The sequence below is a fragment of the Ruditapes philippinarum genome, unplaced genomic scaffold (assembly GCF_026571515.1).
Source record: "Ruditapes philippinarum isolate M1 unplaced genomic scaffold, ASM2657151v2 ctg966_1_1_1_1, whole genome shotgun sequence".
Lineage (NCBI taxonomy): Eukaryota > Metazoa > Mollusca > Bivalvia > Venerida > Veneridae > Ruditapes > Ruditapes philippinarum.
Window position 1 is genome coordinate 5,922 of NW_026855524.1, and position 144,179 is coordinate 150,100.

The 144,179-nt window shown below is 32.8% G+C and overlaps 6 protein-coding genes across 9 annotated transcripts; 4 read left to right on the forward strand and 2 right to left on the reverse strand.

Annotated features, from left to right (window-relative positions):
• Positions 1–22,520: 22,520 nt before the first annotated feature.
• Positions 22,521–26,912, forward strand: LOC132743616 (malate dehydrogenase, cytoplasmic-like; the record flags this gene model as incomplete). The annotated part of the gene is made up of 6 exons (XM_060732154.1): positions 22,521–22,626; positions 23,003–23,191; positions 23,481–23,487; positions 24,022–24,079; positions 25,891–26,004; positions 26,301–26,912. Coding segments are annotated over 6 exons (693 nt in total), but the record flags the coding sequence as incomplete, so codon positions are not given.
• Positions 26,913–35,643: 8,731 nt separating this feature from the next.
• On the reverse strand, positions 35,644–45,318 carry LOC132743614 (tubulin epsilon and delta complex protein 1-like). The gene is given in 9 exon segments (XM_060732152.1): positions 35,644–36,107; positions 38,665–38,856; positions 39,340–39,426; positions 39,913–39,918; positions 39,921–40,013; positions 41,031–41,183; positions 41,697–41,902; positions 43,042–43,141; positions 45,089–45,318. Coding segments are annotated over 9 exon segments (1,332 nt in total). The 5' UTR covers positions 45,203–45,318; the 3' UTR covers positions 35,644–35,726.
• LOC132743613 (UPF0696 protein C11orf68 homolog) lies at positions 45,286–67,646 on the forward strand. 4 transcript variants are annotated; one of them, XM_060732149.1, is made up of 3 exons: positions 45,286–45,396; positions 58,479–58,624; positions 64,726–67,646. In XM_060732149.1, the coding sequence occupies exons 2-3, from the start codon at positions 58,485–58,487 to the stop codon at positions 65,249–65,251; spliced, it is 666 nt and encodes a 221-aa protein (XP_060588132.1). In that variant the 5' UTR covers positions 45,286–45,396; positions 58,479–58,484; the 3' UTR covers positions 65,252–67,646. The 4 variants fall into 4 exon arrangements, with proteins under 4 accessions (XP_060588132.1, XP_060588134.1, XP_060588131.1 ...); XM_060732151.1 differs by having other exon boundaries at positions 45,295–45,396; positions 58,478–58,616; XM_060732148.1 differs by having other exon boundaries at positions 45,298–45,392; positions 58,473–58,624.
• Positions 67,647–84,792: 17,146 nt separating this feature from the next.
• On the forward strand, positions 84,793–89,413 carry LOC132743612 (UPF0696 protein C11orf68 homolog). Its single transcript, XM_060732146.1, has 3 exons — positions 84,793–84,880; positions 87,188–87,330; positions 88,644–89,413. The coding sequence occupies exons 2-3, from the start codon at positions 87,191–87,193 to the stop codon at positions 89,176–89,178; spliced, it is 675 nt and encodes a 224-aa protein (XP_060588129.1). The 5' UTR covers positions 84,793–84,880; positions 87,188–87,190; the 3' UTR covers positions 89,179–89,413.
• Positions 89,414–103,514: 14,101 nt separating this feature from the next.
• Positions 103,515–107,132, forward strand: LOC132743615 (uncharacterized). The gene is made up of 3 exons (XM_060732153.1): positions 103,515–103,673; positions 105,529–105,642; positions 106,812–107,132. Exons 1-3 carry the CDS (start codon positions 103,613–103,615, stop codon positions 107,009–107,011), a joined length of 375 nt encoding a protein of 124 aa, XP_060588136.1. The 5' UTR covers positions 103,515–103,612; the 3' UTR covers positions 107,012–107,132.
• A 1,778-nt stretch (positions 107,133–108,910) lies between these two features.
• Positions 108,911–134,893, reverse strand: LOC132743617 (uncharacterized). The gene is made up of 10 exons (XM_060732155.1): positions 134,854–134,893; positions 132,885–133,232; positions 130,265–130,340; positions 124,747–124,877; positions 123,934–124,017; positions 120,742–120,857; positions 119,988–120,249; positions 119,587–119,711; positions 118,283–118,726; positions 108,911–109,409 (listed from the first exon to the last, which is right to left on the reverse strand). The coding sequence occupies exons 1-10, from the start codon at positions 134,891–134,893 to the stop codon at positions 109,368–109,370; spliced, it is 1,668 nt and encodes a 555-aa protein (XP_060588138.1). The 3' UTR covers positions 108,911–109,367.
• Positions 134,894–144,179: the final 9,286 nt, after the last annotated feature.

The following is a 144,179-nucleotide window of genomic DNA, read 5'->3' on the forward strand; positions in this document are numbered from 1 at the left end:
CACGAAAAAATACTTCAAACAATCCAATTTTCTCTAGAATGAATTAAAGTTGCATTTTCCTTTCTAGAGAAATGTTGAAAATTGCCTAAATCACTCTACCATCAAATTGTCAATGCATTTACAAATATTATGCGAAAGAACAAATAAATAATGCAAAGCACAATCTTAATGATTTGGGCTACAGATCAATAGTCATTTCCAGTCCTTGAATAATTAAAATATAAATTGACTTAAATGATTCCAATTAACCATGCATAGCCAATAATGCCGGTGAAAGTCAGGACAAAATACAGTAGACTTTACTAAAACTTATAAATATTTGCAATAAAAGCTTAGAAAGTTGCTTAAATACATTTTCAGCTGAACTTAAGCGTCCAATCATATCCAATTTTACAAGTCTGTGTGTACAGCTTACTGTTAGTATTATCCAGCTTTCAATAAATATTTTCTCTTTCTACGCTTGTTAAACAAGTCAGACAATACAGGCATCAATTCAAAAATAAATTTCATATGAAATTTTAACCATACATGTACAATTTTAACAGTATAAATGTAATAATGATAAATATGTCTATGCCAACAGTACAGAGCTAGGCCAGCCTGCATTATCCGAGAGCTAGCTATAATCTAGGTAATATACTGGTGGCAGCTTGATTATTATACATGTATGTAATACAGTTACACCCAAAATGTTTGTCTCTTAAAAAAGTATTGCTCTACAGGGGTTGCACTGTATTCTTGTAAAAGATGAATTATTATTTCTTTGCAAACTTTTACTCAGAAACATCATATAATTAATAAGTATCTAATGTTTATCATTATAGAACTGTTTATGATCATTTTCTTAAAATCCTTGTCTCTGGCTTCAACATCAAAATTTTTGTAAAAATTAATAACTGAACAAAACTTCAAATTATTAAGATAACTGTGATAATTTAACATTACATTACTATTTTTTAATTTTTCAACTTAGGGTAATAAATAGATTTACCAGTCAAAGAGGTCAGTATAACTATAGAGTTGTGATGATCTAAATTATAAACAACTTCTTTATTTCTGACACCATAATGTCCCTTTGAAGCTTCACATCTGTTACCTCATTTACAAGACAGACATACTTATGACATACTTTGACACCCTTTTCCTTCAATATGTTGTTTATAAATATGATCGTTCTCTTCCAGATCAATACCCATGGCCTCGGAAATGCTGCGGAACTGCGTAGAATAATTGAACTTATTGATATTCAAAACCATGTAATCCCTGGAGAGTCAGGGAAAACAATCATATGATCTAATGACACATACAGATCCCCATAAATTGTCCTGAACTGTTGTTGTATCCAGTCAAGCTTAACATCAGAAACATATGTTCTTATTTGATTTTGTCTGTTCTTAATTAGATATTGTCTGTTCTTAATTAGATATTGTCTGTTCAACAGATTGGTCTGTCTAATAAAAGGTGTTTCTTTCTCATAATCCATTCCTGTTATATTCAATAAGCTTATACTTTAACTTTTTAACAATTATGTGCCATTTTGTTAAAATCCCATATCAATCATCTATGTAATTATATTTTTAATTGCCCTTAACATTATCAAACATATCTTATAAATATTTTGTAGTAAGCAGAATGCACATCAGAGGTAGTCCTGTTTTTGTATTTTTCCTCTTCTTCATCAACTTTAAGAGAAAAGCTCTAAACTCGAAAAATTCTATCAGTCTATAATTTGGCATTAACAGACTTCAATACTGAATAGAGTGTCATTTAAACATCATGGCAGTCTATCTTGATAAACACTTTAACTTAGCTCATACTCACAACAAGTAGGTCAAAAACTAAATAAGTCTTATGTTACTAAGAAAAAAGCAACATATTATACAGCTTCAGTGGCTTCTATGTTGCTCATATTTAGCTGTTAAAATAATTGGCAACTAATACAGGGTGTTATCTGAATTACGTCCCTTTAAAATGACTTGCCCTGCATTAATTAAGATCTATCAAATTTTACCATAAAAAAATTACACTGTTGTGACCTTAATTTATTAAAGGGATCTTAAAGGCACATCATGCACAGTGCAGTAAGTGCTACATACGCAGGAGATACAAACAAGAGCTGTCCGTAAGACAGCGCGCTCGACTTTTTTATTGCTTGCCAATAAAAAAAGTTTTTGCAGTAAAAGGCAATACAAGAATCTCTGTATTTTTAAAGTGAACAATGGCCATGAGCATTAAGATATTTAGTGAAGAATTATTTTACTGAATTGTGTGATACCCTTGAACACTGCAGGTTCAGTGGATAGGAATGAATTTTTTTAGATTTTTTAAGTTTTTTAGTGCTTGCCTATAATACAAAACATTGACAGTTAAGGGCCATAATTCAAATAAAATCTTTGACAGAATTACCTTCTCCTGGACATGTTTGGGAATCATGATTGTAAACAAGTATTCCAACTTTCAAATTAATATCTCAAACAGTTCAGTCAAAAAGTGGACTGGTACTAAAAACTTAACCAAGATTCTAAGTCGATAAAAGGCCTTAATTTTTAAAACAAATCCTTGACAGAGTTACCTTCTCTTGCGTACAGATGGGGGTAATGATGTGAAATAGCATTAAAAGTTTCAAAGCAATATCTCAAAGGGTTAAGGCAATAAGTGGATTTTACCCATATTCAATGTATTTTCTAAGTCAAAAAGGGGCATAATTCTGTCAAAAACCTTGACAGAGTTATGTCCTCTTGTCTGTTGATGAAGGTCGTGATGGTAAACAAGTATGGTCAGTTTCAAAGCAATACCTCCAATGGTTTTGAAATAAAGTGAGGTGGTACAAAAAACTTAACCAAGCTCAATACACTTTCTAAGTCAAAAAAGGGCCATAATTCTGTCAAAAACCTTGACAGAGTTATGTACTCTTGTCTGTAGATGGAGGTTATGATGGTGAACAAGTATGGTAAGTTTCAAAGCCATACTTGTAATACTTCTGAAATAAAGTGGGGTGGTACGAAAAACTTAACCAAGGTGTGACGCCGACGCCGACGCCGACGCCGACGCCGGGGCGAGTAGGATAGCTCCCCTTTTCATAGAAAAGTCGAGCTAAAAATGGTTGGCTTTTATGGTTTGTTGTGAGTGCAAATTATTCTGTATAAATTACCTTGTAAATGCCAGTAAGTAAAAAGAATCCCTTTATACAGTGTGTAACATGTATATATTATAGTATGCATTGCAAAGCTAAAACATACACTTACTTGTGCAGGCTCACCATCAACAGTATATCATTAAAAATTTCAAATCTCTGCTAGTCATATCCAAAATGAAACATTCTCAATAATTCAAACACATGTATCTATTAGACAAACATGTTATACCTGGCTAACTTTATCAGTTCTTTCATCTATAATGCAGAGCAAGTGAAATCCATACCATAAAAGAGAAAACAATCTTTGAAAGCCATTAGCTAAGCTTCAATATTTATACCTTGGGGGAGGGTTTCAAGCATACACAAACACTTAACAGCTATCATAAATGATGGTTGATGTTGAAAATCGACCATTTTTATTTGATTTACATTAAGGTAATAAAAGTCTTATTGAATTTGAGATTCAGGTTTTTAAACATTTACCCTACTTAATTTGTATAATGGACTTGCTCTACATTTAAAATCCGGAACTGTTCATTCTTAGTTTAAGGGATTTCAAAAGCCTGTTAAAAGTTAATGATATACTATGCTCAAATGTGATATTAGAAAATATTGATAATTACTACACAGTCTCTTTGTAAATATGAAATAAATATGTTTTTGACTTCACACAAATTAGATATGTTATGTTTAAAATTCTACAATTTATAGGACTGTTGGTCTGTGACAATATGAATAAGAATTTATAGTGTCATAAAAAAAAACTGGCAGTTCAATTTGTCAAGAAAAGACCAACTTTACTTGACATGTATTCCTGTAATAGGGAACGCAGCTTCCCATACTTAGTTTATTCATTCATTCTTTTATTCAAATTAGACATAATTATTCAGTAAGAATTTCACAGATTTCAATAAATTACTGTGCTTAAAATATTTTGCCAAAGGATGAGCAAAGTATATCTTAACAATGAATGGCAAGTCTATATGGAATTACATACTTGTCTCACTATATAAATGCATTTTAAACATAATTATACACTGGATGCACAATCATACAAGATTTCATATCATTGAATTGTTGAAAGAATATTCAACATTTTATCAATGTTTTCAGCTTTCAGAATATTGCATAATTTGTATATCAAACAAGATTGCATTTGAGAAAAATGCTATGCCACCGCATTAATTCAACACTAAATAGTAGTGTAGAAACAGATTTTTTTTTGTTTCTATACAATTTTGAAGATTGTCATAATGCATAGATCCCTGACCTATCTAATTCTTATAATCAGATTAGTGGTTAAATCTGTTGTTAACTCAATAAAAGATCAGAGTAGGAATATATCAATGCACTTGAGTCTAGTGAATTTGATGGTCATATTTACACAGCCTAAATTTCATGACTACATCAAAGGACAACACAGTAAGACACTTTGTCAAAATCTAGGTCAGCTGAAATCAAAGTTCACTTAACATCTTAATCTGTACACATGGTTCAAATTTTATAGCTGTACATAAAAGGACAAGAAAGTAGGTCACATCATCAAAATCTAGGTCACCTGATATCAAAGTTCAATTTTACAACTAAAACTGTGCACATGGTCAAAATTTCATTGCTGTACATCAAAGGACAAGAAAGTAGGTCACTGTCCCCTTGGGCAAGGCAAAATTTTGGACCCAAGGGATTAATTCAGAACAATCTTGATACAGGTCCACCAAACAACATTTCAAGTCAAATATCTAAGCTGTAGCTTTCTCCTATTCAGAAAAGATTTGTTTTATTTTCTGTTTTTACTATGTGAACATAATGAGAATCACTGCCCCTGGGCGAGCCAATTTTAACACTAGGGGCATAATTAAAACAACTTTAGTAGAGAACTCATACATGATATTATATAGCAAACATCAAAGCTCTATGCCTTGTACCTTCAGACAAAATTTTTTTTTTTTTTACTGTATGTACATTGTGAAAATCAATGACTCCTGCATAACTAATCAAGGGCCATAACTCTGAGTTAAAGGGTCGGACCGGAACAAGCCGACGATATGCGCATCTCCTCTTGATATTGATGATTCCCATAAGGTTTCGTTGAATTCCAGCCAGTAGTTGCAGAGAACTACTCCGGAAACGAAATTCGGACGGACGGAAGGATGGATGGACGGACGGACAACGCCAAAACTATATCCCCCTCCCGATTCCATCGGCGGGGGATAACAAATATTCAAGCTCTAAGCCTTGTACCTTCAGACAATAAGATTTTTTGATTTTTTACTATACATGTCTGTATATATTGAAAATCAATGACCCCCGGGGCAGGGGCAATTTTGACCCCAGGGCTATAATTTGAACAATCTTGCTAGAAGTTCACTTCACAATGTTTCATGCAAAATATCTAACCTCTAGCATTTGTCAATTGCTAGAAGAAATTTTTTTACTATAAAGTTTTTACTATATACATATAAGGAAAACCAATGACCCCCGGGGCAGGGCCGATTTTGACCCCAGGGCTATAATTTGAACAATCTTGGTAGAGGTCTACCAGACAATGCCTTATGCAAAATATCTAAGCTCTAGGCCTTTTGGGTCTTTACAAGAAGGTATTTTAAGTTTTTACTATATGTACATATAGTGAAAATCAATGACCCCCGGGGCGGGGCCGATTTTGACCCCAAGGTTATAATTTGAACAATCTTGGTAGAGGTCTACCAGACAATGCCTTATGCAAAATATCTAAGCTCTAGGCCTTTTGGGTCTTTACAAGAAGATTTTTTAAATTTATTCTTATAATTCCTTTTGGTTGCCATGGCAACCAGATTTCTGCATGGAATGAAATTCTTTGAACAACTTTGGAAGCCCTTCACCCAAGGATCAATCCTGCCAAGTTTGGTTGAAATTGGACAAGTGGTTTTTCACAAGAAGATTTTTTAAGTTCACTATATAATCTATATAACACACACACACACAAACAAACACACACACAGGTGAATCGCTATATGCCACCGCATCGCAGATGCTGCGGTGGCATAAAAATAAAATTATTAACCCTTAACCTGCTAAATTTGTTTACTGGTTTTAAACAGCTTTAAATTTGGAACAGTCCATTTAAATTTTAAGTGATTTTAACATCAAAATATAAAAACCGAGCCACCAACAGTATAGAACTTGGTAAGTCTGCACAAATGTACAGGCCAGCCTGGCTCTATGCAGGTGATAAAGGCCTATCACTTTTAATTCCAGCAGGGTATTAAGGTTTAATAAGAAATGCATGAGCATAAAACTTATCATCTGCATAATTACAAAAACTCAAATAAATCCATAACAATCAATAGACATTACAGCATTAAATTATCATTTACAGCAAGAGCCAAATCAAACAAGAGCCAAATCAGACAAAAGCTATCACAGACTAATCACTTTGATCAAAATTTAACATTCAAGGTTATGTTTGTCAAGAAAACAGCCAAATTTTATCAATATAATTGTCTTCTTGTGTGATTTGTTGAAATATTTTTCAGCCAACGTAAGTTAATGTATATGTATATATTTGAAAAGATAATTGAAATCCCTATTAGGAATATATTATTATAATCTTTGTCAAAATTAATATAGTCTCTGTTAGTTTTTAATATGCGGCATAATGCCTATTTACGTTGAATGTTATGATCCACCAAGTTTCATTACTTAGTAAAGAAAACATCAGGGGAGGTAACTAGTGTCATGTATTGGCACTTTCTGCTACTATACTCACACAGTTTGCAGTTAGAAGAGCATTTAGAAAAGAAGTAACATATAAACAATTTTAGTGTAAACTTCTTCGAAAATGATAAATATTTATAACTTTTTAATTGAGTTAAATAATTGTTATTTCCACATTGTAAGTTTAATCAACAATAAAACCAGACTTTACTTAGTCTTATTTCGCTTTTTAAATCAATTATTTACTATACAATCATGGAATTAAAGTAAGCTACGGAGTTTGTACAAACCTTCATCCATTTCAGACATAAAAGCTAACAGCTTTTACTTCTGACAAAATTTTAATTACATGTACATGTATTTACATACAGCAAACATAATAACAACAACTGACAGATTTTAGTGTACTTGAAATAAGCATTCCTAACACACAGTTACAGTCGAACAGAAATTTAAATACTTTACTTTGTAATGCAGATTACGTAATTTGCATATTTCCTTTGCAAATAACGAGAAACATCTGCTTTTTAGGATGATGTAAATATTTAATAGCCAGCTAGCAGTAGTTTAGAAAGAAAAACTTAACAGATTTTATTTGTATATATACTACTTCAAATTTGATAGTTTGTTTGTTTGTTTCATTTTACGCCTTTTCCCAACAGTATTTCAGTCATATAGGCGGGTAGTTTCCTAACCATCGTTCCTGGAGAGTTACACCAGTACTAGACTACCATCCTCCGCACTAAACTACCAAAGCATCTCAATGGCAGTGAGCTACACACATGAAATCATGTCCTACAGTATGGGACCACATGTCAATGCTGTTTGCTAAATATAAAGAGGCTGTGATAAGTAGTTGCTGAGAAAACTGTTACGAATATATTAAGCATGTAAATCAGAATTACTTAAGAAATTAATTTTTAATTATTTTAAACATTTTGAAAAAAAATTCTGACATTTTTGAAACATTTATACTGTCATTTTTTTTGTGATTATATAATTTATTCTTATATGTAAAAGACATCATTTTTCAATAATAATTGTAATGTTCTAAATAGAACCAGACTTGGAAAGGGATTGTTTGATAACACAGACCAGAAGGACTGTTTCTAGCTTTTAATGTTTACTGCACAGTACAAGACTTAGTGTATTATAAGAACTCACTACAAGTATCAGAGAGGGAGAGCATGCATTATACATAGGAGGCGGGGCTTATCATAACTGACAGCAGCATACTACAATAATGATTTAGACAGTTGTAATATTCAAGGTGTTTATAGAAACATCAGGTTAACTTACATCAAAATGATACATCAATCATCAAATTATTTCTTTTGTCAAACTTTTCATAAGATAATCTTCAATCCTGTTGAATTTCACAGAGCCTTTGGCATCAATAAAGTAAAATAAACTGACAATAAATATTGATTTGATCTAAGTACATGTATGCCAAAAATGATATTTTTTTGAAGTAATTTATGAGCAACATACCTATGTAATAATAATATTATTTGTTCCATATATTGTAAGTGTAGGAAAGTCACACAAAAAAGTGTTATACACGTTTTCAGTATAAGGTAAGCCACTTCTTATATTGATAGACATATTACTTAAATTATTTCTTGAGCATTCACAATAGCAATTATGCAGGTTTCATAATCTCCTTTCCAAATTCCATTTTATTTAGTTTCGCCCATTGTTTCCTTGTTTAGGGCACACAATCTTTAACTTCGGGACCATATATGCGGCTTTTCGTGGAATGCCTCAAAGGTCAAATTGAAGGTTCTATGATCACGTATGAAGAAATGTGCTGATGTTTCTAAATCCGAACTTACACCATTTTCTTGTTTAAATGTTGAATTCTACTTAAGTCAATACTATTTAGGAGACAGCAACATTTTCAATTTTGTCGTTTTGGGCTTTCTTTTGGGTTTTGGTTTTTTGAGCATTAATCATCAGTCATCTACTGTAGGCAAATTTAATCTGTTATTACTCATTATGTTAGATGCATACACGTAAACTCTCCCACTTTTAGTGGGAGACTCTATATTTTCAAAGATTTTTCTTAAAATAAGGGGTATTTTCACAAATTAAAGAAATCTCCCTATTTTTGATGTCAGAACTTCCTTCTTTGTTTATTGCAAATTTTAAAAACTCCCTCTTTTTTGACGAAAAATCTCCCACTTGATCATGGAAAAAAGTTCACTTGTATGTAAATGGAAATTATAATATACAACTTACAAGGTTTAAATAGGTCACCAAGTTGGATTTTTATATGTTAAAATATGACTCCCCCTCTTTTGGAATACACTTGCCCAGACCAAACATTTAGTTGTCCTGGGCATTTGGACATCCATTAATGTTGAGCGCTGGTTTGTAGATATAATTCGATTAGCTTAATTAAATTGGTGTGAACAGTTTGACCCATTTTACAGACTTTTCTTTATACTGTCAAAAAGACATTGCCTGTCCAAAATTATAGGTTTTTTTTAATAATTAAAAAAACAAGAGGGCCATGATGGCCCTGAGGTCGCTCACCTGTATATAGGCCCCCGGAGCCGGGCCAGTTTAAACCCCAGGGCTTTTATTTGAACAAACTTGGAAGACACCCATTAGAAGATGTTTCATGATGTTAAGTTTTTACTACACAGATATAATGAAAAACAATGACCTCCGCCCCCCCCCCCCCTTTGGCAGGGCCAGTTTTAACCCCAGGGCTTTTATTTGAACAAACTTTGTAGACACTTACTAGAAGATGTTTCATGCTTAATATCTAAACACTAGCTTTTTGGGTTTTTTCAAAGAAGGATTTTTAAGTTTTAGCCATACACATATAAGGAAAATCAATGACCCCCGGGGCGGGGCCAATTTTGACCCCAGGGCTTTTATTTGAACAAACTTTGTAGACACTCACTAGAAGATGTTCGATGCATAATATCTAAACTCTAGCTATATGGGTTTTTTCAAAGAAGATTTTTTAAGTTTTTGCTATACACACATAAGGAAAATCAATTAATGACCCCCGGGGTGGGGCCAATTTTGACCCCAGGGCTCTTATTTGAACAAACTTTGTAGACACCCTTTAGAACATGTTTCATGCTAAATATCTTAGCTCCAGCTCTTTGGGTTCTTTAAAAGAAGATTTTTTAAGTTTTTACTATATGCATATAGGGAAAATCAATGACCCCCTGGGATGGGGCCAATTTTGACCCCAGGGCTTTTATCTGAACAAACTTTGTAGACACCCATTAGAACATGTTTCATGCTACATATCTTACCTCTAGCTTTATTGGTTCTTTAAAAAAAGATTTTTTAAGTTTTTACTATATGCATATAGGGAAAATCAATGACCCCCTGGGGGCGGGATCAATTTTGACCCCAGGGCTTTTATTTGAACAAACTTGGTAGACACTCACTAGAAGATGTTTCATGCCAAATATCTAAGCTCTAGCTCTTTGGGTTTTTTTAAAAGAAGATATTTAAAGTTTTTTCTTTCGGTAGCCATGGCAACCAGAGTTCTGCATGGAATTAAATTCTTTGAACAATTTTTAAAGGTGACCACCAAAGGAACATTTCTGTGAAGTTTGGATGAAATTGGCTAAGTGGTTTATGAGGAGGTGTCATTTAAAGTAAAAGTTTACGGACGGACGCCGGACGAAAAGCGATCACAAAAGCTCAGCCTGTCACTTTGTGACAGGTGAGCTAAAAATACTTATAATGAACAGTGGCGGATTCAGGCCCAGGCTTCAGCCCCCCGCCAGCTTGGCCCAAAGATGTGTTTACCAGCTGGGCTGGAATATACACTGCTTAGAAGAATTAATAACAAATAAACACAGAAAAATTCATGTGAGTACTTCTCACATTACAACAATATTTAATTTTACATAAATACATGTCGGCAACAGCGGCGCACTCCAAAAAGTTATTGACGTCAAAGTCATAATATTAACGTACAACTTGTGCTTCAAGGTTACACAGTCAATGACGGTTACTGCTTCTCAAAGTAATGTCCATCACTAAATTTTTTATGCCACTTTAACACAAATGATCGTGAAATTTTCTTTTCTCTGTTTGTCTGCTGATTTTTATCAAATGTTTTTGTAGGTGTCATTTCCAAATTACAACAAAAATTTATGATCGTTTATGATCATGCATTTTTTAATTACCGAGTGTCTGTCATTTTCCTGTTGTAAACAATAAAGGCGTCTGGCGTTTCTAGCGATATCAACAAAAATAAACGGAAATGACGTCAATGATTTTTTATTTAAGGACCAAATTTAACGATATTTTGCATGTAAAATCATTTTATTATTATAAAACATCGTATCAAGAAAAATTCATAAAAAAATCGATATTTTGCATGTAAAATCATTTTATTATTATAAAACATCGCATCGAGAAAAATTCATAAAAAAATAATCAATTTATAAAATATAAGTCATACAAGAGCTGTCGGTAGGACAGCAACGCTCGACTATTCTTAGTGCTTGATAGTAAAAAAAATGCTTGATAGAGTTACCTCCTCCTGTTTACAGGTTGGGGTCATGATGGTGAACAAGTGTGCAAAGTTTCAAAGCCATATGTCAATGGACTTTGAAAATATTTGAACTTTTACAAAAACTTTAACGTAAATTCTAAGTCGAAAAAGGGGCATAATTCTGTCAAAATGCTTGATAGAGTTACCTCCACCTGTTTACAGGTTGGGGTCATGATGGTGAACAAGTGTGCAAAGTTTCAAAGCCATATGTCAATGGACTTTGAAAATATTTGAACTATTACAAAAACTTTAACGTAAATTCTAAGTCGAAAAAGGGGCATAATTCTGTCAAAATGCTTGATAGAGTTACCTCCACCTGTTTCCAGGTTTGGGTCATGATGGTGAACAAGTGTGCAAAGTTTCAAAGCCATATGTCAATGGACTTTGAAAATATTTGAACTATTACAAAAACTTTAACGTAAATTCTAAGTCGAAAAAGGGGCATAATTCTGTCAAAATGCTTGATAGAGTTACCTCCTCCTGTTTACAGGTTGGGGTCATGATGTTGAACAAGTGTGCAAAGTTTCAAAGCCATATGTCAATGGACTTTGAAAATATTTGAACTATTACAAAAACTTTAACGTAAATTCTAAGTCGAAAAAGGGGCATAATTCTGTCAAAATGCTTGATAGAGTTACCTCCTCCTGTCTACAGGTTGGGGTCATGATGGTGAACAAGATTAGTGTGCAAAGTTTCAAAGCCATATGTCAATGGACTTTGAATATATTTGAACTATTACAAAAACTTTAACATAAGTGGTTACGCCGACGCTCGTGTGACTGCAATAGCTCTACTTATTCTTATCGAATAGTCGAGCTAATAAATTATGGTATCTTCCGTCCGCTTCGGATATGACTTTTACAGAACGTAATTTGAATATAACTTATAACTTTTTTAGTTATGGACCAAATTTAATGATATTTTGCATGTAAAATCATTTTATTATTATAAAACATCGTATCAAGAAAAATTAATAAAAAAATGTTTACTTTGTAAAATAGAAGTCTTATTCAGTATTTAAATATTTCATATTCAGGTTATGAGTCATATCCGGCATTAAGACATACAAATTTTCAACCTCATATTACAAAATTTTCTCAGTTTGTGGAAGGCAAACAGAACGTTTCGGCCCCAAACCAAATCGGCCCCTAGAACGTTTCGGCCCTTTTCCGCTAGACGTTTCGGCCCTTTTTTTATAACAGTTTTATTAAAGTATTAAAGGCATTTTTATGCATAAAAATTGTTAAAAATTGTAGTATATTGATTGATTGATGGCACACAAATAATTAATTAAGACACTAAAATCCTTAATAAATGATCCTTTATAGATTTATCGATCTCTTAATTTAACTATTGAGATAAATGCTATTTTTTTCAATGTGTAACAATAAAAGGCACTTAGTCCTTAATTTATAAGACTTTTGACAAACTGCAAAAACGTTTTGATTAACAAAGTTAATTACAATTACAGTATTACACCTCAAAAATCATTATCTTTTGATCTCTATTTATCATTTAACAGCTATTTAACTATTTAGATATATGTTTTTTTTCAAAGTGCATCAAATTAATCAGTTATAGCTTATTGCTTATAAGCGGTTAGCAATATCAAAGATTTTTTTTTTAATTATGATTTGTTATAATTTCTTGAAAATTTATCGTAACGTTCTGATTGAAAATCTGTCACTTTAAATGTATAAAAATGTTATTTATAAAAAATTGTCTGTTTTATTTCATGGTAGTCGAGTATAATATTTCAACTGTTATGTGTTGTATTGCTGAAACTCATCACTTACTATTAATTTAATAAATGTTTGTTTCATGTATTGTTCTGTGTCTTGCTTTTTAATCGTTCAAATTAAAAAAATAATACTTGTTGATGATAAACAGATAAAATTCTGTTTCAGTGTTCGTGTACTAAATATGGGGCCGATTTGGCTAAGGGCCAAAACGTCCGGGGCTGAAACGTCTTGGGTAATTTGGGGCCAATATGTCTTGGGGCCGAAATGTCTCGAAATCTGTGGAAGGAGATACCCCTCCTAGGCCCACTCCAATTACATACATTTTTTTTTACCGTAATTCCATTCTAAATTATCATCTGAATATTTACAAAAACAGTGGCATACATGCCATAACGTCCCGGATGCCCGGGATTGTCCCGGAAATCGGATGTCTGTCCTGGAGATGTCCAGGGCATCGATTTGATCCCGGAAAAAAAAAATCATGATATTTTGCAAAATTTTCATAAATCAAATCTCGCACAATTCACCTCTCGATCGTAAAACATATTCTGACCTGGTACACATAATACACAGGAACGTTGACACTTACAAGTTTACAATATACAGCCCCCAATTATCGACTGTCGATTCCCCTCGGCAATACAGTAGCTTTCTTCATGCATCGGCAATTAACATCTGTTGTATTCGGCAGCGTTTAATGGTCGGGTTAATTAATGGTTTACGGCCCTTAACAATTATCGTTAATCCCCGATAATCATTAATTTTTAGATCAATCGCTAACTTGCCGAAAGTCTAATTATTACAAACAATGTAAATATATCTATCAAATAAAAAATTAAAGGTGTCAAATAAATCACCTTGCTTTGTTTGTTTTTATGACTGGAAGAATTGCATTGCGTGACATGTAGTAATTATCACGACTTTAAGATATAACGGGTGAACAACATGGCTGCGCCCATTCACCGGGTTTTTAACTTACAACTTACTTGCTTTTAGGGAATAATAAATGAAATAAAGAAATACTATAAAATGATAAATATGTCGACCTAAAAGACTACTTTAATATAGAACAAGTAAGTTAACTGTTTATCATTAAAATTCAGGAGAAAGTCGTCCTAATTTAATAACGTTATACAATTGACACCCCCCCCCCTTTTCCACAACTGCCTACACATCCATTATTGCCGCGATGAAAAGTGTCCCGGAAAGCTGTCCAAAAATTATGGCATGTATGACAGTAGTATACTCGTATATAAGAAAAGTACATTGCCACTCATAAAATGAGCTACAAAACACATCAATTACAATTTTTGTCACATTAACAAAGTGCTTGCCCTATCTTCAAACATGCACAGTTTTCGCCTGTTGCTTTGTTTTTCTTTTGTTTTTGTCAAAATCTTCCATCCATATGTCAGCCCCCCCCCCCCCCCGAAAACCCTTTCTGTATCCGCCCCTGATGAAACTATATTACCTAACATACATACTTGAAAAGTGAAATACATAATCTTTTCAAAACATAAAATTCATAATCTTATAATCTTAATTATTTAGTAGATCTATTTATCCGAAATTGACAACCGGACACTGTAGCACTAATAAGATCTCTTTAGTTACAGATATAGAATTGACCGCACAATTAAGTTTATCAAAGTATATATATTGTTAATTTTACTCACGAACTATTAGTTAGGTTTAACATGAAACTAAATTTCAACGACCATCACAATAATATGTCCACTGTCCTCTTTTTGTTGTTTTTCCAGCATAGGTATAGCCTAATATACGTCCAATACCGCAAACACCTGTTGGAAATGCGGAGCGGAAAGCGTTTATTATCACCAAGTTTCAAACTACCGCATATCCATCATACACGCACTGTGTAAAGGTTTAAAACAGCTATAATAAATAACTGTTTTGAAATGTCATTTGAATGGCCATTAATTCAATCTAAAAGCTCTCTTCCAGTTTTCGTTGGGTTGTTTGGATTTAACGCCAATTTAAAACCCTTTTGGCCATATGAGTTGGTCAACCAAATTAACCAGCTTTCCTGGGTAACTAATTTCCCCGCATTGACTGGCTACTCGTAATACAAGGTGTCGTTCATACATCAAATGGAGGCAGAGCAAGTGATACGGCCATTAATTAATTAGAGATTTTAGTTTAAATATGTGTACACACAAGGTCTTTCAAAAACAGGGTTTTTCTATTTGAAAGACCCTGTTTGAAAGACCCTGATACACATCAACATTTTGTTTAAAGCTGTTTATAGGTTTGACTGCCTATCTTTGGCATGATATTCATTCCAATACCTTAAGTGTTTCTGAGATAATATGGTAGTAAAAAAACCAATGTGCCATCATTTTCCATTATCAGACTCAATCTTAATAAAAAATAACCAAATAATTTTTGTATTTATTGTTCTCGAGAACATTTATAATTTACATTATCCACAGCCGTGGATTCAGGGCCTGGAATTCTTCCCAGCCCAGCCCAAAGTTACTTTTTTCGAGCTAGGCTGGAATATTTGCATGCAAGTTTCATGAATTTATTGACTGCAGTGCACTCCCTTATAAAATCATTGAATTGCCGTAATGTGTTTGTTAATATCCTACCTAGGGCCTTGGAGATCTAAACATCGATCAACATGCTTGAACATTGAAATGGCGTGTTTTAATTAGAAAAAAAGATATTATTTTAGAGCATAGTTGTAGAATATAACGTTCGAACTCAAAGGAATATAATCACGAAGGTCGATCAATATCGAAATATTGTGAAGCGTGTTAGAGTGGCATATAATTGCAAGTCTGGTATACATTAACGGAGAAAAAAATCCATTAACACAAATAAGTTAATGCGAGCACAAGCCGTTGTTGGAAGTTTATGAGTATGCATGGCTCAGAACACTTTGTAAAACATCATATTGCAATGACAGCCCTTGTTGTTGCATTATCAGAAAATAACGGCAAAATGACATTGCCCTTGCACGTGAAAAACATGACGTAGCCAGTTCCTTTACACGAAAACAAATGATAATAATAACGAAACATATTGGATTACCAAATGTACCTTTGGTGACTTAAAGTTTCCAGTTTTAAAAGTCTCAATACTTAGTCAGTTGTATTGATTATAGAATTACAGGGGAAGATCTCGAACTGTTACACGACCCGGAGGGATGGAGGTCTTATGATAACTTGACAGGAGTTTATGTGATTACTGTAATGGAGTTCGTCGGAAAATTTTGCATGTAATACAAACAGACTCGACAAAAAGGACAATTTTCATCTTTCAAATGCGAGTTTTAGGTGCTAAATTAAACTGTAATGATTAAGCTTGCCTTACATCTTGTATTATTTTGTAAAAAATGTTGGACAACAACAACAACAACAACATTATAATGATAGATAAAAAAAAGCAAATCGATTGTGCATTTATCTAATTCATTTCATAGAGTAGACGGACATTTTTTATCTGTTACAAATGTTTCCTTTCTGCATATTATAATGACTCTTTTATAAATCGGAAACTATTTATCTATTCTCTGAAGGGTGAAAAATTAATGCGCCAGCTTATTTACTGAGATGGACGGAGTAGTGGCGACATACTGGGATCACTTATCCGTCGTCTGTCCGTCTAAATGTCTATACATGACCGTCTACCACAAAACTTGTCCTGACTACTCCTCAGAAACTCCTGGTGCAATATCTTCCAAACTTTACACAAAGTCTAGTTGTGCATATCGTCTTCATTTTTCGTTTCAATGATTATTTTTGTAAGAGTTCATACCCTTTAATGATTTTTATTTTTAAAGGTTGTCCGGACTACTTCTCTTATACCACTGAAGCAATTTTTTAAACTTTTTGATCACACGTTTTTGTGTGTGTGTTTCGAGCTGCACCGAACCCTTGTCCGGACTACTTCTTAGAAACTACTGGTGCAATTTAATCAAAACTTTATAGGAATGATCAGTACCAAGTCTAGTTGTACATATCACCTTTTTTGTTTTTTTGGTTCAATGATTTTTGTCAGAGTTATGACCCTTTAATTATATCTATCTTCAAAGTTTTCTTGACTCGTCCACTTATACTACTGATGCAGTTTTATTGAAACTTTACAGGGTTGATTGGTAGCACAAGTACTTGCGTATATTACACGGGTTTTCTGCTTAAATTATTTTTGCAGAGTAAAGACCCTTGAATAAAAGGATGTTAATAAAGTTTCTCCGGGAGACTCCTCTTATATACTTATACCACCTATGCAATTTTATTGAAACTGTACAGGATTGATTAGTTGCAGCTTGCTCAAGTACTTACAAGTGACAATTAATAAGCGAAGCATAGGGTTCGAAGTAACATTAGTCATAGAAGTATTTGCTTGGGCCTGAAGACCCAAACAAATAAAAACAACACACGCAGCACCTGATCAGATGTATATTTTTAAAGAACAGGTTTCGCTTCTTTTTCAAAATATCTTCTAAATGTTTATTGTATTTAAGTTCATTTTTTTTTCCTTTCAGATAGCTGTTGTATATGTAAGCCTTGAATACATTTTAAATGTACTGTCCTCATAAATATATAAAATAAATTTAATGGTGGAAAATCCCTGTTTTTACCGAGTCTGCAATTTTCATGTTATTTTGTTGTGATTAATGCTTCCGACGGATCATTTTGTTTCCAGATTTTCATAATGCTACAACTAAAATGTAGAAGACTTAAATGATAGATGAACAGGATATGAAGTAGCATGGTTAAATATTCAATATGTATCTACCATAAAAATAATAAGAAAGTCAGGGAAAGAACACCTTCACATTTCAAAAAATATTCTAAGACAATTAATGGAAAGGTCACCCTGTTCACATGTACATATGCTGACCCAATCTACAAAAACATGCACCACGCTTCTTGCATTGTTCACTGTTGTTGTTGTTTTTTTGGTCAAAATATCTGCTTTTTAATGGTTTAGATCATTATTGATATATTATATAATTTTACATTGTTGCTGTACACTTTAATTGACTTTGTGGTGTTTAGAAGTCCTGATCGACCGATATATTACATTTACTTTCCCCCAGATGACCAGCTTTCCGGTACAAATTATTATTCGTGTCTTTCATAACCAGTTCTTCAAAAGGTCAAGGTTGGTTTGCCGGTGAGTCGCCTTGGAAAAAGAAACTGCAGGAAGAAAACTATTTTTTACTGAAAATGGTAAGCTTATTATTTATCAGCATCATGAGTAAGTGAAACTGTTTAAATGTAAATTGTTTATTTTCCAGCAAATTGATGTATAACAATGATATCAAACTAAAATGTGAATAAAATAAGCTATAGTCGACCTTCAAAGAACTAAACGTTGTCATATCTGCAGTTACCGTTCTTGACCTTTGTGAAAAACAAACGTCAATCTGTTTTAAACTGAAGACAAACAAATTATTATTATTTCTTTATGTTATACCGTTTATGTGTAATTTTCGAATTATGTGAATGTCATTGTATTGTTAAATGCTCGTAGATTTTGTTTGGTGAGACACCAATTTCATGATGTGTGCAAAGGTTACTTGACACAAACAAAATTTATAATCAGCATTTATGCCTTAATTATAATATTTTTCAAACTCATTGTTAATATACTCATGCATTGCACTAGGTACTAATTTCCAAATGGCAATGTGACTCAATCATTTTCCTAAAGATTCATCTATATAAAATAGCTAAAATCAAATTATAAATTAAAATAAAAAATTAAAATTGATTAAGAATGAGGATAATATAATTGTACGAGTATTGTTTATGTTTTTTTAAACTTGGCATCTTGAATAACTTCCCATGACATTTTAATTACTACTTGCAAAACATGAAAAGATAATCTTCATTGGGGAAGGTCATTGCAGAGAGTACAATAACATATACATGCCCTTGACCCTGACCTTTCATATTCAACCAATGTAATAAACAACTTTTCATACATGTAGTTATGAATGTTAGGGAATGGATATTGCTGTATGCTGTAAATATTTCCCTCTTCACTCTAAATGGGCTTAATTTTGTTTTAATTTAGATATTTTTCATATTCACTTTCTAGTTGAATCCTTAAAAAGTAAAAAATAAATATTCTTTTAAGTAGTCATTGAATTTAAGATTTTGAATTTACTGGCCCAAATTCAAGTTTTGAATTTATTCTACTATATATTTAACTAAATTTTCTTAAAATTTACACTTTCCCGAACTAATTTTCACTGGCCCAGACTTCCCGAAAGTTAAAAAAAAGTGTCAGACATTCGGTCTGACAAACCATGAAAATCTGTCGTACCGAAACGAAATCTGTCGGACTGAATAAAATTAATCAAAATCAAAGGTAAACTTGTGTTTGTATTTCTAAGACACTTTTCAGTTTTAATTTTTCGCCGTAAAAATCGGCATAGTTCTTAAGCGCATTTTCATCTCCTCCCTGTCATACCCCAACAATTTAGGTCCTGCTTCCATTTTTCATTAAATTTTGTCTCAGGTCTATTCTTTACATCCTTTTAATGCTGTTCTGCGTGCTCCTCTGAAGTAGATTTTCGTTTTTTCCCAGGATTGGCACCTTAAGCGACGCCATTTTGTATACATGCGACTTGGATAAATGCCGGACAGTCAGACCGATCTGGAATAAAAAATTGTCGGACCTAATCAAAATTTATCAGACATGTCCGTCGGTCCGACATATTTTGGGAAGTCTGCTGGCCATGGGCCATCAGGCCAGTGCTAAATTTGATGACTGTTTAAGATAAACTGTTTGATTTTCTATTGACTTGTATTTTGAATGTTATCTTTGTGTTTTTTGGGGGTTGAACAATATGTTGTTAGTAAAGGGTCCCGAGGGGTGGATTCTTTGGGGATGGGGCTTGGTTTCACGCTGATAACCTGTGACTTGAATCAAATTGAGTGTCTCCCTTTATTGGGTTTTTGTGTGTTGATGGCATTACTAAAATATTGGAGGTTTCAACATAAAACAAAGGTTGATAACTTGATAGATCTCCTTTGGGATGAGTGAAGTGCCAGAAAACCACAACTCTCTTTTGCACAAGTATGGTGTTGCTGCCCTTTGTAATTTTTAGCTTGACTATTATATTTTTATGATAGGGAGAGCTATCCTATTAACCAGGGTGTTGGTATTACATTTTTGGTAAAGTTTTTCGTACCACCCAATTACTTGCACTTTCAGGAAAGAGGACATAACTCTTATATGGATTTGACAAAATTATGCCCCCTTTTCATCTTAGAATTTCAGTTTTACAAACCAACTCAATTATTTCTTATACCCTTTGATGTATTTCTTTGTAAGTCATCGTGTGTAGATTTCATGTGTGTTTTTAAACAATGGCAATGTGAGCAATAGTTTTTTGTGTGTATTTAGACAATCTTTGGAATAGACAATCTGCGATGTATTTAATTTCATTTCTCTAGTAAGTACATGTACTATGTATATGTATGCACCACATTTTATCACAGTCCAGAAAAAAAGATATGCTTACAAAATATCTTACCTTCAAGGCATAAAGATATGAAAATCTTTTTTTTTTTTTTTTTCTTGCTGCCAACCCTAACTTTTTAGTGTCGCCTTTTGAGAGGCGACATATAGGGGTTACTTTTGTCTGCGGTGTCGACGTCGTTGTCGGTGTCAGCGTCCCCTTAAGCTTGTCCGGAGCATAAGTCAGTCATTATAAGTCGGATTGACTTCAAACTTGGTATGCATGCTTCTTATAATGACCCGAAGTGCAGTGCACAAGAACCGGTACTCTGCACAGTCTTCTTATTTTTTGAGTTATTGCCCTTTGTTAATTTTCATACTTTATTTTTGTCCAGGCCATTTCTCCTAAAGTATAAAAGCTATGGACATGAAACTTCATAGGATGATAGATCTCATTAAGAAGAAGTGCAGTGCCCAAGAACTGGTACTCTGCATTTCTTATTTTTTGAGTTATTGCCCTTTGTTAATTTTCATACTTTATTTTTGTCCAGGCCATTTCTCATAAATTATAAAAGCTATAGACTTGAAACTTAATGGGATGATAGATCTTATTGATAAGAAGTGCAGTGCACAGAAACTGCTGCTCTGCATTTCTTATTTTTTGAGTTATTGCCCTTTGTTGATTTTCATATTTAATTTTTGTCCTGGCCATTTCTCCTAAACTATATTGTTCACAAGGCTACACATCCGACTCGAGGAGTTCTAGTTTTGGAAAAAATCAGTAAACCAAAATATAAAAAAATGGCCTTAGATTATTGTTTTTGCTGCACTTTTGAAATTTTATGCCCCATCAAACTAAGATATTTGTTTTTAAATTTACACATTCTTTGAAATATATTTTGAGGTATTTCCGAGACAAAATCTCAAGAATGGATTTTGTTAAATTTGGCCCCTTCCCCTTTTGTTAAAAAAATGGCCCTAATTTTTTTTTAATTTGAAACAATTGTTTTTTTGGTTTAATAACATGCCCAGAGGAACAATTTTAGAAAATCCCAGGTGGTTTTCACATTGCTGTTTTTTATGTTATACAAAAAAATACTTTTTAAATTTCTGTTATTTTCAGCTGGGGAATCAGAGTTTTTGGGAAAGGGGAAGGCTGGGGTTCCCTTTCCCCCCTGCTGAAATTCTTGGAAAGGAGATTTTTTGGGGAAAAGATGGGTTTAAAAGTGTTCTTGTGATTTCCTATTTAAAACTAGAGGTTTTTTTTAAAAAAAATGCAAGGAAAACTCGTAGAAATTAATAAAAACATAAGTATGCCTTATGGAATATGCAAACTTTTAATGGAAAAAAATCTACTAAGTTGAAATTTTAAAGAATATATTTGCCTTATAACAAGTACATGTGTTCGGGGAAAAAAAGGGACAAAAAATGGGACAAAACTTCAGCATTTAAATGGGTTAACTGTCCTATCTTAAAATAGTGTACTGTCGGTGAAACAGGTATACCTGTTCTCTGTCTGCCAAGAAAGGTTTTATGATAATTTTTATGCATACATCATTTCATGTAGATGCAGAGTGTTTGTTAAAACAATTGATCTGTTAGTTTCCCTTTTATTCAGGTAGTACCTAACTACTGCCTATTTGAATATTTATCCCTGTAAAGATAATTTCCTGTGTAAAACACACATTGTTGAAATCATTTAAAAAGAAATTCATAACCTTGACTCCAAATATGTACTGTCATATAACCCTTACACTGCTAAATTTATGTAAGTTAACGGATTAGCTCAGTTTTTTGAAATTTGGGAAAATTAAATGTTTTAGGGATTTAAAATTAATCTAAAATAAAAATGTAGGGCTTGTTGGGGCAATTCTATGGTAGGCTGGAAATTTTATACAGGTTGAAAATATGCATATAAAATACTTATATAGAAAATATCATATGTTACAATTAACTACTGTGTTTAATTCAGCCAATTGTCTTGGTACTGTTGGATATTACACCTATGATGGGTGTTCTTGGTGGAGTTGTCATGGAGTTGAAAGATTGTGCTTTTCCAGTAGTTACAGGTAATTTAGTTTATAATTGAAACATTGCAGTATTTTTTTTTTGTATTTTTTAAAAGAAAAGATAAATGTAAATTCAAGTCTTTTTCTGACATAAGTTTGCAAAAAAAGAATAGTTTTAGAAACTTCACTTTTCAAGCATAAAGATGGCCGAAAGAAGCAGTATTGTCACTATTGAATGAATGTGCAGCAAGAAATTGACGAACAAAAATGAGTAAAAAGCAGAGAGAGAGAGGAGAGAGACCTGCTTATAGGAAGAAATGCATCGTGTCAATGTGACATATTTGTTCAGTAGTACATTCATTTAGAAAGCCATCAATGGTTTCAATATTGATCACACCATTTATAATTAAGAAGCTGAAATTTTTGTTTATTACAGAAATTGTTGCCACCGATGATTATGATACAGCTTTCAAGGATGCTGATGCATGTATGCTTGTTGGCGCAATGCCGAGAAAAGAAGGCATGGAAAGAAAAGATCTGTTGGCAGCAAACGTAAAAATATTCAAAGGTCAAGGAGAATCGTTGAATAAGGTTGCTAAGAAAACGGTCAAGGTAAAAATACTTAGTATTGCTCCTTAACTTAATAACTACTGATTATTGTAATGTGTATCTTTAATTTCAATTTTATATGCCCAATTTGTTTAATCTGATACAACTAGTGATCTATGTATGTGTTAATAGTTCATTGCAATCTCTTTTTATCACATGTTAAAACAAGTTAAATGCTGAGTTTAAAGGAAAATAAATGAATAAAATGTTTTGTTTTTTATTATTTAGTAAATTTTTAAGCAGTTTTAAATTATTATGCATGAAGGGGGCATATTTGTTTATGAATTTTCAATTTGTTTGTACAGGTATATTGTTGGGATAATCCTGCTAAAATGCGTTAAGTGCTCGAAGGCTCCCAAGTATTCCTAAGAGAGGAAAGCGGGGCCATCACCCAGGCTTGAGCCAAAAGAGAAAGACAGGTAAGTAGCAGAAATTAAAATATAGTTTAATTCAAAGTGAATTAAGTAAAATTTGTAAGATGAATGTTTTATAATGAATATCAAAATTGATGAACAATCTAAAAAAATTTTTGGGTTTTAAAATTCCCATGTAAGAAAAGTTTTTAATTTTTTTTTGCTTATAGAAAGAATGAAAAATGAAAAATCCCCAACCCATTATAAATTTTTAATTAATTTTTAAACATTTTTTTTTAAATTGCTAAAATTGTTAACAAATTTTGGTTCATTTAAATTAAGATTGATATTTGCATTTTTGAAAATTTTCATTTAGGTGGCAGAGTGTGGAAGGAGTTTGGGGTGATATTCAATGCTATAATTGGGTAACCATCATTCTACGCAGTACCCCAGATATGAGAACATGCTATCATGTGATAAATTGAATGGCAAGGCGTACAAGTCATGATGCTGTCAAGATGAACAATTGGCTGAAAAACGAATTTATCTCTGTATGTCATCAACTTTGCTTGTATATTTTTAAAATTATAAAAAAAAAAGAAATGTGAACAAAATGAGGAATAAATCACTTTTGCCATTGCCATTTTAAGTTTTGAGCTTTAATGAAATGACGATTTTCAGACATTTTCCATCAATAATTTAATAAAGCATGGCACCTGAAACAAAGAACAGTAGTCTAAGGCTCCAAAACAGGCTAAATAGGCAAATTTTTACTACTCCTTCCATTTGTGATAGAAATGCCAGATCTGTTATTTTCTGCTGATCTGTTTGTAAGTTTTAATTTTTCAAGTCAGTTTTTCTGCTTTTTTAAAAGCTAGTTGTGGCTAGATACAATGGAAGTTTATAGCTACAGAAATGGCACTAAGGTCAATAATGGCTAGGTGTTTGGGTATTACTGCATAAAAATGTATTTGAACCTATTGAACAGTTTTATGTAAAAATGAATTTTGACATTTGCAAAACACTAACCTGTCTTTCAAGTTTTCAGCTACAACATACCATTTTATATGCAGAAAAGTTGTAAAACATTCTTCAAGGTTTTCTGGCCAAATATAATATGACCCATGCCTATGAATTAAGCCTATTTTATGGGTGTCCAGGTGAACAGTTAAAAAAAATAGTCTTTTATTAGCTCGACTATTCGATAAGAATAAGTAGAGCTATTGCAGTCACCCGAGCGTCGGCGTCGGCGTAACCACTTATGTTAAAGTTTTTGTAATAGTTCAAATATTTTCAAAGTCCATTGACATATGGCTTTGAAACTTTGCACACTTGTTCACCATCATGACCCCAACCTGTAGACAGGAGAAGGTAACTCTATCAAGCATTTTGACAGAATTATGCCCTTTTTCGACTTAGAATTTACGTTAAAGTTTTTGTAATAGTTCAAATATTTTCAAAGTACATTGACATATGGTTTTGAAACTTTGCACACTTGTTCACCATCATGACCCCAACCTGTAGACAGGAGGAGGTACTCTATCAAGCATTTTGACAGAATTATGCCCCTTTTTCGAGTTAGAATTACGTTAAAGTTTTTGTAATAGTTCAAATATTTTCAAAGTCGATTGACATATGGCTTTGAAACTTTGCACACTTGTTCACATCATGACCCAACCTGTAGACAGGAGAAGGTAACTCTATCAAGCATTTTGACAGAATTATGCCCCTTTTTCGAGTTAGAATTTACGTTAAAGTTTTTGTAATAGTTCAAATATTTTCAAAGTCGATTGACATATGGCTTTGAAACTTTGCACACTTGTTCACCATCATGACCCCAACCTGTAGACAGGAGGAGGTAACTCTATTAAGCATTTTGACAGAATTATGCCCCTTTTTCGACTTAGAATTTACGTTAAAGTTTTTGTAATAGTTCAAATATTTTCAAAGTCCATAGACATATGGCTTTGAAACTTTGCACACTTGTTCACCATCATGACCCCAACCTGTAGACAGGAGAATGTAACTCTATCAAGCATTTTGACAGAATTATGCCCCTTTTTCGACTTAGAATTTACGTTAAAGTTTTTGTAATAGTTCAAATATTTTCAAAGTCCATAGACATATGGCTTTGAAACTTTGCACACTTGTTTACCATCATGACCCCAACCTGTAAACAGGAGGAGGTAACTGTATCAAGCATTTTTTTTACTATCAAGCACTAAGAATAGTCGAGCGTTGCTGTCCTACCGACAGCTCTTGTTAAATAAGCAGAACATTGCTTTACAAAATACTTCAGTGCATACCACAGTTTCATAGCATAGAAGTGCATATTGATATAGCAAATTATTTACTTTTATAGACTGTGCAGAAGCGTGGAGCAGCTGTCATAGCAGCCAGGAAGCTTTCCAGTGCCATGTCTGCAGCCAATGCCACCTGTGACCACATGAGAGATTGGTGGTTTGGCACTAAGCCTGTAAGTTTATTGTCAATCATAAGAAAATGTAAATCCGATAAAGAATATTGCAATTTTTTATCTATATATATTTTATGATTTATTTGCCAAAATTTGTGATTTTTTTTTTAAAACAATAATTTTTTTATAAATAAATGTTAGCACTTCATAAATCTTACAAAGTTTATACTTTATAGAAATTGACTGTTCCCTTTCATAAATAAAATTTATAAATTAAAAAAATGTACAATTGCCATGAGCAAATATAAAGGCAAAAATTGAAGTATATATTTTAAGATAGTTAAATTGCTTTTCAGGGTGAGTGGACATCTATGGCTGTTATTTCCGACAATAATCCATACAATGTACCAGCAAATCTTATGTACTCGTTCCCTGTAGAAATCAAGGATGGGAAATGGTCCATTAAAGGCGGACTGGCTATTGATGATTTTTCACAAGAAAAAATGGACATCACTGCCAAGGAGCTTGAAGAAGAGAGAGATGCTGCCCTTGTTGTTGTTGGTGATAAAAAATGACCTCATAAATTGTAATAAAGATCTGCAGGAGAACAGATCATAAATATACTTCCTATGTGTAGTCCTACTCTGTGTGAAAGTAACACTATTGTGCTTTTATTGAATATAATACTTTAGCTTTAATTTGTATATGTGAATGTATAAATAACAAAAATAAATAGTGCTAATTTCTGAAAAAATCACACACTGCAATTGAAGAATTTAATTCTATCACAGAAAATTATTTCAACTGTTTCTATACACAAATTGTGCTTTAATGAAAACAAGATGGTTTGGTTAATTTTTGTTTTTGTTTTCTGAGAGATCACTGCTTTTTACAGATTTTGAAAAAGAAATTAACCTGGTGCTTAGTGATATATACACAAAGAATTCAATAAATGTAGGAAATAAACATATTAGTCTTCTGTATTCTTTGGTTCAAATATTTTTTTTATATTTTTTTGTGTGCTCAGTATCCCCCTGCCAAAATGTTTTCAGGATTTGCTAGTTGTAACGATACTAAATGCACAGACATTTGAACAAGAGCTATTAAGGAGCAGCACATTACACTTTTCCAATGCTGACATATATGGTGTTGTCTTCATCTCTGATGCTGGATAGTAAATTACACAATTTCTGAATTAAATAATAATTTGAATATTAAATGTCACATTGAACTTTTTGTGACCTCAAAATGTAAAAAAAAAAGTTAAAGTTCGTTGCGACTTGACTACACATAAAATGTCCCAGGTTACTGATTTAAAAGCCATTCATTTGTTTTTATTATATGCCTAAATGACCTTGACTTTTTGATCTTGAAATGGTTGTTGCAGGTAAAACTCATCAAGGTACATCTGGAGGCCTTTTTTAGCTCGACTTTTCTATGAAAAGGGGAGCTATCCTACTCGCCCCGGCGTCGGCGTCGGCGTCACACCTTGGTTAAGTTTTTCGTACCACCCCACTTTATTTCAGAAGTATTACAAGTATGGCTTTGAAACTTACCATACTTGTTCACCATCATAACCTCCATCTACAGACAAGAGTACATAACTCTGTCAAGGTTTTTGACAGAATTATGGCCCTTTTTTGACTTAGAAAGTGTATTGAGCTTGGTTAAGTTTTTTGTACCACCTCACTTTATTTCAAAACCATTGGAGGTATTGCTTTGAAACTGACCATACTTGTTTACCATCACGACCTTCATCAACAGACAAGAGGACATAACTCTGTCAAGGTTTTTGACAGAATTATGCCCCTTTTTGACTTAGAAAATACATTGAATATGGGTAAAATCCACTTATTGCCTTAACCCTTTGAGATATTGCTTTGAAACTTTTAATGCTATTTCACATCATTACCCCCATCTGTACGCAAGAGAAGGTAACTCTGTCAAGGATTTGTTTTAAAAATTAAGGCCTTTTATCGACTTAGAATCTTGGTTAAGTTTTTAGTACCAGTCCACTTTTTGACTGAACTGTTTGAGATATTAATTTGAAAGTTGGAATACTTGTTTACAATCATGATTCCCAAACATGTCCAGGAGAAGGTAATTCTGTCAAAGATTTTATTTGAATTATGGCCCTTAACTGTCAATGTTTTGTATTATAGGCAAGCACTAAAAAACTTAAAAAATCTAAAAAAATTCATTCCTATCCACTTGTTCACTTTACCATAAATTATGTCATAATAAAATAATTCTTCACTAAATATCTTAATGCTCATGGCCATTGTTCACTTTAAAAATACAGAGATTCTTGTATTGCCTTTTACTGCAAAAACTTTTTTTATTGGCAAGCAATAAAAAAGTCGAGCGCGCTGTCTTACGGACAGCTCTTGTTTTTTTAGCTCCACTCTGAAGAAAAGAAAGTGGAGTTATTGTTGTGACCCCTGTGTCGTGGTTGTTATACCTTTTTGTAAAGGTTCATTTTCTAAAACTATAAAAAGCTAATCAATTCAACTTAATATAATACATGTTTATTAAAATCATGAAAGGATGCCATTTCTAAAGGGCAGATGACCCTTAAAAGTTTTGTTTTTCCTAAGTTAAGCCCCTTTTTCAAATATAAGCCCTGGTTCACTTTTTGTTAAGGTCTGTTTTCTCAGAAACTCAAGTTATTCACTTAAAACTTGGTAAACATGTTCACTATCAAACTTTGACACCTTTCAAAAGGGATGTTAATCCTAAAATTCATTTTTATAAAGTTATACCCCTTTTTGACTGATTTTTCTTTATTAATACCCCCAAAAAATTTATTTACCCCCAAAAAATGAGAATATAGTTAACCACCTGGCTGTCATTTATCCATCTGTTAGCAGTTTTTGTGTCCAGTCTGTATCTGATGGAAGTAAATTAAACTACTAAGCATAATGAGACAATTTGCAGAGCCCAGGTTGACCTTCCATGGGCCAAGGTCACACTGTGTCATTTTGTGTGAATTTCAAATCTTGTGTCCATCCTGTATCTTTTGAACTACTAGAAATTAAAACTTTTGGCAAAAAAATTACTTCTGAGATATTGTGCAGAACACAGGTTTCGCCCTGCCCCAGTCTTATTTTAGAAAACACATTTCAGTCTAATTTTGTGGAGCAATGTCTAAAGATTGTCAGAGGGTTTCTACTCTAATTGGAAGATAATTTTTGATTACTCAAACAAATTTACATTTGGACGTATATTATCTTGTCTTTGCAAAGCTCTTATTTGCTTGACATGTTTGATAACTGTCAAGGGCAGGTAAGTCTGCAAAACATTTGGATATGTAGGATGAACAAAGTTAATTTACTGAAAAATCAAGATACTGTGCACAACTAGGCTTGATTTCACGGAAATCTCCCCCCCCCCCCCCCCCCCCTCCAGTGGCTTTGAAGATGAACTTCACCCGAAAATTTACGATTTATGGTTCATAACTGTGAGAAAATGAAGATACTTTGCACAACATGGTGTCAAACAAAAACTGTGAACTTTCGATGAAATCTCCCCATTCCGCAGGTATTGGAGATAAAGGGTGGACAAGCTTATTTTACTTGTAAACTGACCATTTAGGCGGACAAGCTTATAACTCGAAAAACATTAAGAGACCATAACTGTGCCAAAAACTAATTGAGGGCAAAATCAGGACACTGCACAACTAGGCATGGTGACTAACAATCCTGTGAAGTTTCACCTAAATCTTCCTGCGGTTTTGGAGATGTAGATGGACAAGCTTATTTTACTCAAAAATAGACCATAAAGGGACCATATCTGTGAAAAAATAAAATTCAAGCTGAAAATCAAGATACTTTGTACAACTAGGCATGGTGACAAACAATCCTGTGAAGTTTCACTGAAATCTTCCTGCGGTTTGGAGATGTAGATGGACAAGCTTATTTTACTGGAAAATAGACCATAAAGGGACCTGGAAACAGTTAATTAATAATTATCTACTACACAAACTTTTCTATCTCCAACGTTTCATAAAGGGACCATATCTGTGAAAAAAAAAAAAAAAATTCAAGCTGAAAAACAAGATATTATGCACAACTAGGCATGGTGACAAACAATCCTGTGAGGTTTCACTGAAATCCCCTCAGCTGTTTTGGAGATGAATTGTGGATAAGATTTCTGGACAGAAGGACAGTGCGATAACTATATGCCCCCCTTCGGGGAGCTGTCATTGCACTTTACTATTCTGAGTTTTTGATTATGAAAAAAAAAGAATGGATATTGTTACTATTGTAGCTTTTCACAAAGAGGTAGATTCCATTTAAACTCCATTACACAAACTATATCAATTCATATCTATGCTCCAGTTATGTGTCTCTCATAGTTACCAAAAATACTGAAGACTGTGAAATTTCATGTGAATACATTCAGCATCTGTTAAGACAGTTGATAATGATTTTTGTCTGTAAAACTTACAGGCCCATTATGCCTCAAAAATGCTGTAATATTTTATTTATGAAAAGCTTTTTTATTTTTTTGTTATCTTGTTACAGCTCGTTTGCAACTTATATTTGGATTCCATTGCTCTTATAATTATAGTGAATAAGTATTTTGTATGGAAGTCAAAATACTGCTTTGTTTACATTTTGCTACCTTTATGGTCATTACTGCGCATTCAGTGCTGCGTTTCTTCAGTTGTTCAACATCTTATATACTCTCACTCCATTATTAAAACATCTCTGAACACATACACTACAGATTAAACAAATATGGATTTCTGAGGTATAATGTGCCTTTAACAGAAAAAATCAGAATGGTCAGATATTCAATCAAAATTCATGCAAGAAGTCTGGATCTTAAGACAGTGAACAACTCAATGGACCTGTCTTGCTTGTGTAATGGCATGATACTGATTAAAGTTTTTCTCACAAAATCGGTATCTTCACAATTACCGATTGTATGCACTTGAAACATTTGCCGGCTTGGCTCAATAGTCCGTAATCAAGGGGTTCCACGTTTGATATCCAGGTAAGGCAACATTTCTATGAGACAATTGACCTTTGACAATATGTACATTGATCAGTCTCTCCAAGCTGATTCAAAATTCATGTAGGGTAAGTAGTCAGTCACTTGTGATTGACTTATTTTCTAGATATGACCTGAAATGTGTTCATATTGGTGTAAAAAACGAACAAACAAATATAAAGCAACACATGTCTTTGGAATCATATCTGAATGTCACTATCCAATAACTATAATGCTGACATTGTTTTTGACTGAATTACAGTATCTCCTTTTTTTAATATACCAGTAGAAATTAACTCAAAACAAGGGTGCCATAGTCACAAAATACGCCCGTTTACGAAAGCTTTAGATGGAGATGGGGGCATTATAGATAAGTGTTATCTAGCAAGCAAGTTTTTATTCTTGGCACTGTGTTGTTAAATGAACCTTAAAACAAATCAGTAGGGAAGATATGCACAGGATGTGTGACCTTGACCTTGGTCGCAGGGACCTGAATTTTATGCACGGCACTCAGCCTCACAATGATGAACATTTGTGCCAAATTATATTGAAATCCCTCTATGCATGTAGAAGTTTTGCTCCAGACAAGCGTTTTTCTATGAGCTCTAACTGTGACCTTCACCTTTGACCTAGAGACTTGGTTCATGTGCAAGGCACTACGTCTCATGGTGGTGAAAAATTCTATAAAGTAACATTAAAATTCCTCCATGCATGTAAAAAATATGCTCCGAACAACATCTGGATATTTAATCATCTCCAGTGACCTTGACCTTGCAAATATTAACCTAAATTAAATGTGTCACACCTGTAGTCATGATAGTTACCATTTGTGCTACAATCCATCAATAAATGATGACTAAATGGTCCCTATACACATCTTCAAATTTTTATCTGAACTTTGACCTCTATGTGTAACCTTGACTTTGGTCGCAGGGATCTGAATTTTGCGTGCGACACTTAGCCTCACAATGGTGAACATTTGTGCCAAGTTATATTGAAATCCCCCTATGAATGTAGAAGTTTTGCTCCGGACAAGCGTTTTTCATGAGCTCTAAGTGTGACCTTGACCCTTGACCTGGAGACCTGGATCATGCATGGAGCAATACATATCATGGTGGTGAACATTTCCATAAAGTATTATAAAAATTCTTCCATACATGTAGGAGATATGCTCCAGACAAAATCTGGATATTTCACCATCTTTAGTGACCTTGACCTTGCATATATTGACCTAAAGTACATGTGTCACAGCCGTAGTCATGATAATGACCATTTGTGTTACAATCCCTCAATAAATGATGATTAAATCGTCCCTATACACATCTTCATATTTTTATCTAAACTTTGACCTCTATGTGTGACCTTGACCTTGGCTGCAGGGACCTGAATTTTGTGCGCGACACTCCGCCTCACAATGGTGAACATTTGTGCCAAGTTATATTGAAATCCCTCTATGCATGTGGAAGTTTTGCTCCGGACAAGCGTTTTTCACTGAGCTCTAAGTGTGTTGACCTTTGACCTAGAGACCTAGTTCATGTGCGTGACATGGCTTCTCATAATGGTGAACATTTCTATGAAATTTCATTAAAATCCCTCCATGCGTGTAGGAGATATGCTCCGGACAAAATCTGGATATTTCATCATCTTTAGTGACCTTGACCTTGTATATATTGACCTAAATTATATGTATCACAGCCATATTCTTGATAATGACCATTTGTGTTACAATCCCTCAATAAATGATGACTAAATGGTCCATATACACATCTTCATATTTTTATCTGAACTTTGACCTCTATGTGTGACCCTGACCTTGGCCGCAAGGACCTGAATCTTGCGCGCGACACTCCGCCTCACAATGGTGAACATTTGTGCCAAGTAATATTGAAATCCCTCTACAGGGTTGCCAGCACTTTGGTGAAATAAAATTCCCTGACTTTTCCCTGACTTTTCACTGACCAATTCATGTTTTTCACTGACCAAAATCGTCAAACACATAAACGGCCTCCTGACCTCCCCTATAGCCGTCCAATCCTCCCATTATATTTTTGCATGTAAACTTGTATTTATTTTCCAAAATATAAAACATTTACATCAAAGTAATGATTCAAACATTCTGTTCTAGTATTCTTAACTATTTCTATTCAAACACAGTGTGACTGTTGGTCAGTGAAACATGTGAAACATATGACATGAAAATAAGAAGAATCATAATATAAGCATCTGTATTAGAAATCACATAAGTCACTCTTTCCTTCCTAGTAGTAACACATAAAACACCAAGACTATAAGAGCAATACTTGTATGACAAAACTTAAAATTCAAACATCTCTAAACTATAACAATAAACATTTAACACAGTTACTTGTATAAGGCATCATGATAAACTCCACTGATTGTGAAAACAAGAACATAGGGCTCATTTTGGCATATCATGAAATAATCACTATAAAATTAAAGACTTTGAATAAGTGAAGTAAGTTAGTGTGAAAAAAAGTTAGTGCATTGCATAATTTAACCAGTTTCCATCATGTTTGCAAGACAAATCCTCTTGTACAATTTCGTAGTGTCGAAGCAAAAAGCAAAGCAGGTTATATGCCAATATGGTAGTTTGGTATACATGCATACTGACTAAATTTTGTTAGTAATTAAAAGCCCTTCTAGTGATCATGCACATAAATAGCTAGACCAATACAGAATACAGTGTACTGACTACATGTAGATATTGCTAGTAAGTAAAAGCACTTCTAGTGATCATGCACATAAATAGCTAGACCAATACAGAATACAGTGTACTGACTAGATATTGCTAGTAAGTAAAAGCACTTCTAGTGATCATGCACAGAAATAGCTAGACCAATACAGAATACAGTGTACTAACTAGATATTGCTAGTAAGTAAAAGCACTTCTAGTGATCATGCACAGAAATAGCTAGACCAATACAGAATACAATGTACTAACTAGATATTGCTAGTAAGTAAAAGCACTTCTAGTGATCATGCACAGAAATAGCAAGGGTTGCAAAGCCTTTCAGTCTTTAGGCTGAATGATGTTCTAAGGAAAATAATGGGTATTATAATCACTAAGTTAACATATAATGCTTCTAAATATCACAGTTTACTGTTATTTGAATTTAATGCTTAACTGTGAGAGTGATAAAGTCAAATATTAAATGCCTAAAGACTGCCATAGCCAAGAAAGACCTTCAATGCGTATATTTTTCGACCTTTGAAATAATTTTTCCCTGACTTTTCACTGACTTTTCAGGATTTTCATTTTTCACTGACCAAATTTCAAAATTCCCTGACCTTGAAAAAATACCCAATTCCCCTGACTTTTCAAGTCCGCTGGCAACCCTGCTCTATACATGTGGAAGTTTTGCTCCGGACAAGCATTTTTCAATGAGCTCTAAGTGTGACCTTGACCTTTGACCTAGAGACCTGGTTCATGTGCGTGACACTGCTCCTCATAGTGGTGAACATTTCTATGAAGTTTCATTAAAATCCCTCCATACATGTAGGAGATATGCTCTGGACAAAATTGGACGACGCCCGCCCGCCAGGGGCGTTCCCATAATACGTCCCGTTTTTCAAACGGGCGTATAATGATGTCTTGCAGATACTAATGAGGGTACAGACATATATTCAATTGAAGTTTCACTTACATTGTGATCGTAATCTGGTCAAAATCCCATGAATTTATCTATCTTGTTGTTTGAATAAATTAAAACCAATTAAACCCTTTGTGAGTGAAGTTCCGTACTCAAGTTTCACTTGCAAGATGAATATCCAAAACTGCTGATGATATTCACAAAAAAGTTTGAAAAAACTCCTAACAGGTCTCTGGGTATGTAATTGTGGTTAACTATCCAAAATCAATACCTTGAGTCAGAATTTATAAGAGATATTCTTTATAGGTTTCTATTTATACAATGAAGGAAAAGTAATCTCATCTTCTAAAAAGAATCAACATTCTACAACTTGGTAGGTTGAAATCTATAAATAATTTCTACAAATTTGTATCAACAATTGACAAACAATTTTAACAAAATAATTTTTTTAGTTTACACTATACACAATAAGTAAACTCATCCTTCTTTAAGCCATGTCTTTAAAGAATCAAAATCATATAATCTTGGTTGATGGTAATCTATGAATAACTTGATGAATTTATAAAAGATATAACAAGCAGTTTTATAAGACAATGCTAAAAATCTTCTCTTTATAGAAAGATATTACCCTGACCATATTTGTTATGTTCTTATGACAGATCATCATCACTTGAATAAACTTTGTCAACATTTACCTAGAAATCATTTGTGTGAATTAATTAACAAAATGACAAGACGTTTTACATTAATATACATACATGTATATGGTAAAGTGAGATAAATCAATTGTTGTTAAACAAATTAAAAATATTAAAATGTTTTTGAATCAACCTAGAATCATTCAACAGTTTTTATGAAGATGATAGCTTAATATTTCAAACAGAAGTTTGACAAGAAGATACTTCTAACTCAAGTTCTCATGGAACTAAGGGTTGAAAGCATGCTAAGGACATTCCCATGAAGTTTTCATGTAATAGTACCAATGGTTTAAAAAGTGGTATAACATATGGATGGATGCTGACTGTAACTGATTATAATGGCAAACCTTGACATAAACACATGTGAGAGATAATTAAGTCAATCCCCAAAATACCTGTAAATGTTTTATTTCAATATATCATAGAAAAAATACAATGTACAAGTAGTCTATTCTCAACACAAAATTAGAAAGAGCTATTTTGTTAAAGAAGCAGGTTGTATACATATAGCACCAGGTATATCTGAGGCCATCTTATCCAAACGTTCTCTATAGTAACGCTCTTTCCTCTGTAATTCACACTCAAGTTGATTTACATATGCTTGAATATTAGTTATTTCTGACTGAAGATCTACTGGATCGCATATTCCATCTGTGCTCATATTATTTGAATTGGGGATTTGAATATTTGATGATTTCTTTACCGAAGGTTTTACAAATAAAAGACGAGTGTTTCTATATAAAGGTAGCCCATTTTTTAACTCATTATCTTCCTGTAAAGACTGTTTACATGCTTGTATCTCTGTATTCACTGCAGCTTCTATTCTCTGTTTTTGGCCAATGGTTATATCATGTTGCTGAAAAATATACCTTGATAATATTACCTTATTCAACTTCATTTAAATATATTTTATGCATTCAATAAATGTTACAACAGTTCAATTAAAATTATCAAAATAAACAGTGTCAGTCTAAAAATATTTCATCTGAGACAGATATATCATTTAAATAATAATCATTATGATAAACCCTCTTTTTTTTATTTCAAAACAATAAGTCAAATGATTATAACCAATACATGTATTTATCTCAAAGTAACAAGAGCTGTCGGTAGGACAGCAACGCTCGACTATTCTTAGTGCTTGAAAGTAAAAGAGCCTTGATAATGTAAAATTTTCTAAGTTAACAAAAGGGCCATATTTTCCTTTAAATCCATGTTACTGTTAAAGGCCTTGAAGAGAGTCCTATTATGCTCTAAAAGAAGAGTATAAAATTTCAACTTGTTTCAAAGCCAGATGTCAATAGTATATGAAAATATCTGAGGTGGTATGCAAACTTTAACGTAAATTCTAAGTCAGAAAAGGGGTACAATTCTGTCAAAATGCTTGATACAGTTACCTCCTCCTGTCTATAGGTTGGGGTCATGATGGTGAACAAGTGTGCAAAGTTTCAAAGCCATATGTCAATGGACTTTGAAAATATTTGAGGTATTACAAAAACTTTAACGTAAATTCTAAGTCGAAAAGGGGGCATAATTCTGTCAAAATGCTTGATATAGTTACCTCCTCTTGTCTACAGGTTGGGGTCATGATGGTGAACAAGTGTGCAAAGTTTCAAAGCCATATGTCAATGGACTTTGAAAATATTTGTGGTATTACAAAAACTTTAACATAAGTGGTTACGCCGACGCAGACGCTCGGCTAACAACAATAGCTCTACTTATTCTTATTGAATAGTCGAGCTAAAAATTATAAATATGTAGGCTGGAAACATTAAATAATCACAATCTACCTTGCTTCAATTCCCCTACACTGAAAGATGAAAATCTTTACATAATTGTTACCATATTTTTTGTCATTTTTCAGAAGAAATAACAAGAGCTGTCGGTAGGACAGCAACGCTCGACTATTCTTAGTGCTTGATAGTAAAAAAAATGCTTGATACAGTTACCTCCTCCTGTTTACAGGTTGGGGTCATGATGGTGAACAAGTGTGCAAAGTTTCAAAGCCATATGTCAATGGACTTTGAAAATATTTGAACTATTACAAAAACTTTAACGTAAATTCTAAGTCGAAAAAGGGGCATAATTCTGTCAAAATGCTTGATACAGTTACCTCCTCCTGTTTACAGGTTGGGGTCATGATGGTGAACAAGTGTGCAAAGTTTCAAAGCCATATGTCAATGGACTTTGAAAATATTTGAACTATTACAAAAACTTTAACGTAAATTCTAAGTCGAAAAAGGGGCATAATTCTGTCAAAATGCTTGATAGAGTTACCTCCTCCTGTCTACAGGTTGGGGTCATGATGTTGAACAAGTGTGCAAAGTTTCAAAGCCATATGTCAATGGACTTTGAAAATATTTGAACTATTACAAAAACTTTAACGTAAATTCTAAGTCGAAAAAGGGACATAATTCTGTCAAAATGCTTGATACAGTTACCTCCTCTTGTCTACAGGTTGGGGTCATGATGGTGAACAAGTGTGCAAAGTTTCAAAGCCATATGTCAATGGACTTTGAAAATATTTGAACTATTACAAAAACTTTAACGTAAATTCTAAGTAGAAAAAGGGGCATAATTCTGTCAAAATGCTTGATAGAGTTACCTCCTCCTGTCTACAGGTTGGGGTCATGATGGTGAACAAGTGTGCAAAGTTTCAAAGCCATATGTCTATGGACTTTGAAAATATTTGAACTATTACAAAAACTTTAACATAAGTGGTTACGCCGACGCCGACGCTCGGGTGACTGCAATAGCTCTACTTATTCTTATCGAATAGTCGAGCTAAAAAGGACTAAATATTTTACTACACATAATATGATAACAATGCACTGATCACTGCTTTACAGGGAGAAGAAAATTAAGTTTTCCAGCTTAACCCTTACCACACTAAATATCTTATACTGACGTGTCAATCTTTTAATCTGGACAAAAACATTCACTGTAAATGTTTAGGTAAATTTTCAAAATGACTACAGACTGAATAGTGAACAGTGCAGACCATGGTCAGATTGCACAGACACCTTATCTTGGTCTGCATTGGTCACATGGGTATATTTAGTTGTAACCAAAAGATTTTAAATTAATCTGGAGTGTACTTCTAATTACGTTTTGCATATTTTTTTTCATTTTAAGTGCTCCAGCTAGATGATGTGAGAATTACAAAATTAAATTTTTGTACCTCAGTGGAGCACCTCTATTTAGACAAATTCAGCTAGACCAAGTTGAGTTAAAGCAAACCAAATTGAATAATGCCAGTATTATAAGAAGTATTTTCAAATATACAGGAAATAACAGGACAATCATAAATAACTGACAATTGTATGTGTGACTTAAATATGTTTACAAGAAAAATGTTCATATTCATATTCCTTTCCTTGTTGATCTTCTTTACCATATTTTGTCACATTTACCTTTGTTTCCCAGATTTCTTCAAGTTGTGTGATAATAGGCTCAAACTTCATGATGTTTGATTCGAGATTGCGACGGGACATGCTGACTGATGATAGTAAATCTCCAGGTATATTATAATGTACCATTCTTTGATCTCTGCCCTGATCCTCATGATGTGAAACTTCTTCCATTTTCAACTGAAGAACACTCTCCTGTGTATGGTAAAGGGTTGAGCATATGTGGTAATAAAGAAAGAAAAAAATACTTATGGAGTTGTAAACATTAACCCTGACAACTTTATGCAGGTATCATAGATTCAACTGGCTTTCATTTGGGCCTATCAGTTGACACAGACATGAGACTACAATATCAAAACACTATATTATCATTAAACAGAAGAATGAAAGTAACCAGATATCATAAATATATAAGTAACCAGATATCATAAATATATTCCTACTCCTACAAACAAATACCGGAATATTTTAGATAAATTAAATTTAGATTATTTCAAAAGATCCACACTGACCTATAGTAATACTTCCATTTCAAATATTATTAGTCATTAAGCTATAGATAAAACATCATTATCAGTCTATATTTATAATTAAACATGTTACTCATTAATGTGAGCCTAAAACTACAAAATTAGGGTTTAAATTTTAACCATACAATACAAACACACAATAGCTTACCATCCATTTCCAAAACACATGTTCATGTTCCTTCCATTGCAATAACCTTTCTAATCTTCTATTGTCCTTCTCTAGTTGCTTTATACACTAAATACAAAAACGTATCTTCACTAATTATAAAATAGCATAAATCAATTAAAATTAAAAAGATGTACTTTGTATGCTAATGTGAACTAATTTAATTTCCTGGTCATGAAAAGGACGTTTTTGTGGGTTCTTAAATTTGTAAATAGTATTTTTTTCTTCTTCAAAAGTGAACAGCTAATAGAGTCTAATGTAGTTCTAAATAATCTTACAGTAGACAAAATGAAATTTTACTGGATACTGACCTTTACACAAAACCCATGAAAATTAAGTGCCCCATCATAAAATAATGATTTTGCAGAATAACGCTCATAGCATTAAAACAAGCTAACTCCAAAAAGTTATCAGTATCACTGTGGTAAAAAAAAATAAAGAAAAATCAAGCTTAAACCTGCTGAAATTTGTAAATGAACTTCAGCACTATTCTTTAAATAGTGAAGGTAAAAGGAAGACTATAAATAACAAAATAGTCCTTATAGTAAATCTAACCTTCTTCAGCTGTGTTCAGGATGTCTCAGAAGGTATACTTCCATCATAGAGAGATGAGGTGAATGTGTTGATGTACCAACTCCAAGAGTGCTTTCATGTACCTGTTAATAACATTGTGAAAATTTCATACAAAATCTCATTCCTTTTCATTAACTTATAAAAGCCGTACTTCATGTATATATATAAATGAGTCAGTTAGTATCTCTAAACAAATGGTTGCTTTTACCACAGTTTTGTCCTAATGTTAGTTCTCTTAAATAAATGTGTAGATATTACCAAGTATTTGATAATCTTTATTGGTTTGAGGATACAGTTTAAAAGGTTCCTCTATTCAAGTTTTCTTGCCTGCAGTTATTACCAATCATATGTTTGACATGGTTCTATATAAAATATTGATAGGTAATGAAATGGTCAATATTTCACTTGTTCTGTTGCACTTCTAACACAAATATGCATAGTCCAGGTTACCATTTTAATATAGCCTTGACAAATGGACACATTTAAATGTCTTTCTCTGCATTCTGTTACTAATCCTGGATAAATCCCTACAGAAGTACTACTGAACACATATTTCATGATTGCAATTCACTACAAAAATACTTTTCCTGATTATTTTATATCCAACTTAAGAAGGAAGAAAGTTAAATAAATAATAAATATCAAGATAACAAACACAAAATTCTGAAGTCTTTCTTCACACCAGTATGTGACTTTTAAATATACTAATAAAGTAAGACCAGAAGTTCAAAATAAAAACGACATCATAAATATGAATATATCTTAATAGAATTTCTTCCAAGGTCATTTAAATCACTTGTGGCGGCATGGCCGAGTGGTTGAAGCGTCGGACTAGTAATCTCACGATCGCTAGCCGCATGGGTTCAAACCCCGTCAGGGGCAAGTCGTTGTTTCCTTGAGCAAGAAACTTTACACCCATTGCTCAGTACTGGTTGGTTCCAGGAACGGATACACAATCAAAGTAAAATAAATTCTGTATATAAACCAAATCACTATGGGAGCATGTTTTTATCATAATTATGTTAGGTTACTTTTATAATTTTGTGGTGATGTTGTCATCGTTATACAGAATATGTAAATAGAAAACAGCATTATAATACCTTGTGTAGTAGCCTGGTTTCCTCATGGTACAGAGAATATAATGTTTTCAGACTGAGAGACAGACGACCATTTAGGAACTGAAGTTGTTGAGCTTTCTGTGCTGCTGGAAGTTCACCACTATGATGTAACTTTTGTTCTGTCACTATCTGTAACTAGGGTGATCAATACTTAAAATAGGTATAATACTATTCAAATAAACAAAAAAATAAAGTTTTTGTATCCACACTGCAAGATAGCATAATGTATAAGACAGTTTACCACAAATTTACATCAGAAATGTCTTGATTGTTTAAGAATAAATTCATTTAGAGATTTTTTCCTATTATATTTTTTGTCATAAATTTTTAAATGTACATAGCAATATTTGCTAAACAAATCATTTCCATAATTAATTGAAACAAAACTTCAATCTATTATTAGAATAAAATTTCTCTGGTAAATAACAGCTGTTATTTAAAGCTCATTCCACTAGTAAGTTCATCCTTTTTTGAAATGTACATAGCAATTAAACATAGCATTTCAAAAATAAACAGAAACAAAACTTAAATCTATTATAAAAATAAAATTTCTCAGGGATAAACAAAACACATTTTTTTTAAAGCTCATTCCACTAGCTCATCAATTTTCAAATGAACATAGCAATATTAACATATAAAGCTACTAACCGACTCTTGTGTAGGATATTCTTGATCAAGTGGTGAAGACTGCAGATCTACAAACTTTTCTATGACTTTTTTTGATGATAATAGCCAACCAATTGCAAGTAAAACTTCCCTACTGCCAGAACTCATATCATTTGGTAAAGTAGAAAACTCTTTACTAAAGTATCCTTGGTCTTGCATAAAACATTTTGTGTATATTACCATATCATCTGTGAAAATAAACAATGTTTAAACATTTAAGAGTAAACGTTTTTATTTGTAATGACTAATTTCTCATGGTAAACTTCAGTAAATAGTGGCTACTTTTCAAAATTTTGATTGTTGTCTTACAAGCAATATGACACTGACAGTATTGTAAGGAACTGGTAAAGTAGTTAATCTAAGTAACCCCAAATAACTTAAAAAAAACACCAACAAATTAAAACACATAAAACACAGACATAATGCCTGTATAAAATACTAATCAGGAAGAAGAAAAGAAAAAGAACCATTTGTCTGAATGGGAAATATTCTGATTTTGGCACCTACATGTATAGTGACAATATAGAATTTTTTTTTTTATAACCCTGATGAAGACTCGTAAGAGTCGAAACGTCGGTTAGCATCATTAAATAAACCTTAAAACTTATCCTGTGTTGATTGTTTGTTCCACTTTTATTGTTTCTCTTGTAATATAGAATTCATAATAATTTTGCACTTTACAAATGATTTCTTTTTTTTAACTTAAATTTCATGGCTGACAAATCACACATGTATTCAGAGGGAATTAATCTTTCCTGATTTTTTCTTATGTTAGGATAATAATTATTATCTAAATTGAATTTTAATGTTTAATACCGAAACACCAATACACAAACTGTCATTTTAAAAAGATCCAGAGTTTATGTGACATACATAGTCATTTTGAATGATTTTTCAAGCTTTAATTGCCAAATGAATGCTAAAATTTCTTTGTTAAGATTAAAAGAGTTAATTTCTCTCTATTATTCAACATGAATGTTAAAATCTAACAAAGAATGAAATTTATGTGGCAATTAATAAAGATTTTCTACAGATGATACAAAATGTTGTTGTTGTTTTTTTTAAAATCTAATCTGAAAAACAAAAAACAATTTTTAAAGAAAAAATATAAGTTCAAGGAGGTCTGGAAATATGTGTGCTTGTGTTATGAGCCTTATCACATCGTATGTTGGTGATAAAAAGATAGATATTCGAAGCCTGAAGTAGATCCATTAAGAAATACAAAATTATAGTAAAAAACTTTAACCTGAAATCTGGACAAGGACATTGATGCTGATGTCAGAGTAGATACTATGTATAGTCAAGCTTTGAACAAGACAAATATTACCTTTCTTGAGTTGATCAATAAAATCTTTAATAAAGTCTTCTAACTGTCCATACTTCAAAATATATGTCAATTCAAACAGAAGCCTCCATAAAGATGAAGTCTGAAAGATTGAATGCAGACAATTTTAATATGATAATAAACATAACAAAAGCATTAAATTTCATAAAGTTAAGATTATTGTAACTTATCAAGTTGTATTATCATGCAATAGGGATTTTTTCCATCAAAGAATCAATTTTTTATTTATCAGGAATTTACAATTTTTTCAAGGCAACAGATTTTCAACTACTTGTGGATTCAGCAATCTTTATTTATATAGATCATATGAAAGCTATTGTGTAACTGGCAAAAAGACATGGAAATTAGGGCAGGTGGTTATTATCATTAAAAAACAAAACAATACTATTTAAGTGTTAAACATTCAAGAAATTTAATTACTATTTCCAAAAGATATATCTAAGTAAGTTCAAAAGTTTTAAAAGTAATAAATAAGAAAGCAATCACAAAAAAACAGACATGAAAGAGACTGAAGCACAGTAAATACATATACTACTCAACTTTTGCTTAGCTAAAGCACCATATGTTTGAGTGTGAATATTTTTTGGGAATTTATTTATAAATGCCGTGCAAAAGGTTTTAAATGTTGATTTACAGCTTTATCAATTCAGCTGAAGGATGAATTTAACCTTATAAAATGAGTTTTACACTGATTTTGTGCTAGAGAAGTGGATGATCCCCCTCTTTGAAGATTTCAGAACATGCAGTGTGTTTTCCAAATTTGTTAAATTGGATTTTTTGTTTACAGTTTTAGACTTAATACCATGTGTGTGACCCATAACTCTCAATGACAGCTTGGCAGTGCCTTCTCATACTTCCTATTAGGTTTCTGATCAGTCTAACGGGTATTGCTGCCCATTTTTGGACCAACATGGCTCTTAGCTCCTGGATGGTTCTGGGTTGCAGCTGACGAGCTGAAATTCTAACTTGCAGCTCATTCCACATGTGTTCTATTGGATTTAAGTTAGGTGAGTGAGCTGGCCAGTCCATGCACTCAATAGACTCCCTCTCTTGGTAGTCCTGGACCACCCTGGCCCTATGGGGAGGAGCATTATCGTCCATTAGAATGAACTGATCGCCAACTGCTCAAGCATACAACCTAACATGGTTGTCTAAGATGTCGTCTATGTATCACTGACCTGTCAATGTTCCTTTATCTAGCAAAACCAGGTCCTTTAGTCCATCCCAGCTGATGCCTTCCCACATGATAACTGACCTACCTCCGTAGCTGTCACGCTCAGCAATATTTGCAGCCTGAAACCGCTAACCTTGTCTTCTCCAGACTCTAGCATGCCTATAAAAGGCTATATGTGAACTCTAAGCAGAACCTGAACTCATCAGTGAACAGAATGTGTCTCCATTTTTGCATGGTTCACTGTTTATGCTACATGGTCCATTCCAAAAGGGCCTGGTGATGTTGATGATCAAGGGGATACGTATGCAAGGTCTTCTCGACCGCAAATTACCTTCATGCAACCTTCTACTTATGGTCTGCAGAACCACCAGCATAAGCAAGGTCATTTCAAAGTGAAGTTGCTGTAGAAAACCTTGTATGACATGCCTGAACGCCCAAAAACTGATCCCGAGCTGATGTTGTGACCTTTTGCCAACCACCAGCATGCCTCCTGCATGGCGGGTGTACCATTTAGCCGGTATCTCTCCCAGACTCTGGTGATAACCACCAAGAGCAGCACTAACCTTGCGGATTATCCCCTGCTGCTTTTCTCTTACTTTTTCTCTATGACTATCATACAGTTTAAATTTGTCAAATTTTGTCTGTCAGCAAGTGGAAACCACTCCAATTTCTAACATTTTCTTTTAATTTGTACTATTACTGGTCTTTCTAGCAACTGATATGACCATCTTTCATTTCATGTAAAAGAAACTAAGAAAAATTGTAACAGTCAATGGATTGACCAATAAATAAACTCTAATAATTTACATAAATTCATAGTGACTCGATCATAATTTTTTGATAAATTTGGATTACCGTTTCACATTTATCAAACTTTGCTGCTCTAAAACATTCAGCTTTTATCGGCACTGTGCCGTTGTCTTCACAAACTTTTGTTAAAAGTTCTATAACTTCTCGTACTTGTGACATATTATAACTTTTATTCTTTTTATATGCACACAGACGAACGCTGCCAAAACTATGTATAATTCTCGTCTACACTCCGTATCGACACGCCTAACGGGATTTAGTAGGACCTAGCAGTAAACTTCCGGTGTAAACAAAAATAAATTTTAAAAATAATTTGTATTTAAAGTCAAACTGTCAACGCCATCTTAAGGTAGAGTACTCTTATTGGAAATTTAAGCATTTTTTTACAAATAAAAAGAAGGAAAATTAGCGCTGAGAATTTTCTTAATTTTAGTGGGGTCTCTCTTTTAGTGGAAACAGGACGTTTCGACCCCAACCAAATCGACCCCAAAATAATTCGGCCATTTTTTCGCAAGCTCTATTGTTGTAACAAAATATTGCTGCCAGTCAAATCTGCTAATAAATTTGTTGGTGTTGGTTTTGTCTGTGCTTCATTACATATTCAAAATTTTAGTAATAAGTTGGAAATTGTCAATCCTGCAACACCACAAAAAAGTTTCCCTCAAGGTTCAACCATCATATAGCAGGGTCTTTCAAATAAAATGAAAAAAAAAATCCATTTGAAAGACCCTGCTTTTAGTCACGAACAACACCAAATAGTTATGTTCTTAATTTTAGCTAGTCACTTTCCATTTTAGGTAGTTAATGAAAATGCACAAGCTAATTTTAGGTAGTAGTAATTATCACTAAATCCGAACTAGGAACATTTAAAAATCCCGGTATCACTAAAAAGCGCCCTTAAGAATTTAGCGTCCTGAATTTTTTTAATTTAAACAATAAGATTTTTTTATCTATCTATCTATCTCTGGATACTGCCAACCCCTCTTACGAGTGTTAAAGGCAGGAATTTAGTGCACGTCGGATTGTTAGTAAAAGGTGAAGAGAAAAGCTAAAAAGAAAAGTCCAAACATTGACATGCTTGGAAGGTGAGACTGAAAATGTATTCTAGTCATGGTTAAAATGTTAATAGTGAAACAAGATGATAAGAGATAAAATAGTTTAAAAACACTGGGAGTAAGACTAGTACTGCAAACCCACCACTGCCTGTTTGAACTGACTCAGGTTGGGCAGGGTGGCAATGTTACTAGGAAGTTTATTCCATAGTATAATGCTATGAGGGAAGAAAGAGTACTTATGGTAGTCAGAGGATACCTGTATTTGACGTAGGGATAAGGGATGCATATGTCTGGTTAATCTATGTGGGGTTTGAACATAAGTTGGGAGATTAATTGCAACTAGGTTATGGTATATCTTATAAAACATTATCAGTCTACAGTCCAGTCTGCGATGTTCAAGGGATCGCCAGCCCAGTTCTTCCTGCATGGCTGTGACACTAGAGTGAGGGGAGTAATCCCTTTTAACCCATCTTATTGCGCGTCTCTGGATCATCTCAACTTTGTCAATATTGGTTTTAGTATAAGGAGACCAAATAGATGAGGCATATTCAACCTGTGGGCGGACCAGGGACTTGTATGCTAGTTCTTTTACTTTCTCATTTCAGTGATGACATTTCTTTTAATAAAGCCAAGGGATCTGTTTGCATTGGAAGTTATTCGAGATATATGTGTATTAAATTTAAGGTCAGCAGATAGATCTAGTCCGAGATATTTAGCATTTGTAACAGACTCTAGGATTTGGCCATGGAGCATATATTTGTGTTTAATTATGGTCTTATTTTTGGTGATATGGATGACTTGGCATTTTGAAGGGTTAAACTCCATGTCCCACTGCTTCTCCCACAGAACCATATTGTCTAGATCATGTTGGAGAGTTGGGGGGTCTGAGGAGGAATTGATGGTTAGGTATACAGCAGTGTCGTCTGCAAATAATCTGACTTGGGATTTGAGGACAGAAGATGGTAACTTGTTGATATATAGAAGGAAACAGAGGGCCCTAGGACCGAGCCTTGGGGCACTCCAGAGGTAACTGGGACTTCAGATGAGCAGTCACTATCCACAGCTACTGTCTGTCTACGGCCAATAAGGAATGACTGTATCCAGTTTAGAATTTGAGGACAAACACCATGTTCTTGCAGGGTATCTAAGAGTTTAAGATGGTTTACTTTATCGAAAGCTTTGGAGAAGTCAAGAAGTATGAGATCTGTTTGTTTGCCATTTGAAAGGTTGTTCACAAAGTAATCAGTAAGTTCAATGAGTTGTGTCTCACATGATCGTCTTTCTCTGAATCCATGCTGAAGATCAAAGAGTATGTTGTGGGTGGTAAAGTGAGAGGATAGTTGAGAGGCAACTATATGTTCGAGTGTTTTACAGAGACTGCATGTAAGGGAAATTGGGCGATAGTTTGCTGGATCACTTGTATCACCTTTTTTGTAGACAGGGCATACGTTTGCACGGGTCCAGTCATTGGGAATATTACCGGTGGTCAGGGATTTTTGGAAAAGAACTGCAACGATGTCAGCAATCTCTTCTCTCAGCTCCTTCAGGACAATTGGTCTAATGTTGTCAGGGCCGGCAGCTTTGTTGGCATTGAGGTTGGCGAGGAGCTTTAGTACACCTGCCCTACCGATGATGATGTCATTCATTTGTGGGTACTGACAATACTTTCTGGGATCCATGAGTCTCAGTTTTTGTATACATTGATCTTTAAGTGTGAGTGGTATAATTGGTGAGAAAACTGATTGAAATTGTTTGTTAAGAATGTTTGCTTTTTCAGTGTTATTAATTTTGAGAGAACCTGACTTTTGATCTATTAATTTTGAGAGAACCTGACTTTTGATCTTTTAATGGAGACACACTTTGTGAATCTTGTTTAGAGTTTTTTATAAGTGAGTATAGTTTTTTGGTACAAACTTTACTTTGTGTATTAGTTTCATCATCATCATCTGCAAGGTTCAGGATGTTTTCTAAGTAAGCTTCATATGATTGTTTAATTCTAGCTTTTATTTGCGATTTCAAATTTTTAAATTTTAGCCATTGATCATGATCAGATTTATTTTTATTTGTTTTTGGTTTTTTAATATTTTTATAGAGCTGATCTCTTTTATGAATTAATTTTTTAATGGATTTTGTTATCCAGGGCAAAGATGGTTTAGCTGTAATTCTTTTAGTGGGTATGAATTTTGATATGCCATCCTCAAGTGTGTGTTTGAACTGCGACCAAAGTTCTTCAACAGACAAAGATTCAGCTTTTTGAAGTATTTCAGATGTTGAGGTTTTAATGAAGGTTTTCAACTCAGTCCAATTTGCCTTTTTATACAAGGTGCAAGTACGAGGTTTTTGTTTGAGGAGGGTAGGCCTAGAAGATATTTCTGTGGATATGATGTCATGATCTGATATGCCAGGTATGACCTTGACATTGTTAACAAGAGTGTGGTTTGAAATGAGCAATAGATCAAGAATATTGTCATTTCGTGTACTTTCATTGACCATTTGTACGAGGTTATGATCATCAATGATGTTCAGGAATTTATCATACACAGGACTTGTGTTTAAGCCTTCTTTAAGATATGGTGTATGTTCAGAGTCCCAATGGGAGCTTAGTTGTTATACGTCGGTTTTTTGAGCAAGTGAACTGCACTTATTAAAAAAGAAAGATTATAACAGTTGTCATTGTAGAAATAATTGGTTCTGCACAAAAATATACTTCTTAACATGTATATAAGTACACAAGTTTGAGTAGTTTATTATGGCAGATATGTTTATTATGGCAGATATGCCACTACAACTGTTTTAAATTTAAAGTTTTTCATTATTAGAGTTTTTGTGCCCCCACTTTAGTGGCGGGCATTTAGATTTACCCTTGTCTGTCCGTCCGTCCGTTCGTTTGTCCTTTCTCTTTTGTGTCGCACATATTAAACTCAAAAAGTATTTGACCTAGAGTCATGAAACTGTACAGGAATGTTGATCAGCATGTGTAGTTGTGCACCTGGATATTTTCGTCTGGATATTTTTAGTATTTTTAGAGTTATCGCCCTTGACTTAGTAAAATTTTGCAATTTTCAACTTGTGTTGCACGTAACTCAAAAAGTATTTGACCTAGAGTCATGAAACTTTACAGGAATGTTGATCAGAATGTGTAGTTGTGCACCTGGATATTTTTAGCATTGTTAGAGTTATTGCCCTTGACATAGTAAAATTTTGCAATTTTCAACTTGTGTCAAAAAAAACAACAACAACAAAACATCAGCACAAACATTTAATGACTTATCGAATATTTTTAGAATTGTCCCTTAAGTTTATTGATTTTTTGTTTTGACTATGGTATAATATCAATAATCTCACACACACACACAAAAAATTGTGTTTACCAAACACATCCTTGTTTTTTTGTAAAGTTCTTTTTATTTTTTCCTGCAATTTTAAATATCATAATTAGCACAGTGTTGAAATACAAATTGATGATCATAGTATGACAATTACCACACTCAGCTGCTTTCCATTGATATAATATACAGGCTGTCAACCAGGTCTTATCCAAATTATAGGAGGAATATAGGAATATTTTAGCAGGAAATATAGGAGTTTTTGGACCATTTTGAGGCAAAAAAATAGGAGTTTTCAACTTGAATTGTTAAACTTACCAATGCTTATAAAAATGTTAATTATTCTTACTTTTACACATGCTGTTTCTACAATAAAATGTCTACCGTATAAGTGAAGGAAACCATTAGCAGGCTGTCCAGCACCTTCCGACATAAAATTAGGGCGAATTTTAGGGTAATATTTCAGAAATTTTAGGGCTAAAATTAGGAATTTTAGGGTACATAATAGAAATTTTAGGGCTAAAATTTGCAATTTTATGACTAAATAAACTAAGGTCCCAAAATACCATGATGTGGGCTAACCTTTGCATATTTGACACATAAGTAACTCACAAATAATGCTCTAGTTTAGTTTGAGCAAAGGTGCTACCAGTGTGGACTCACTGGTCAACTGCCTCCCCTGCGGAAATGGTCATAGTCAAATCATGTTCAAACCATATTTTTTAAAATGGCTGAACATGTCAAAAAGAACATGTTCTACCTATGTTTTGGGAATGTTAATTTTTTTATAACCACAAGTGTCTAAAAGGAATTCTTATACAGTGAAATTCTTGCATAATGCAGCTTTTGAATATGGACAAATGAAATTTTTTGTAAATGTAGGTAAAAAGTAAAAAGGCATTTGCCTTAGAACAGTCATTTGAATAAATGGGAAGCATCTATAATCAACACAAAGAATTGCACATCAAAAAAGTTCATCACACAGACCATTTAATTGCAGTTTATCTAGATCACATAATTGCAAAAATGTGTGAACATTGTAATTGGAAATGAGCTTTATATTACTGAACTGATAAATTATTTTGAGTGTGACTAATTATATGAGTCTGCCTTTTCCTAAATGGGACCATATGAATAAAAGAACAAGAACTGAATGAAATTAATAACTTTGTGGCAAAAAAAGCAATTTCTCCTACAAAGATACTAAAAGGATAAATAAGTATGAGGGAAAGAATTAATTTTTCAAAGTCTATGCTAACCCATTCAGTACTTTAAAAAGTTGTTTTGATATTATGCAGATTTAAATAAAAGAGTTGTGAGTAAACAAATTGTACATTAATTTTTGACAACTATTTATACAAATGTACATGTTTTTAATTAAGATTGTGTTACAACAGCTTCATAATGATCATTTTCAAAAATGATATGATATAAATGGACCACTTCAGAAATTTGGATACAATGAACAAACATAAAATTCAAGATATCTGGAGTTGGCAAAACAGTGTCAAAATATTCCAGAATAAGTGGACTCTTATGGTTATGATTTGAGTTTCAGGACCATGATATGGTAGTGTTTTTGCTGTTAACTGTCCACATGATTATCAACAACTGCTTTGATTATGAAATAGCAATGTTACTGACATAGTCAAAGTAACTTTTAGTTGAAACGAAACCATTTCAATGTCATCAATTTTGAGTTGGCAAATCATTTTTTGACCATGTTCAAAACATGGTTGACTTAGTTATGTCCGTGATTATTTTGACAGGGTTACTAGTTATAAGTATGTTTATAACAAAAGATAAAAATAAATAGGAATTTCAGTGAAAAAAATAGGGCATTTTTAGGAATTCCCTTCGAATTTTTCACTTTTTTAGGAATTTTAGGGATGCTGGACAGCCTGCATTAGCTTTGAACCACAGCATCAGCAGAAAGTTACAGCAATGCATGACCATCATCTGAATGGTCACCTGAAATAAAGTTGACATACTGATGCACTGCTTTTCATGGTGACCATGCAGATGCCTATGTCGAGCACAGCAGCCTTGAGCATAGTAATGTGATGCTGATGCAGGCATACACATTCTCTTACCTTTAAAATAAAAAAGGCCAAAAGCAGTACCAAAATTTAAATCTCTTTGAATTCCTCGGCAATATATTTTTAAAAAATATAGGAAAAATATTCAAAATATAGGAGAATATAGGAAAAATAGGAGGATTTTTTAAATATAGGATTCCGACCCAAAATATAGGAGTTTTATAGGAAAATAGGAATTGGTTGACAGCCTGTAATATAGTGCCATACTCTCAAATAAGGTTTATGTATTGGTAAATAATATTCTCTTTGAAGTTTTTTTTTTTTTTTCCAACAACACATTTTTAGGCCTTTCATTACATAGATATATTTTTAGGGACTGTCAAAATGACATTTGGTATAAAAATGCAGAGGTCAGAATGACAAATATTATATATAATATGTATTTTTTTATTAAATGTCATTTTAAGAGTCCCTAGCAAAACCAGAAAATGTCTTATATAATTTTCAAATCTGGACTTTATAGAAATGGTTGAAATGCATACACTGTAGGCCCAAAACCATTCCCTCTATCTCTCTCTATCCTGAGTGATTAATAGTGGCATGGGGCATAAATGCAGTTAAGGTTAATTAGCAACACCACTTGCTAACATACAAATCAAATTAAGACATATATTTGACCTAACAGCTGGGTCAAAGTTATTAATTCCTTTGATTTTCTCAGGGATAAGTCTGCCAATAACAAGTACAAATGTTGCTGCAATGCAGCAATTGAGAAGCTCCGCGCAAAAAAATGCGCTCATTACAGATACCTTACCAAATTATTCCTACGCACAGGTCATGTTATATTCAGATTAAGTACTATTGTAGATTCTTTCCGAATGTTTTGAAAACCATTTTTTGCATAATTATACTTATCTTATGCACTGTCCATAATTAACAAGAGGGGAAAAATATTTAATATAAAAAATGCTTTCACTGATGCCTACCTGGTAAGGAAAGTAAATCCATTGAATACAAACAAGACGTACAAGACTTGTCAATGTTATGTGACATGACTGTACTGTGTTCTGTTTGTGTCACTACTGTAGTCAGTAACAGAAGATAGATGATAGAAATATCAACGTCTGTTATAATTGTAACAAATATACAAATAGTAACAAAAGGGACTAATATTATAATATAGTAATATTACATGCATATTTTTCATGTCAAATTAAAAGAAAATGGTTTCTTTTAATATTGAAAGTAGAACACACTCTGGAATGAAACAAGAGCTGTCAGAAGGACAGCGCGCTCGACTTTTTTAGTGCTTGCCTATAAAACAAAACTTTGACAGTTAAGGGCACACAAGACTTTAACTAGGAATTTCTAAGTACAAATCAAGAAACATTTTCACAGAGTTATCTTCTCTTGCTTACAAATAGGTCTCATGATGGCACATAAGAACTCCAACTTCCAAAGTAATATCTCAAATGGTTAAGTCAACAAGTGGACAAGAATGAAAATTTTAACTGAGTTTCTAAGTCAAAAAGGGCCATAATTCAAATAAAATCCTTGACAGAATTACCTTCTCCTGGACATGTTTGGGAATCATGATTGTAAACAAGTATTCCAACTTTCAAATTAATATCTCAAACAGTTCAGTCAAAAAGTGGACTGGTACTAAAAACTTAACCAAGATTCTAAGTCGATAAAAGGCCTTAATTTTTAAAACAAATCCTTGACAGAGTTACCTTCTCTTGCGTACAGATGGGGGTAATGATGTGAAATAGCATTAAAAGTTTCAAAGCAATATCTCAAAGGGTTAAGGCAATAAGTGGATTTTACCCATATTCAATGTATTTTCTAAGTCAAAAAGGGGCATAATTCTGTCAAAAACCTTGACAGAGTTATGTCCTCTTGTCTGTTGATGAAGGTCGTGATGGTAAACAAGTATGGTCAGTTTCAAAGCAATACCTCCAATGGTTTTGAAATAGAGTGAGGTGGTACAAAAAACTTAACCAAGCTCAATACACTTTCTAAGTCAAAAAAGGGCCATAATTCTGTCAAAAACCTTGACAGAGTTATGTACTCTTGTCTGTAGATGGAGGTTATGATGGTGAACAAGTATGGTAAGTTTCAAAGCCATACTTGTAATACTTCTGAAATAAAGTGGGGTGGTACGAAAAACTTAACCAAGGTGTGACGCCAACGCCGACGCCGACGCCGGGGCGAGTAGGATAGCTCCCCTTTTCATAGAAAAGTCGAGCTAAAAATGGGATGAATTTCAAAGAGACCAAATTCAGGATTTTTTTTGTTTGTTATACACGCGTTACATGGTGATACAGTATTTATCAATATAATAGAGGACTGTTACCTGAATTTTAGGTAGGTATGAGGAAATTCACTTATATCATATTCGTGCGAGACAAAGATATGAAAGTTATTTGACATTGGTAATATATAAAAAAAAAAACTATTATTAATTAATTTTTTGGGAGATCAATATAATTATATTTTTTGTTGAATTGCTTTAAAACCATTCATAAAAAACATTACACTTATGTTCAAACTGCAGATCAAAGTTTCTGTTGTTGTCATGATATCTATCTATAGCCTATGCTTAAGGTGATTCCGCTTTGTCAGCCATGTTTGTTTTCCCTAAAGTCTGTCCAAAGTGAAAGTAGGCCAAAATTCATATAACAACAAAGCTCACATTGTTATATGATGAGCCATTTGCAAGACTAGTAAGTACACTTCCAGTTCTATGTTATAAAGACTATTTTATACAAAAATAAAAATGGTAACAATAAGAAATTTACCTTGGATAGGCTACATTTCTGAAGACCAAAAACATTCTGTTGCAAAGTTTTATGCACATTTCATGAATGGCAAAATCCAGTTTAAAGTCTATTTTAGTGCCAACAAATGCTATTGTTTACAGAAAATACAAAACACTTCAAAAAACATAAATCTTAGGAAAGTAGTTTATCTGACCTTGAAAAAACATGGCTTCCATGGCATGTGTAAAAAAAGTAGTACCATGAAAATAAACATCATTTACCTATTTCTTGTGTACATGACAAACAAACACACTTCACTGTTACACATAAAAAGGTTAGATTTTAAAGTTAGATGGTGTTTTCATTTTAATTGTAGTTCATAAGGCTATAAATCACGCCCGTTTAACTCACAACGAGTGAAAAATGTCCATCGGTTAAAATGTTGTGAGCAACTTCCGTTCCTCGTTGTGAGCACCCGTCTAGGACGTTTGACACGATAAACAAGGTGAGTTTTTCATATTTTTTGAAGATTGCAGACATTTATGTAAAAATATCGGAATGCAGTTAGCTAGCGATGTGTTTTCTGAGTATGCACATGTAAAGATATTGCCTATTGGTCGACAATTTGATGGAAATACCGTGCGACGCAGTCACTCGGGGTAGCTGGAAAACTGGAGACAACTTCTCTCCGGACCAAATTTAACATTGAAAACGGCGATTTTGGTGAAGTTTTGTGCATTCTAACCTTAAACAGATGCCCACAAGTCTTCAGCGTAAATTATTACATGAAAGTCTTCATAGAAACGAAGATATACCCTTATTTGCTTTAATCCTCGTTGTGAGCACCATAACCTCGTTGTGAGCAAGACAAGCGCAGTGCGTGTCTGGTTTTAATATGTTATTCAGATGGTGAAAAAGGGGGCGTCCGTGGCTGAGTGGTTAAGGTCGTTGACTTCAAACCACTTGCCCCTCACCTCCCGACAGGGACTTTGGATTCTTTCATGTGAGGAGGCTATCCAGCTAGCTTACGGAACGTCGGTGGTTCTACTAAGGTACCCGTTCGTGCCTGAAATAATGCACGGAAGGGCACCTGAGGTCTTTCTCCACCAGTAAAGCTGGAACATCGCCATATGACCTATACTGTGTCGATGTGACGTAAAACCCAAAACAAACAAAAGATGGTGAAAATATAATTTTCAACCTACCAAAGCAATTAAAACGTTTTTGCACAGCAGCATTTCTTTGCAAGACGTTGTGCATATCCCGAAGGGAGGCATATTAGTTTTGAACTGTCCGTCCGTCAGTCCGTCAATCCGTCCGAAAACTTTAACATTGGCCATAACTTCCTCATTAGTAAATGGATTTGATTCATATTTGAACACAACATCCCTTAGCACAAGACCTGACCTTCCTACGGGCCTGTATTTTTTTCCTTGACCCCTGAATGGCCTTTATCTTGAAGGTCAAATTGTCCAAAAACATTTAAGATTGGCCATAATGTCCTTATTAGTAAATCAATTTAATTCATATTTAGGCACAACACCTCTTTGGACAAGGCCTTCCAACTGCAGTACTATTCTTTTCAGTGATTGGACATGGGGTCGTTCAAGGAGAGACCGAAGCGAGGCATCAAGTATGTACTTGCCCTGGTCTGAAAAAGATAAGAACTACTAGAAAAACTGTCAGTGATGCATAAAAATCAAAAGAAAAGTTCTGGTCATGTCTCTTGCAAAAACATTCTTTTCAGTTAAACACACTGTACATAAAATTAGCTAACCCAAAATTGTACCAGTGGTGAAACACCTAAGAAGTCAAGAAGATTTCTTAAAATGCCACTATTTCATGATGAAAATGCTATTTAAATGTCAAACACAGACTGTCATGAGCTTTCTAGGAAAGACAGTGCAACTAAAATCATGAAAAATGCTCGTGTACAGAGCAAACAAACGCTGAGAACTATTTGAATCTGTTATTATATGCGACTATCGTTTTTCGCGGAGGATTACTTATTTTGTGTATTGTAACTTTTAACACTTCACTAGTATATTCTTAGCTTAATAGATAATGGTAAACAAAAAAACTACTTATACCTACAATTTTGCAGATGTTTTGCTGTTTGTGCAAATGGTGGTGAACTAATAAGGGGAGGTAAATTATGTATTTTTAAAATTGCACATACTTCGTGTTGCCAGAGTTAACATAGAGGGCAGTCTGTGTGATATAAACATGCATGTATTTATCCTGATTTTTATTCATGTTAGACTGGCCAAGTTATGTAGACAAAGAAGAACTATTGCAAAGAGAAACTATTGTGAAAAACGTTTTGATTGCTTTTGGTAGATTGAAAATTGTATTCTCCCCACTTGAATTACATATTAAAACCAGACACGCACTGCGCTTGTCTTGCTCACAACGAGGTTATGGTGAGCACGCACTGCGCTTGTCTTGCTCACAACGAGGTTATGGTGCTCACAACGAGGATTAAAGCAAATAAGGGTATATCTTCCTTTCTATGAAGACTTTCATGTAATAATTTACGCTGAAGACTTGTGGGCATCTGTTATAGGTTAGAATGCAAAAAACGTCACCAGAATCGACGTTTTTCAATGTTAAATTTGGTCCGGCGAGAAGTTGTCTCCAGTTTTCCAGCTACCCCAAGTGACTGCGTCGCACGGTATTTCCATCAAATTGTCGACCAACAGGCAATATCTTTACATGTGCATACTCGGAAAACACATCGCTAGCTAACTGCATTCCGATATTTTTACATAAATGTCTGTAATATTCAAAAATTATGAAAAACTCACATTGTTTATCGTGTCACACGTCCTAGATGGGTGCTCACAACGAGGAACGGAAGTTGCTCACAACATTTTTACCGATGGACATTTTTCACTCGTTGTGAGTTAAACGGGCGTGTAAATGATGATTGTTTTCTTGTACTACTTTTGTACAAAAAATAATGGAGGCCATGTGCTTAGAAGGACATGAGATACTGATTTATTTGGAGTTGTTAAGTTTTGAAAGATTTTTGTATTTCCTGCAGAAAAATAGCTTTTGTTGGCACTAAAACAGACTTTAAAAAGGATTTTGCCATTCATGAAATGTGCATAAAACTTTGCAACAAAATGTTTTTGGTCTTCAGAAATGTAGCACATTCAAGGTAAATATTCTTATTGTTATCATATTTATTTTTGTTTATAATTGTCCTTAAAATATAAACCTGGAAGTGTACTTTCAAATGGTTCATCATTTTACAATAAGAGCTTTGTTGTTATATGAAGTTTGGCCTACTTTCACTTTGGACAGACTGTGCTGACAAAGTGGAATCACCTTAATGAGGGTCCATCCGCTCGTAGGGCTACAAAATGCAGCTTTCGCTGTCGAGTACGGACCCCACAAAATATACCACAAGTCATACCAATAACTTCTTTTCTTTTTCACAAAGTGGTATGCTGTACCAATGACGTTAATGAAATGTAACATTATATACTAAAGTTTAATTATTTCAAAACAACCAATATATCAACATGTTATTATTAAACATTTAATTTCATAAATATAGATTAAAAATAATTATCAAAAGCAAAATTGTTAAAATCTTATGCCTGAAATCTTCTTTATATTGACAAATTCAATCACAAATAGTATACTTGATATGCTGTGTGTAAATGTATTTCAAAATGTAACAAATTATGATTTCATGTACTATTAAAAAGGGAAATAACAAATCAGAACATTTATAGCTATTTTTAGCTTTCGAATTTATGTAACAGCAGAACTGCTTTCCGGTTCTCATTCATTAATATGACATGCTGTGAATCACCGACGGGGAAACCAATATAGAAATCGAAAGGAGTTTTTGAATGCGGATTTACTTTTAGCTGTAAATCGAAAGGATTTATTGCTCAAATTCGGTCCCATGGACAAAAAAAATAGTAAACACAAATAGCTCCGTGCCTGTGGGTGTGGAGCAATCAACACTAAAGAGAAATGCAATTTTCTAAGAGGATCAGAGAGGTTCCAATTAAACATTCATCTAGATGTGTAGTATACAATATATCCCAAGATAAAATCAATATGTACATTGTACATAGGAGTTGGCTTATCAGTTATCAGTAGGGGTAAATATGTGGAAGATTGTGTTCAGGGCTGAATGAGTTAAGAATCATATCAGTTTACCAAGAAAGTTCATGTACAAGTACATGTATAAGTGACTTAATGTTACTGTGTTATGTATTTGTTAGGTAGAAAAAAAAATGGAGCCAATGGATACTGAAAACAATGATGAACAGAATATTGACCCTGATGATTTGGAATGGAAAGTGTTCACAAAGGGTGAGACCGAGGAACCATTTCATTCCTGGTTACAGTGTAATATGCCTTCTATTGTAAGCAAGTAAGATATTTGGTTATTTTTCAAATATTTTGTTAACACTCTGAGAACAACAGATTTGTATTACATTGATAAAGGAGTTTTAGATATGATTTTAGTTATTTTGTTTTCTTTGTAAAAAGTTATTTATCCACCTGTAATTTATGCCACAATCATGCTGTTTTTCTTGGTTTTTAGCTCACCTGTCACAAAGTGACAGGCTGAGCTTTTGTGATCGCTTTTCGTCGGGCATTCGTCCGGCGTCCGTCCGGCGTCCGTAAACTTTTACTTTAAATGACATCTCCTCATAAACCACTAGGCCAATTTTATCCAAACTTAACAGGAATGTTCCTTTGGTGGTCACCTTTAAAAATTGTTCAAAGAATTTAATTCCATGCAGAACTCTGGTTGCCATGGCAACCGAAAGAAAAAACTTTAAATATCTTCTTTTAAAAAACCCAAAGAGCTAGAGCTAAGATATTTAGCATGAAACATGTTCTAATGAGTGTCTACCAAGTGTGTTCAAATAAAAGCCCTGGGGTCAAAATTGGCCCTGCCCCAGGGGGTCATTGATTTTCCCTATATGCATATAGTAAAAACTTTAAAAATCTTCTTTTAAAGAACTCAAAGAGCTAGAGCTAAGATATTTAGCGTCAAACATGTTCTAATAGGTGTCTACCAAGTTTGTTCAAATAAAAGCCCTGGGGTCAAAATTGGCCCCGCCCCGGGGGTCATTGATTTTCCTTATATGTGTATAGCAAAAGCTTAAAAAATCTTCTTTGAAAAAACCCAAAGAGCTAGAGTTTAGATATTAAGCATGAAACATCTTCTAGTGAGTGTCTACAAAGTTTGTTCAAATAAAAGACCTGGGGTCAAAATTGGCCCCGCCCCGGGGGTCATTGATTTTCCTTATATGTGTATAGCAAAAACTTAAAATCTTCTTTGAAAAAACCCAAATAGCTAGAGTTTAGATATTAAGCATGAAACATCTTCTAGTAAGTGTCTACAAAGTTTGTTCAAATAAAAGCCCTGGGGTCAAAACTGGTCCCGCCCCAGGGGTTTCATTGTATTTAACTATATGTGTATAGTAAAAACTTAAAAAAATCTTCTTTAAAAAAACCCAATGAGATAGAGCTAGAGCTAGAGCTTAGATGTTCAGCATGAAACATCTTCTTATGGGTGTCTACCAAATAAAAGCCTTTGGATTAAAATTGGCCCTGCCGGGGGGTGGGGGATGGGAAGGTCATTGTTTTTCATTATATGTGTGTAGTAAAAACTTAACATCATGAAACATCTTCTAATGGGTGTCTTCCAAGTTTGTTCAAATAAAAGCACTGGGTTTTAAACTTGCCCCGCTCCAGGGGCCTATATACATGTGATCGACCTCAGGGTCATCATGGCCCTCTTGTTTTTTGGTTTTTTTTGGAAATAAGTACAATGGAACAAAGGTGACATGTGTTTTTATTTATCTCGTGCTTGGAGTTACTATGTCGTGGCCACGAGTTACTAATTTATGGCAACGAGATAATTAACCAATCAGAATACACTACATATATTATGAATTTTTTAAACTTAACAACTTTTTTTTTACATGCAACATTAATCTTTGAAAATACTGAAGATATTCACTTTGAACTTGTCTTTAGGAGCATTTTAGAAAGTCACCACGACATAGTACTTTATCTCGTGGCCACGACTAAGCTATCTTGTGGCTACGACTTAGTAACACGTGGCCACGACATAGTATCTTGTGGCCACGACTTAGCTATCTCGTTGTCAGGACTTAATAACTTGTGGCCATGACATAGTATATTGTTCGCATGAGATAAATAATAAAGTTTCCTTTTAAAAGGAAAGGCTTGCACAGTTGTGCCTAAATTCATCCCAACCCTTTAAAATTGTTGTTTTTTTTTTCAATTTATTATCACAATTTTTTTTGAATTACGGTATTTGAATATCATAAAGTGTTTATTTAGTTGTTTTTATTTGTAAAAACGAATATTTTTTGTCAAAACGATCTGAAATCTATTCTCTATTGTATAAAACTTATAAAGAAAATAATCAATCATAAAAATACTAACTATTCTATCATACTGAAAAGGAAACAAGTGTGCACATTTCATTTCCAGAGAAATCATTCGTTTTGGCAGTTGCAAATTTCATTTATATAGCATCTTTATGGACAAGTAAATGCACTAAAATACTTCGTTACGTGGTACCAATTAATAAGCATGTATGACCACAGATACGATGCGCTAACGTGGTAAGGTTAATGATATGCATGGGCTATTTTTAGATTACCTCACTGCGTTCATTAGATCTAAATATAACTCGATCATGCACTAATATTCTGTGTGATTTGGTAAGCAAGACCACCCTTTGGAGACGTAACCATCCTCTATTGTATCAGGTATATATGTTAATATACGTACCTGATTGTATAAAACTAATACAGACAAAAACAATTATAAAAGAAACTAACTTTTGTGTCTTGAAAAAGAATTGAAACGGAACAATTTCGTTTATAATTTACGATAAATCAAGTAAAAATAGAAATCCTATTTATATAAACAAACTGGGATTACCGAAGTAACTAAAATAGCTTAGATTTCCGTAATATTACTTCGTCTGATTCCGCAGTATGACGGAATCGCCCGAATTGTCACGATTGCAATCGGAACTACATCGGCTATAATCATTAAACCGAAGAGTGACGGAAAGGGCCAAAAAGTTGCGATTGGCACGATTGCAGCTGGTTTCTCGTTCAATCATGCACTAACAAATGTAAGCAGGAAACCACCTAACCGGAACAACTTTTCCAAAACAAATGGGCTTGCAGCCGTGGCTGCAAGCCAAAAACACACACATGTCACCTTTGTGCCAACGTAAATAAGTCATTAACCTAGATTACTTTTAAGCTTGACTTTTTCGAAAAAAAGAAGGGCTTTTGCTACAGTCATGTCGTTGAAATTACTGTTGCCGTCCAAAAACTTAAACACTGAGTCATAATTTTTTTTATATCTCAATGAATTGCATTCATACTTGAATACAACAAGCCTTTGACCTTTAATTGACCAGACTGAACTTGAACTTTACTAATCAATGAACTTTACCTGTAAGGTCAAATATTTGAATTTTGGTTGATTTTAGCTATAAGTGGGTATAATTTTGTTGATTATGAATTCTTGGACTAAGAATCCTTAGGACAAGACTTTTATGTATACCAAATGAAGGTCAAATTATTGAATTTTGTAAGTTTTTTCTATAATTAGCCATAAATTTGTTATTATTAAATGAATGTATTGTCTTCAAACTTGGATACAACAATCCTAATAGAACAAGACATTTTTAGCTCACCTGTCACAAAGAGACATGGTGAGCTTTTGTTATCGCATTTCGTCTGTCGTCCGTCTGTCCGGCAGTCGTCCATTAACTTTGACTTTAAACGACATCTCCTCATAAGCCGCTAAGCCAATTTCATTTAATCTTAAAAGGAATGTTTCTTTGGTGGTCATCTTTAAAAATTGATCAAAGAATTTAGTTCCATGCAGAACTCTGGTTGCCATGGTAACTGAAAGAAAAAACTGAAATATCTGCGTTAAAAAACCCAAAGAGCTTGAGATTGACTGTCAAGGTCAAATTATTGAAATTTGCTTTTTATATATATTGTCATTTCTTTATTAGTCCCCTACCGGTTTACCGGAGGGGACTTTAGGTTTACCCTCCGTCTGTCCGTCCGTCTGTCCGTCCGTCTGTCTGTCAGTCCGTCAGTCCGTCCGTCCACAAAACTGGATCCCGCGATAACTTGAAAAGTACTGAAAATATTTTTATGAAACTTGATATATGGATAGATGGCAGTATGGAGATTATGCACGTCTTTTTCTTTTCCTCTTATGTTGAAAATTCTGGTTGCTATGGCAACAAATAGGCTGAAAATATGGCAAATTTTACACATAAACTGGATCCAGTGATAACGCAAAAAGTACTGGAAATATTTTTATGAAACTTGATATATGGATAGATGGCAGTATGGAGATTATGCACGTCTTTTTCTTTTCCTCCTATGTTGAAAATTCTGGTTGCTATGGCAACAAATAGACTGAAAATATGGCAAATTTTACACATAAACTGGATCCAGTGATAACGCAAAAAGTACTGGAAATATTTTTATGAAACTTGATATATGGATAGATGGCAGTATGGAGATAATGCACGTCTTTTTCTTTTCTTCCTATGTTGAAAATTCTGGTTGCTATGGCAACAAATAGACTGAAAATATGGCATTTTTTACACATAAACTGGATCCAGTGATAACGCAAAAAATACTGGAAATATTTTTATGAAACTTGATATATGGATAGATGGCAGTATGGAGATTATGCACGTCTTTTTCTTTTCTTCCTATGTTGAAAATTCTGGTTGCTATGGCAACAAATAGACTGAAAATATGGCAATTTTTACACATAAACTGGATCCAGTGTTAACGCAAAAAGTAATAGAAATATTTTTTTGAAACGTGTAATATGTGTAGATGGCAGTCTGGAGATTATACACATCTTTTTCTTTTCTTCCTATGTTGAAAATTCTGGTTGCTATGGCAACACATAGACTGAAAATATGGCAAATTTTACACATAAACTGAATCCAGTGATAACTCAAAAAGTACTGGAAATATTTTTATGAAACTTGACATGTGGGTAGATGGCAGTCTTGAGATAATGCATGTCTTATCTGTTCTTCCTATTTTGAAAAAATATTGGTTGCCTTGGCAACAAATAGGCTTAAAACATGGCAAATATAACAATATTTGTGATAAGTCAAAAAGAGCTGAAAATTTTTATGTAATTGCATCTTTAATTCCAGAGTTATCTCCTCTTTAATAATTTTGCTTTTTAAAATGTTATATTTTGGTAACAGGGATGTTTCAAATATTAACTTTAGAGTGCCCTTCAGTCCGTCTGTCTGTCTGTTCATAATAACTTGTTTCTGTGATCACTTTTAAAGAACATTTCCAACAAATTTACTTAAAATAGAGAAAAATTTAAACATTAGTGAATGGCCAATGGCCCTTCAGAATGCTGATGGGGTTCTAACCGGTAGGGGACTTATGGATTGCTTGCAATACTATGATAATTGCTTGTTTATTTACAAATTTGATTTATACTTGGACAAAAAAAAAAATGATAAAGCCGACATGTTGAACATTTTGATATGATTTTGAACTTTAATTGACCTTCATGGTTTGATTATTGAAATTTACTGATATATTCATAGCTTTCATATTTATTTGGTTCATTCTTGGACAAAAAATACTTATAACAAACTGGCAATGATGATTAATTTAAGTGTAACCTTGACTGTCAAGATCAAAAATAAAATTTGAAGTATAATTTGTTCAAGACATGTTATCCAGGAGTATTCTTTACTGAAATATTTTTCTTGCAATGTGTTTGATGTTAGAAGTAAGAAAAAGTTGAGCATGGTCCCGACCTGGCGCTGGCTTTTGTTTAATCTTTAATCTTTTGTAAATTTTTAATGAGATTGTTTATAGAATGTCATTTAACCCTCCACTGGCAGAAATTTGTTATACTAAACCATTTAACCCTTTTGCTTGCAAAGCTTTGTTACACAATGTCATTTAACCTGTTTGCTGGTAGTGGAGGAGCTTTGTTATACTGTGCCATTTCAACCTTTGGCTGCCAGAGCTTTAATTATTTAATTGTGATGTATTTGCCTAGAATATTTCTAAGAATTACAGGCATTTTCTATTTCAGGAAAATTTATGGATGCTGGTTTCATTTACTTTATAAATATTAGATATATAAAACCCACATTTGAATACCAAAAAATGAACAAAGTTTGAATAATATATTTTTTTTTTGTCCAGAACAAACCAAAGTTATGATATAAAATTTTAAAGAATCAATAAATTAATTTAATATCAGATATAATATCTCAAAGATAGGTATACTAGACAAATGGTAGTACAGCCAGTGGGACAGGTATAAACATCTTATTGGCAGGGAAAGGTTTAATCTTAAATGTAAAGTTGCCTTGAAAAAGTAGTCCTGTGTGTTTATATATTTAAGTTTCTAGTAACACATTTTGTATCTATTCATTCACAGGGATGATGGTTTTGGATGGGTATGTGTTAGGCGTGAACCAACACAAGGATGGGCTGATGAGCCAGATCTAGGTGGCTTGTCTGAGTCTTGGGAGCAGTTGTTATCATCAGGTAGACCTGTAAACTTCCATAATATCAGGGAACTTGCATTAAATCATAATGTTAAGAGTGGAAAATGGCTGTTCTTTGCTGATTCAGGAGGAAAAGTGGATCACCTTTGGAGTATCGTTGCAAATGCTGTCATAAATGATACATCACCATGTAACTCTGCTAAAGTGTCAACATTTGATCATTCAAACAGGCATGTTATTTGTATATACAATAATGATTTCAATGATCATGAACAGGTACTAAATGCTGAACAAGCTATCCGGAATATGGGAATAAAGTGTAAAATGACATACAAACCAGATGTGTATACTTGCCTTAACATTTATAGGAGAAACGTGTGGGGTATTCCTGCTAATATTATGTCAAGTGACTATGATTTATTAACAGGAAAATCATTGATTAAATCTATAAGGTGACAAGACTAGTGTGGAAAACCTTTTAAGCTTTGTACCACATATCAACTTGAAGTATTTATGTATTATCTATGAGTGTGCTAGATGTCATCATGATAGGTCAATGCCACAGCTCAGTATAGAGAACGATAAAGACTTTTAACTATAAAAAATTAATGCACAATTCAAAATGTTTTTTTTAGCTAGACCTTTTTTTCTAAGAAAAAGAAAATAGAGGTATTGTTACATGTTAGTGGCTATCTGTCATCTGTCCATTGCCCGTTCTGTGTGTATAACTGTTTCCACTTACATCCCCTCACACACCATAAGGCCTTTTGATGATAGCAAATTTGTTCTTTGCTTGTAACTTTACAAAAAGTAGTTCAAATGGTGAATAGAGTTTATTGTCTATCTGAGTAAAGGAAGCTAGAAATAGAAATCTTTCCAAAACTGCTAGAGCAAGAGCTTATATTTTTAGCTCACCTGAGCATGCTCAGGATGAGCATTTAGGATCGATGATTGTCCGTCATCCGTTCACATTTAGTTGTTAACACTCCAGCGGTCGCATTTTTGCCTCAATCATCATCAAACTTGGTCAGGATGCTTATCTAGTCGATAGCTCGGATGAGTTCGAACATGGGTCATCTCGGATGAGAAACTAGGTCACTGGAGCTAAAAATAGAAAAACCTTGTTTACACTCTAGCGGTCACATTTTTGCATCAATCATCATCAAACTTGATCAAGATGTTTGTCTAGGTAATAGCTCAGATGAGTTTGAACATGGGTCATCTCGGATGAAAAACTAGGTCACAGGAGCTAAAAATAGAAAAACCTTGTTAACACTCTAGTGGTCACAATTTTGACTCAATTGTCATCAAACTTGGTCAGGAAACTTGTCTAGGTCATTGCTGGGAATAAATCGAACATGGGTCATCTTGGATGAAAAATTAGGTCAAAGGAGCTAAAAATAGAAAAATCTTGTTAACACTCTAGTGGCTACTGTTGTGATCAAAATATTCTGTTAATTGGTCTGAAAGTTTGTTTTGATGATTTCTAAGTCAAGATCGAACATGGGTCATCTTGGATGAAAAACTAGGTCACACCGCCCAAATATGGGAAAACCTTGTTAACATTCTAGTGGTCACATTTTCGACTCAATTATCATCAAACTTGGTCAGGATGCTTGTCTAGCCTTGGATGAGTTCGAATCGCATGTGAAACTAGGTCACTGGAGCTAAAAATAGAAAAATCTTGTTAACACTCTAGTTGCTACTGTTTTGATCCAAGTATCCTGGAAATTGGTCTGAAAGTTTGTTTTGATGATTTCTAGGTCAAGTTTGAATATGTGTCACCTGGGTAAAAAACTAGGTCGCACTGCTCAAATATGGATAATCCTTGTTAACATTGTAGTGGTCACATTTTTGACTCACCTGTCATGAGACTTGGTCAGAATGCTTGTCTAGGTAATTGTTTGGATGAGTTTGATAAGTCAGGTGAGCGATCTAGAGCCATCATGGCCCTCTTGTTTAATGAAACATTGTTATGTTAACTTCTACAAAGTCTGGTCTTGTTCAGAAATCTTCTTCAAAATTGCTTGACTTAGAACCTAGATATTTGTTACATTTGCATGTAATGTTATCAAGTAAGCGTTTAATAAGTTTGTTCAAATTACTAAACATAGTGTTCATGTGATTTTACAAAACCCTCTATTCATAGAGACAATGTCAAAGAGCTAATACTTTTTCTTGTGGGCATCTTAATATCACAGACTCACAGGTTTAAATTAGTGACTCTATGTGTATTAGGGTCATATTAAAGAGGAAATTATGTATAGAAAAAATATTCTTTGAAACTTAAAACTTAAATATGTGGTATACAAGCCAATATTTGCAAGTATATTTCAGCCAAGTTTTTTCAAATACTGTTCCAAAAGGTGTAAACTAGCTCCACACCAGGTGTCACTTTTTTTTACTTTAGGGACTATTCACTGTTTTTATGGAATGGCATTAACACATCACATTAAAGGCTCACTATTAATAACATATGTGCTGAGTTTGCAGTTTTCTAAATTCAGAATTTAACCATATCTATATCAAATGTTGAATTCAGCTTATAAATTAATTTTGTTTCCATAATTCTATGGTCAATTTTCAATAGAGTTATAACGTAGAATGTTTTTGTTATTTAACACACCTGAAATCTGTGTGTAAACATATTAGAATGTTCTGGAACAAGATACTATGCTGTTAAACCATTTAGCAATGATTTTGTGCATGTGCCATTGGCTGATTGAAAAGAAATATATCGACATATTTATTTCATACATGCATTTTGGAATAGGTTTTTCCAAAATTCAAATTAAATTAAAGTTTTGTAAACTGCAGGCAGCAGAGATACAGATTTATACACTCTAAGCCAGTGTTAACTGATGTGTGAATGTTTTATATGTTGCACTTGCCACTATGTCCCATAGAATAGTTTCAATAAAAAATATGCCTCCAAATTGTTCAAAGTTTTGTCTGCCAATTACCAAATTGCTAAAAAAACTGCTCTTTCTACATACATAGGGCTTTTAATTTATCGACCCAAGTATTGATATTTTGGTATGTAATCACTTCTGGAGTCTTGTTCTCACAGTGCTTCAGATGACCTGCAAGGCCAAATATGATAAAGCTATCATTTTTAAAATAAAGGTTATATTGTCATGATGTTCATTTGTAACATTGACATTCAGTTTGTACTTTTGTGAGCATTAAAAAGGTCATAATGGCCCTGTTTTGTAATGTTTTTTAACATTCTTGAATTGTTCAGAACTTTTAGTGGAAGATTGATGCAATGCTGTTGTAAAAGAGATTTTCATGACCACTAGTTATTAACTTTAAAATAGGGTATTGTGGTAACCAAGTGGTTTGATCTACAATGTACACAGGTTTATAGAGATAAAGGAAAGTGTATTATTAAGTTCAAATTGTTGATAACTACATGTACATGTATCTGTTTTTAAAATTTCTATTTAATTTATGATCTTTTTTCTCATGATTATAGAAAGAAAAGATAGAAAAAGCAAGTATGCTTACTTGTATACTAACATGTACATGTAATTAGAAATACATTTTAACTCATTTTTCACATACATCAGTATTATAATAGCTTTTATATGTAATTCATGAATGATGAAATGTTTGAATTGTGATTTTGTTTTTTATTTTACCATGTCATTTTTAGCTCACCTGTCACAAAGTGACAGGGTGAGCTTTTGTGATTGCTTTTCGTCCGGCGTCTGTCCGTCCGGCGTCCGGCCGTAAACTTTTACTTTAAATGACATCTCCTCATAAACCACTAAGCCAATTTCATCCAAACTTCACAGGAATGTTCCTTTGGTGGTCACAAATTGTTCAAAGAATTTAATTCCATGCAGAACTCTGGTTGCCATGGCAACCGAAAGAAAAAACTTTAAATATCTTCTTTTAAAAAACCATAAGAGCTAGAGCTTAGATATTTAGCATAAAACATCTTCTAGTGAGTGTCTACCAAGTTTGTTCAAATAAAAGCCCTGGGGTCAAAATTGGCCCCACCCCAGGGGGTCATTGATTTTCCCTATATGCATATAGTGAAAACTTAAAAATCTTCTTTTAAAGAACCTAAAGAGCTAGAGCTAAGATATTTAGCATGAAACATGTTCTAATGGGTGTCTACCAAGTTTGTTCAAATAAAAGCCCTGGGGTCAAAATTGGCCCCGCCCCGGGGGGTCATTGATTTTCCCTATATGCATATAGTAAAAACTTAAAAAATCTTCTTTTAAAGAACTCAAAGAGCTATGGCTAAGATATTGAGCATCAAACATGTTCTAATAGGTGTCTACCAAGTTTGTTCAAATAAGAGCCCTGGGGTCAAAATTGGCCCCGCCCCGGGGGGTCATTGATTTTCCCTATATGCATATAGTAAAAACTTAAAAAATCTTCTTTTAAAGAACTCAAAGAGCTATGGCTAAGATATTGAGCATCAAACATGTTCTAATAGGTGTCTACCAAGTTTGTTCAAATAAAAGCCCTGGGGTCAAAATTGGCCCCGCCCCAGGGGGTCATTGATTTTCCCTATATGCATATAGTAAAAACTTAAAAAATCTTCTTTTAAAGAACCCAAAGAGTTAGAGCTAAGATATTTAGCATGAAACATGTTCTAATAAGTGTCTACCAAGTTTGTTCAAATAAGAGCCCTGGGGTTAAAATTGGCCCTGCCCCGGGGGGTCATTGATTTTCCCTATATGCATATAGTAAAAACTTAAAAAATCTTCTTTTAAAGAACTCAAAGAGCTATGGCTAAGATATTTAGCATCAAACATGTTCTAATAGGTGTCTACCAAGTTTGTTCAAATAAAAGCCCTGGGGTCAAAATTGGCACCGCCCAGGGGGTCATTGATTTTCCTTATATGTGACATCAGAGTTCCAGATAACGTGCGTATCGGCGTATTTTACGCTTCAAAATCAACTAAATACGCACCATATTGCAAATTTCTTGCGTTCATTTACGCATGCTATAAATTAAATAAAGAATGAAAAATTGAAGTGTATTTTGTGTGTACTTTCATTTTCGAAACAGCCGATTCGGTTTCCGTTTAACAGTTGACTGTGTTTCTTTTGCCAGTTTAATACCCGAAAAAATAACTCCAACTATTTTTCATTCTGTAAACCAGTCAAATTACGTCTTTATCGCATAGGCGCTTGGTAAAATGTGTTGCTTGATTTCCCTAACAATTGCAAGCGTTTATTTATAAAGACTTACATCATGGCTGCTTAGGAAAATTGACAATTTTTTTAACACGACTGAGTTGCCTGCTAAAACAGGGTCTTTCAAATAGAAAGACCCTGGCTAAAACAATAATTATTGTAAACCCAATTGTTGAAGACATTTTAGATAGTGTATAATTATTTAAAGTGAAAAGGGCGCACATAACTGTGAATCGCAATACAACACTTTGAAATTGGGAAAAAAAACATCCGTGGCTGCAAATTTCAGGTATTGAAATGTGAATGAAATATTTGACTTGTCATAAATTTAAAGCTGGCATTGTATGGGCTAATGAATGTGCAATAAATATACAAAAATCGGCAATTGACAGGTGATTATTTGTAACGTTATTGTTTATAAATTGTCACCGATTTTTGTTGTAAACAATGTTAAATAAAATTAAGAATATGGTAAAGGCCTTATGGCTGAAGCCTTAATATCAGAGAATGGTCATTATGGTAATTACCCCCAGTGCCAAAAAATTATCTGGAACTCTGATGTGTATAGCAAAAACTTAAAAAATCTTCTTTGAAATAACCCAAATAGCTAGAGTTAAGATATGAAGCATGAAACATCTTTTAGTGAGTGTCTACAAAGTTTGTTCAAATAAAAGACCTTTGGTCAAAATTGGCCCCGCCCGGGGGATCATTGCTTTTCCTTATATGTGTATAGCAAAAACTTGAAATCTTCTTTGAAAAAAACCAAATAGCTAGAGTTTAGATATTAAGCATGAAACGTCATCTAGTTAGTGTCTACAAAGTTTGTTCAAATAAAAGCCCTGGGGTCAAAACTGGTCCGGCCCCAGGGGTGTCATTGTTTTTAACTATATGTGTATAGTAAAAACTTAAAAAAATCTTCTTTTAAAAAGCCCAATGAGCTTAGATGTTTAGCATGAAACATCTTCTTATGGGTGTCTACCAAGTTTGTGCAAATAAAAGCCCTTGGGTTAAAATTGGCCCTGCAACGTTGGGGGGTGGGGGTGGGGGGGGCTATATACAGGTGAGCGACCTGAGGGCCATCATGGCCCTCTTGTTATGCAGTTTATTTTGTTTTCATTATTATAACTTATCTTAGCTCTTCCATCAAGTCAGAATATTGTAAGTTACAATTTTTCGAAGTGGAAATTTTTGTCATGACCCACATGTTGGCATTGGTCAACCTTTTTGGTTAACCTTTTGTTTATGGTCATTAACTTCAGTACAAATAAAACTATATTATAACATTGAAACTTCATATATGGATACACCCTGTAAAGTTCTACCTGTCCCACTGAGGTCAAATGGTCAAAGCCACTGTGACCTTTGATAGGTAATAAGTTAAGGTCAATTTTTGGCCGGGTTGCACTGGTGCAAACCCGGGTTATAGTATGGTGAATGTTGGGCGGCGGGCGGGGCAAAAACTTTCGTAACAGTTTTCTCAGCAACTACTTATCACAGCCTTTTAATATTTGGTATACAGCATCAACACATGGTCCCATACTGTGGGATTTGATTTCAGGTCTGTCGCTCATCCACTTCCTGTTTGCTGACCTAGTTAAATTTTGGACATTAATGGTCAAAAGCAGGAAATTTTCGTAACAGTTTTCTCAGCAACTACTTATCACAGCCTCTTGATATTTGGTATACAGCATCAACACATGGTCCCATACTGTGGGATTCGATTTCAGGTCTGTCGCTCATCTACTTCCTGTTTGCTGACCTAGTTAAATTTTCTACATTAATGCTCAATGGTAGGAAATTTTCGTAACAGTTTTCTCAGCAACTACTTATCACAGCCTTTTGATATTTGGTATACAGCATCAACACATGGTCCCATACTGTCGGATTCGATTTCAGGTCTATCGCTAATCTACTTCCTGTTTGCGGACCTAGTTAAATTTTGGACATTAATGGTCAATGTTAGGAAATTTTCGTAACAGTTTTTTTGGCAACTACTTATCACAGCCTCTTGATATTTGGTTTACAGCATTAACATATGGTCCCATACTGTGGGATTCGATTTCAGGTCTGTCGCTCATCCACTTCCTGTTTGCCGACTTAGTTAAATTTTCAACATTAGTGGTCAATAGTAAGAAATATTTGTAACAGTTTTCTCAGCAACTACTTATCAAAGCCTCTTCATATTTGGCACACAGCATATGGTCTCATACCGGGGGATTGGATTTCAGATCTGTCCCTCCTCAACTTCCTGTTTGCCAACTTAGTTAAATTTTCAACATTAATGGTCAATAGTAAGAAATTTTCGTAACAGTTTTCTCAGCATTTACTTATCACAGCCTCTAGATATTTGGTATACAGCATCAACACATGGTCTCATATTGTGGGATATGATTTCAGGTTGCTCATCCACTTCCTGTTTGCCGACTTAGTTAAATTTTCTACATTTATGGTCAATGGTAGGAAATTTTCGTAACAGTTTTCTTGGCAACTTCTTATCACAGCCTCTTGATATTTGGTATACAGCATTATCACATGGTCCCATACTGTGGGATTTGATTTCAGGTCTGTAGCTCATCCACTTCATGTTTGCCGACTTAGTTAAATTTTGACATAATTAATGATCAATAGATAGTAGGAAATTTTCGTAACAGTTTTCTCAGCAACTACTTACCACAGCTTCTTGATATGTGGTTCACAGCATTGACATGTGGTCCCATATTGTGGGATTCCATTTCAGGTCTGATGCTCATTACCAACTAAGTTAAATTTTCAACATCAATGGTCAAGACAGTGGTAGAAAATTTAAGTAACATCACAGCCTCATGATATTTTGTATACATATGCAACCCGGCCTTTTCTGTCTTTGACCCATTTTCTCCTCGAAAAGGTCGCAAACCCATTATGTTAGTTTTGTCATGGCGCGGCTCATTTCACAATGTTTAATATCAAATGCATGTATATTCACTTTAAACTTGGAATGCTTGTTCACTGTAAAATTTGGAATGCCTTTTTAAAAGACAGATAACGTTGATATGCGTTCTTGCATTATCTTTTATATTCATAATTTTCTAAAAACCATCACAGACATTCACTTCAAACTTGAAATACTTGTTGAATATCAAGGCATAAACATCTGGGGAACAGTTTATCAGAATTACACCCCCTTTTGTACTTGCTTTTGTCATACTATAAAGTACTGAGAAAAATGGAGTTGCATGATCTTTGGACAGCTCTTGTTGTATTTTAGTACTTAAAACATTTTCAGCTCACATGGTGTTTAAGGATGAGCGATAAATGGATAACTAAAAGTCTGAAATATTTGTTCAAATTTGGGTTTGAGTGGTCACATAGTAATTGTTTCATTATCAAGCTTTGACAGATTTTTTTTCTCCATGAAATCTTGGACTTACACAAATCATCAATAGGAAAATGCTTTTAATGCTGTGGAGGTCACAATTTGGATAAAATGTTTGTTTTATGATTGAAATGGATGAACGTTGTCAGGTTGGAGTTTAGAAGCAGACCATCTAGTCACATGAAATATTTCTTTCTGAACTTGTTCAGAATATTTGTTTGGTGATTCAATGGTCTGGTTTAGAAATATAGATCGTCAGGGGTAAAACATAGGTTATAAGGTAAAATTGCTTTAAAATTTTTAATCACTTTACATGTCACAGATTCAATTAGCTCTATATCTTTGTCACATAATGTACTAATAAATAGTATCAGACATGGATCATCTGATAGTCAAAAATAAAGTCACCTAGGTAAACTTTGTTTATCATTCTGATTAACTTTGACTAATAGGGCTCGAACCCATGATCTTTGCCTCTCAACCCAGAGATCATGGGTTCGAGCCCTACTCACGACCATGTTTCCCCATATGACACCAGTACTGGTTGGTTCCATGAAGCGGACTCAAAAGTGATAAATATAATTTGTAGGAACTTGTTTGGCAATCGAGCTTAAATAAATATGTTTAAACCAACTTTGACTTACACTTACTGAGCAGATATTTTGATCAAATTCAAATATAGAATGTCATGTGTTAAAATTATTTCAGTGCAAGACTAAAGAAAGAAATTCTTCTACTACTTTTCATAATAAATTTATACTCTTTCTCTGTAAACTTAAAGTTAAAGGTAGTTAAACTGTCACTAAGGTGAGAGAATACAAGGCTATCATGACCATCTTGTTAAGTTATATAATTTAATGCTTTTGTTTGTGCAATAGAATAATTTTTGGTGACTGTTTACTGTAACAGTTACTGTATGTTTCTTATGTTAAGCAATAAATGAATATATATATGTTAAATTTGCAGTTTGCTTTATTCCTTCTATAGATTCAATGATGAATCAAAGTCTATTATAAACACTTATTTCATAGGAATTGACCACTCATCAGAGGAAAATAACTCCCTGCATAATATGTAAATAATTATGTATATACATGTGCTACTAAACGCTCAATTGCAGAACGACTCTATATTTAAATGGAATTTGTCTACTACAGTCATAACTTAGTCATATATATACATGTAAATTTATATTTACAGTGAAAACACACTTTTAGCTCGACTATACGAAGTGTATGGAGAGCTGTCCTACTCACCCCGGCGTCGGCGTCCAGATTTCAGATTAAAGTTTTGGTGCAGTAAAATATTTTTCACTATAACTTTGTCATTTCTTAAGGTATCAACTTCAAACTTCAAATATATGTTTCTTTTCGTAAACCACATCTTATGTGACAAGGTTTCATAACTCTAGCACCAATATTTTCAGATTTATCTCCCCTTGAACTTAGAATTTTCCTTAAAAAATACTATTTTTTACTGCTACTTCTTTATTTCTTAAAGCAGCACGCCTCCAGATTCATGGTAACTTTCATGAAAATTTTGAAAATGTATCTGAATGTTTAATATTGTGAATCAACCAAAAGGAAGCCATTTACACATTTTCAATGGCACTTACAACCCAGTAAATTACCAAAAAGTGGTCTAAATATGCATAAACAGCCCTTACTGCGTTAGTAACGCAGTAGAAATATAGTTGTAAATACTGAAAAATCAGTCATTAATCGCACAGAACATGTAAGATATAACTTGAATCTTGAATCTTTTTACTTTCCTAAAGATTGAGTACATTTTCCTTAAGTTTGATTTAATTGTAATATTTTGAGTCATCTGGAGGCATGCAGCTTCAAGGGATCAACCTCATACTTCAAATATTTGTACCGTATCATCATCCCCATCTTATGTGACAAGGTTCATAACTCTAGCACCAATATTTTCAGATTTATCTCCCCTTGAACTAAGAATTTTCCTAAAAAAATACTAATTTTTACTGTTACTTCTTTTTTCTGAAGGGATCAACCTCATACTTCAAATATATGTACCTCATCATCATCCCCATCTTATGTGACAAGGTTCATAACTCTAGCACCAATATTTTGAGATTTATCTCCCTTTGAACTTAGAATTTTCCATAAAAAATATTATTTTTTACTGTTACTTATTTATTTCTAAAGGGATCAACTTCATACTTCAAATATATGACCTTATCATCATCCACATCTTATGTAACAAGGTTATAACTCTAGCACCAATATTGCAAGAATTATCTCCTCATAAACTTAGATTGTTTTACTAGAAAAATGTTATTTTTTACTATAACTTTTTTAGTTTTAAAGATATCTAACTCAAACTTCAAATACTTATTCCTCATCATCAATTACATTTTATGTGACAATGTTCATACCTGTTGAAGCAATATTTACAGATTTATCTCTCTTTGAATCAGGATTTTCTTTAAGAAATATTATAACTTCTTTACTTTTTAAGGTATCTACTTCAAACTTTACATATATATTTCTTATCATTACACACATGTTGTGTGGCAAGGTTCATAACTCTAGCATGACTATTTCTAGAATTATTCCCCTTGGTCTTGGAATTTATGTTAACAAATGTTATTTTTTTACTATAACTTAATACATAAATATACATAATTGATTGTTCTTTCATAGTTTTGTCTTCCTTACTGCATCCAGTATTTTATTAGTCGGGCTTCGCTGTCTCCTGTGACAGCTCTTGTTTTAATTGTATAGATGTTATTTATGAAGCATTCCCCTAGCTGCCATTTTTAGGGTCATTCCTAATACTTATATATTCTCAATCACAATTTCTACCATCATTGTACATACGCTCAGGGCTCACGCTGTTGGTCGCCATAGTCGCCATTTGCGATTATTTTATAAGATTGGCGATTATTTTTGCATTTTGGCTACAAAATCTGGCGATTATTTTTTACTTCCAACAGTGTTTATATAAGGTGTAAAAATCGATAATGAATGCAGTAGACCCAATTAACACCAGCGGGGTGCATTTAATTGAGTGTCAACTTTTTACCGGTCACGTGCTGCTAACTATTGTGCTGCTAACTATTGCCCGAGGTGATAAAATACATGCGAGATGTATAATTGTATAAGTACTTTAAAGATATTGTCCAGCATTTATAATAGCCATCAAATATCCGTCAATTAGCCACAAAAATCGTTTTAAAATTGATAAACTGGATATTGACTTACCCAAAATTTACCGTGAATTCCAGTAATTGCAAATTTTGATTTTTTTTGTTTTAAGCTACTTGACTAAATCGCCAGTGGAAAACAATGGTAAAATATTTAAAAAGTATTAAATTCCAAACAACTATTTGCACAACAACCAAAATTGTGAATATTTCTTCAGAAAACAGGAAAAATCCGATTGTCACATATTTTCGCGACACCGATAATTTCGATATTTATTTAAAGGTGAAATAAGCTATGTTCTGTTTAAAAATCTTTACTACTATGGCAGAAAATTTGTATTACATTGGTGATGATGATATTTTTCAGTAAATTATTCAGAAAAAAGGCTGCATTCTGTGAATGAGTTTGCAAACTTGTGTTATTTCTATAGGCTAATATGACCTAGATCTACTCCAGTTCCTTGTGAAATGTGGAAATTGACAGTGGTTATAGCTGACAAAATTTGATTAGAACAAACAAAAAAAGTTGTCTGATAACAGCATTATGTAAAGTTATAATGAATCTTTAATATTATTGTTATACATTAATTATACTAATTATAACGTTTTTATTCTGTTCTATAAAAACAATTAAAGTTGTGGTTCTATTTAAAAAAAGGTAGTTATCAATATACACAAATGTATCAGTTTATTTGAGAATCCTTATAAAACTGAAAGATATAAATGTAATGTTTATTTAATCAACTGCTTATGTTGTTAATCGCTAATTCGTGAATAGTCCGCTGAACTTTTGGCTATTATTTTTTTAAGTTAAAATTATTGGCTATTATTTTATTTGAGCCAGTGTGAGCCCTGTACGCTGATAAAATCCTTCTAGACGATCTACATATCAATGCCATAATGTCATAATAATTTACATTAACATAAGATAAAGAATATGTCAACTCACCAGAATCAAAATTTTACCTTGCTTTTTCATATTTAATCAGTAATATACTTATTTCATATACAATAATTTCTTAAAGCATCATCTCCTGCACCACATACTGAATTTGACCAAACTTTACAGGTATGATCCTTTGATCCCTAGTGGCCCTGAGATCTACAAAAGTTATATAAATGGTTCCAGTCTGATACATAAAGCATTCACAAGAGCTAAAAATAGACTTTAAAAACCTTTTTCATCTTGTTTTGCATAAAGCATGCAGTGACCCTCTATTAAAGTTATATAAATCTTGCAACTGGCTTACTGGGGTCACGTTAGTTATATAGACTTCATAGGAAAATACATTAAAGTCTTCTTTTGTGAAACTGCAGAGCCTGGACCTAGATATTTGGCATGAAGCATTGCACTGTGGACCTACAACAGTTGTTTAAGTCATGCCCTTTTGGAAAAAAATGGCCACAACCTTGGGCTCACTTGCTGCCACTGGGATCACTTGCTTTATAAAGTCTTATATAGGAAAATACATTGTAAGGTTTCTTCTCCAAGACTGTCAAAAATGACCACTCTTAAGTGGTCACTTAGTTAACCCTTTACCTCATATATACGCGAAACAACGCACTTTTGACCCCCCCCCCCTCTTTAAGGGCTCAAATAGTGAAAAATGTCCTGTTTGGGCCCCAATTTTGAGATGTCCCCTCATTGCCATGGTAATTAAAGTCTGAGCATGTTGTTACAAATACAATGGTCCAGATAACATTTGTACCACGTTTGATTAGTATTGAAGCAGTTTTTATAGTTTTATTGTAATGGGTTACTTTTCACTGAAAACGGCCATTTTTCACAAAATGCTCACGAAGTTATGGGTTTACATAGACCTATATAGTAAAAATATCTTTTAACTTCATCTCAAAAACTACAATGCCCAGGGTGGTTCTTTACAAAAGTTATATAAAATACCCCTTGGTTCAATATTGGCTCTGCCCCTTTGGTCATTTATATAGACATATATAGGAAAATACAGTTATGCATAGCCTAGTGAACTTCTGCAGAGCTCATGTCATGTCCCTTTGGTCTAAAATTGGCACTGTCCTTGGGACATAGACTTGTATTATATAAACAATTAAAATTCTTTTCAGAAACTACAATGTAGCATTGCCTAGTAGACCTTAGATTTTAGTTTTTAGCTCACAAGAACCAAAGTTTAGTCTTTTATTATAAGGTAGTCTTTTAACAAATTTGCTCAGATTAATTTGATTGGCCCATTTAAGGGGCCGCTAAAGTTAAAATATTCTTCTACTGAATTAATTGATGGAGATAGATAAGATAAGATAAGATAGTTTATTAAAGTCTCATCATCATATACAATATTTAAACAATACAAATATAAAACCTATGACATTGTACATAAATGCCACTCATAGATGAGTTATAAGAAACTATACATAACTTTACAACAAAATCTAACATACAGGACATATCTACAAAGTTACTTAAAATTAAAACCAAGTATTTTTTTCTGTTTTTAAAAAATAATGAAGAGTGTTGAGACAACCAGACTGTATTTATTTTAGTTGAAATTCTGTGTAGTTTGTGTTGATATTGCTGGTTGTAAGATTTGAATGGTTACAGCAGTGTTCAAGTTTACAGTGTTCCGAGAAACGCCCAGTTATATGCAGATCCTACACACATCCGAATGTTCATCCAAACACAGACGCTTGTGGTTTGGAGCTCAAAACGCCTTTAAAATCCAAATAAAATGCATATTTGTCAATCCCAGGACATGTACTGATCATATATATCAAAAAATCTTAATATATGCCGTTTTGAAAAAAAATCATATTTCAACAACTATAATAATACACAAGATAAAAATGTTCGCCGGAAAAAATCCGCACCCCTACCGTCATAATCACCATGTATTTTAATCCATTTCCAATATTTTCACATAATCCTTTGGTCCATCGACACAGAAGATATAATTCTTCACGATGATGGTCAATTTTAAACTTCAGCGGTAATATAAACAACGCAACAGCCGAAATAAACATCAATATTATCGCCGTTTTTTTTCAACGACAAAATCTTTCGATAAATTCAATGGACCAGACGGCTATGAACGAAGCTATCCGATTATGTGGCCCCAGCTTTGCCGTGTGCAAAATGTGCAGCGCTTTTAAGTTTGGGAACCACATAATCGGATAGCTTCGTTCATAGCCGTCTGGTCCATTGAATTTATCGAAAGATTTTGTCGTTGAAAAAAAACGGCGATAATATTGATGTTTATTTCGGCTGTTGCGTTGTTTATATTACCGCTGAAGTTTAAAATTGACCATCATCGTGAAGAATTATATCTTCTGTGTCGATGGACCAAAGGATTATGTGAAAATATTGGAAATGGATTAAAATACATGGTGATTATGACGGTAGGGGTGCGGATTTTTTCCGGCGAACATTTTTATCTTGTGTATTATTATAGTTGTTGAAATATGATTTTTTTTCAAAACGGCATATATTAAGATTTTTTGATATATATGATCAGTACATGTCCTGGGATTGACAAATATGCATTTTATTTGGATTTTAAAGGCGTTTTGAGCTCCAAACCACAAGCGTCTGTGCATCCAAACACTATACCCTTGATATAATAAATCGCTGGAATCTTAACACTATTTGAAACAAATAATGTTACATATGTCGCTGCTTTCTTTAAATAAGTAATAAGTATATAGAGAAAGCATTGATATGTATATCATGTATATACATAACTGCATTATTATAAAACATATGTTTACCCTTTTTAAAAACGAAGATATCTTTTCCTTTCCGGGGCATATATTAATTTAAACACATTTTATTCGTCGTATACATGAACAAATTTTACAAAGCATTTAGAATCTACTATCAATACAAGAAAGGATTAGATCTAGATTGGAAGTAAAAAAGTGTTTTCCAATATATAAGTATTGTTTGAAGCGAATAATTGGTTTAAACATATTTATTTTGGCTCGATTGCGAAACAAGTTCTTGCAACTTATATTGATCACTTTCGTGTCCGCTTCCTGGAACCAACCAGCACTGATCTCATGTGAAGAAACATGGTTGTGACCCGAGTAGGGCTCGAACCTATGATCTCTGGGTTGAGAGGCAGACACCTTAACCACTAGGCCACCGCTTCCCTTAAGCGAATAATTGTGTCATGTGTTGACGAAGAAGGCTGTTCTGTTTCATCTAACATCGCAGATTAAGAAGATACTGAGCCTTAATTGTTAGATACATAGATATAAATTAATTATTTAAAACACTATATGCTCATGAGTTCAGATGCAAAGAAAAATAAGATAGAAACGAAGAACCAGGTTTGCATTATCACCATTGTAGAAAGATCTGTTGTAGTTGAAATACAAATACAAGCAACGAACAATGTAGCTATGTGCAATGTCAATCATAAATAATGAATTTTCTATTTTTAGTAACAGAAACCTTGACCCTTGGGGAATAAAAGCCAGTCCATGTGAGGTCTTTATAAAAACTTGCTTTACACCAAATTTCATAAAAATAAGTTATTCAAAACTCTAGTTATTGACCGTAAACCTATTTTCTATTCTTAGTAACAGTGACCTTGAACTTGACCTTAGCAGGACCAAAAGCAATCAAAAACAAGATATTTACATATGCTTGCTATACACCAAGTTTAATTGAAATATTTCATTCTTTACTCTAGTTATTGACTGTAAACAGATTTACTATATGACCTTGACTCTACAGGACCCAAAAAACAGGCAGATGAGCTGGCAGGCGTGCAACAAACTAGATAGTTTCCGGTCAAAAACTATATAAAGATGGTTAAATGCTGCAGTTGTGATTAAAAGGATATCACTGTAATAATTACATTACAAAATTTACATTTATGAAAAAAGGGCCATAATCAGGTAGAAAAAATATCCACTTACAAAACCCTGACAATATGCGTAAGGACACTGTCTTGATGACAAAACTTTTGTGAAAGTTTGAACAAAATCCCTTGAGAAATGTAGAAGTTGCGCGCATAAGAAATTGCTCACTATATAGATCTAGCTTATGTATATATATAAGGAAAAAAAAACAAAGGGCCATAATAACGTAAAAAATGATCCACAAAACCCCTATAATATGCATCAGGGCACTTGATGACAAAGCTTCTGTAAAAGTTTGGTCAAAATCCCTTGAGAAATGTAGGAGGATTTGCCAACAGAAGAAATTGTTCACTGCATATTCTTTATAAGGAGAAAAAAAACTAAGGGCCATAATGAGGTCAAAAATTACCCGATCATAAAACCCTGATAATATGCGCCAGGGCACTTGATCTGTGAAAGTTTGGTTAAAATCCCTTAAGAAATGTAGAGAAGAAATTGTTTACGTCCGCTCGCCCGCCAACATACCCCAATCTAATAACCAGTGTTTTTCCTTCGGAAAACCTGGTTTAAAATGACCAGTGATTTAATCCTTATATATTTGATAATTTTGGCTAAGTAAAAGCGATTTGACTTTTCAAGACATTTGTGAATTGCAAGAAATACTTTCTCATTATCTGTATCTGTTTCCAAAAAGAAGTATTTAATTTGATGATTAAGCTAGAATAACTTGTAAGATGAAAGTTTGTCATGATATATCATCCACATAAAACTCTTTAGGGGCAACACAGAGAAAACTTGAGATCACAGGTCCCGCTGTAGGTTCGTTCCTCACTCGGGTCGAAATCTTTCATGTGAGGAAGCCATACAGCTGGCTTACGGAAGGTCGGTGGTTCTACACAGGTGCCCGCCCGTGCCTGAAATAATGCCCGAAGGGCACCTGGGGTCTTCCTCCACAAATAAAAGCTGGAAAAAATCGACGAAAAAATCTCGGCGGGACGCTCTAGGATTAGGCCCGACTTGAGTGTACGGTCGCCCATATGGACTTTCCGGCGGCAACCTTTAATACACGCATTGAAAAAAAAATATTAAAAAAAAATTAAGTAAAAAACATTTTTGATTAAATTTATTTTAAATGTTCAAGTTATAAACGGAAAAAATAAATCATAACATAACGTGGTTCGAACTCTGGAAGCTCTGTAACATTTTTTAAAGGAACGAGTTTGAGTTGGTTACGACTAGATTCAAAAGAAATCTCATGCCACTTCAGGCATAAGTAACAAGTTTGGTTAGTTGCATCCGATATAATACAAGCTACGTACCTCTTACTGAACTATCTCGATAGTTTCTTGTACAGTTATCGAAGTTTTCATCACTGTAATAATAGTGGACGGATGAAAGTCATAATAATTTTTCCAGTGAGAGACGATTAAGGGCAAATTTCAACTTTCACGTTACAATTATACTTTTGTGGGCTTTCTCAAATTATATAACTCATCTGAGATCGGAGTCTGGATAAAGTGTGATCCCTCAGAAGCATTAATCACAATGAAATAACATGAAAATATCCTACTCGGTTTGATTGAGTCCGTACATGAGGGAAATTGAAAAGTTCAACAACCCTCAAGCCCACTTGCACCGACCCCAGCGGTACTCAATTTTAAACACTTGAATGAGCAGCAATCAATGACCCCGGACCAGAAAAATATAACAACACTGAAGTGAAGTACAGGGCATTTTTTTCAACTGCCACACATCACTTGACACCTGCATGCTTTTGTGAAGTTTAAAAATCGAGATAAAGTGTGATCCCTCGGAAGCATTAACCAAAACAATACAAATTACTTGAAAATAGCAGACTCAGAAGACAAGAATACGCAAAAGTGTTTCAGAACTAGAAAGGTTTATCGGATATTATTGTAAAGGATTCCAAATTTGAGGTGAATGTTCAGTATGCTGGAAAAGACGCCGGAGTGTTCCTTCGTTCATTTAAGTGTTTGACCTCTAAAATAATCGTTCAATATGTCCGCCTTTGTCTTCTTGTCTTCAGTTAGCATATCATCCTCTTGCTGAGGCATATTGTGTCTTTAAACTAAGAAGCTCAAAGACTGAACCTTTTCGAAACAGCAGAGGCATGATTAACGTTGCTTTTATAAAGGACAATGTTACATGCTAAAGAATCTCAGCACACGACATAAAAGTTTCATACAAGAAGACTTGAAAATATATGGAAAAGGTGATCCCGCATGATTGAGACTGTACATGAGGAAAAATGCGACAGCCCTCACATCCGCTTGCACCAGCTTTTACTATATAAGTCTATGTTAACTAAGTGACCACTTAGGAGTGGTCATCATTTTTGACAGTCTTGGAGATAAAAAATTGCAGACTCAGTTAAAAGTGCGATCCTCTTAAAATCTATATAAATAAATAAACCCAAGGGTTGAACCAATTTTGACCTAAATTATTACTGTTATCTGGAAAGTAAAGCATGTCAACTCACGCTTTTAATTAGATTTTTTTCTGTTTGCCAATCAAATTAATTTGAGCAAACTTCAAAAAAAATGTTATACAAAGTTTATGTAGTTTATGTAAGTTTAGTTTATTAATTCAGTAAATGTTTAAAAGTTTTTTTTTCAGTTTTAGCTGCCCCTAAAATGAGCCAATGAAATTAATATTCTGAGCAAATTTGATAAAAAAGACTACCTAAGGATGCTACAAAATTGAACCATTGTAACAGATATAGTTGTATTAACATACAAATAGATCTTATGATACTATAGGACTGCAATGTCTAGTCATGAATAAATCACACTTTCTTGCAGGCGCGTAGCTAGCCTATAAAGAATGTGGATTCAAAATAATCTAGGGAGGTCAGGGGGCATACCCCCCCCCCCCCCCTGAAAATTTTGAAATAAATGGTGCAATTTGGTGCGTTTTGGGGCCTCCGGAGAGCTTTCTTGACCAACGAAAATCCATTTATTTTAGCATAAAAATGGAGATGAATAGCTTTACTTTCGTTTATTTCAACTAGTCTACATTTCACAGCAAGTCTAACTTGCGGCCTTTGTTCTTTAAGAACTCGATGTAAACATTTGTTTACATTTCGAAAATACGGCGCGTGCAAACTTCCGACTTTGAAGAGCTGCAAAGGCCGACAACTTTTCAAAAAAAATACTACGGTATGGTGTACGATTTAGGCTATATGATTTATAAAGTATTCAGTGTGGTAATTATCAGATCTGGCGAACGCGGCTGAATTTCAAACCACATTTTTTTTACTAAAAAATTTTTGTTTTGTCAAAATAATGTGGATTCAGCTGCGTACTCGCGTATAGGCAGCTACGCGCCTGTCTTGTTTATTGCTTTGCACCCAATCTTATTACTATTTAGGTAAAACACACATACATATTACATTAAGAACGTCTTGAATAGTGTGAGAGTTTATAGAATAGTGAAAAATTGAGTTACGCCCCTTAGATTACATTACACCCTGGTCTGTTGCATAATATGTACCATCTATAACTTTTATTAAAAGTGAATTTGTCACTTTTATGAAAAAGTAAGTGCCTTTGCTGTAATTCCATATTTATTTAGTTCAGTAGCACAATATAAGTTTGCTGTACCTATTAGACTGAGTGATGAAGTATATAGTTCCAGGCAACTTTAGTAAAGACTGAGTTATATTATGTAACGTTAGTATGTAAATAATATCTCCGTCCTCCTTAAAAACCATTAGTGCTGTACTTAATGACATGGGTCTCTCTAGCTCGATTTTTCTTTACCATTCTATATCATATATATACAGTACAGACTATGTACAATGCGAAAGAAAAAAATCGAGTTTTTAAATTCTGTATGTAGATCTACGTATGGAGGCTATTCGTTGCCAAAAATCCAGCCTTGTTGATCTGAATTGAACTTTGTTAATGGACACAATACAACTTTGTATGTGAACTCCAATGTTGCATTCTTGGATTTAACATTGTAAACATGAATTTCAACAAAATACATTTTGTTAAACGACAAAACATTTAAAACCGTAGCAATACCAAGTGTTCGAATAATCTTTGTTCGTGTATACGCCGACAAAACAGAAGTTACTTTCTAAGCTTTACCTTGTACGCACATCGGAATAACTGTACAAGTTTGAGGTTTGAGGCAAGCCTTAAAATCATCTTTGTTTCCCACCAGTTAGGGTAGGGTAGGTTGGACGGTGAAATATTATTTTTGTGCAAAATGCTTTTTTTTCTTTCAAAATTATATGGAGTTCAAACAAATTGTGAATGAATATATAGACCAAGTAGCATCTGTTTAAAGATTATAACCATATTTTCAGTTTTATTCAACATATTTATTCCAGTTTGTAATTAAAAGCATGAGAAAGTTATAAAGATGTGATTCTCATTTACACTCTCTGTTTCCACATTGAGTTAAACAAAATTCTTATGCAATTTTTTGAGTAGCTGTGACTTTTGTGGGTTGGTAGCAGGATGGGAAACTAACAATATTATGTTTTAGGCCTAGTAAATTAACGATTTTAATGAAGTTTTGTTAAACGAAGAAGGATTCATATTTTAAACAAAGTTAGTTGATTAAATTATCTTTACTTGTTGACTGTCAAATTGGACCATAAAATAATCTGGAAATTTCCTCACACAAAACTTCTGTTGTAATTTCATCCAACCTTTATAGGAATTATCAGCACCAAGTCTAGTTTAGTAGTTATGCATATCGTCACTCGTCAGAGTTTTTCGGTTCAATTATTCCTGTCAGAGTAATGACCCTTAAATGATTTTTATTTTTAAAATTTGTTTGGACTAATTCTCTTATACCACTAATGCAAATTCATTAAAATTTAAGCTCGAGCTCAAGTACTTGTGGATCTTACAGGTTTTCCCGTTAAATGATATTTGTCTGAGTTATGGTCCTTGAATAAAAAAGACGCTTAAGCCGGTTTATCATTTTTGTGTCGCCATATACACAGAAGCTGGAAGATGCTTCAAAATATTGCTTCTTCATTGTCCGTGTGTCTGTCCATCACAAAACTTGTCCAGACTACTGCTAAAAAATACTGATGCAATTTCATCCAAAGAACCAAGTCTAATTGTGCATATCCTTTACATTTTAAAGTTTAATTATTTTTGTCAATGTTATTACCCTTTAATGATTTTTAAAGTTTTGTAACTACTTCTGTTATACTGCGAATGACATTTGAGTGAAACATTACAGGATTGATCGTTACCTCGAGTACTTGCATTATTTAACAGGTTATCGGGGTGAATTTATTTTTGCTGAGTTATGGCCCTTCTTTGAATGGAGTATTCTAATGTTGCTGGAAAGTTGTTTCCAAACCCATTTGCGGTTTGTTATGTACTCATCATTTATATAACATTTTATATGTATGTGCTGCAATAAAATTTGTTAAAACTAAAATTAAAAAAGCGTTTTTGGCCTGTTTATGATTTTTATGTCTCCTGCTACAGGCGCCTACTTCTATACAACTGGCCAGTCACCCCTCGTTGAATACAACTGCTTAATTGCCTATTATCAGGCGACACATGTGATCACTGATCGCCCTTGTTTTGTTTTCACGAAATATTTTTCCAAAACTAAGTGTCGTTTACCTTGAAGTTTATTTACTCCCAGTTACACTGCAAAATATATATTTCGTAGTTTTTGTCTAAAGATTATATGTAAACGTTTCCCATTGAAATAAATGAAAATCGCACTTACAACGAACGGAGATAACTGTCAGAATGTGACGCGATTGTTAAAATAATTATTTTCTATAAGTGAGACAGTATTCGACTTTCTTACTTATTAAATGTCATTCAAATCTAATCAGTTTTTTTATCATTTCGAGCAGATTATGGCAGCGAGGAACATCGACCTGTCTAATGACCAAATACCTGAGGATTGTACGAAAAGTGTTGTTTATTTGATGGGATCATCAAAAACAGATAAATTTGAAAAGTGGTTGAAAAGATATCCGCCATCCAAAGTAACAAAGTTTGTATAAATTTATTTTTCTAAATGAACACACGAATAACGCAGGCATGATGTAGAGTGCTTTCAGCATTGTAGAAATACTTAACGTTAAAGCAGCCCGCCTCCAGATGAGCCGAAATATTTAGAGAAAATCAGTATTGAAAAAAATGTACTAAAATTTAAGAAAGGTAAAAAACATTCATGATCCATGTTATATTTAACTTGTCATGTCCGATTTAAGACTGATTTTGCGGTACTTTATCATCATATTTCTACTGCGCTACTTACGAAGTAAAGGCTGTTTTTGAATATGTTGACCATTTTTTGGAAATTTTCTTGGATGGTACATATGTAAGTGCAATATGTAAATTGCTTTATTTGTTCACCTCACAATATTTTACTTTTAAAAACATTTCCAAAATTTTCATGAAAATTAACATGAATCTGGAGGCGTGCTGCTTATGCACAAGGTTTTCATATCAAGTTGTGACTGATTAAGTTAAAAAAGAAGAAAATTTATAAGAGGACATGTTTTCCACAGACACTTGGTGTTATTTGAAGTCGCCCCTTCTTGATCTGGGCCCCCTGAACTACAAACGCATCTAATTTAATTTTAAACCCCCGTAAAGTCCAAAATTTTTTTTTGCTTAAAAATTTCAAAATTTGTCAAAATTCCCCTTTTTGATAAATTTGTTTTTCGATATTTTGACGGCGAGATGAAATAAAAGCATGGGTAATTATATGAATTTTTCAAAACGTAGTTTAAATTTTGGTTTTTACCTTTTTTTTAGTAGGGATTTTTACCCTATACTAAAAATAAGCTCCCAAATTTAAAAACAACCAAATTTTTTTTGCCCTTAACATCTTTCAAAACCTCCGGACCCCGGTTAAATGCGGGCCCTTTTTTTTTTTGCAGATATAAAAAGTGGGGCCCAAAGGGCATTAAATGACTTTTTTTTCATAAACCCCTTGAAACAAATTCATCAGTAAATTTTAAATTGGGTTACACTCCAGTCATAAAATAACGAAATGTGGGCAATTTTTTAAAGGGGTTTTTCCCTTTAAAAATTTTTATGTAACCCAAATTTCCCCTTAAATTGGGAAAATGCATAAATCCCTTTCCTTTTCTGTCCACCCAAATTTATATATGTTGGTCAGAAAATATACAAAAGGGAAAGGGGCTGCCCGCATTGCCCTGTTATGAACTTTTTGCTTTTCTTTATTCTGTAATGTTTTAACAAAATGCTTATTTTCAAGTATCTTCAATATATAGCGATGTATATTTTAACTGATTTCTGATACTTGAGAAATATAGTGATGTAACTTTTTTATAGAGAGGATGGCTTTACTTGGATATATGTTAAAAACGTGGAGAAAGAGGTAGAATATGCAGGTGATGGAAAGAAGGACCTCGAAGGGCTTTGTAAAAGCTGGAAAGAGCATCAGAAATCGCAACTGCCTGTTAATTATGAAACTTTGAAGGAACTTGCAATAAAACATAATACTACAACAGGAAAATGGATTTTGTTTACTGATTCGGGTGGAAAAGTTGATCACCTTTGGTCACTTATGGCGGCGACAGTTGCTGCATACGATAATCCGTGCTACACTGCAAAAGTTAGTGCTTTTGATAAGGATATAAATCATGTTATATGTATCTATAACAAGGATTTTACAAACATGGACAAGGTTTTAGAGTCAGAGAAAGCCATTCGTAGAATGGGAATAAAATGTAAACTTCAGTATAAACCGGATGTTTTTACATACCTAGATATCTATGCCAAGAATAAATGGAACCTTAAACCATTCATCATGACAAGTCAGTATAACTTACTTACTCAGTCGTCAATTATTGAAAATGTCATGTGAACAGACCTGTAATACAATAAGAAGTATGCTTATGAAAAAAAACTATATTAAATATGCTTTTTACTGTTATAATGAGAAGGACCCCGCAGTAAAGTGGTTTGAAACACTTGTCCACTATTATAGATTTAAAGAAATTACACCCAACTAGACTACGAACCGGTCAGTCTATCTGCTCAGGTGCCAAATTGTGCCTGAAATAATGTATGCGGGACATATGAAACATGACCTTCCCCGTGTGATGACAAGCCATTGAAATTTATTGGCATATCTTGTTTAAACGATGTATGATGTATAAATTATCTTTTGTAAAACCTGTTATCATCGTTATTCGAATTTATAACAAGGTGTTTAAAAATAATTACGTTTTGTCAATTAATCATTATCCAAAGAATAGACAAAGACATATTTCATGAATTTATGTAAAACAATTGCTATTGTGTATTTAAAAGTTTTCTTTGCTTGTTATATTAATTTTCCTGTTTTATTGATTGTTGTTTTCGATGAGTTACCAAATAAAGTAAACAAAGACGTAAAACATGCTCTTTGTCCTTATTTTTAGCTACTATATCTTCTTGTATATGATATGGAGAACTATCCTACTCATCCGAGCGGCGCTGTCACACTCTTTGTTAAGTGTTTCGTACCACCCGACTTTCCCTATACACTGAGGTACAATTTGTAATCTTTGAAACTTAACATAGTTTTGAAGGTCATCATTCCTACATCTGGGCACGAGGACATAACTTAATACTTTAAATAAGATGAAGACCGTTTTTCGGCTAAGATTTTAACTCCATGGGCACGCAGATTCGGCTGATAGCTCCATAGACACGCAACTATTGCTGATAACACCATAGACATACTGCTATTGCTGATAACCCCATAGACATACTGATATTGCCGATAACTCCATATACATACTGCTTTTGCTGATAACTCCATAGACATACAGCTATTGCTGATGACTCCATAGGTTTTAAGCTATTGCTGATAACTCCAAAGACATACAGCTATTGCTGATAACTCCATAGACATACAGCTTTTGCTGATAATCCCATAGACATACAGCTATTGCTGATGACTCCATAGACATACTGCTATTGTTGATAACTCCATAGACATACTGCTATTGCTGATAACTCCATAGAAATACTGCTATTGCTGATAACTTCATAGACATGCTGCTATTGCTGATAACTCCATAGATTTGAAGCTATTGCTGATGATAACTTCATAGACATGGAGCTATTGCTGCTAATGCCATAGACATACTGCTATTGCTGATAACTCATTAGATATGCCTCTATTATAAACAGCTGATCTTAGTAATGAAGCTATCGATGAAGATTTTATTTTTTTCCAGTCACTAAGGAATTTTGGGTCCTTAGGTCTAACAATATCAAATGATTATCAAACATAAACAGGGGTACACCTCTCGGTGTGTTTTTTTTATAGATACCAAGGTTTGTGTACACATCTAGTGTTTTTGCCACATAGAACGACTTTTAACTCTTTCTGTCCGTATTGCCATTTTCAGCATTTAAAATTTCATCTTAATAAGGGAAATCATTTTTATAAATTATTATAATTATAACGTGAGTTATGCGGTCATTGCCGACATTTGTGACATAATTGTCATACTTTCAACTTCTATAGCGTATATTATTCACGTTGAAATACGGGTTTTATTTTTTTTATAAATACTTTATCACCATACTACATGGCGAATTTTTATTAAGTAAACTTCACAACGCGCCCTCGGTAATAAGCGTTTTTCGCTCAGCGCCCCCGCCATTTTAACTTGTTAATTTTCGACTTTTCGCTTGGCGGGGTCGCGGGGCGAAAGCACGAATGGCACAAATCAGCCACCATAGTTCTACGTAATCAGAATGACTAAAAAGTCTTTCAGAATAATCATCATTAACCGAGCTTGTTTCTGATGGACACTGATTTTCTGCCATTTTTAGTGAAGGGTCTTAATATTGGATGTAAATCAAATAGAGTGAAATAAGAATCCCTAAAGAAAGCCCAACGCGACAAATTGAAAACGCTACAGGCTCGGTTTGATTGAGCCTGTTCATGGACGGTACTGTCAAGTGCAAACTACCGTCCACGCCCCCTAGCACCGGCTTAAGCAGAATTCAACATTTAAGATGAACTGATAAAATTTAGAATTTTGTAACATCAGCAGATGTGTTCAAATGGCGGTTATCATGGAACCTTCAATGAAACGGCGAATGGTTCCCAAGTAAAAAAAATGCATGTGCCCTAAACGAGAAAACAATGGGCGGAACTAAATAAAATGGAATTTTGAAATGGGATCTGAGGTTATGAAGCCTGCATATCACAGATATAACGTCAAAAGACAAATTTGAAAAGCAGGCCTCATATCCTAAGGGTGATTCAACAGTATTCAAGTGAGGAATACTGGAACCACCCAATAAGAAAGATGCCGAATAGATAGAACTTAAATACCACAAGCACAACAATAATGTCGTGGTGAACGATCTTTATTGATCGGAAATATAACATCCCTGATTGAATGTACGGGGCGACTTTTAACAGCCTCCATGTGGCGATAAAATAGAGTGAAATAAGAATCCCTAAAGAAAGCCCAACGCGGCAAGATTGAAAATGTTGCAGGCTCGGTTTCAATTCAATATTCACATATGTAGAAAAATACAATTTTTAACAGCTCTTTTACAAAAAGCAACAAACGAAAGAACGAAAAAAATGCACCAGTTTGGGCATTTGACATGTTCTTGAAACTTTTCGCGATCCGTTAAAAACTGTTATTCATATATCAGCTATCAACGTTAGTATTGGCCTTGTACTGAAACATTTCTATAAAACTTGTTTGGTGCGTAATAATACATAACTTTTAATCGTTATAAAGACATTTTCCTGTCGGTCTTCTAGCTTGCCATTTTTTTAAAAATATTAACAGATACTCAACGTTTTAATTTTTTTCTTTTCGAAACACTTCCTCCTTGTTTGTCAATGAGCGAAAAGAATTAAAACGTATACTTCAATAGTTTCTCGTCTGAATTCAATGATAAGTTTTGTTATCAAAATGATTATTGCTCAAATAAGATAACTTTCTTTTTGTTGCTCAGATATTATAACTTTCTTTTTGTCTAAGCAAGTCATACTGTCTGCCATTGATTGTTTGTATTTATCATATGACTTGTTTATATTACTTAATAAAGAATATTGAATCCTAAATATGCGAATAAAACAGTAAATTTCCGATTGAAAGATCATTGTCTGGACAGTGAACGTGGCCGAGATCATACTATAGCCATGGCACTTTCTTATTTTCTTGCATATCAGACAGGATTATCTACCGTTTCCACCGGTGCTAGAAAACTCTGTCTTACACCCCCATGTAAGACAAGTCGCGTGCGTTAAATGACGTCATTGACGCGCGCCTTTTATGAATGAATTGTGTTCTTAGGATGACGTCATTTTTCCGTTATGAATGAAGTTGTATGTTCATACGCTACTATAAGAAAAAAGTGCGTAATGAGAATATCAGTTTTCATAATTTCTGTTCCGAAAATGATTGACATGCAATATGCAAGAAAAAGAATCAAACACTGGCTGTCGGTGCAGACGGGAATATCTAGCTCTCGGGTAACTGTTTAGCAGAAACTCGGCAGAGCCTCGTTACCGCTGTAAACAGTTACCCTCGAGCTAGATATTCCGGTCTGTACCGGCAGCCGGTGTAAGATTCTTATAGTCGTCAACGAACTATATATATATATATATATATATATATATATATATATATATATATATATATATATATATATATATATATATATATATATATATATATATAGAGGATATTCAAGTTTTTTCTATAAATACATGATTTATTTTCATCGAGTGGTATGAAAATAAATATTTCATGAGTGGCGGTAGCCACGAGTGAAATATGGTAATTTTCATGCCACAAGATGAAAATAAATCATATATTTATAGAAAAAACTTGAATTTTCTGTTTATAATATACATTTTCTCTTTTTTTGACATTAAAATGTAAAAGACTTTCCTTAAATTTTGTGTACTGGCAGAATTTAAAAGAAAGTAGTCCGGCAAGATACCAGTGAAAATACGGAAAATATGTTTCACTGCAGTGAAAAATAAATTTTTACAGTGAAAATACGGAAAATGAAAATACGCATTTTATTTCATCAATATTTCTCAATATTTCATTTATAAGTATATAATAAATCGCATTATCGCCTTGTCGTCATCGCATTTCCGCACTGTCATCATATTGCGTTATCGCAATATCGTATTGTCGCCATCGCGTTATCGCATTGCCGCCATCGCGTTATCGCATTGTTGACTATCGCCTTCCGGTAAAACTGCCGACGAGTAAGCTGACGGTACAGAATATGGGAAAATAAATTTAACTTTTGTCAAGATATTATTTTTTTTCTTGTTTTTTTACTTCTTTTTTTGTTTGCTTCTCTTTCTTTTTTGTATACTAAAAACGTCTAAATATAATTGTAATTAATAAAAATAACATTTTAAATTAAAGATAGGGGGAAATACATTCGGAACTGCCTCGGCTATTATCTATAATACCCGAAGACTGACGGAAAGGGCCGAGTAGTTGCGATTGGGGGAAATACTGAATATAAATACACGGAAAATGTAATACACGGAAAATGTAATAAACTGTGTGAAACTTTTAAAAAAAAGTCGTAAGATTTCAGATGAAAATGATGTTATGTTGACATTTAAAAGATGCAGAAAATATTTAATTGGTCAGTAGTACATAGAGGATATTCAAGTTTTTTTCTATAAATATATGATTTATTTTTATCGAGTGTTATGAAAATAAATATTTCATGAGTAACGGTATTATTATATACTTTTTGCTCTTTTTGACATTACAATTTGAAAGTCTTGCCCTTAAATTTCTACCGCATCCGTGGTCGAGGGGTTAGAGTCGATAACTTCTGATCCAGTTACCTCTCTGGCGTGGGAGATGCTTTGCTAGTTTAGCACGGAGGAAGGTAGTCTAGTACTGGTGTAACTCTCCAGGAACGATGGTTAGGGAACTTTCCGCCTATATGACTAAAATACTCTTGGGAAAAGGCTAAAAATGAAACAAACCTTAAATTTCTGATATCGGATGAATCTAGTAGAAAGTAGTCCGGCAAGACACAAGTGAAAATATAGAAAATATGTTTCACTTCAGAGACAGTGTAAATACGAATGAAATTACGCATTTAATTTCAAATATATAAGTTTTCTCTATAATTCTAAATATAGTTCATTAATAAATCTATCTGGTCAGCTTTTTTCAATATAAAATAATGCTATTTCTATTATATTTTAATTGGTCATCAGTGGTTTTATTGTTTTGTAAGATGTAGAATTTATTATATATACTAACAGTGTGAAAAAATAACAAATGCACGTCTAAGCTTAATTTTCTCTGTATATCTAATATAAGTGGGCAGCAATTTTCACTGTAAGTTTGAATGGTCAGCAGATTCTTCTACATGTTTAACTGGTCAGCAGATTCTACCATACGTTTAACTGGCATGACGTACACCACGTTAAATCTTCTGACAATATAAAATACGGCAAAAAACACACAATTTCTTTTATATTTTAGTTTTTCAGCAGTGATTTAATTGGTTTGCGAGATATAGAATTTTTGTATTTTCTTACATTGCAATATAAATAAGAAATATCCGGCAAAATAACATACACGTATTTCTCTAGATATCAAATTGGTCAACAGTTTTCACTGTATGTTAACCCTTTTTTTTCGGCACCGCCTTCTAATCAGATTATTATAAGATACATCGGGTAGTCAGATCATCGGGGGTGCCAGATGGAGGGTGTGCCCTCTTCTGCATGGGGGTTTGAAGGGTGACTTTCCCCCACTCAACTCTTAAGAAAAAAGTGTACTTGTGAGAGGCTCAAAATTGCACCAGGATCTTAAGGAACGTATAACCAACGCTGAAAAGCCTTTCACTCTATCCCAATCCATTGAGAAGTTGCAGCTTTGTTGGAAAAAATCAACACAACATAGTGATTTTGAAATGTCCCCTCGTTTCCATGGTAACAGGAAATTAAGATACAAATGCTATGGTCTAGTAAACATTTGTGCCATGTTTGATTAGTATTAAAGCATTTTTTATAGTTTCATAGCAATTTGAACTTGTGAAACAGGAGGCTTTTCAATGAAAATAGCCATTTTGCACAAAATGCTTTTGCGGTAATTGGTTAACTGGTATACATATGTGTACCTAATGCACCATACTACCATATAGTATAAGAAGAAAATATGGCATAAACCATAACATTCTTTTACTAACATTGCAAAATAAATTAGTGTTTCACGGCAAATATCATTTTCCTCTGTACATCAGCATTTTCTCAGCGTTGAGCTAAACTCACTTTAGCTATGGACACAGAATTTAATATATCTTAAAGGTTCTTTCTTATATTTAATCATATTTATTTACCACCTTTAAGAAATATAAAAGCGCTATGTTCACCAAGCACCGAAAATGGCTCCATATTAGATATTGATAAAAACCTAAAGGTTTGGTAGTTGTCGACCTGTGTCGTATGACGCATATAACTCATCTCAAATGAGGGTAAAAATGACTCCGACATAAAAACGTCCGCGTAGGGATGACGATTTTATTTTATAAAACACAATCTATCTTTTCAAGTGATTAAAATTGTTTACTGATTCAAAGGGATCACTGTTTTCCAGATTTTAATATTGATAGGTCGGTATTGCAATTGAGTTCGACTGTGTAACTATCTATTCAAATATTCAAAAATACTTTCACTTTCGGTTTTAAACTAACAATGGACGAACTATCACGCATGTTGAACGAACCCATTATAGGAGTGTTTGATTCATGTTTTGAGTAAAAATGATGTAATGGATATTTTGCCAATAGGGTCTGAAAAAGTTCATTTTTTCAGGTGCCCCCATTTCTGTTTGTTCTATCACTTCCACGTTCAAGCCGCCATGTTAAAAGAAGTGCGTTCCCATCATGCTTAGAGTGGTTTCACACAGGGTCAGTAAGACCGGTGTACACAATGACTAGCTGGTAGCTGGTTATTCTTGATCCCCCACTATCTACCAGCAGGTCATTTTCTCAACATATGTACAGTCAGTAAGTAAGTAAGTAAGTAACGACTTTATTCAACGAGGCTTACACATTCAGTTTCCCGATCTTCCATGCGGGCCTCAGTATATACAAAACAACATAAAATACAATCACAATCAACATTTAGACAACATTAATATGTACATTATATATATACATCATATCAATACAATAAATAAGTAAACATTTTTTCTTCTTACATAGGGAAGTGACATTTTCATAACTTCAGCATGGAAAGTACAAAGTAGATCGATGTTGAAGAATTAGACATTTAAAAGGCTGTTCTAATAACAGTTTTTTAATATTTTTTATATTACACATTAAATTATTGTTTTTGGAAACAATATTTACAAACCATTAGTTAGAAAATTGCCATTGGATATAGGAGGCTTGTAATTTCCTCAGGGTATCAGAATTTCGAACATGTATTGGTATGTTGTTCCATACCACAGGACCAGACTAATTAAATGATTTTCTAAAAAAATCTGTTTTTGGCTTAGGTACAGTTAGTTTTCCATTCTGTATAGATCTTAAGTTAAAGTCATGTTTGTCATTTACTGTTTGGAATTTATTTTTCATATAATCAGAAAAGGATGGTTCATCTATAGATTTATACATGAGGATTTCCTTTTTAATACATAATTATTTTGTCAAAAGACATCCAGTTTAATTCTTTAAATAAAACATTTGATGGGGTATCAAAACTTTTATCTAAAATAATTCTTGCAGCTCTTTTTTGAAAGTTGACAATTTGTGAAAGTAATTCATTACTGCAGATTCCCCAAATATGCAACAGTAGTCAATATATACGTATGTTAGATATAGAAAAAAAAATTATGCGTTGACGTATATTTCTTATCTTTTTTTGGCAATGTTTGTGATAAATTCTTCATCTTACAAAACAATAAACTGCTGATGACCAATTACAATTTAATAGATATTACTTAAGTGATTCTAACAGTATTTTTATAGTGACCAGTTCTGCCAAAATAATTTTTTTATATCGTATCTGTCGAGAAAACTTGTGTATTACTGACCAATTAGATATAAGGAATCTTTATTTTGTATTTTATACAGACTGTTCAAATTTACTGTATATTTATAATCACACATAATTTTACTTCTGTACATATTTTTATATTTTCCAAAAACATAAGGTCTACATTCACTTTCTGTCTACCGAAAAATAGAAAGTGAGCAGACCCACGTGACTTTCCTCTAAGTTACAAATTAACTACATTCGTAATAAAAAACTATTAATTGACATTTTGTATTTGTTTTTACTTTTACAGGCGCAGTATCTTTTTCACCAAGATGTGGATTTAAATCTAAACTGCATGTATATCCTTTATCAATTAATACAAAATTAATGTATGTTGACCTTTTTTACGTCATTTTTACTTAATTAATATTCAAAAGCTGTTCACGAAAGCGCATGTGAAAATTTATGCAATGTCTGTTTTTACAAACACAGTTCTACGAAGCACAATAAAATACAAACAAATAAAGAGAAAATCTACAGTTAGATGTTGAATACCTTAGTGATAAAATTGATCGGAAAATGGAAGAGTTTGATGAAATTGGTAATGACATTGATTATCTTGAACACGAAGCAAAGAAGAGCAATTTAAGAATTTTTGGTTTAAGCGAAACCAACAGTGAATCTATCGGTAGTCTGAAATCAAAAGTTATTAAAGAAGTGCTTAATGTTGCAAGTCCTGATGAATCGTGGATACCTGATGATTTGAAATTTGTTTCAAGAAAGGGTAATAAAGCGGAAGGTATGTGTCGCATGGTGCTAGTCACTTTTAGGTTTGATGATGATAAGTTTAAAATTTTCAAAGGAAGAGATATACTACGGAACAATGGGATCAGAATTAGTGATGATTTAACGAGAAGGCAAAGGCAAAAACTGAATAAACTTAAAAGTGAGGGGAAAATGGGTTATTTTTATAAAGGTCAATTGAAATTGTTTGAAAAAAGTGGCAAAAATACTAAATCGAGTCAATCTGAAAATGAAAATGATCGTATCTTTAGAGTTGGGAAAAGAAGGGACGTAACTGAAACCAGAGTCGATATTGGGAACCTATCTATGCGAAACATTCAAACTAATATGACTACTGAGAACAACGAGTTGACTGATACAGAGAGTTTAAATGAAGTTTCTTATATATAGGATAATGGCCGAGGCTCAAACAATGACATATCTTTGAACTGTTTATGTTGGAATATAGAAGGTTTTTGTAATAAGACATTTGATACTGAACTTAAAACTTTTTTACATCAATACGATATAGTTGTATTTTTAGAAACTTGGCTAACTGACCAATCACATGTTGAATCCTTTTACCAGAATATGATTTATATTTTGTATCAGGTATAAAACATGCATTAGCAGGAAGAGCAATGGCAGGTATTGTTGTTTTTATTAGAAAATCATTTAGCAAGAATGTGACACGAGTCTTTCATTATTGTGATTTTGGTGTATTCCTAAAATTAGATGAGAATGTTTGTAAATGTGATAAGAGTATAATTATGGGTTTATATATTTTACCTCCGATATCTTCCCCATTTTATAGTGGGGAGAAGTCGGAAAGGTATTGATATGTTAGAAGACATTATTATTAATTTGATGCAAGATGTCAATGCAGAACTTATTATCTGTGGAGATTTAAATGCACGAACAGCTGATAGAAGCGACTGTTTGTATACATGTAAATATTCTTTTGATATAGATGCATATGCTGATATTTTTGAAGACAATACTTTAGGTCCAAGAATTTCTTGTGATAAAAAAGTTAACACATTTGGTATAGATTTATTAGAATTATGTAAAACGTATATGTTACGAATAGCAAATGGACGGTTGTGTAGAGATCAAAACAAAGGGGATTTTACATTTGTTAGTCACCAAGGTTGCAGTGTTATTGATTATTTGTTATTTTCGGATAGAATTTTAGAATTCATAACTGATTTTAATATTGAACATAGAACTGAGTCGTCGCATTTGCCATTAAGTTTTGAAATTGAATGTCAAAATATCGACAGGGCTATAGTAAATAAGGTTTTTGATAAACATACCAAAAGAAACAGGTATATTTTTACAGACACCAATATAACTACATTTCGTGAAAAATTGGCAGAGATTTTATCGCCAGATTTTATAAATCAATATATGGTAGAAATAGTAGATAATTCGAAACCATTAACTGAAATAATATCTAAATTTAATGATGTACTTTATTACAGCGGCAAATGTTGTTTAAAAAGTTCAAAAATTAATCATAACACACAGCCTAAATGGTTTGATAAAGAATGCAAATCGTTAAAGTATTTAAAAAATAACAGACTTCGTATGTTTAGGAGAAATAGATCGGAAGAAAATTTGAATAATTATTTATCGGCTAAAAACACATTTAAACAGACGTGTAATTTTAAACAAAAAGAATTTTACAATAAACAATTAGACGAGCTTATAGATTCGTCAAATAGTACAAAATCATTCTGGCATAAACTTAAAGGTATGTGTAATAAGAAAGCACATAGTTCAAACTCGATTACTTTAAACGAATGGAAAAATCATTTTGAATCTTTATTTAATGTTATTAATATTAACTATGAAAATTTTGAAGAGATTGATTCAATTCTACCAGAGCATATAGATAATGATATAGAGTTTTCAATTTTTATATCGGAAATTACAGACGAAGAAATCTTAAGGGCTGTAAAAGAACTTAAAAGAGGAACTTCGGGGGGTGAAGATGATATTATTCCAGAATTTTTTATTAACGGTATTGATTTATTGATTCCTTTAGTTAATAAGATATTTAATAGATTATACAATAATGGTGATTTTCCGGAATCATGGAGTAAGGCAATTATTGTTACTATACATAAAAAAGGAAATATAAATTCCACTGATAATTATAGAGGTATTTCTCTTTTAAATATATTTAGCAAGATTTATACTAGTATTTTGACACGGAGACTAACTTTTTATGTTAATATCTTTAATAAAATTAGTGAACCACAAGCTGGATTCCGAGAAGGTTACTCGACAATTGATAATGTTTATGTACTTCAAGCAGTTATTGACAAACAGTTATCAAAGCCAGGTGGTAAACTCTATGTAGCATTTATTGATTTTATGAAATGTTTCGATTTGATAAATAGACATAATATTTGGCAAGCTTTAAAACAAGCCGGTGTAAAAGGTAAATTATATAATGCAATATTTGGTATGTATCGGTCGGTGCAGGCTTGTGTTAGAACTGATGAAGGGCTAACTGAATATTTCAGCTGTCCCATAGGTCTAAAACAAGGTTGCATGGCTTCGCCAATTCTATTTTTAGTTTTTATTGATGAATTAATTAAACGAATTGAAAATAGTGGAATCAGAGGTATCCAGCTGTTCCCAGATACAACTGAGTTATCATCTTTATTATTTGCAGATGATTTGGCCTTAGCTGCAAATACTGTTGCTAGCCTTTAGAAGTAATTAAATTTGGCAAAAAATTTCTGTGATGAAAAAAATGTGAAAGAAACTGTTAATCCTGTAAAATCAAAAGTAGTGGTCTTGAAGAATGGTGGGAAATTAGCGAAAGGTGGGAAATGGTTTTATGATAATCAAATTAGTGAAGTTGTAAGCAATTTTAGTTATGTAAGTGTAACATTAACACAACAGTTGTCCTTAAACAGAATGGCTAGTGAACAAGCGTCTAAAGCAAAAAGAGTACTTATTTCAATACTTTCGCAATTATATGACTACGGACAGTTAACCCCAAAAGTATTTTTTTAATATTTTTGACACAAAAATTAGTCCTATTTTACTTTATGGATAACAAATATGGGGTATACATAAGTTAGTACAGCCAGAGTTAGTGCATAACTATGCATGTAAAAGATATTTATGTGTGAAAGTAAAAACAATTAATGCAGGTGTCCTAGGTGACTGTGGGAGATTTCCTATGTTTATAAATTCTGCTAAAAGAGCTGTAAGATATTGGTGTAAAATACTTAAAATGGGTGAACACAGATTAGTTAAAAAATGCTATTTTATGCAGTTGTTTTTGGATAGTACGGGGCAAACTAACTGGGTGTACTGGTATTCGTAATTTATTATGTAAAAATGGTTTTGGCTACATTTGGTATAATCAAACAGTCAATAATGAAGACTATTTCATAAATTCTTTTGTACAAAAATTAAAGGACCAATATCTACAAGAATGGCAAACAATTATAAATGATAGTTCTAAATTGTATGCGTATAGACAGTTTAAATGCAATATCGAACATGAATATTACTTAACAGTAGTGACAATTAGAAAATTCAGAAATGCTCTTGCCAAACTTCGGTTGTCCTCCCATGATTTAGAAATTGAAAAAGGTAGATACCAGAATATTTTAAGAGAACAAAGGATATGTAAATTATGTCACGAAGCAATTGGAAATGAATATCATTTTGTTTTAGTTTGTAAAAAATTGTCTTTGATTAGAGAAAAATACATTGACAAAAAATTCTTTAATAATCCTAATAATCATAAATTTAATGTTCTAATGTGCTCTCGCTCTGATAATGTTATAACAAATTTAGCTATGTATGCATATTATGCATTCAAAGAGAGAAATGATATATTAAGTAATACAGATACTGACAGTTAGAAATCATTAGGATATACTTACTATATTGTTGAGATCACATTCTTGGAATCATTTTCTATGTTATAACACAGATACTTAAATTTGAAATTATTTTTATAAAATATTTGAGAATATGCTTATAATATCATGAATGTTACTTTAAGGTATTGTTTAGTTTGTTGTTTTCAATTTTGAATACGTTTGTACAGTGATGAGATATATGGATTTACTTTTCATTTCGGGCAATGTTGTACAAAGCTTAAGACTGATCAAAACACTATTGCCTTTTATGTTAAGGCTATAGTATGTTTTCCTTATTTTGCAATGAATAGCCATAAGTGAAGATCTTATGTTTTGTTTTTCGTTAAGATCGACACGCATTTTGGTAAATTATTCAACAATAGTTCTGTGTGTTTCAATATAAACATTATTAGGAATTACATTGATCTGTACTGACACCAGTCAAGAAATTATATGTAAATGTATATATTGTTGTAATGGGCCGGTGGCCAATATCAATAAATAAATTGTCATTGTCATTGTCATTGTCATTGTCAAGTGTGGCACTAAGGAAATTAACACGCATAATTTTAAAGAAATACTGCGTATCCATTTGAATACAAATAAAGCTGAACACTAAGCTAATTCAAATTTGTTTTAAGAAGTTTTTAGTTTGTATTCTTCCTTGAATTTTCTTTAGAATACCAATCATTCAAGTAATGGTCAGGCAGTTTCTGATGTGTCGTTACTTTTAGCCATTTAATGTTAGGATACTATTAAAGCCACATACAACTAATATGTTTTTGATATTTATTAATCATTGCAATTTGTTATTTTGTACAGGATTTAAATTGTTATATCGATTAAGTAATAAAATATAGCTGATAATTTGTTTGCCTTGGGGTAAATCAAATTTGACCTTAAAGCAATCATTCTTGTTTTTTATGTCAATAATCAATGGTTGATCTCCAATTTCACCAAAGTAAATGTTATTGTGTGTGCCTGTTTAAACATTTAAAACAAAATTCAGAAATTTGAATTGTAATCTTGAAATCGATCATTTCGAAGTTGCCACATCCCCATATTTCGCATCCGTACAATAATGTTGACTTAACTGTCTTCATGAAAAGTTTTATTTGCAAATCTACTGGCATTAATAAATATTTTGCTTTCTTTAATGAGGGAATATATAGCTCGTTTAACTTGTTGTGCTATAGCATGTTTTGCATTTAAAAAAGAATCACCGTTTTCACATTTAAATGTTTATGGCTACTTACCGCTTTCTTTTTCTTCCTGTACGCATCCTCTCCTGTATAATACTCTTACTTTGAACAAAAGAAGATGACGGGGGTTTGCCACTTAGTGACGATTGCACCCGAAATCCGAAACCAAAACTTAAGTGTCAATACAATACAATACAATATCTTTCCTTCTCTGAACAATAGGTACATAACAAAACACTTATGAACTTTAAACAAAGGGAAAGCTAGATGGTCAGCTATTAGGTTATGAGTGTTTTTTTCCGCACACGTGTCCACATTGTCAAATAAAAGCTAGGGTATTTGCGAGCTAGTCTTATTTGTGAGCGGGATTCTGTAATAAGGACATACTTGAACAGTGTTGACATAATCATGGCTTCTCAAATGACCTTTCTACTTTCCGTACTTTGTATCTTGTATCTTCACGGATCAGGTAAAAGTCTTGCCTTTTTTTCTTCAAAATGTTACAATAAACTTCCAAAATTTGAAATTGAAATAATTGCATTTTTAAAAAAAAAAAATATGCATTCAATATCAGTTTTATTTTTAAGATTTATTGATGCAAAAGAAACATTGTTTTATTTTGAATATATACGCTGAATATTGGTTTCCTTTTACAAATAAATACATTGTGCAATAATTACATTGTGCTATTGCTTGAGCAATAAAAAACTTAAGACAGTTGGCAGTTGTGGCATTTTTTGTAGAGTGAATTAACATTTTTTTTGGTATTTATATTGATCTAATTCATCTACTGACTATCTATAATAATTGAAATGTATCATTATATATCAGCTAAAATAAAATTAACTGTAGAACATATCGTCTTAAATGAGACAGGCCTACCGTTGCTATTATTGTTTTTACATTCTTGCAGTACATTTTAATGGAAATTGTTGTTTTCGTGCAAAAAAAACAGCACTGTTTTGTATTGTATTGTCAAAGATGAAAATGACATTTATTGAATATAATTGGATTGATTTTTAGATATTCATTTCATTCTTAAAAGTGTTATTTAAAAAGGAGTAAGAGCACAACACTGAATATCGTATTCCGGTATATACCGGACAAGGTGCTTGAATGATTAAATGCTAAAATCTTGCCGTTTTCCCCAACGGAATGAACTGTAAAAGGTCTAATTCATCTTTTCACACCGATTTTTGTATGTAAATGCATGAAAAATGTAATAATCTGCAGGGAAAAAAACGAAATTTGTCTATTATGTTATCATGAATTTTGCAAAAGTGTCTAGAGGTACTGTCCAAATCATGTAATGAGTTAAATCCTTTAAAAAGTAGTTAGAACCAAAAAAGTACAAACATATTACAACAAAAAAAAATAACATTAAAACAACCATAGCTTCAATAAGGTTGAAAATATAAATAAATAAATAAATAAATAATAACAAACAAACAACAACAACAAAAATACAAGGATTTTTGCGGTCTCGATCTAACAACAATTAGGACATGTTGTAGAAATTATTACACCGTAATTTACCCTTTTGCTAATTATAATTAACAAATTTATTGTATAGACATAATTAATTTTCAACAAATCTTACTGAGTACATCTCACGTGCCTTACCAAAAAACTGATCTAATATTATATATCGTGTATCAGTATACAATTGTCGGATTAATCAGATCAATCAATACTGGTTTTTTAAAATACTGTTTTTTGAAATACTATCTTTTTTTTTAATTTTAAAGTTGTATTGCACTGGTTATAGTTGAGATTTTTCAAACTAAAATGTCTTCATTATTGATACACTCATTATAGACTTGACATAGATTTGTTTATCTTTTTACAGTTGATATTAACTAAACTTTTAAGCATAACAAATCGAAATAAAAATAACCCAACTGACTATACTGAATAAGTAATGAAAGCAAGCACTAAGTCGTCTCACTTGTAAACTAAAATTAAGACTCACAGCGAGTTTGTAAATGATTTTTGTTTTGCGTCCGCCCTGCGCCTATTTCTTCTGTTCTTTAATTTCATGTGTAATCATGTAGATATTGAAGGAAATACAATGTTTAACGAAGATGGAAATAATTATCTAAGAAATTTCATACGATAAAAGATAATTTGTATTTTGAAGAATGTGTGTACACTGTCAGCATATTTTTGACTTTTTGATGGTGATTATATGTAATTTCATTTATTTATATTACATGTATAAAAGATAAAATCCTTTGTGAATTATTAAAATGTGATCAGAATTGTTAAATGTTACATATATTCTACATATATCCCTTGTCATATTTAATTATGAATTGTTTCAGGTGTATCTGCTTTGGATTGTTACTCTTGTACAAACTGTAACGATCCATTTAAGGCGTCTGGCGTGTCAACTATGTCATGTAGTATATCGTGTATGAAGATCAAAGGTGAAAGGGGTGAGTATGAACTAAAACACGCATTACTTCAAATTTCTACATAACCAGTTTTAGAGCCAAGCCAGTTTTGCTTTATTATTATCACCGAATTTTCGCAAGATAGCTCCTTACATGAAATTAACCAAGTCCTTGGCAGGATTCAGACTCACAGCAGTGAGGGCAAGGGATTTGAAATCAACGTACTTTATCACTCGACCATGGGCTCCCCATTGCAACATTAAGTATTGTAATTGTTTTTTTCGAGCAACTGCTGCGTAAAATAGTGTAATTATTTTTTTTTAGACGATTGAGTTTGCCATTTTATCAAATATTAAAAATATTCCTGTTAAGGTGCTTCGGCCCTAGACGTTTTACTGCATGGAACTGTAATAAGCACCGCCAAATTGTAACTACCGAATAAATAAAAAAAATGCCTGTCCAAAATGTCCCACTTGCATCGAAATTTCGATAAATAAGAGAAATTGTGTTGAACGACTTTTCATTCTAATCAGCTGAGAAAATAAGTACATGTTTACGGTATGACACTCACTGTGTAGATTTTTTTTTTAAGTATTTCAAATATACAATTTAATTCACAAAAATCTATTAAAGGCCACTTATCTTGATTTTGTCAATTAAAGACATACACTAGCACTGTAAATAATTACAGGTTAATATACGAGTTTTATATGACCTGGTAAAATTAGTTTTATATCTATGTGTAATTGCGGTATAACGTTTGTTGTTGTCTGAAGCAGAATATCTCAAGCGGCGCACAGTGTAACGGTTGTTTATAGTAAAAGAATATTATACCTTTCCGGGACTGGTTTATCTTTCAATCTAGACAAAACCACTGCTAATTTTGGGAAATTTTCAAAAAATTACTTACTAAGAAGCGAACAATGCTGGACAATGATCAGACGAATGTACCGACTGATCTTGGTCTGCACTGGTCATACAGGTAGAATTCGTTGCAGCCACCGTTTGATCTAACCGTACCTTAATAAAATCTGTCACGGCATAATACAAGTCTTGAATCACTATTGTATATACAGTGTATTCTTGTTATTTTTTTTCTTTTCATGTCATTTCTTCATTAATGATTTCCGTAACCGCTTTATAAACATTGTTTTAATACAAAAAATACAAACATTGAAAATTAATCATTCGTTTTCTTTTACGCATTTTAGATGGAAACCAATTTGTTTTAAGAAGTTGCGGAACTTTGGATGTAGACAAATGTGAGAAACAAAAGTACGAAGGTGTCGATGTTGAGGCATGCATGTGTAAAGGCAACTTGTGCAATGGTGCAGATGACATAAAGATGCGCCTCACTTTGCCGATCATTTGCGCGATTGTCCTCGCGATGGCGAGAAAACTTATCTTTTAAATCATTTTATGAATATATGAATAATGAATAAACAGTTATTACAATATTGTTTAACTAACATTTGTGTCATATTATATAGTTGTATTGGAATATATAAATTAAAGTTACAACAAACAAATAATGTATTCTGATTATTCGTAGGGTTTTTACTATTTTCATGCGTATGTTTCACATGATCTAAAGAGAAATTATTGAGAAAAATATATTTATTAATTTCAATATAAATTTATGGAGTTACATGCCAGCATGCTATGTACATACACTGAATAACATAAACAAAGCAATGTCGATCAACATTACTGTACATGTATGATGCACGAAAAGAGTTTGAACGTTAAACCCTGCCAGGTCTGAACTTTAAAAAGCTGTACATCTACTTCGTCAGAAAAAATATCCTAGATCAATATACCCGTGTTATTTTTTATTTAATGTCTAGTAATTGAGTTCCGAAATCAGTTTCAGCCCCCTTTTTCCTACAAACACTACAATTGATAAACATATTCATAGTCATGAACACATTAGTTTTGAGTTTTGGAAAAGAAAAACAAAATGTGATTTTATAGATAACAAGTCTATTATTGCTGATATCTTTTCAAGTAAGACATCCGTTTTGTTAAGATATAAATCATATGATATATAATGAACAAAGATGATAATGAGAATAATAGATGAAACAATTAATTAAAGATGGAAAATCACTCTTCATGAAGTCATTATCTTGTCCATATATCACTTGATATAATCACTTGATATACAATAAGCGATAAAGGTCTTTGGTGAAGCCTACTTGTTTCAAGTGTTATTCTGCTTCAAAAATTTAGATAACAAATAGGAGTACACAAAAATAAATCCGGGTTCACCGACATATTTATCCACTTGAAGAACAGAATAATGTAAAGAAAACCATATTCTTTATCACTCGTTTTCACTAATATAATATGAAATTCAACAAGTAAGCAATGACTGATTGAAATCGTAGTTACATAAATGATCTGAAACTATGAATCTATTCGGAGGCTAATCAAATGAGACAATAAAAATTAAAAACAAGATATTTTCAAAAGTGAAGATTTACCGGGAATTCCAACATTTATACACAGCGACATTATGACAAGGAAGAAACAATCGCACGGAAGCTTGTTATCTTATAAGAGGTTAGAGATCAGTAAAAGTTCTGCACAAAAAGTATTGACATATGAACAGTTCTTATACGCTCGGTGCCCAAGTTATTGACCAAGGACGACATGAATGATAAAAAAGCCTTCATGTCGGGTGAGAATTTCATGGAATCTCGTTGACGTCAAATTACGTCAAAACTTGCACCGCTACCTTTGTCCTGCACAGTTTTCATGTATGTTACTTAAAATATAGAAAAGAATAAATTTGTGCATGCAAGTGAAAATATACTGAATATTTGGATACGGTTTTTATTATGCGAACCTTTATGACAAACCTAGCCTGTGATTTAGGCGTTGATAGTTTTTGCTTATTTATAACATTTTTTTTCTTTATTCATAACATATGTGCTATTCCGTATTCGTTCGTCGTTTTGATAGTATCGATTTGCCAAACAGAAACATAAAAAAAAATCGACAGACTGAAACCCAGGCTAGGACAAATCTTGTATCTTCGATTTCATTTACAGTAAATGAAACAAATAAGCATAAGTCGTGCTTACTTCTGTGCATTTTATTGTCTTATCAAAATGATGTTCTGTTTGGTCTAAATGTTCTCTTTTGTCTAACATGCTAACAAGTAAAATTTAAGGAATTTAAATACATAATAAATTGTTTCTTGACAGAGATTAAATCACATATCAAAGTTTGAAGCGTGTTGCATGTATTATCTGATTTAATCTCAAGGAATCTCAAGGAATAAAAAAAGAAAAAAAAAACAGAATAAGAATCAAAAGTTTACTTTAATTAGCTTGTCTGCGAGGTCACAATTGTTCTACAATAACATTCATGGCACTTTTTCTACACCAATATCAGTTTTATAGGATTATTCTTGCATATCAGACGGGATTATGTACTGTTTACACCGGTGCTAGAAGAACCTGCCACACCCCAACCCCGTGCAGAGCTTCGTTCCCGCAATAAACCCAGTTACCCATGAGCTAGACATTACGGTATGTGCGTGTAGCCGATGAAAGATCCTTTTAAACCTATATGGACTGTTTAATTGTATCATTAGCTAAGATGTTGACATTTCTTAAATAAAAGTCAGTGGTATATGAGTTTGTGTACGTGACCTTAATTACAGGAATATATGTTTGCTACCATACACGCACTTGCTCCAAAATTTAAAAGCATGAATCATCTCCTTCAAGCTTTTGTTTTTATGCTTCAATTTGTTTCTATTCTTCACTTGTACCATCTGATTCCTGATCTGTTTGTCCCTGAAAGAAATCAAAACAAAGGTTCAATGTTAAAACATCTTTTTTTCAAATCCCCTCTATAACTTATTGAAAATTCGAGGTTTTAAAATTTAATCCCCTTCCACAAAGCTGGGAATTTTAGGAATGGCCTCCGATTGTCAGTTCCTCAATCCATCCGTCTCTCCGCACTCACAGAACAAAAATTATGTGGCTAGAGGGACACTACGTAACTGCTCTTTCTCTTTGATGTGATTCATGCTTTTATGTGGATATTTTCTTTTGTGTGGCTAAAAAGAACGACAGAGAGAACAATAGAGTAGCCCCATTATTACTCTCCTGTTAGAACGTCCGTCTTTCCGTCCGTAACATTTTCGTGTCCGCTCCATAACTTTTAAACTACTGAATCATGTGATGAGCAAGTGAGTCTATGATATGCATGGCACAACATCAAGGTCATGGTTGGTTAAAGATCAAGAATTACACATTCATGTCCGCTGCGGAAGTTGATTTAGCATTAGACTGCCTTGTTATATTTAGTTTAAACTAGATGACGCTTCAACCAGATTTACGATATCAACATAAGTATTGTCATCAATTTGTATCTACGATATTTATTTGAAGATTGTTAGTATATTTGGCATTCGGAAGTTGTTTAACTTTTTATTTTCTAAATTGCAGCATGAATAACTCTATGTATATGTTAGTGTTCATCCGTGCTGTTCTTCAGAAATTAGAAACTTCGACGGGAGCGATAGCGACAGGAGAATGTTTCTAATTTCTGTAGAACAGCTACAAATGAATTCTAACATCAATAAAAATCACTTTTAATATTACGTCACTACCAGTCTGCTGTATTAAACAGTGTTTTAATTTGACCTTATAAATATGCATGTTTTACGTTACTATGCATGTACCCCTGTGTTTCAGATGGGAAATATGGAGGACGGCATAATATGGCTGATGCGATTAAATTGAAACATTTACTTTCGACAAACATTTTTGATGAATTGGACAATTGATTTTCATTAGCTAATATCAGATAATGATCTATACATGTATACACTTACTGTCATGTGTTAAGACGAGGTCACGAAACGTATTTTCAAAAAAAAAAACAAAAAAAAAACATTATGCCTACTTTCACTTTCTGTCTAAAGTGACTACAAATTAATTAAGACCTTTTCCTACATTCGTAACAAAAAATAGTAATTGACATTTTGTATTGGTTTTTACTTTTACATGTACAGTATCTTTTTCGCCACGGCGTGGATTTTAATCTGAACTGCATGTATATCCTTTATCAATAAATGCAAAGTTAATGTTGGTTGACCTTTTGACGTGATTTTTACCTAATAAATATTCAAAAGCTGCCCACGAAAGGGCATGTGCAAAATTATGCAAATTACTATTTTTACAAACCACCATCGACTATGAATTGTATTTGATATAGTAGCGACTTTTGTTCATAGATCTATGAAAATTAACGCACACAATTTTTATGAAATACAGCGCTTTCATTGGATGACAAATAAAATTGGACACTAATGGTTATGTATGACACTTTTCAATCATGTGATGCTTTGTAAATATTTGTAAAGTTTTTTTTATTTGATTTGATCCATTCTTGTTTGAATATTTTGATCATTGAAAAACAAACAATATCTTTCTCCCCGAGGAATCCTATTTCTACTCAATCTACTAGTTTGGATTTTTAGAGAAAGGCCATTCATTCTTAATCTACAAAAATAAAATCTAAAACGCCTAGGTAGTATATTTAAATAACATTCATTTTCAAAGCAAGATTCAACATTCCTATATATATGTTACAAGGAATGTGTGTGACCAGGGATTTCACATAATCCCTGAAATGTAGGGATTTTATGTAATCCCCATCTACATAAATTCTGTCAGGGAATACATGTAAACTTTATGTTGTAATAATAATAATTGTTATAAAACAAAGATGCTGTTTGCATAAAACTTTTGTTGTTAATAATTAAAGATGATGGTCATTGAATGTAACAATTTCATCGCTAATCAACATGATCTGTATCAGCAATCGAGTCAGGGAATTTGTGTGAAAATGAAATAATAGTTTAGGAATTTCATGTCATCCCTAGCGAAATCAAGGATTACACGTATTCCCTATAATCACTAGGGATTACGTGAATTCCCCGACTTGGTTAGAGATTACGTGAAATCCCTGGTTACACACATTCCCTGTAACATATATACAATTCAATATGATCGCACATAAGTTGTTATTTTCACTTTTTTTCTTCGTTTGTTGTGTTATCATTACCTATTTCACTTTTTATAAGTGTAGTTATGTAATTATTTCATGTTAGTAACTAGTGTAATTTTACGTGTTGTTACATTATATTATACTTTACTTTAACAATTTACAGGAAAGAAATCTACATAAGTCTTTGACTTTATATAATGTTGTTGTATCATAGTTGTATATGTTTGCATTATATGAGATAAATACTGTTTAAACCAAAAAGTAAAATCAAACTTTAAAAAAAGCAAACTATTATATATAGATTAGCCGATGATAATTTAGAATTCCTTTCCCCTGCTTAGCGAATCCTTTGAAATTTACAACTGACGTTTATTATTTTGTAACTTTCTATATATTCGTTAACTTGTTTAAGTTTAAAAATGTATGTGTGCTAATGGCCAAAGATAATCTTCATTGTCGATTTGCCAATAAACTTACTTGAAAGTTGTTTAAAATATGATATACAGTAGATCTATGTTAGTAATATATGATGAAAATTCATGTTATGTCAGAAAAATGTTACTGTGAACCATAAATCGCTCTTCAAAAATTATGTGTTTGTTTTGTTTAACAGTTTACCGAATGTTTCTACGGTGGCACAAAGGTGCGTTTTTATTTATCTCCTGCGCACAAGATGCTATGTCTTGGGAACGAGATAGTATCTCGTGCGCACGGATTGATTATCTTGTGGCTACGACTTAGTAACTCGTCGCCACGAAATAGTATCTCGTGCGCACGACTATGTAGTGATGCCAGCACAATTATGTGTTTAGAATTGAGTACCGCTCAAGCCAGTGGTAGGGGGCGTGAGGGATGTTGCACATATTCATTATCCCTCATGTACAGTCTCAATCAAACCGAGTCTGCAATTCTCTTGTAATTTTGTTGTGATTAATGCTTCCGAGGGATACTTTGTTTCCAGATTATTATACTTCACAACAGCAGGTACCAAGTCCTGTTGTGACAGCTGTAAAATTTTGCCCCGTACTTCACTTCAGTCAATTCTCTTGTAATTTTGTTGTGATTAATGTTTCCGAGGGATCACTTTGTTTCCAGATTTTTGATTATCTCGTGGCCACGAATTAGTATCTCGTGCTCACGACATACCTTATCTCGTGCGCACCACTTAATTATCTCGTGGCCATGACTAAGTAACTTGTGGCCACGACATAGAATCTTGTGCGCTCGAGATGAATAAAAACACACACACATCACACACATCACACCTCTGTGCCACCATATGTTTTCTGACAGTGTTCAAAATTATTGATCAAAACCAATAATCCAACCAAAATATATACTACGTTTTCCTGTAACATTATTTCAAATATCTTTAAGTACAAAAAGGGTAAATTTCATAAGACCAACAAAATAAATAAAATGTTATTTAACTTAAAATGGTTAGTATAGGTGTTTACAAGTTAGCATTTACATAAATTAAACTGGTCAAGAACGGCGCAGTCATTCGACCTATTTAATTTGGTAAATTCTTACTAATGAACCAATTAAGTTTTACTAGACCGATTAACAACTAGCTATGATGGCTAGTTTTCTTTGCGTCTTCCTAGGCGAAGATACGATTATATGCTCACTTATCGAGTATACATACGCCGACACGAAGTCATGATACATTTCACAGGCAAAATAACGATAATTTTTATAAAAATTATATAATTGAACAAATATAACACATATGACACACAGCTTTATACTAAGCTGAAGACAATAAAGGTCTGATACATAGAGAATAGCATGTTTTTCTATTTAACCATGTAACACATAATAACTGTCAAAATAACAAAATAATCAACTTTTAAATAGCGAATTTCGTTAAAAAGGGGGATTTTTGTTCAAAGAAATAATTCTTGAAAACAAATTCCTCCGCCCCTGAAACTTAGAATTTGTAATTGGCGGCCATTTTTTCTTACGACTCGGATAAAAGATACAACAGAATGTAGGCCTAATACGATAACATTCTTACCTTTAATTTAAACATCGATCCAAAAATCCGCTTAGAATCACATAAACTAATCTTTTATACTGCAATTTTTGTCTTGAATTGTCAAATTCAGAAGTTCACGATAATTTCAATCAAAGAAAAGTCAAATCGGCAATCAAACACAAGCTACACAAACATGCGTCTTATTTTTTAAACGAAACAATTTGTTCACTTATTAAATAATAATCCGGCGAAATAAAGTAAACATTTACAAGTTCTCAAAGAAAATCGTCTAGCCTGTTTGTTATGATTACATGTATAGTATGACGTGAACATCGATGATGTCATTTGCAATATAAATTATGACGTCACTTCATTTAGTTGGTGCTAAAACTAATCGCTATCTAATTCATTCGTAATTGAAATCAAAATAATAAATAAATAAATTTCGCATATTGATTTAAGACTTGTAAGGGTATGAGATTACATTGTAACATTGTAGACTTCATATGCTGATGAAAATGAGAATATAAGCAATTGAAAAAGTCCGTTAAAATGGGCGGGGCTAATTTTTGATATCAGGTTACTGACGTGATATCAAAAATAATTATCAGGCAAGTGTTATCGGGCAGTTACCATAGCAGTTGCATGATACAAATAATTATAGCCTCTGACACATGTCAAGTACAGAGTGTATAAGTAGATAGAAAAATCCTTGTTACATTGTACGTTAAAGTAAGAACCGAGAATGCTGATGAGGAGTGTACCTGTTTCAGACAAGAGGTAAAGGATCACGGTCTTACCGTTATCAAAATTTTAAGAACGTTATTTACCGGTGAATAAATTCATTCTGTGCTTTACTTGTTTTCATCTTACGCCAATGGTATCAAATGTACAAAATGTGTCAAGAGCAACAATCTCAAAGATGTTTATAGGATAGGAATAGAACATTTTATTATAGAATTTTTTATTTCCGGTGTTTACGAACATGATTACACATAAATTGATCTAGGTATCACCAATAGCACATTTTGACGCACGCAGGCCTAAGTACGTGATATTGTACATAGTTAAAAGTTCTTCCTAAATATGGTCAAAAGACTCCTCCATATCAACCAGTTGATGACGTATAAGCCTTTGGGCGGCGTGGAACATTTAATCACTGTGCTGCGCCACTATTGACCTTTCTAATTTTTTAAATACTTACTAATGAACACTACTCGATACTCAACTTATATGTCAATTACTCTTGACGTGGTATAGGCACTATTTTATTATTTTATTATAATGTGAAACACATTTTACAAAATAACAAAAGAATTTATTTTTTTTAGCTGATTCATAATGTCAACAACTGTTTTCATAAGTTAGTATGACCATAACTAGTAAGTTTTAACATTAAAAATTTGGTATTTTCAAAAAAATACTACTAGTTGGTGATTTTACCAGGCAATTGGCTTATATTAACAGTTTTAAATGAAAATTTATGTTCAAAGAAGTTCTAAATTACCACTTAAAACATATATAGATATACTATTCTTGAGATATAGATACTCGTTTGTTGCAAAGTATGAACATTCATGGAACATTGAAAATGTGAAGGTTCGTTTTGGTTTAATCAGTTAACAACGGCAAAGGTAAAGGAAATCTACCACAAATGTCCCCGAAGAAGAAGTTAAATGAAATTTGATATTGATCTATCAAAATTGTGTAAATTTTAGGATATCCGCAGATGTGTTTTAAGGCGGTAAACATGAAAATCTTAATGTGACGCGTTCGTTCCATTCCACAAAACGCGAGAAGAAGAATGAGCGCTTTACTATAATCAATAAGGGACACTTTTAGTTTATGAAAATATGAAATAAGTAAAACATAATTTAAACTTTGATTTAAAAATTGAGGAATTAAAAAGATTATTTGCTTCATGGTCAAAAGACTAATCTCTCCATAAGGAAAATTAGTAGTTATAAAGTCTTTGGCCTTGGCAAAATTGAACCACCATTTATTAAGCATTCCTAATCCACCTACTGAAAAAATCAATAAAATTCAAAGTTTATTTTACAAATTTTTATGGAATGATGGTATAGATAAAGTTAAAAGAAATATTATTACTCAAGATTATAAATTCGGTGGCCTTAAAATGGTAGAATTGAGCTGTTTTATGAATAGTTTAAAATTGACTTGGTTAAGACGTATTGTTTATAATGACAATAAATATAGTCAGTTGGTAGAAAGTACTTTGCCTTGTATACATAATATTTTTAAGTATGGAACTGATTTCATAAAAACAAAACTAAGTTGTGATATAAATCCTTTTTGGAAAGATGATATGAAAATTTATAGAAGTCTTTCTTTGAAGGTTTAGCCAAAACAAGTAAAGATCTTTACTCTATTAATTTATGGTACAACCCTGGCATAAAAGTTAGAAATTCTTGTGTTCATCTAACTAGATGGATTAATGGAGGAATCCTATTCTTAGGTGATTTGATCAGTCAGACAGGTGATTTTTATTCATTCAATGAATTTGTTGAAATATATAACATAAGAAGCAACTTTCTAGAATATAGGGGGATTATTAGAGCACTGAATGAGTTTTTAGAAAGAATTCATGCCAGAGATCTACCTAAGGGATATAAGTATAATGTACATATTCCTCAAACACTAGGCATAATTCTTCATGATAAAAAAGGTTGCCAACAGATTTATAAAACTATGATTGAAACCGGACAATATCCTAACTCTCTTTGAAATGGAAAAATGATTTAACAGAGGCTGTAGAAACTGAGTTTCAATTTAATTCAATATATCAATTTAATTCAATATATGAATTACCATATAAATTTACAAAGGATTCAAAATTAATCTGGTTCCAGTTTAGACTGAACCACAGAATACTTGCCACAAAATATTTGTTGGAAAAAAAAGAACATTGTAAATAACGATATATGCACTTTTTGTAAATCTGAGAGTGAAACTCTTATTCATCTTTTCTATGATTGTGAAATTGTCAAAAACTTTTGGAGAATATTACAAAATTATGTCAAAGATAAATGCAATATTACTGGTGATGATTGGAATGTTACTGACATTCTTTTTGGTAATACAAAATATGACAAAGTCATAAATGGTTTGATTTTAAATGGAAAACATTACATTTACTATTGTAGAGTTAAACAAATAAGGCCTTCTATTGCTAATTTTAAAACTCAAATATATGCCAGATATACAGTTGAAAAATACATAGCTAAACAGAATCAAACATATGAATTGTTTCAGAAATCATGGCAGAAATACAAAAACCTAGCAAATTTTGAATAGTGTTTGTGTATTCTGTGTATTAATGAAGGTTTAAGTCATGTATTATTATTCTACAACTTTGCACTTCACTGCTGCGGCACCGGGAGACACCACCAAAAATCTAAAATTCCCTATTATTTGAAATTTCAGATTTGAATCTGAGATAGAAATCCATCTAGTAGATTTTACCGAACCCTTTTTATTTTCTCCATTTTTTATATCCTTTTTCTTTGAAAAGAATATTTATCCCATAGGTACAAATTTAATATATTGGTTAATACAGGTTCAATTGAAATCAATGTATTTGTACTGATTAATATGGTTTCATATGAAATTACTGTATTTGTGTTGATTGATATGGCTTCATTTGAAACTATTGTATTCGAACTGATTAATATAATCTCATTCAAAACTGTTGTATTTGTACTGATTAATATTGCTTCATCCAAAACTACTGTATTTGCACTGATTAAAATTGCTTCATTTAAAATTATTATATGTGTACTGATTAATGTGGCTTCAATTGAAATGTATTTGTACTGATTAATGTGGTACTGGTACTGATTAATATAGTTTCGGGTGAAACTATTATATTGGTACTGATTAATATTGCTTCTGTCGAGACTGTTTTGTTGTTTGTTGTTTTTTTTTTGACTGATTAATAGGGCTTCACTTGAAACTTGTGTATTTGAACTAATTATATAGTTTTCATAGGAGACTATTATACTTGTACTGATTAATACTATTCATTTGAGAATATTTGTTTTTATACTGATAAATATAGCTTCATTTTGAAACTAGTGTATTTGTACTGATTAATCTGACTTCATCTGAACATAGTGTATTTGTACTAATTAATATGGCTATATTTGAAACTATTGTATGTGTACTGATTAATTTGGCTTTAATTGAGTTTATTGAATTTGTATTGACTATGTACTTTGATACATGATTACAGTCAAACCTGTGATCAGGGTCGCACGGAGGAGAAATATAACATTTCCTATATAGACAAGAAGAGGTCTTTATCAAGAGAATCCTTTATCTGTTAAGCACTGTAGTGTTAGTTAGGGTGGCTTTTGTCATGAAAATGAATAATTAGTTGGGTGGTTTGGACACAGTTTTGACTGTTTATTGATTGCCAATACATTATATTGACCAACAAATATTTCTGTTACATATGTTTTGTACAATATGGGAAATAAAATGTTAATTACAAAAAAAGAGTAAAACATAATTTAAGGATAATATACATCAACAAATTGTTTTAGAATATTCAAACGTCTGAAATGAATGTCAATGACTTTTGTATTTTTTTCTCCAATGAAAATGAACGATCTATCATGATCATAAGTTCAAAATAAGAATACTCACATCTTTTTGATCATCTCCAGGTTCATGTTCAAGCCTCCTCTCATAGATATTGATATCATTGCTAGAATTTTCATTACTGCTATCTACCGATGTTACATCAAAATTTTCTGATTCATTATGTTGTGGTGGGCCATCATCATCGTTCTTGAAATCGAATCCAGTGGAGCTAGTAGAAAAAGTATGTCTTCGCGATTGCAGATGAGTCTCGTTACTCTTGTTTAGTTGTTCATTCTCTGGTAAATCAGCTCCCGATACTAATAGTTTCTTTTCTTTTCTAGCAGCAGTTATTTTATTATAAATAATACGCTCCTGTTTTTCTAATTTTTCTAAACATTCATTCTGTTTAGTATCTTTTAGCGAATTCTTGAAGGCGTTGTAACATTTGTAGTTGGTTTTTACTCTATCTAAAATTTGTCGAGTCTTCTGCGTTTTCTTGTTTTCATCCTTAAATGTCATTAATTAATACATGAATTTGCAAATTGGTTGAAACAGAACGGATCTTTAGATGCATGTCAAATTCTTAACACAAAGATGCAAACGAATCTAGAGAATAATACTATATACAGAAATTCGAGCTATCGACACCGTAGCATGACGCTTTAGACCATAAAGCGAAACAAATGAAATCCTGACGCAGTGGTCAGGGGTGATATGTACTGTCAATGCACTCATATCTAGAAATCTATTTTTATTAATATGTTAGCTATCAAAATCGGATTATATAGCTGACTTGTTAGATATGATTTACCTACATTATAACTGTGTAATTATCTTGTAATACTTATTTTATTTCATGTCCAATACTATGAGATTACCATAGATTGTCGAGTACAATTCTATTGGACGAGTGAAGTACACAGCTGTACAGTTACGTGCCTCGTTCGGTATACGAAGCATTGTGCACAGCTGTGTATTGGTATTGTACTGAACAATGTATTGAACTCTTTTTCAAACAACAAATTTTTAACATTTTGACAGAACTTTATAATTTTGTTCACACAAGGTTTTGCTTTTTGTAAACTTGGAATATCAAAACGAGACTGAACAGAATATTATATAGACTTAATTTCTTTTACACTCGTAAAATAGAAATAGGATTCAATAAATGATTCATATTTAGATATATTATACACGGAATTTCATAGGTTACGTCAGAGACATTGATAACATGTCTACATCTCTGGTTACGTTTATCTACTGTATGTATAAAATACAGACGAATATATTTTTTGTTATATTTGATTAGTATCTGCTGGTACGAATGTTAAACTATAAACAGCGGGGTTTATAGGGGGGAAATGTACCTTGATATCTTGCAGGACAGATTGATCGAACACATCATTTTCCTCCAGCTTATCTAATACAAGAACCGGATCAAGGCAGTTTATCATGTCTGATCTACTCGTTTGCAAAACACGTCTTACAAAATCTGTAACGGAAAAGAACAAAACATTTCATTAGTTATAATTGATGATAAAGGTACTGTAACAAGAAGGTTGGCACTAATTTATGGATCCACCTGAGTCAAATCACTAAATTTCATTCAAAGACATATTTATTCTTTAAAAAATCGATTGAATCCAAACAATTCAACAATTAATCGAACTATTACTGACTTTAACCTTCTGACTAAGTTTGGTGAAGATGTTTCAGATGTTTAGTTTTACAGCAAGTTGCATTCTGTCACTATACAACTGTGACATACCTCGGAGTTCTTCTATGTCAAAACAGTTTTCTATATGCTTTGGTTCTATTCTGAATGCTTTTGAATGGCGTGGTCGGTCAAGAGAATTTGTTGCAAAAGACCGTGGTGACCTATTTACGTCATTAAGAAGATGATGTGGTAATGCATCAACGCTACTGAACGTAGCTTGTGATCCTTTCTCATACTTGGAAAGATTCAATGTTGAATTTGAATTTTGGTTTGGAGAAATAAACGGTACATTTTCTGGTACATTTTCTGACGACTGAAAATAAAAAAAATCATAAGCGTGAGACATATAAGTGTAAAACAAGTAATATTAGTAATACATGTATCTGTATACAATATTTTTCTATATTTGCTACTTAACTGACATATATTGAATGATGTAAGTGCTCCTTCTTAACCTGCTTAACTGACTCGATATTAAATGATAAGTACATTAACCCTTAGTACTATTGCCAAGAGGGTATCAACTTGTATCTTCACCGCTAATTTGTTAAGAAAGAAGCTTCAAAATAAACACTTAAAAGTAAGGTTACTAACATTGACAAACATAAGCTGACAAAACTATTTACTAATAGATAAGATTATCATAACAATGTTAATCTCCAGTTTCTATTTACGTTATTGTTATCTTTAAAATCTTTGATAAGTCAATGACACATAGTGAAAATCTGACTTCAATATATTGCTTCTTCATGCTTCAATTTTATTTGAAAAACTTATTACATGTATATATAAAGAAGATATTTACCACACTTGACTCTTCTTCACCATGACTTTCTATTGCTTCAATTGTTGTTAAATGTGTCAGAAGAGAGTTATTTGTGTCTTCTGCTGCTGCGTTAGATCTTTTACATGCCCTTACAACTTAACGAACAATAAACTAATTTGATAAAATTATATCGAATCCGTGTTAAAATGATTAAAAACTGTGTGCATGTGAATCATCATCATCATGTATAGGTTAGTGTGTAATAATACGTATTAACAAAAATAATTGGTCAAGCCTGCCGCAGGCAGGCGACCAATTATTTTTGTTAATGCGTATTATTAAACATTAACCTATTTAATGATCAACATTATTTTTTCAACCAAAAACAAGGTATTTCTCTATATCACCAATAGCTCCGCCATTTCGCTCTACATTATGTCTACACCTTGTCAAGTTTCTAACATGTAACATTTAGATAAGCTGAATAAATAGCCCTTTCAACATATAACCAGGCACATGTTGTACTAAAATGTCACAGTTTATACCTTTATCTACAATAAGACTATCATGTTAATATAAAATATCTGGAAAAAAGACAGTGAGGAAAACGATGCAATTAGGTAAAAACAATGGAGTTAACGAAATGTGAACATCCTTTCAAATAAATGGAAAATGTGAGAAAAATTGTATCATTTTATTCTTGATATTAAGGATTGTTAATGCAGTTCATTCCTATCAAGTGAAAGAAAATAATGTTTTGGTTACAATACTTTTTCTGGAAAATATAAAGTTTAAAACTGTCAGCAATTTATAACAGAAGTTTTTTTCCTTAGAGTTAAAAGGATATAAAAAGTTACCATATGTAAACATTTGTCTCTGCATGCCCCACATGTATTATCTATGTAATAAATTAATTGATTGTATCCTCACATTTAGAAAAATCTGACCTTGCCTATTTTTTTTACGTTGGCATTGTTTTGCTAACCTAGATATTTTACAATTCAGAGTGCAAACCACACCTCTAACTCCTCACATAATATAATGCATTATTTAAAATTGTTATATTGGTTAGACGACAGAATAAGTAAATTTTATTTAGTTAGTACACATTAACCAAAGTTTGACTCAGCAGAAATTTGAAAAATACTACTATGTGATTGGATTAAAATGATGTTGATCATTAAAACTCCAAACAATCAATACAAGCCATAAATATACATGTATAAAGAAAGTATGTAAATAATATCATTAACTTTTACATATCAAGATATTGATCAAATTAAAAGATAAAGAGTTTTGTAAAGATCAATAAGGAATTTCTACATGTTAAATATCTAAATCAAGATAGTGTAGTTTCACACAATGAAAATAAATCAAGTTATCCCTGGGATGGGGCCAATTTTGATCTCAGGAATCCAAAAACTGTATAATGCATATCGTCTCATTATAAGTCATTTTTTCTGCCAAAATGTTTTAATTTTTTCTATCAGTATTTGAAACGAAAGTTTGTTATTCATACATGATGACTAAGTGTGACCTTGATCTGAAGGACAAATCTGCGCTTTGCCCATTGTCTTATTATGGATGATATTTCTGCCTATTAGTTGTCATTTCCTTAGATAAGACCGTACACGAAAACTGTTAACAGACGGACGAATGGACGACCAGGTGCATTATTCAGGCGTTTAAAAAAAAGAAAGCTTAGCGTTCAACTGTAAAAGATTGAATATAAGCAAGCAACATGTCTTAAATTATTAAATAAGCTCTTTTGATAAAACCTTTGATAATTTTAGAGAAGGCATCAGAAAAATTACTATGGCAGCTTATAACCACATTTCAAAAGAAAAAAAAAATAGGCTTATTTATACCTAGTCGGAAATGAGATTTTTAAAATCACAATTAAATTTTAAAATTAAATCTGAATTATTATGGTAAAACATTAACGTAATTTATGATAGCGAAGTTTGACTATTTTAAATAGATATTGAGTTCATTAAAATCATACAGAAGACACCATGCCAAAGCTAATGAACTGAGAAATGCATTCCCCATACTCTGGTGCATTGCAGATCATATCCAATGTGGACAGTTAACGATATTTAAATCAAAATCATTATTTTATTATAGATTGTAGTTACTGTTCTTGTTAATGACAGACATCTTTAAATCTCAAAGAGATGTAATAAATGTTTGAAGAGTGTTTTTTTTTATATAATTTAAGTTCACTTTGAAATATTCTAGAAACCATTTGATCAAAATAAGGATTATATATATTAGATATCAGTATTCCCCTTGTTATGCCCCATATCGGTTATCTATACAAAAGACGAAAGGGGCTAGGAGCCTTGCACACTTCGTCAGAGTTCCAAATTGTATGTTTTAATATTAGAATTCATTACATAAGCCTTCTTTGATTTACATGAAAGAAATTAACTTTCTGTTGCAAATGTTTTCTTTCAATTAAAGACTATAATTTAGCATTCATAAGTTTGTGCTATAATGAAATGTCAAATGTACGGTAAAGAAATCGTAAGTACTAACGGACGAAGCTTGAAAATTATATCTAATATTTCACTCGAGTACTTTAATGACCTGAAGAGATGTTTGCACGTTCTTTCATAAACGATTTAACAATATCTATCTAATGGCATGCGCTTTAATGACTGTCAGACAAATTAAGGAAAAAATACTGGTAGTACAAGAATGAAACGGGCTTAATATGGACTTTTATCTTATTTCGGAATCCAAAACAATTATATTTTGATAACTTTTATTTTATTTTCAACAAAACAAATTAATAAAACTTATTTTAGGTACCGCAAGGTAATACTACATAGCAAAATATCTTAGCGCTGGGAATTGCAGTTTTTAAACGAAAGATTTACGTGTCTTTATGAATAAAGTGACCATATGGGCGGAACTTTAGACCTGTCCCAGGGATATGATTTATAAATCTTATGTAGAGTAACAAATGCGATGCTACATGCCAAAAGTGGGATTTTTGTTTCAAAAAATTTGGATAAGTAAATGGTTGACACACAGTTTTCAAAAACATTGATATATAGGTTACAATAATAAAGAAAAAATAAAGCATAGTTGAATTTTTGTAATGATGATATAATATAACAAATTTACTTTAGACGTAAAGACATGAATACTTATTAAGTCTATCATTTATCTGCTTACTAACTATGGGCATTTCTTGTCGTATTTTATACTAGAATGACTCACCTCTGACAACAAATATCACTGTCGATATTAACACTAAGGTGGAAACTACTGCATATACTATCAAAACAGTTGAACTGCCACCATCTGAAGAGGAAGCAAGAGCATCAATAGAAATTGGTTTGTTTAATATCCACAAAATTAACACAGTTACTTTATTATTGATTGACACATACCAACTATATATATATGAGATAAGTAGGACAAGTAGGTAGGTCAGACGATATGAAGTCTAATATTCATCCTTCAGACCCCTTGTATTCGTAGTGTCATTAAATTTCCAACAGTTTATTCATTTCATCAAGCATCTTCCATACTCAGGTTTTAACTCTGATGATATGGTTTAGTAAAAACATATACATTGTATAAGTAAAAATATAAATGGTGATCGGTATCAAAAAGAGAAATTTCATATGGCGGCAATCAATTTAATAAAGACAAGATTAATAAAAAGTCTTATGTAGAAAATTATAATTAAAAAGGACGATTTTCGTAGCCACGTTGTGCTTGATACTGGCCCACTCTGAAAAAATAAATGATTGGCCACATTACTGCTTTAATCCAATGAAAACCCTTGATTCAAGTGTTAGGGGAAATAAAACTATATTTAAGAATGGTAAAAGTTTTAAAACAGCAAGAAACGTTTAAATGTTTCCACTGATGCTGTCATTAATAAAAACATTAAAAACACGACAAGTTATTAGAATAAGTTTATTTATCATGTCACAGTTCATGCTAAGTAAAATTGAAAACAAATCTTACCTAAATCGGATGTGTTTTAACAGAAACATTGATAAATGAGTTTAATTTTATTACCTTGACTTGACGGTTGTGTTACAGATACATTTGCAGATGATACTAACACAGTTGTCTGATGTTTAGTTCTTGTAAACTGGCTTGTCGTTGTAGTGAAAGTCGATGACGGCATTCGAACAGACGATGTTCTGCTGATAATAAAATGTGATAAGTTAGATTTCATTTTGACATTTCTTATAAATCTAATATTTGAACATTCAAGATAATTGTTTATACCTATAACACATAGAAGCAATAGAAAGAGGCCGAAAAAAACCTGTCTAAGTTTATACTTTATTCAAGTATTCATTTCAGTTAAACTGTTAATGACTATTTACCTCCTACTACGGGAAAATGTAAAATCAAATATTCTTCTAATTTGTCATATTCATAAACCAGCCGCTATCGCATTAAACAATAGTTGGTTTCGCGGAAAAACCAGCTCTAAAATCTCTAAACATTTATGAGACCTATAAGTATAACTAGAAAAATATCATTATAACAATTATATATAAATGCAAACTTTAATCACTTCATTTTTTATTTAACATTCTGGCAAATTTGACTGAATTAAACAAGTAAAAAGTTCCATTTTAATATTGATAAAGCACAACCCTCTTTTGTAAATTAAAAATGTCATGGCCTCTTAAACAAAGGAGCTAAACTCAAATCCCTTCATGTATCTCTGGCATTGTACTTTTAAATTTAGCCAACGAGGCGCTTGTTACATGATTTTCACATGACATTTTAATTTAAGCACTCTACATGTTGTATGTAAAAGCTTTAAGATTTTTTTTGTTTACAGTATATATATTTTTGTTTACAGTATATATATTCACATTTTAATGCTGTAATTTAATGACTTTTTTAAGGTAATAATATTTTATATCAAATAACACTAAGTAACAAAATTTTTAACATATATTTCCGTTACTGTGCATGGTTTTCATATGACAGTAGCAGACATGTCTGTCAGGAACTAAGTTTAATTGGACAAAAAGCTCATAGGAACTTCTAATGAATAATAAAGTGCTCAATTAGTGAAAAATTTGAGATTATGTTGGATTCGATATAAGATACTAAAACAATACTGTCTATTTCAAAAGTCTTTCGAGCATCATTTGCTACACATTGAATGTATAATCAGTGATCACAATCGTCGCCTCGTGTTGAAATCAGGGTCATAAGACAGTTCAAAAGTCACTCAACCGGAAAAGCAATTAAATATGCCTAAGGAGTTGAGGTACTGATTAATCTTGTAACATTACATTTAAATTGCATATAAGAAGTAAAAGAAAACCAACTGCATCCATAAAATGGGAAAACATATTTAATGACAATGAAATAGATTGGAAACCAATATTTAATATACCTTTTAAGTCTACAATCGACACCAATCTTCGTACATGTAGTTTTCAATACAAATTTTTAATGCGTTTAGTCCCAACAAATAAATATCTTTTTAAATGCAAATTATCATCTAGCAATTTGTGTGATTTTTGTTCTATGGAGATAATATATATTGAACATTTAATATGGGAATGTCAATTAACACAAGTTTTCTGGAATAAAATTCAAACATTTTTATTCTCTAAAGGTTATGAAATACCTCTAAACTTAAGACAGGTGTGTTTCGGTATATTAAGTAAACATAACACGGTAAATTTTATCATAATTCTGTGTAAATACTTCATATTTAAAATGAAATATAGCAAAAATATACCCACTTTTGAAAAATTAATGCCATTTCTCATTTACAGGATTAGAATTGAAAAAGAAATATCATTAATACAAGACAATCTACAAAATTTTGAAGAAAAAATGGTCAAATTTCAATGAAACTTAACTTTTACAGACCCAAAACCACACAATTTAGACATATAATTTATGCATATGCAAATAGAAAAGGAAACGATCTTCAATTCTTAACTCCGTTTAGTCCGTTCCTTATATTTTCTCCATTTTTTTTTTAAAATATATTTTTTTTACTAAGTATTAGCTTTGTAAAATATCATTATGAATGTAATTTTTTTCAACTATCTTTTAATAGGGACATAACTAATCTTTATCTTTTCTCTCTCTTTTTTTCCTCCTCATTCTTCATTTATCTTTCCTTTCTTTATACACTTTCTTTTCTCTTTTTCATACTTACTATGCACTTTATAGTACTATCAGTTTTTCTTAGCACTCATTTTCTTCTGTCAAAATCTTTTATAAAAAGATCTTAACATACTTGTCATAATCTGATAACATTGATTTGACATTATTTTTTATGTATTCATTACATGTACTATGATTTGAATGTTTGTATATTATGATTGAAAAATAAAAGAGAAAAAAAGAAGTAAAAGAAAAGTAGTTCGGACAAACTTTAAAAATTAGAATCGTTAAAGGGTCATAACTCTGACAAAAATCATTGAACAGGCAAAGACGACGATATGCACAGTCAGACTTTTTACTGATCATTTCTGTAAAGTTTGAATGAAATTGCACCACTTGTTTTTTGGAGAAGTATTGCAGGTTTTGTGATTTTTTTTGTGTGTGACGGACAGACAGACAAACGGCAGAGAAGCGATCAATCCTGTATTAGTTCATTAAAATTACATCAGTAGTGTTCGGAAAAACTTTAAAAACATAAAAATCATTAAAAAGGACCTAACTCTGAAAAGAATAATTAAACTAAAAAATGCCGTTGACATGCACAAAAATACTTGGTAATGATCATTTCTATAAAATTTGGATGACATTGCACCAGTAGTTTTTTGAAGAGAAATCTGAACAAGTTTTGTGGCGTAAAGAGAACGGGCTTTCTTCCGAGCTTATGTGCGATCTTATTTGATCTCGAAAACACAATAAGCAACATATTATCATCTCATAAACAACCTTTTCCCCCTTAAGTTTTGTCTGTACGGAATGAGACCATGCCACTTAAGATTATGTGGATTGATAGATGACGGATGAGTGATCCCTGTATGTCTCCACTACTCTTTCGCAGGCGACATAAAAATCATTTCAAAATTAAACGAAAAAATGGTGCGGATATTAAACCTTCAAGGGTCGTGATCGTTCGTTACTTTCCGGTTTTCTGACAATTAGATATTCATATCGACAACAAAGAGACACTGGAGCTTTGGAGGGGATGTAATACTAGAGCTCGAAAAGATTACATTTACTGCTATTTTACTCGTCTAAAAAGCGGCTTTTGCATATCGTTTAGAAAAATAGTCATTCGATTAAAGTTTTACGAAAACATATTGGACGTAGAATTGTAGGAAATATTCAAAATGGTATAGTTAGATTGGAATATCTTAAGAACACTCCTTAGGGAAACATTGAAAATGATGTAAGCTATGTTTGGTTTAGCTTGTTCATGGAAGGTAATGGTTAATGAAAACTGTCAACTACACTCTTGCACCGGCTTAAAGGGAATGGAACATTTAAATCTTTAGCATACCTATCACAGAATGTAATAATAACCCTTGCACATAAGTCAAGAACCAGAACAGTGGCAAAACCTGAATTTTTCTTATAATAAAATGAAAAAGCCTTTAGAGTGAAGGTCTGTCAAAACGTCATTTTTCTTTGATTACAAAATTTGAAAGTTTGGCCCTAAATGTAATAAACATGACTTTAAAAGCATTCAAATCGTTAAATCATATTCACTTCAGGCTGTATGATGATGATGTTGTCTAACACGTCATTTGGTCCAATTGATAATAATATTCTTGCATAAAATTTTATAATTGATGGTCAAGGATACTTAAAGGTCAATGTACTCTTTAGTTAAGTCACATGGATGTTTTGTCCGAAGTGTTGCTACGACCAAATATAAATCAAATATGTATATTAATAACAAAATGTTCGCCTCATTAATGAAAATTTAGCAATTTGCATTGACTGTAAAATTCAAGGTCATTTTAAGGTCAAGATCATTGTTGACTTTTACGATTTCATCCAAAGTGGTGATTTGTTTAAATTGAATTAAGATCAGTCAATTATTAAAACAATTATGGCAATTTTAGCAAATAAAAGTTAGTCTTAATTGTCAAGGCGAGTTAAAGGTCAATGTCATACCTAAACTGCTCACCTTGATAATTGTATCAATTGTATCAAGTTGTGTCAAATACTTCCATCAATAGAATAAGTGATGGCTTATTTCAGAAACCAATCAATAATGTTACCATAGAGATCAATGCCATGAAAAGAAGGGGGGGCAAAATTTAAGAAATAAAAACTAGGGGCAAAGGGGAAGATACTTACCATAGACAAGAAAACAATAAGTGACACAAGCAAAAGTGTCACCAAAATAGTATGAAACAACAAAGACATACATCTGAGGAACACAGAGGGGCACCGCCTTGGAACGGTCAGCAGCACAAGCTTTGCTGGGGAGTTTAAACCGGTTAATGTTGCACCAAACCTCACTCTTAGCCCCACCATGTTCCTATAAACGGGACAGTGTTAATAAAATGAATCCCCGCCGAGTAAAATTCTATCAGGTGTTATGGTTACAAAAGGTTAAATAAATATAACACCGAAATGATTATGTAGAAACATATAAAAGTAAACCCAATGACCATAAGAAAAGTACTCAATGTCCTAAAGGAAGACAGAGCAACAAGAAAATCACCTACAAAGGCCCGACGAAGCAAGACAGAGGACGAACATTAAGGCAATTTAGTCCCAACGGGATTTAAGAACTGTCAATCATAGAGTTTTCCACTTGGTCCGTCAGCTGTAATCAAAAGAGAAAAGCGTAGCGTCCAACTGTAAATGGGTTGAACACTAAGCATGCGGTATGTCTTAAAATAGTAGGGTCATGACCCCTTTTAATAAAGCGTTTAATAATTTTAGTAAAGACAACAGAAAAATTCAATGACCCAAGATCTTACGAAATTTGTAAACAACATCCACGTAAAAATTTAAGGCTGGCTAATCCCTTGCCGCAGAAGTGTTTTTAGATCACTATTGAATTTTGAAATTAAATCAAAAATACGATTGTAAAATTTTGTGAAATATTTAAGTCCAGTTAAATAAAGTATAAATACATCGACGAATAACAAAATAATGGACAATTTTAGCGAGTTGAATAATTTGAAATTAAAGTTCAATGTCATTTTAGTTGAAGTCGAACATGAGAAAACTGTTGCTCAACGTGATAATTTTTATTATTCGTTTTTTACATTTTACAAATGTTGTATGGTATGAAAGACATGTAATTAAGACAATTTAAAGGATATGTAGGACTGATACATAAAGACGGATAGAAGAGAGTACATAAAAAAACTCGATTCTATGTAAATAAACTTCTTAAAATTCTTTCCACTACTTAATTATTACAAGTAGACACTAAATGAGGGACGTAATAAAATGAAATTCAACTGGGTATATATACATGTATTCAACAGCTGTGTAAGAACACAATTCAAATCTTATCTATGGCAGCAACAGTTAATTACCTTTCAATCATTTATAGTCTACGAATATTTATTTGTTTAGTACGTGTAATTTAAATGATATTGATACTATTGATACTTACCTGGTATGGAGAGGCACACATTCTGACACCGAGTTGTTGTATTTGTAAAATCCATCTTCACATTCACACGTGTAATCTTGAAATAAAAATGATATGTTAAAATATGAAGAAGAAAAAATTCCTTCATAACAATTACTAGGTTTAATTAAATAGTGTTTGATTATAATTTACAAACTGCACGAATTTCTCATAATTTGGTAGTATGCGATGTCACTTTCTGGTGACTGTACCGGACAATAAAAATGTTCAACAACTTGTTTTCTTTTCACATACTGTTACACTTAAAATATTACGTTATGTCTTAATTGCATATGTATGTTACTGTTTATTTCAAAATATATCAATAAAGTAAATCGTGTTGGTCCAATGTTTCCTTAACACGTGTTAATTTATATGTCAATAATTGTTTTGTCATTGTCATTGCCATTGTAAAACTTTGAAAGACAACGGTAATGATCATTAATGGTTATCACCGCAATAAACTAAGAACATACAGGTTGTATAAGATGTGGTGTTAAGCTATTAATATACCGGTGTCAGAAAGAGTATGTCCATTTTGTATTGAGACAGAAATGTTTTTTACAATGTCTTTTATACTGTCAAATACGTGACGTCATTTATGAGAAAGCTCAATTTGTAGATGATGGTTTTTAAGATATGTCTGATATTGATAAAATTGTGTTCATGTTCTCCAACCCAGACATGGTTAGAATTCTTGCAAAATCCAGAAAAAATAAGTACACGGAAATCGCGACACTAGTTATGCTTTATATTCAAAAGTACATGAAAAGCTACACGAAATATGCAGTGAAGGGAACACGAATATTCAAGAATATTTCGAAAACCCGGTCGTGACGTTGCAACAAACCTACGGAATACAATAACACAACTTTCGGAGCTCATCCGTCCAATATAGTTAGGCAGTATATGTTGGAATGCAAATAGAACCACTTTCATGGATGAGATGAAATAGATGAAACATGTCAAAGACAAACATCAAACAATGGATAAAGTAAAGAAAAACTGCAAACAAAAATATTTAAAAGTGTCTGAATAACAAATAAAATCAAAACACTAGACAACAGAGTCTGGGAATTAGAATGTCAATTCACTACTTACACAGAAATAACCAATAGAAGAACTATAATGGATTATGAATATATATGAAAGAAAGAAGAAACAGCATAGAAATCATCAAGCAAAATATGATTGTAAGCGCAGAAATAGAAAATAAATTTAAAAACATAGAAACGAGGTCAATGGAGAAAACGTAATATTTCATGGAATTGAAGAGAAAGGGAAAAATGAGAATCGGCATGAACTTATTGAACATGTTTCCGAAAAACACCTAAAATGGATGATACTACAGAAGATAACAACCGTGAAAAAGAAAAAATACAATTATCAAAGGGAGGCAATATGGGAAAAGGAGCTTCAATGAGAAGCACGAGAGGCTAGGAAACATCTTACCCGGATTTGAGGTCAAAGATAAAGAAAACATAGGCAAACATTTTCTTGACGGGGGGATATATGGCGACATAAAATGAATAACTTTAAAATAAAAAATTTTTCGTGAAAAAAAACATTTTTTTCAGAAAAAAAATTTGCGTGTTTTAAAAAATTTTAACAGCATTTTATTCCTGGGCTATTTAATAACTAAAATTACACGTGTCATTTCAGAAATTTGACCAATTGTTAGGGGGGTGGTATTGGTATTTTTCACCCGGATCAGGCAGTAAGCCATTGAATTAAGAACGGTAGCCCCCCTTTTTTCCGGGGAGGCTGTCAACATGGTCAAGCAGTTCACAGTACCATTTTTGTTTAAATTTTCGAAAAATTAATTTCTGTACATGCCAGAAGAGGTTCAGGCGAATGCCCGAAAAAAGTTTTCAGAACAATCACAAGAAAGGCCTGAAATTTTCGAAACAACCCCGGTCCCCCGTTTCAAAGTTCAACGTTTAACCTTACCTACTGAGCTTACCGGACGGCTATGAAAGACAACGATAATGATCGAGTATATTTGTACCTGTTAATCCTACCTTTGTTTTCTTGTCGCGGGAGACATAGTGGCACACCTATACATGTATAATATTTCGCATTTTGATTAGACCACAGATTTTTTATTTTTGTAAAGGAAAGGTCATAAGACGCTGATTAGGTCTAAAAATACTAATCAACTCCACTTTTTTAATTTTAAGATTAAATTTAATTTAGTACTATATAAAAATGTGTCATTTCTATCCACTGTATACAAAAAAATCTTCTTTTTGCCTAATTTGTCAAGTATGTCTTAAATTTGGTCATGTATTGGTAATTTCTTAATTGTTATATAAGATACTGTAGATTTCGCACTTTGATATCATTGCTTGTTGATCAATAAGTCGATCAACCTTGATTTCTGAATTACCTACCAGTTATTACATATATCTCCGTAAGTAACCGACTTCTTTATCACATATGATGATGAGAGACAAATGATCATTATTATAATTTAGAGTTCGAGATCAACTATCGTGGAGAAATTTGCCTAGCCCGAACCAGCGACCACTGGGTAAGTAATTCGATGCTGTCCCTATTTAGTGAACAGACTAAGAAAGATAGAACACAAAATCTAACATACTTAATAGCATCCTTTCGGATGGCCCACACCTTCCAATTTTGCAGTCATAATTTTTGTAACTACATCCGTCAGTTGGGTGATCATCCGGATCTGAGATGGGGAAATAGCCATTTTCCGAATCACATCTACATAACCGGTCACTAATTTCACTTGATGACTTTAGACACTCTATTTTATGGGTGTCATGTGTGCAAATGTTTCTTTTCACTTCTGGACATTCTGAATATGTTGCAGATGATTTATTTTGATTGTGATTATAACGGTTATTGTTGTAACATAGCACACAAAACACATCAGGCTTCTCAACTCTAACTTGATTCTTTATAAAACTCAACACTGGTTCTTCACCTATTGATATAAAGTCAAATTAGGTATTCTATGATAAAAGCCCAATAAGAAAGAAAATAATTTATTGGAACAGAACAAATACTATCACGAAATGAAATAATTTGTCTCAATCTTTACTTCGCTTTTATTAAATAAAATAAAATTTTTGATTATCGTTTAACCTGTTTAGCAAGATAAAATAACCCATTTTAAAATTAGTTTCCAATATATATATATTAATTTGTTGTTTTATTTAGAACAATGTTATCTAGAATGTTGAATCAATTGTTTTTATTTAGATACAACAAATTACTTAGAGTGTTTAGTTAATAATTGTAATATCATGTGATATATAAAAGCATCTATATGAATATTACATATTGGAGAAGAAATAAACTGTTTTTCCTACAAATTTTGCAAAATTTTTAACATCCTCGACGTAAGTTATCTTTGCAATAAACATGCCCTTGTGGAATTTTTAAATTTGGGGAGTCTAGTCCTTAAACAAAAGTATTTTGATCAGCTTTACAGTTTTTAAATATGCCCGTAATTCCATTTTGAAGTCAAAAGGTGGGCAATATTTCCTGGTCTAGAGCTTGCAATTTGGGGATGTTTGCCCGTTGATAATTTGGGCCTTTAAACAATATTTACAAAAACTAATTCGGGGTAAAATTTCCTTACATCATCTTTTGGTTTAAAATGCGGGAAAAGTACAAAGGAAAAAGAACCGAAAAGTTTTTTTAGGATTTTTAAAAAAAAATTTTGGAAAATGTAATCAGTTAGTTTTATCGTTAAAATTTTACCCTTTCGTGCTCATCGAGGGCAAAAGGAACCCCGGGAAAGCCCCGAGGAAAAAAAATATTTAAAACCCACTAAACATGTACGTTACAAGGTTATTTCACGGGAAAACAAAAAGACAGACAGAGAAAACAGCTGCAAGAAAAGTGCGCATTGTGATTTTGCGCATCACTTAGCTTTGCCACTTCTGTTATTAAATTAAACTTCAACAAAGTTCATCAGGATAATACCATATCACATGCCTTAGCTATGATATAAGTCCATTTTGTTTCTAAATTAGATATAACGTATATCATATAAGAATCCTTTTCATGCCATTCCATAACAGCAACATTCTAAAATGATGTTTTACAGTATTAAAGGAAGTTGCCCGCTAGACAGTGAATGAGGTAGGTAATTTATTAAGCTTTAATTCGTCATCAGTTTTTTTATTTACTTGCTTTTAAGGTTAATTAGATGTTTGCCTGGAGTAAACCCAACATTTTTGTTGATTTTAAAAAGAGGGAGCGCATGCGAATTGCGTCGTAGCTGCTCTGCATGCACAAACAATCTTCCCGTTTATGTATGAAGACGGTTGTGATTGGTAAATGGATCAGTGGCTATAATGTTACAAAAAAGGTGTGCTTCGGTGAAATTGTCTAAAGGCCCGTACAGCTCGTTTCACAAAATATGATGAGCAAGATCAACAAGTGCAGCGTTCAATGAACACAACCCACACACGACCCAGCAACACAGGACCATCGACAAGGAGCTAAAGATCTTTTACGTTGCGATGTGCACTGAAGTCAGGTCCTCATTGACAGCGCTTCCGCAAATAAATCAGTCATGGTTCATTTTTAGTTACTTATAGTATCTTTAGGTCCTAATTCGCCCATCTTCGTCATGTTTATCTGTCTCTGTCCGTTTAGTAATCTTTAAGTGTTGTTGCTTTTGGGTACTGTGGGGCTGCGTTCGTGAACGTTTCTTTCCCTTGTTGATCTTAGCGAAGATAGCCTTAAGACTTGACCATATTCCAAATATAGCCATACACTTATCCAATGGAATCGTAGCTCATCCATACATTAAGAACTACATGAGATGAGATGTCACCGCTTCAAACCTCGTCACGCCGTCCGCAGTGCAATGTTGCAGTATCTGAACACTATACCAAAAGAAGCTTTCCGAAATACTTCCAACGTCATACGGCGTCTTAAAATGTTAATCCGAGTACAAGGAAGAACACTTTGAAGGGTTGGACTAACAGTAACACAGCAAAATAGTAGGAAGAAGAAGATGATAGGTACGCTCCGGTTATTCTGTTGTGCATAGTATCAAGCAAAGTAGAAAAGTATAGTTTAAAAATGTGCTTGACAGACTTATATGCCTTTGACAAAGTATAAGTATTGCTTGTAAAAGTAATAAGTAAGCACATATCTTTACCATTGTGGTTGAGCGGATGCATATTTGCGGTGTGATCGTAATAGGCTACATGGGTTCAAATTACTGAAGCCTATGCATCTCTTAGCTCCAGAAGGTGAGGTGGTTTTAACCCCGGTGTTGCTTAGAAATTGTAACACCCGGGCTTAGCCAAGATCATCTTGAATGATTGGGTGCCCTTTTACCAAATTGTGTTGGTGCGCCACAAAACAAAACAAAGTACATATCTTTGATTGTTTACGAGAAATACAAAATGACATAATGAAAAGAAACATGAACACTTCAAAGTAAATAGCTCTAATTTGAGAAATGTATTTAAAACAAAGAGTCATAACATGAAATAACAAGTTATCAAAAATGAAGAATAAATGATTGAGCAAAATGAATTATAAGATCACTTATAGAAAACTACTGTTTTGTTACTTTGTCAATTATTTATAGTTCACCAAGTTTGCGAAAAGTTTTGATAGTAAGAATATTGCAATACTTTCAACAGTGACAGTTAAAGTGGCAGTTGGTCATTTTTTCGTTGTCAGATTTACTGTTCCGCGCACGGGTCGAATGTTTCACTATCGCTCACTTTCTGACGTGAAGTAACATGAGTGTATTCACTGAGCTGCGAAGGGGGCTTATGTCAGATTTAGCTAAGTTGACTTTATATTTCAAAAGATTGACTTTTATAAAGGTGACTGGATAACAGTTGATATTTCAAAATGAAATGAATCTACCTAAAATGTAAAGACTGCCGACTCTTTTTTTTATAAAATGAACGTTAAAAGAAATTTCGATGGAAATGTACAAAAAAAATTCTTGTGCCACGCAAGTTTATATCGTTTATGCAAAGTCAATTATAATAATGGTCATATTTTCGTTCATCTATAGAGAGACTTACAACTTTGGACAACAATGCGGTGTGCCACAAAAACTGTGAACAGTATCTGAGTTTAATACGCCACTGTTCGCCTCTATATTTTGCCAATTTTATTCTCAAAGCTCGTAAGTTTTACAGTGATTCATCGCTTTTATACGTTTCCCCATGCATTTGATGAGCATCAAATCGTTTACCGGGTATCTACCAATTTTTTCACTGTCAGCGGTTCGAGAAACATCGTTTTGAAATAAGTAAATAAATTTCGCATTGGAGGCATTAGATGCACGTGGTAAACATCTCTTGCCTTTCTATTGGATTGCCTTTTGTCCAGACATTCCTTGAGTAGCTTTTACTTCAGAGAATCATTTCATCAAAGCCGTTGAAAACATGCCTAGGGAAGGACGACGCTGCCAACCTCGCCGCTCCGATGGTAGCCAGGCCATGCAGAGATACAGCCCATCCACATGGTCAACCAAGGAGACAGGAAGTCCAAATGGCATTGGGAGGAAATGTTGACTTTCATTTGCCAGCGGCGATCCCATAAGCTTGCCTTGACCAGAGAGGGGAAGGTGTATTGACAATCACAGGCGGCAGTATCAGTGTTTGGACACCCCACCCCTATCTGCCCTATACTATAAGGTACCAAATACAAAACCACCGATGAAATTATATAAAAAAAAAAAAATTTCCACTATCAAAATTATAGTTATAGAAAGGTGTAAAGCCTACTATATATGTCCATCTATAACTATAATTTTGATAGTGGGAAATTTTTTTTTATATATAATTTCATCGGTGGTTTTGTATTTGGTACCTTATAGTAAGCCTTAGAGTGTTGAATTTTTTTTTCAGGGTTGTAGTAGGGGTCCAGGGGCAGATAGGGGTGGGGTGTCCAAACACTGATACTGCCGCCTGTGTTGACAATGACGTATGTCGACATACAGAATTTTCTCCCAGAACATGGTGAGTTACCTTTATCATTTTATAATTTACAAGAACAACAGCAAACATTCCGAACATTCCTCTCCATTCAAAATGAACACACGCATCATTTCTTTATAAACAAGGCAGTATCATCTTACAATTAATGACATACCGTTACCTTTTTTACGTCAATGAACAATAAACAATTAAGTGAACAATACGCATATATCAAAACTAGAAAAAAAAGTGTGATTTCTTAAATGCAATAGCAGACACCATAAATCAACAAATCATGAACTAAATAAAACATGTTTTTACCTGTTTATGACAAATCGATATTTATAGATAAAGATACCTATGATATTTACAAAAAAAACTTCAGTGTTGGAAAACCAAGATTGTTTAAATATAGCACTATGAAGTAAGTAAAGACGTAAATTTGGGTTTCCAAAATATTGCATAGCATTATTTTTCGTCCGTCCGTTTGTTTGCCCTTTACATTCGTTTATATATACATACTGTTTTTCTGAAAGATCCTGTATGTTCTGTGATTGATATTGTTACTGTGTGTATACCACACGTGCTAAAATTAATGTATGTATATACTTATGCAAATAAAACAATTTTCAAACATCGAAAAATATGTAGAATTAGTACTGCAAATATTTGTGCACATTATTTTTAATCAACAAATTACATGCATTTATTTCTTATTGGAAAATTTGACTAAGAATTTATAGAACATTAATTTCTAATTACCTCCCTTTATCTACATGAAATGGTAAATTCGGTAATATCTTTACAAATAATGCTTATTGGAACTTACAATGTTGACAAATCTTACTTTGAGCATCATACGTATGAAATAAAACCATAAAAAAATGTGTAACAGGATCTTTAAATAACGAAACATATGTTTTTTTCTAGAGTGAAGGAGCGCACATGAATGTACATGTGCTCGAAATGAGAACATTTCTGATGTAATGAAACTTGCGTTTCATGGACATCTGTCAAATGACCAATTTTAAAGGCAATCGGTCGCACGGGTTATATAACACTGTTTATAAAATGAAAAAAAAACCTAGAAGTGATCATGTTGTGTATATCAGTGTAAGCTGAAGACTTTTATTATCCTCGTCATGCCACCGTATCCTTTTAGGCTTAATTTGAAAATAATTTTCATAAGTTCTGGTTTTTGTTGTTACCTTCTTAGTTGAGATATGTGAAGCATTTTGCTCAGTTCTAGTAGTACCTGTTTACCTTTTTGTATTTTTCTCGATGTCAAGTCTCATTTTTATATTGGTATCAGAACATGTCATTGTAATTTGTGTACATACTTTGAAAGTAATTTGCTGAATTTGCTACTCAAAATTTATTTTCTTTGAAATTTGTGATTGTAGATTCATCAAAATCTACCATTTCCTGATTTCCAAATGCAAAGGACTCTGTATTATCCATTTAAATAACTATTGTCAGATTTTCTGTGCCATATATAAATAAGCCTTTATTTTCTAAAGATTTCCCATCATATTGGAAACATTTAAATCTATACTTCACAGAAATCGAGACCACATTGTTATCAATTCAATCTGGAAACAGTTAATTAATAATTATGTAATTATCTAGAAAAGTTTGTGTAGTAGATGATTACACATTGTTATCAAAATTAGTAAGAACAAATATGTAAGCTGTGAAATTGTTTTCGTTTGGGTAATTTTTAAACTACAAACTAACAAACTACAGAAAGAACCACTCGATAATTGACAGTTTGGTGACAATTAGAACAATGAAAAACACGATATGTGTTAACAAAATTAATTTTGGTTATCAGGCCGTTGTCGAATATTAGTAAACCTGCGCTTAGTGACTCGAAATATAGGAAAGACAAAAAAGATTAAAAACACTGTTGTCAGACTTACAATATAGAATTGCCATAGCTGGAAAATCATTCCCGGTGATGTCTATTGTTCATTTACTTTTCAGTCGTCACCACTTTTCTAAAAGCGAAACAAAGAGAAACTATTCGGTATGACAGAAACAGTTATTACAGTATCCTTAAAAACGATTTTATGTACAAGAAGCGTTTTCTGTTGTTTGTTTTATTCAATAAAACAATATTTTAGAAGCGATTTTAACAGAACTAAACCAAAATAAAACAAACAAAAATGCATCACAGAGAAGTACAGAAATGCGGTATCTAGTTCAACAGTATATAAATAGATTTTGATGATTTAATAGTTATATATTTACATTTCAACAAGTAGAAACGTGTACCTGTATTCACGCTATAAATAGTGTTTTTTCATAATAATGAGTGATCAGAAAAATGATACTTGAAACTCTTGAGACGATACAAACACAATAATACGTCGTTATATGTCGTTCATATTGTAATGAACCCGGCGGAAGCGAGAATCTAAAACAAGAAGAACTTTTGCCGAGCCAATTAATATGCTTTTGTTTCATACATGATTAAAATGTTAATTGAAGTTACAATCATTTTAGATGAATAAAAAATGTTCAATCTGATCTGAGCAATAGCAATAAAAAAACTCGATTCCGACATCAGAATTATAAAACACATTTTTTATTAACAGGTGAGTACAATATTAACTTTACCACGCAATGTACATTACAATACACATACATACATTTATTAATGGAGTCATCATATTTCTTGTTTTAACTCGATTAAACAAGCAGCATATGAAAGTTTATACATTATTATTGATAGTAATTATCACAACTAAATTTTCAACGCAAGTAGACATTTTAATAATATATTACCTCAAGTAATTAAGTCCTATGTATACTTCACAATAATGGAACTTCAACAGGTATGATTCGCCACCGATTATGAACACACTGATTTAAGGAAAACAATTATAAAGTGTTATCTGATATCTTTAATGTAGAACGATATATTCGAAACGTTAAACTATTAAACGAACTTTAAATTTACATGCATATACATGTTTATTTACTATTGAGGTACAAGCTCATGTAAATAACCATGAAAAAAGTCAAATATGTGTTAAAACGCTATATTTTATGATTTTATATACATTTCAAAACACAAGTCATATTAATTGCTATTTTAGACAAAACCATTATTATTTTTAGGGAAAATTTAAAAAGGATACTAATTGAATAACGAACAGTGCAGAACATAGTCAGATTGTGTAACATTAATTAGATTTTGACTCCGTTGAAAAATGACCTCATAGGTCAATTCTTAACGATGAAAATGATCCAGGGGAAATTTTAAACGTTGACATTTCAACATTAAATTTTGATCAAAATGTAGTTAAAATATTAACAATAGGTAAATTTTGATCATAATGGGGTCATTTTTAATCGTTGGTTAAATTCAAGCTAACTTTAGATATCGTCAATGTGATAGAGAAAGACTTGGACTAATCAGAAACTCTCATAATCCTAAAAAATGAGTGCACAATGCCAATTACAGAGGCTCAAACTGACAACTCGCCCGAGTTAACAGTAGCCACTCGTGAGAATACTGTTTTTAAAGTTCACGAGATGAAATAAAATTACATCTTACACAACAAACAAACAAATTTTCTTTTTATTTTATGCTAAAACACAAGTTAAAACGAAATTTCGATAATATTAACGTTAATATTAAAATCTGTTTTCCCCATTGAGAGCCCCATTTAGTCGCAATTTCTCATTAAAAACAAGAAGTCTTGAGCTGAAAAATAAGTCCGACAATCAAAGTTAAATGACAGTGATATTTTTTATTTTATTAAAAATATATGAATGATCGCTTGTTTTGATAATAAAAACAAACAATTCTTGTAGGAGAAAAAGTCCAACCATCCATCCATATTTCTGTTACTTACTGCGGATTTATATTAGACCTGGCTTTGTTAAATGTAAGCGGCAGCCATTTTTTTAAGTTGTGTATTTCACGGGAGGAAAATAATTATGTTTGATTCAGAGGGATATCATTTGGATTTGTTAGTCATACACCTTTTTAAAAGAAAGAAAACATATTTGAGGATTGTAACAGACAAAAAATAAGTGTTGACAGATGTGAAAACATTCAAAAAAGCAGCGAGGAAAATGGAAAACTTGGAAGCTGTCTCAGGAATGCTGGGTTGTTTACTTGTTCTACAAGCTGATGGCACAGGGAAATCAGTCATTTTTTATTAAATCTCTATATATATAATATAAGCAAGGGATACAAGTCGTGGCCTCGCATTACCAGCACGGGTTCGTAAAATGCATTCACACGTGTAAACTGTATAAAATATCCTCTATTTCATCAAAGTTATTGTAGAAAGTAATATATGGACGAGTCATTACTCAAGTTCTACCACAAACACTTCATTAAAACCTGTTACATTGCAGGAAATAACTAGCATTTCAATATTAACATTGGCTGTCAAGTTGTCGTCCATTTTGCAGGTGTGATTATGTTTCGAGTATTTTCATTGGCTAATGAAAAAACCGCTATTCGTTGGGGCTATATGCCGTTATTATCCGTATTATTATTATTCATTAGCCAATGAAATTGACAGTCACTGACAGAAGTTGGGATTTATGCATGGAACATACGGGTAACATCAAAATGGAAGCCGAGGATAGAAATTATCAAAACAAACAAAAATTGTTACAATAATTTGTACCAGAAGTTAATGATTGCATCATTGATGGTGGTGGATGAATGATATTAAACCGATTACACGATTTAACTTTCTTACATGAGCATATGTTTGCATAATATGTTGTTTTACACGTTTAATTTTACAAACCGAAATTTTACGAACGTGTGTAAAAATGAAACATGAAAGGTTGTTTTTAATAATAGCTTGTTCGTGTCACAACGTGAGTCATTTTTATCGAAATTATCGATTTTTTCACCAATGTCCAACAATCAAAAGACAAAAAATATCGTATACTGCATTCTATTTAATTTTTCATGAATTGAGCAATTTTGGATGTATCCCTTGTTATATTATATATATAGTGGGAAAGGAAAAAATGACAGAATCCCCTGTGGCTGATTGCTGTCATTGCTTTTCAATTTTTCATAAAGCATTATGGCAGTTATTGCTCGTAGGATACTTTAATATGCCCAAATGTCATCAAGAGCAGTTTTGCATGTGGAAGGAATATATTTTTCAGACTGTAAAAATGAAACAAAAAAAAGTAGAGACGAAATTTGGTGATTAGAATTTGAATGAATAGAAGTAAGTTTTCTTCTTTTTATCACTTTTGACATTTAAGTTATTTATCAATTTCAGCTTTGCTTTTTCTTTAAAGCCTGACATTGTCAGAATTGTTAGCAAACATAAAATTAAGGTGCCACATGGGGAAAATCTTAAAAAGTAGTTTCGTCATTGAAAAGTGCGAAATTATATTTTGATAATTTTCACTATGAAAATTATCAAATATAATTTTCACGGATAAATCAGTAATCCACTGAAAAGCATAAAATAAAAGATATCTAATCACTCAAATTCATCATTATTTTTAAACACAAAAAAGACATTAACACAATTTCCATGGCAAATGTCTGTTTGCAATGATTCAAGGGGATTTTTGTGGCCACAAACTATAAGATATCTACGATTTTTTGGAGAATTCGGGAGCGGAGAGTATATAAGGTCTACTGTTCATACATGCAATAAAAGGACTTGAACCAATTTATTCATCATGACTTTGTTAAATCTGTGTTTTCGATACGGTTTGAATGTTTAACAAACTTGTTAGTTTAAAAGGGACCTTTACACTAACCACTTTAATTTTTTTAAACCGAGAAATTGCAACAGGAAGTTCAGATTTGCTAGCTGCACAGAGATAAAATGCCCACTTGTGCAAGTAGTTACAATGAAAATCTGGAAACGAAGTGATCCATCGGAAGCATTTATCACAACAAAATAACAAGAGCATTGCAGACTCGGTTTGATTGAGTCTTTACATGAGGGATAATGATGCGTGCATCATCCCTCACGCCCCCTAGCACCGGCTTGAGCTGTACTCAATTCTCAACCCTTAATAGTGCTGGCATCAATGATCCCGAAGGACCAGAAAAATATAACAACACTGAAGAGAAGTACGGGGCAACTTTTTACAGCTGCCACACAGCACTAGACAACTGCTGTTGTGAAGTATAAAAATCTGGAAACGGAGTGATCCCTCCGAAGCATTAATCAAAACAAAATTACAAGAAAATTGCAGACTCGGTTTAATGAATACGTGCAACATCCCTCACGCCGCCTAGCACCGGTTTGAGCGGTACTCAATTCTCAACACTTAGTGCTGGCATCAATGATCCGGAAGGACCAGAAAAATAATAACAAAATTAATGATGAATCAGTAAATACATTTATACACCAAAAAGATAGAGCTGATCCTGGTATAATTAAAATGCTTCAACATAATTGGAATACTGAAACAGACAGTCTCTCAATCAAGCGAATTACTGTTACTGGAAATACAAAACAAACGGAAACACACCGCAATGTAATTAAAATGGTTGCATCGGTTATCGACCAAAATATTCTGATTTATTCTCCAATTGTGTTACAAGGAAAGATCCTTATAGTTAAGGATTAGGTTGGGATGACGAAATAGATGTCAATGGAAATCAATAAGGGATGACTTGGAAGAAATAAGTAATTGTATGTTACAACGTTGTGTAACGTTAGATCACAAAAATGAAGAACATATTAAAGATACATTTGCTTGCTTTTATGATGCTTCTGCAAAGGCATACACCTGATAAATTTACCTTCATCAAGAATCGGACTGTAAAATTCAAACCGAGCTTATCTTTTCAAAGGCAAGACTCGCTCCAGTGAAACCACTCACTATACCAAAATTAGAAATCATGGCTGTTTTTATTGGAATTCTTTCTTTACGACTTAGATTGACGACCGATTCACAATGCGTTTTGCAGTGGATAAATTCAAAGAAAGATCAACCAGTTT

Excerpts from the sequence above, each read along its gene's own strand:
- LOC132743613 (XM_060732149.1), top strand. The coding sequence starts at position 58,485 with ATGGAGCCAATGGATACTGAAAACAATGATGAACAGAATATTGACCCT. Across the intron at positions 58,625-64,725 it reads ATGCCTTCTATTGTAAGCAA|GGATGATGGTTTTGGATGGG; the intron begins GTAAGATATTTG and ends ATTCATTCACAG.
- LOC132743615 (XM_060732153.1), top strand. The coding sequence starts at position 103,613 with ATGGCTTCTCAAATGACCTTTCTACTTTCCGTACTTTGTATCTTGTAT. Across the intron at positions 103,674-105,528 it reads CTTGTATCTTCACGGATCAG|GTGTATCTGCTTTGGATTGT; the intron begins GTAAAAGTCTTG and ends GAATTGTTTCAG. Across the intron at positions 105,643-106,811 it reads GAAGATCAAAGGTGAAAGGG|ATGGAAACCAATTTGTTTTA; the intron begins GTGAGTATGAAC and ends TACGCATTTTAG.
- LOC132743617 (XM_060732155.1), bottom strand. The coding sequence starts at position 134,893 with ATGACGAAGATGGGCGAATTAGGACCTAAAGATACTATAA. Across the intron at positions 124,018-124,746 it reads AACACAACCGTCAAGTCAAG|ATGGTGGCAGTTCAACTGTT; the intron begins GTAATAAAATTA and ends CTTCCTCTTCAG. Across the intron at positions 120,858-123,933 it reads AGTGATATTTGTTGTCAGAG|TTGTAAGGGCATGTAAAAGA; the intron begins GTGAGTCATTCT and ends TTGTTCGTTAAG.
- LOC132743612 (XM_060732146.1), top strand. The coding sequence starts at position 87,191 with ATGGCAGCGAGGAACATCGACCTGTCTAATGACCAAATACCTGAGGAT. Across the intron at positions 87,331-88,643 it reads CCGCCATCCAAAGTAACAAA|AGAGGATGGCTTTACTTGGA; the intron begins GTTTGTATAAAT and ends ACTTTTTTATAG.